The sequence below is a fragment of the Leptodactylus fuscus genome, chromosome 5 (genome assembly GCF_031893055.1).
Source record: "Leptodactylus fuscus isolate aLepFus1 chromosome 5, aLepFus1.hap2, whole genome shotgun sequence".
Taxonomy (NCBI): domain Eukaryota; kingdom Metazoa; phylum Chordata; class Amphibia; order Anura; family Leptodactylidae; genus Leptodactylus; species Leptodactylus fuscus.
Window position 1 is genome coordinate 190,464,824 of NC_134269.1, and position 144,179 is coordinate 190,609,002.

The 144,179-nt window shown below is 44.4% G+C and overlaps 6 protein-coding genes across 20 annotated transcripts; 4 read left to right on the plus strand and 2 right to left on the minus strand.

Moving 5' to 3' along the window:
* The first annotated feature begins 11,475 nt into the window (after nucleotides 1-11,475).
* Nucleotides 11,476-86,374, plus strand: PPFIBP1 (PPFIB scaffold protein 1). Of its 15 annotated transcripts, none has more exons than XM_075274828.1 (29): nucleotides 11,476-11,558; nucleotides 34,903-34,986; nucleotides 36,111-36,319; nucleotides 45,127-45,213; nucleotides 45,404-45,517; nucleotides 46,369-46,500; nucleotides 46,707-46,808; nucleotides 48,686-48,778; nucleotides 49,862-49,954; nucleotides 52,743-52,857; nucleotides 55,677-55,738; nucleotides 56,465-56,549; nucleotides 58,390-58,538; nucleotides 59,365-59,495; nucleotides 59,668-59,721; nucleotides 73,458-73,512; nucleotides 74,190-74,364; nucleotides 74,827-74,859; nucleotides 76,744-76,879; nucleotides 76,967-77,098; nucleotides 79,862-80,012; nucleotides 80,121-80,232; nucleotides 81,213-81,301; nucleotides 81,563-81,685; nucleotides 81,820-81,945; nucleotides 82,153-82,341; nucleotides 82,577-82,756; nucleotides 84,196-84,261; nucleotides 84,461-86,374. In XM_075274828.1, the coding sequence occupies exons 2-29, from the start codon at nucleotides 34,923-34,925 to the stop codon at nucleotides 84,545-84,547; spliced, it is 3,144 nt and encodes a 1,047-aa protein (XP_075130929.1). In that variant the 5' UTR covers nucleotides 11,476-11,558; nucleotides 34,903-34,922; the 3' UTR covers nucleotides 84,548-86,374. The 15 variants fall into 15 exon arrangements, with proteins under 15 accessions (XP_075130929.1, XP_075130930.1, XP_075130931.1 ...); XM_075274829.1 differs by having other exon boundaries at nucleotides 56,465-56,540; nucleotides 76,741-76,879; XM_075274837.1 differs by having other exon boundaries at nucleotides 11,484-11,558; nucleotides 76,741-76,879.
* A 4,100-nt stretch (nucleotides 86,375-90,474) lies between these two features.
* Nucleotides 90,475-91,322, plus strand: REP15 (RAB15 effector protein). Its single transcript, XM_075276405.1, has one exon. The coding sequence runs from the start codon at nucleotides 90,597-90,599 to the stop codon at nucleotides 91,320-91,322; it is 726 nt and encodes a 241-aa protein (XP_075132506.1). The 5' UTR covers nucleotides 90,475-90,596.
* A 2,925-nt stretch (nucleotides 91,323-94,247) lies between these two features.
* Nucleotides 94,248-103,340, minus strand: CYB5R3 (cytochrome b5 reductase 3). Its single transcript, XM_075274816.1, has 9 exons — nucleotides 103,215-103,340; nucleotides 98,888-99,019; nucleotides 98,490-98,562; nucleotides 98,248-98,354; nucleotides 98,036-98,165; nucleotides 97,842-97,925; nucleotides 97,517-97,602; nucleotides 96,642-96,741; nucleotides 94,248-95,114 (listed from the first exon to the last, which is right to left on the minus strand). The coding sequence occupies exons 1-9, from the start codon at nucleotides 103,233-103,235 to the stop codon at nucleotides 94,942-94,944; spliced, it is 906 nt and encodes a 301-aa protein (XP_075130917.1). The 5' UTR covers nucleotides 103,236-103,340; the 3' UTR covers nucleotides 94,248-94,941.
* A 278-nt stretch (nucleotides 103,341-103,618) lies between these two features.
* LOC142203789 (poly(U)-specific endoribonuclease-A-like) lies at nucleotides 103,619-116,916 on the plus strand. The gene is made up of 7 exons (XM_075274817.1): nucleotides 103,619-103,676; nucleotides 107,018-107,117; nucleotides 107,447-107,558; nucleotides 109,278-109,399; nucleotides 109,980-110,092; nucleotides 113,579-113,732; nucleotides 115,028-116,916. The coding sequence occupies exons 1-7, from the start codon at nucleotides 103,663-103,665 to the stop codon at nucleotides 115,289-115,291; spliced, it is 879 nt and encodes a 292-aa protein (XP_075130918.1). The 5' UTR covers nucleotides 103,619-103,662; the 3' UTR covers nucleotides 115,292-116,916.
* Nucleotides 116,917-121,808: 4,892 nt separating this feature from the next.
* On the plus strand, nucleotides 121,809-123,481 carry LOC142205057 (E3 ubiquitin/ISG15 ligase TRIM25-like). The gene has a single exon (XM_075276406.1). It carries the CDS (start codon nucleotides 121,809-121,811, stop codon nucleotides 123,408-123,410), a length of 1,602 nt encoding a protein of 533 aa, XP_075132507.1. The 3' UTR covers nucleotides 123,411-123,481.
* Nucleotides 123,482-138,709: 15,228 nt separating this feature from the next.
* On the minus strand, nucleotides 138,710-139,787 carry LOC142205058 (lactosylceramide 4-alpha-galactosyltransferase-like). The gene has a single exon (XM_075276407.1). It carries the CDS (start codon nucleotides 139,766-139,768, stop codon nucleotides 138,710-138,712), a length of 1,059 nt encoding a protein of 352 aa, XP_075132508.1. The 5' UTR covers nucleotides 139,769-139,787.
* Between the last annotated feature and the right edge of the window lie 4,392 nt (nucleotides 139,788-144,179).

Consider the following 144,179-nt stretch of genomic DNA (forward strand, 5'->3'; position numbering starts at 1 on the left):
CGGGGGTCTCGCTCTTGGATTGCCTCCTTCCATTATCTCTTCCCATCTTAAGGACTTCACAATAAAACTCATTTCCTCTCAGATTATCAGTTTCCATAGCAACAAACAATTCTATCCAAGTTTTTCCCTCCCGAGCTGCCGATAACGCCGTGACGGCGATTATATTATTATTACGTATGGGCGACATATAGAACCGCTTATTAGAAACCGCAACCCGTCATTAACCCTTCACGCCGACATCTGACTCCCTGCGGTAACCAATCACGATCCAGTCACACAGCAGGTAACAAGGAGCTGCTCAGATGTGTATCTAAGCCTATTATGTGGGGTACTGCATTTTGTGTTGTATATCTAGTCCAATAATGTGTGATACTGTCTGCTGAGCTGTGTATCTAATCCTATAATGTGTGATACTGTCTACTGAGCTGAGTATCTAATCCTAGCATGTGTGATACTGTCTGCTGAGCTGTGTATCTAATCCTATAATGTGTGATACTGTCTACTGAGCTGAGTATCTAATCCTAGCATGTGTGATACTGTCTACTGAGCTGCGTATCTAATCCTATCATGTGTGATACTGTCTACTGAGCTGAGTATCTAATCCTAGCATGTGTGATACTGTCTACTGAGCTGCGTATCTAATCCTATCATGTGTGATACTGTCTACTGAGCTGAGTATCTAATCCTATCATGTGTGATACTGGCTACTGAGCTGAGTATCTAATCCTATCATGTGTGATACTGGCTACTGAGCTGAGTATCTAATCCTATCATGTGTGATACTGGCTACTGAGCTGAGTATCTAATCCTATCATGTGTGATACTGGCTACTGAGCTGAGTATCTAATCCTATCATGTGTGATACTGTCTACTGAGCTGAGTATCTAATCCTATCATGTGTGATACTGGCTACTGAGCTGTGTATCTAATCCTATCATGTGTGATACTGTTTGCTGAGCTGTGTATCTAATCCTATCATGTGTGATACTGTCTACTGAGCTGAGTATCTAATCCTAGCATGTGTGATACTGTCTACTGAGCTGTGTATCTAATTCTATCATGTGTGATACTGGCTACTGAGCTGTGTATCTAATTCTATCATGTGTGATACTGGCTACTGAGCTGTGTATCTAATCCTATGATGTGTGATACTGTCTGCTGAGCGGTGTATCTAATCCTATCATGTGTGATACTGGCTACTGAGCTGTGTATCTAATCCTATCATGTGTGATACTGGCTACTGAGCTGTGTATCTAATCCTATCATGTGTGATACTGGCTACTGAGCTGCGTATCTAATCCTATCATGTGTGATACTGGCTACTGCTGTGTATTTCATCCTATCAATGTGTGGTCGTGTCTGCTGAGCTGTGTATCTAATCCTATTGTGTGATATAGTCTACTGAGCTGTGTATCTAATTCTAACATGTGTGATACAGTCTGCTGACCTGTGTATCTAATCCTATCATGTGTGACAGTCTGCTGAGCTGTGTATCTAATCCTATCATGTGTGTGACAGTCTGTTGAACTATGTATCTATTCCTATCATGTATGATACGGTCTCTCCTTCGGCCACTGGTTCTCTTGGTCTCACTCTTACAGCAGGGATCTTGGCTGTAATTACACGTTGTTGGTCGGGGGGCACTTTTGCGCAGTCTCTTTGGGGGTCGTCTTTTCTTGTCGCTAGAAGCGTTAAGTACATAGTAACAGCGGTAAAGCCCGGCAGCTGCGCCTCCAAGAAGTGCATGATCTCCGCCAGGATTACATTAGCAAATTATTCCAGATCTTAACCCTTCACATCATGCCACACTCTAAGGGGGCATTCACACAGAGTTTCCGTGCGCTGATGCTGATGCGGAATTCGCATCAGCATCTGCGCAGAAGTAAAGCCTCCCATTAACTTCAATGGGTTCCGTTTTCCGCGCCAAAATACTCCATGTGAATGCCCCCTAAGGGGTACCTTTAAGTGGCAGTCACTTGCCTACTTTTTGGGATTAATGCCTTCAGTCACTTGGAGAATGCTACATTGGTTTATATGACAATGAGCAAGGTTCACACAGCACTGTGTGTCAGTTTATACTGTTATTGCATTCTACTCATGAATGAGGCAGCTCAGGATGAGCAGGGTCCTCTTCTCTAGTATCAGTATTCCTCATGTGCCACCACAGCTGGATTTGACTCCAGTGACACGACCCCTGGTGTGGGTCACCCCTACCGCCTCCTGCTTCCCTGCAGAGCCTCGCTCCCTAATTATAAAAATGCACGAGGTAATGAGGTGTGAACTAGAGCAGAACATCACCCCAGCCAATAATGTCCACAGCGGCTCCCACCATCGCGAATAAACATCAGGACGTGCGTTTCGAGTCGTTACATTCTTGAGGTATTTTTCTCATTTACTGATCCTGATGCATTTCCAGGACACCTAATTTGAAAACTAATGGTGGCAAAATGTCTGGCAAATGTCTTCTACTCCACACACATCCACAGCTGCATCAAAATTTACTCTCAGGTTAATATCATTGCAGCTGTCTGCTCTCTTAATATTAACTCTCAGGGTAGAGAACGTCAATGTTCACTACTGCCACCTGCTGGTACCCTGTTGACTCTCAGTAATTGTCTGTATTAGTTTAGGGGTCTGGTCTGGGGTCTTTATTAAATTAGGGGTCTGGTCTGTATTAGTTTAAGGGTCTGTTTTAGTTTAGGAATGTTGTCCGGGGTCTGTATTAGTTTCGGGGTCTGGGATGTGTATTATTTTAGGGGGTCTGGTCTTTGTATTAAATTAGGGTTCTGGTCTGTTATAGTTTAGGGGTCTGGTCCAGGGTCTGTATTAGTTTAGGGGTCTGGTCCGGGGTCTGTATTAGTTTAGGGGTCTGGTCCAGGGTCTGTATTAGTTTAGGGGTCTGGTCCAGGGTCTGTATTAGTTTAGGGGTCTGGTCCGGGGTCTGTATTAGTTTAGGGGTCTGTATTAAATTAGGGGTCTGTCCTGGGGTCTGTATTAGTTTAGGGGTCTGGTGTCTGTATTAGTTTAGGGGTCTGTATTAAATTAGGGGTCTGTTCTGGGGTCTGTATTAAATTAGGGGACTGGTCTGGGGTCTGTATTAGTTTAGGGGTCTGGTCCGGGGTCTGTATTAGTTTAGGGGTCTGTATTAGTTTAGTGGTCCGGTCCGGGGTCTGTATTAGTTTAGGGGTCTGGTCCGGGGTCTGTATTAGTTTAGGGGTCTGGTCCGGGGTCTGTATTAGTTTAGGGGTCTGGTCCGGGGTCTGTATTAGTTTAGGGGTCTGTATTAAATTAGGGGTCTGTATTAAATTAGGGGACTAGTCTGGGGTCTGTATTAGTTTAGGGGTCTGGGGTCTATATTAAATTAGGGGTCTGTATTAAATTAGGGGTCTGGTCTGTTTTAGTTTAGGGGTCTGGTCCGGGGTCTGTATTAGTTTAGGGGTCTGGTGTCTATATTAAATTAGGGGTCTGATGTGGGGTCTGTATTAATTTAAGGGTCTGGTCAGGGGTCTGTATTAGTTTAGGGGTATAATCTGTTTTAGGGGTCTGAGGTTCTTATTTTGGGGTCTTGTATGATCTTCACACTAACAATTAAAAAGGTTTCTCAGCTCTTAAAACGATATCTTTACAGCTTGGACCTTCCCGGGACCCAAACCCAGGTAAGTAGGTCTGACTACTTGACTAGTAGATAAGACCTGCCTGACCTGACTAGTAGATAAGACTACTTCTTGGTTCCTGGAGGACGGTGATGGCAGAGTGTTGCTCATTATTTGATGAGTCAAACGTAGCCATCCGGAGATGAGGACACAGAGTAATTTGTTGTCTGGTGCGGTGTAATATCACCGGGGTTTTTACCGCACCGCAGTGTCCGTCCATTACCGTCCACTGTCCCTGCCACTAAAAGCTTCCGGTCTCCCAATTACCACTAATGTGTAAAATCACCCAAGAAAATGGAGGCGCTTATATATAGAGAACCTAAGATGACCGGAGACAGGAGATGAAAAAAACCAAACAACTTGTTTAACCCTACCTGTATAAAGTGTCAGTTTTTTCTGTAGTTGGTGACATTCTACTCATGAATCAGGAGGCTCAGGATGAACAATAGGTATAATGCTGCAGTATAGGGATCATGGAAGGACACAGTAACAGGTGCAAATATAGCAGCCCTGCATCTATGGCTGGTGGCGACGGGATCTCGTAGGATAACCCTTTATTGTCTACCAACAATCGGAATCCAGATGGGACTGGCTGCGAAAGGAGCCTCCGAGGAAAGAGCTGAGAAATATTAACGTACCCAATAAAGATCTCCAGCCATAAAGGGCCAAGAATGGAGAAGTCAGATCAGCCGCAGGAGGAAGCCAAGACTGCTCAGGACAAGACAATGGCGCCACCTGCAGCAAAGACAAATAACTGCACCTGAGAGTGATGTCTAATGTCGGGATCTCTTAAAAAAAAAAAAAAAAAGCCAAATTCTCTGATTTTGTGGCCATTATCAATATCCACAACTAGATGGCACCAAAGTACACAACATGTTCAATATGTCAGCTACACAGGCGGATACGCACAGTATGGCAGTTTCAGAAGAATATAGGGGCCCTGGTGTCCAGGATTGTACAAGACAACTCTGTGGAATGTCCAGGAGACTTCTGGAAAAAGAAAACAGTCTCATCTCTGGAAAGCTTATCTGAGGACCATAAAGGGTAGTGTGAGCTCATTGTATACAGAGCAGACATATACACTCACCCGCCACTTTATTAGGTACACCATGCTAGTAACGGGTTGGACCCCCTTTTGCCTTCAGAACTGCCTCAACTCTTCGTGGCATAGATTCAACAAGGTGCTGGAAGCATTCCTCAGAGATTTTGGTCCATATTGACATGATGGCATCACACAGTTGCCGCAGATTTGTCGGCTGCATATCCATGATGCGAATCTCCCGTTCCACCCCATCCCAAAGATGCCCTATTGGATTGAGATCTGGTGACTGTGGAGGCCATTGGAGTACAGTGAACTCATTGTCATGTTCAAGAAACCAGTCTGAGATGATTCCAGCTTTATGACATGGCGCATTATCCTGCTGAAAGTAGCCATCAGATGTTGGGTACATTGTGGTCATAAAGGGATGGACATGGTCAGCAACAATACTCAGGTAGGCTTTGGCATTGCAACGATGCTCAATTGGTACCAAGGGGCCCAAAGAGTGCCAAGAAAATATTCCCCACACCATGACACCACCACCACCAGCCTGAACCGTTGATACAAGGCAGGATGGATCCATGCTTTCATGTTGTTGACGCCAAATTCTGACCCTACCATCCGAATGTCGCAGCAGAAATCGAGACTCATCAGACCAGGCAACGTTTTTCCAATCTTCAATTGTCCAATTTCGATGAGCTTGTGCAAATTGTAGCCTCAGTTTCCTGTTCTTAGCTGAAAGGAGTGGCACCCGGTGTGGTCTTCTGCTGCTGTAGCCCATCTGCCTCAAAGTTCGACATACTGTGCGTTCAGAGATGCTCTTCTGGCTACCTTGGTTGTAACGGGTGGCTATTTGAGTCACTGTTGCCTTTCTATCAGCTCGAACCAGTCTGGCCATTCTCCTCTGACCTCTGGCATCAACAACGCATTTCCGCCCACAGAACTGCCGCTCACTGGATGTTTTTTTCTTTTTCGGACCATTCTCTGTAAACCCTAGAGATGGTTGTGCGTGAAAATCCCAGTAGATCAGCAGTTTCTGAAATACTCAGACCAGCCCTTCTGGCACCAACAACCATGCCACGTTCAAAGGCACTCAAATCACCTTTTTTCCCCATACTGATGCTCGGTTTGAACTGCAGGAGATTGTCTTGACCATGTCTACATGCCTAAATGCACTGAGTTGCCACCATGTGATTGGCTGATTAGAAATTAAGTGTTAACGAGCAGTTGGACAGGTGTACCTAATAAAGTGGCCGGTGAGTGTATATACACCACAAACTGGTCAGGGATCTGTATACAGATAGATCTAGTCTAGGGTGTATAAAAGGGGGCTCTGGTATGTGGTCTGAGCACAGTAACATCACAGTACACTGTTGTTACAGTACAGGGATAATACACACAGTGATGTCACAGTACAAAGATAATGCACACAGGGTTGTTACAGTACAGAGATAATATACACAGTGATGTCACAGTACAGGGATAATATACTCAGTGATGTCACAGTACAGAGATAATACACACAGTGATGTCACAGTACAGAGATAATACACACAGTGATGTCACAGTATAGAGATAATACACACAGTTATGTCACAGTACAGGAATAATACACACAGTGATGTCACAGTACAGGGATAATACACACAGTGATGTCACAGTACAGGGATAATACACAAAGTGATGTCACAGTACAGGGATAATACACAAAGTGATGTCACAGTACAGGGATAATACACACAGTGATGTCACAGTACAGAGATAATACACACAGTGATGTCACAGTACAGAGATAATACACACAGTGATGTCACAGTACAGAGATAATACACACAGTGATGTCACAGTACAGGGATAATACACACAGTGATGTCACAGTACAGAGATAATACACACAGTGATGTCACAGTACAGGGATAATACACACAGTGATGTCACAGTACAGGGATAATACACACAGTGATGTCACAGTACAGAGATAATACACGCAGTGATGTCACAGTACAGGGATAATACACACAATGATGTCACGGTATAGAGATAATACACACAGTCAGGGCCGGCTCCAGGTTTTTATGGGCCCTTGGGCGAGAGAGCCTCAGTGGGCCCCCTTGTAAAGGAGGCGGGGGAGTCGAGACACTGTGCGTCGCAGATGAAGCGAATGATGTCACGCAGGAGTGTGGCGTCACCAACGCCATACCTCCCAACTTTTGAAGAGTAGAAAGAGGGGCAAAATGTGCGCTCTGCGTGCCGCTGCAAATTTAGCTCCGCCCACTTTTATGTTGACTCCACCCATTCTCATTCATTTTTCATGTGCTCCGACACCGTATAATTCTCCTACAGTCACCCGTAAATTATATGCCCCCCCTCCATCTCTCCCCCAGTTTCATATACACCCTTCCTCTGCCCCCAGTTTCATGTTCCCCCTCCATCTCTGTCCCCAGTTTCATGCCGTTCTCCCCCTTCATCTGCCCACAGTTTCATGTCCCCCGTCTCTGCCCCAGTGTCATGCCCTTCCCCCCCCCTTCATCTTACCCAGTGTCATGCCGTTTCCCCCCCCTTCATCTGCCCTAGTGTCATGCCCTTCCCCCCGTTCATTTTCCCCAGTGTCATACCGTTCCCCCCCCTCCCCTTCATTTGCCCCCCAGTTTCATTGGGCCCCCTCCATCTCTGTCCCCAGTTTCATGCCGTCCCCCCCCCTTTCATGTCCCCCCGTCTCTGCCCCAGTGTCATGCCGTCCCCCCCCTCATCTGCCCCAGTGTCATGCCGTTCTCTCCCCACCCCCTTCATCTTCCCCAGTGTCATGCCGTCCCCCCCCCTCTCCCCTTCATTTGCCCCCCAGTTTCATGGCCCCCTTAATTATGTTCCACCTTAATGTTTAATACAAAACAAACACTTACACTCACCTACTATCGCTCCCCCGCCGCTCCTCTCTCTCCATTCACATAGTTGTAGGCGCAATGTGACGTCATCACATCGCGCCTACACACGCCGAAGCCGGGCCGCAGCGTTAAAGCAGGAGCTGAGCTCACAGCTTTAATCACCTATGTATTCAGCTCATCGGCGTCCGTCGGACGCCGATGAGCTGAAATCGGGACAGGCAAGTGCTGGGCCGGGCAAGTGCCGGGGGGCCCCGCCACTTGCCCGACTATGCCGTGCGCTGACGCCGGCCCTGCACACAATGATGTCACAGTACAGGGATAATACACACAGTGATATCACAGTGTACAGGGATAATACACACAATGATGTCACGGTATAGAGATAATACACACAGTGATGTCACGGTATAGAGATAATACACACAGTGACCCAAACCCCCAAATGTAACGCACCATGGAATTAATGGTGCTATATAAATAAACAACAATAATAATAATATACACTGTGATATCACAGTACATGGATAATACACACAATGATGTCACAGTACAGAGATAATACACACAGTGATGTCACAATACAGAGATAATACACACAGTGATAACACATACAGTGATAACGGAGTAAAATATTCTGCATTACAACATTTGACCACTAGATGGTGCTGTGATTATTAGTTTATCAGACTCCTGGTGCTACCTATGATCAGATCTCTTCCTAGTCCTAGAAGAAATGGAGCCTGAGCCACTTTTTTCCCTCTGTCATTGGATTTAGTCCCTTCTCTTCCCCAGTCTATGGATCCAGTTTTCCCTCTACCCTAATTTTTCTTCTTCCCACTTGATCCAGTCCCTCTCCTCCATCTACTACTGGTTTTAGCTCCCTGTCATTTCTCTATCACTAGATCTTGTGAACATGGGAAGAATATGCAAATCTGTCTCCCAAGATGTAAACAGGGAGACAGTGCCTCTGTTATGCTGCCCTCTATGGGAAGCACCCTGAACATCATGCCCGACTTTCCCAGAAGCCTTTACTGCATAATGCGGGGTTATAACCAAATCAATTTCTCAGTTACGGACGGCACCGTTTCTGTCTGGTTGGACTTTGCATATTCTTCCCATGTTTCCCTTGCAGTGGAGCAACTATGGCTGTATAAGTTTCCACACACCCGAAAAGGTGGTCTCTCCATAAGGATGGACGTTATCCCCAGAAGGGCGTTCCTGACACTCTGTCTAGTACGTCCTTCTGCACAGCAGCGCCTATCGCCCCCTTCCTCTGCTTGCAGTGCTCGTCCATAGACAAGTATTATCAGGAGGGGAGGGGGCGTTCCTCCCCGCTCATACTGTACAGCGCTATAGGCGCTGCTGTAAAGGACGTTCCTGTGAGAGTGTCAGGAATGCCCTTCTGACTGTAAAGAGCTACTGTACCGGCACCGAAAGCTCTTCACCCAGAGCACAGATCGGGAAAGCCGACAGTGCGCTGAATTCAGCACACTGTCGTTTTTCCAGCGGTATATAGAACTGCCTGTGCCCCAGACCATGAAAGGTCCTCTTTAATAGTATAAGGGGTTGATAGGTAGGGGTAATATGACAATGGGAGGTCATTTATATAAGGGCTATTAGGGGGCATTACGAGGGGTAAGTCATTTATTTAAGGGGTCATTAGTGGTACACTATTTATGTCAGGGGGAATCAGGGGCATAACATAAGGGAGCAATTCACTCAGGCTTTATTAAGGCTAAGACCCCACGTAGCGGCTGCAGCAAAAAAAAAAACAACACTGCAGGTAAAACCACGGCGGTAACAAATCGCGTTTTTTCCTGCGGCGCTTTTCACAGAAAGTCCATGACGGTTTTGGAAATCACAGCATCTTCACTGCGCATTATTTTTCTGCATTGTGTGAGTGGGATTAGCTATAATCCACACCACAGCAAGGTCCTCTTTAAGGAGTTTTCCACCTCAAAATTCTAAAACAACGAGAGCTATGAAGGTATTCAGAAGTCAACAGAGTTCTCCTCAAGCGGAACTCAGGAGGATCATGGACGCCACCAATACACTTATTATATTGCGTCCCAGTGAGCTGCTGAGATGCCAGAACAATCACGGGCACGGCGCAAGGAATGCGTTCAGCGGCAGGCCAGCTTGACAGCTGCCGAAACGCCAGAGCAGGTGGATCATCAACGCCAAGAACATGCTATTATATGGCATCCCAGCCAACTGCTGAGATGCCAGAACAATCACAATGCAAGGAATAAGGTCAGCAGCAGGACAGCTTGAGAGCTGCTAAAACGCCAGAGCAGGCAAACCATCGAGGCAGCAATTTCCTGAATATAGGCGGATTATCGAAGCCAACAACTGCAGATGAGGTTGCGGGCAGAGGATAGTATATATATTTTATAAATGGGGGTGGCAGCAGGATGGGTGTGTAGGTGAGGACAATGTGGGTCAGGTGCCTGAAAAAGCGAGGACCCAAAAGTGTCTCTGCTGCAAAGTTTACTGAGATTGGATAAAGTAGTCATGGCCGTCCAGATGGAAGAGAAATGAAATGGAAATGTGACCGATTAGATGAAATGTCACCTGTCAGTCACTAAATGTATCTGTAATGTGATATATCTCTATACAGGCACCATATAGTGATAATATCAGTATACCTAAGTTGGGTACAGGTTTGCCCCCCCCCCCCCTCCTTCCTCCCTCAACTACTAGCTACACCTCTGGCCCCCTCTCTCCCCCCTTTATCGCTGGATCCAGTTCATCATTTACCCTCTATCCTTGGGTCTGGTCCCATCCTCTTCTCTTTATTATTAGATCCAGTCCCACCTTTCCTCTATTATTAGATCTTATCCCCCCTCTATCATTGGACCGAGTCCCTTCTGTTCTCTCTCTCATTAGATCCAGTTCCAGTCCCCCCTCTTCCCACTATTATTAGATCTAGTCCCCCTCTCTTACTTCTATCATTAGATCCACTCCCCCCTTTAACATTAGATCTCACCCCTCTCTATCATTAGATCCAGTCCCCCCCTCTTACTTCAATCATTAGATCCAGTCCCCCCTCTTACTTCTATCATTAGATCCAGTCCCCCCCCCTCTTACTTCAATCATTAGATCCAGTCCCCACCTCTTACTTCTATCATTAGATCCAGCCCCCCCCTCTTACGTCTATCATTAGATCCAGTCCCCCCTTTATCATTAGATCTCACCCCCCTCTATCATTAGATTCAGTCCCCCCTCTTACTTCTATCATTAGATCCAGTCCCCCCTCTATTATTAGATGTAGCCCCTTCTCTTCCCTCTTTTTTTTAGAGCCAGTCCCTTCTGTACCCTCTTATTACATCCATCCCCCTCTCTTACTTCTATCATTAGATCCAGTCCCCCCTTTATCATTAGATCTCACCCCCTCTTACTTCTATCATCAGATCCAGTCCCCCCTCTTCCCTCTATTGTTAGATGTAGCCCCTTCTCTTCCCTCTTTTTTTTAGAGCCAGTCCCTTCTGTACCCTCTCTTATTACATCCATCCCCCTCTCTTACTTTTATCATTGGACCCAGTGCCCCTCTTTCCTCCATCACTGGATCCCGTCCCCCCCCCCCCCTCTATCATTAGAGTTAACCCCCCCCCCCCCCTGGATCCCGTCCCCGTCAGCCTCTGGATCCATCCTCCCTCCCCCTCAGTCACTAGATCCCATCCACCCCTTCCCTCCAGGATCCCGCATCCTCCCCGCTCCGCTTCCTGTTTCCCAGCTCATCCTGCTCTGGAAATTTTGGAATGTTCACCCTGTGTGACTGACAGACCCTGCAGCCAATCCGCGGCTGAGCTCGTCGTAACTCCGCCCCCTTTCCAGCGCAGGACAGTGAGAGCGGCGGAGGGGCTTGGTCTGGTGACGTCACGGGGAGTCCAGTCTGAGGGGAGAGACGGAGGGGAACAGGGAGAGTGACCGGGGAGGGGGCAGCGGCTGCCGGGACCCGGGATACTGGACGTCAGAGGGCAGGTAAGACGAGGGAGCCGGGAATTAACTCTGGGCGGCTTCTGGAACTGCCCTTGAAGTTATAGCCATGTGCTCCCAGCTGTGAGTGCGGTTCCGGGGGCTCCCAGGGGCACTGCCCCGCGCTGCCTGCTCAGTGGAGCTGGAAGGATTTCCACCAGTTTCCTTTGTGGCCGGGCTGCGGTTACTTTTGTTTCACTCCTTCAGGTCTGATAAGTGACTTGTGCAACTTCTACGTCTGCGACTACAACTCCTAAGGTGGTGCCAGACGGGGCATGCTGACACTTGTAGTTCCTCCAACAGGTAGACTGTAGGCGCCCCCACTCTGTAATGGCTGAGACCTGGGGCTGTACAGGGAGCGCTGGACCCATTGCCCGGCCACGAACAATTAACTCCTTGTTCCCAGCAAAATCATTGAATTCTAGATAGGCTGACAGCACCAGGGGCACAGGCGGACAGGCTGACAGCACCAGGGGCACAGGCGGGCAGGACGACAGGCTGATAGAACCAGGGGCACAGGCTGACAGCACAAGGGGCACAGGCGGACAGGCTGACAGCACCAGGGGCACAGGCGGGCAGGACGACAGGCTGATAGAACCAGGGGCACAGGGGGGCAGGACGACAGGCTGATAGAACCAGGGGCACAGGTGGGCAGGACGACAGGCTGATAGAACCAGGGGCACAGGCTTACAGCACCAGGGGCACAGGCGGGCAGGACGACAGGCTGATGGAACCAGGGGCACAGGCTGATGGAACCAGGGGCACAGGCTGATGGAACCAGGGGCACAGGCGGGCAGGACGACAGGCTGATGGAACCAGGGGCACAGGCGGGCAGGAGGACAGGCTGATAGCACCAGGGGCGCAGGCGGGTACGAGGACAGGTTGATGGAATCAGGATCGCAGGTAGGCACAAGATTAGTCGGGCAGGGGCACAGGCGGGCAGGAGGACAGGCTGACGGGGCACAGGCGGGCAGGAGGACAGGCTGACGGGCACAGGCGGACAGGCTGACGGGACCAGGGGCATAGGTGGGCAGGAGTTCAGGCTGACGGGGCCAGGGGCACAGGAGGATAGGCTGACTGGACCAGGGGCACAAGTGGGCAGGTAGACAGGCTGACGGGACCAGGGGCATAGGTTGACGGGCATAGGTGAACAGGCTGGCAGAATCAAGGGCACAGGCGGGCAGGACAACAGGCTGGCGGGATCAGGGGCACAAGGCATAGAGCTTCTTTGTGAGTGCTTGGCTTTGACCGGTTGGCAGGACTAGAGGAAGAGGTTGGTGGGTGCAGTGCCTGTCTTGTGTGTGTGCTTGGCTAAGACAGGCTGGCACAACCAAGAGTGCAGGCTGGCGGGCACAAGATGAAGGTCATAAGATGGCTTTTTGGCTACAACATGTGCCCAGGTAGTAGATGCAGGACTATAGGCATGGAGCTGCTTTGCAGGTACTTGGCTTTGACAGGTTGGCACTTTCAGTATACCATTCCAAGATCAGCTGACATAGGCATAATCCTGCAGATGTGGGGCAGCTGGAAGAATCTTGGTGCAGCTCTAGAGAAGATTGGCCAGGTCTGGTTCAGGAACCTTGTACATTTAGGTTGGCATCAAGGTGGACATTCATTCACAGGCTTGCAATTAGTTGGTACATGGTTTAAAACTAGAACAGGATGCCACTGGAGCATGAATCTAGGGCAGTCTGCCACTCTGGCATCAATATTCGACAAGCCAGCACTTGGGCACAGATCAGGGGCGGGCGGTTTTCCCTGGTTCCTGGCATGTATGGGTATTGACTCCAGGAGAGGGCATACCTGGGGAGTGTCAGCATGTAGGCATAGATTGCGTGAGCAGGGGACTTACAGATATTTGATGCTTCAAGTTGGTTTTTTTTTTATGTAAAGGGGTTGCAGAACTACTATTCCCAGCATGTCCTGACAGCTCAGCAGAGAGTTTTAATATTGCAATAGATGAGAAGGTTTGAGCCTCCTGATGGGTAGTACTAGTAACTTCTTCCTGTGTGTCTGGTACTGGAGCCGGAGCTGCTGACCTGGAGCACAATGCCCATCATTGTACTACAACCCCTCTCCTCCCTCCGCTCACAGGAGGTTGCTGGATCACAGAAGAGGCTTGTTAAGATAAATACACCTCTGAATGTATTAACCTGTACCCCCGAGTATCAGCCTGTCCTTGTCTTGTACCCCCAAGTATCAGCCTGTCCTTGTCTTGTACCCCCAAGTATCAGCCTGTCCTTGTCTTGTACCCCCAAGCATCAGCCTGTCCTTGTCCTGTACCCCCGAGTATCAGCCTGTCCTTGTCTTGTACCCCCGAGTATCAGCCTGTCCTTGTCTTGTACCCCTGAGCATCAGCCTGTCCTTGTCTTGTACCCCTGAGTATCAGCCTGTCCTTGTCTTGTACCCCTGAGTATCAGCTTGTCCTTGTCTTGTACCCCTGAGTATCAGGCTGTCCTTGTCCTGTACCCCCGAGTATCAGCCTGTCCTTGTCCTGTACCCCCAAGTGTCAGCCTGTCCTTGTCTTGTACCCCCAAGTGTCAGCCTGTCATTGTCTTGTACCCCCAAGTGTCAGCCTGTCATTGTCTTGTACCCCCAAGTGTCAGCCTGTCATTGTCTTGTACCCCCAAGTGTCAGCCTGTCATTGTCTTGTACCCCCAAGTGTCAGCCTGTCAGTCTTGTACCCCCAAGTGTCAGCCTGTCAGTCTTGTACCCCCAAGTGTCAGACTGCTATTGTCCTGTACCACTGAGTGTCAGCTTGTCATTGTCCTGTACCCCTATTCCGTCATGTTCCTGTGCTTAGAATGGACGACCACTTTCCTTCCATGTGCTGTCCACTTTCTCCTTGAGACATTTTGTAGTGGTCAGTGACTGTAGTATTTGGGTTGGGGGTGGGGGCAGTAAGACTTTCTTAAGAGGATGTGAATTTTGGCAGTGTTGTCCCTGGAGGAGAATGACTGTCACATCTGCTTCCAGACATCTTGGTTATGCTAGGTTCACACTAGTATGTGGCTCTTCGCCGTCCAGGTCCGTATGGTAACACGAAAGACAAGAGACCCTTTCCCCTTAAAAACCGGTTACCTGCAGAAAAATCTGCAGTGGACACTCAGATGTGAATCTCGCCTTGCAGGTTCGGTGTATTTCATCTTATTACTGAGAATTTTGCTGGTAGAGAATGAGAACTATGGGAGTACACTGTGTGAATACAGTCCTGGTGGGAGTAGTTCCTATACGCAGGGAGGTTGGGAGTTGTGCAGGGGCAACAGGCGGTATAACCTTGTACTGTAGAGATTTAGGGGAAGGGTCCTTTAAGAAGAGAATGTTGTGGTCTCTACAGTTACAGTCTATCAGCGGGAATGTAGGAGGCGGATTCCTATCATCTTTTTTATTGTGGCCAGTCCTTTACAATGATGGGGGTGTTTATTGGGGGCTCCGGCGTTCCTGGTTTTACAGCTGGAAGAGCAGCAGCTGCTCAGATTTATCGCCCTTAAAAACGTTACGACTTCTAAATTTAACGTGAATTACATGTGTCCACCGTGGCGGCGGCGACAATGTGAGTCAGGGCAGGAAAATACTTTTATATGAATGGAAAGTCTTATATGGAGGAGGATGCCACCGACTCTTAAAGGGGTAGCACACCTGCAGCAGCTTCATGAGCTGCTATCAGTATTAAGGAATTCTAACCCCTGTTCTGCCACCTGGTGACCAAAGATATTTACATTACACCGCTTAAAGGGGCTTATAATAAAGGTCCGACTCCTGACATCCTTGCCCATGAGCTAAAAGAAGGGGCTGCGGCACAGTGCCGTATATACTGTTGTAGCTGTCTCGTACTTCACTCAGCTGTAGTACCAGACATTGCCACCTGTGTATGGTGGCGCTGTGTTGGTCTAAATAATGAATGGGGCACAGCACTCACTCAGCGGCCAGTATGTGAAGCTGGGACTCAAAAGACTCCTCCCTAACTTTGTTCAGAAGCTTTCAATAAACTTTATTGATAGTGTATCTACAGCCCCTTCAAACAGTTTATCAGCAGTGATGCCAAATGTCGGACCGCACAGTTCGAAATGATAGATCATCAGTATTCTGATCCTTAAAGAAACTACCAATTTTGTAACTGTTACTGTGAAAAATAAGGTAAAAAGAAAAGTAATACAAATGTTGATTGGAAATTTTTTTTTTACATTTTCTAACTTTTCTCATTTTCAGCAAGTAAAATTTGTCACCATCATTTACACGTCGTCTTTACTTTTTTTTTCTCTCCTCCCTCACGTAGAGTCTCGCCTCATCTTCGCGCCATAGTCCCACTTCTGGCACCTCCGAAGCCACAGTGTTAATGTGTTGTTAAGTTGGGTCACTGGGTCTGGCGCCCATCCAGTGTTTGACTATTAAATAGTTAACCGCGCTCTCTGCATTCCAGAAAAATACTCGTCATTCCTGCCGAAGACTCAAGAACCCGGCAGGGGAATAAAAAAATCAGGAATTTTGTATTTTCAGCCAAGGGCACAGTTTGCTGGTGCGGGTTACAGGGGCGATGTGATGTCCTGGAAGGTTGTGGTAATTGACACTCCTAAACCGGTATTGGTCAATTGTCCTCTGTTATCAGCCAATTCTGGCCGACTATAGATTTGGCCACTCTGGTGTCACCAACAACCCCTTGAAATTTCCTAATTTCCAGCTTGATCATTGTGATTGGAAGATCAGTTGTATCAGTCGAGCAACGATTGTGTGATCTGAGGTCATAGACTACACGGTTATGGCATATTATAATGTTTTTGGGTGAAGTAGTCCTTTAACCTTCACCCTCTTGGGTTGTCACACTGTTGTTGATACCAAATGCCTTTGGCGCCATTTGTCAGATTTTGTCAGTTCAATCTCTGCTTTATCATTGTGAATATAAGATCAGTCTTATCAATGGAGCGAAGACTGTATGATCGAAGCTTACAGACTGTATAGATATGCTATATTGAAAGGTTTCGAGTAGAGTTCTCCTTTTAACCCCTATTGTCTTGAGTTGTCACACAATTCATTATGCCATTTCTCAGATTTTATGTTCTCAACCTAACCATTGTGATTGAAGGATCAGTCTTATCAATGGAGCGAAGATTATATTATCCAGGCGCACAGTCTATAGTGTTCACATATCAGAAAGCTTCTGGTTGGAGTTAACTTTTAACCCTTATCGTCTTGTGTTGTCATAGTTTTTGAGGACATTTGTCAGTTCATTCTGGCCTTAATTGTTGTGATCAGAGGATCAGTCTTATCAATAGAGCGGAGATTGTATGATCCAATCTCACAGACTGCATACGTATGTCATATTGGAACATTTTTGGGTGAATTTCCCCTGAAACACCCATCTTCCAGGGTTTTTGGTACCATTTGTCAGACTTCCTCAAATCAGTCTTGGCTTAATCATTGTGATTGGACGATCAGTCAAGCGAAGTTTGTGTGATTTAGGTTCACAGACTGCCTAGCTGTTCCATATTGGAATTGTTTGCAGCTCCCCTTTAATCCCAACCTAATGGGACACAGTTCTTGAATTAGTTGAATTCTTGAATTAATTGAGTTAGTCCTTGTGATTGGAGGATCAGTCTTATCAATAGAGCGAAGATTGTTTGATTAGAGTTCACACACAATGTATAGCTGTAACACAAGAGAATGTTTTCGGGTGAATTTTCCCTTTAGACCCCACCGTCTTAGGTTTGTCACACACTCCCTTGGTGTCATTTGTAAGAGTTTCTCAGTTTAGTCTCAGCTTTATCAATGCAATCGAAGGATCAGTCTTTTCAATGGAGTGAAGATTGCTTGATCTGAGCGTACAGATTCCATAGTTATATATATGAAGGTTTTCGCTTGGGGTAAAGGTAAGCCCCTTTAACCCCTGCTCTCGAGGGTTGTCACACAGTTCTTGAAGTGAATCCATGTGTTTCTCCATGTATTACGGTTAACAGATTATTGCCACTCGCTGGCCCCTGGTAATGGAGTTTGTAATGGACATTTTTGCTTCAGGGTAAACATATTAAGAGATGAGCTATTGTAATCTACTCTAAAGATAATGGAGGACACCGCCCCTTTAAGAGATTCATATTTACCATTAAAGGGGTATTTGCCATAAATGTCTGATACATAGAGGCTGATGTCTTTAGACTAGAAACATCTCAACCTCCATCTCACCTCATTGGGAAGGGACAGAGAATAAATGGAAAGGTGGTCGGTAGAAATATAAAAACCTGCGGCCATTATTAAAATCTCTGCTTGCTGTCAGTAAACTGTTCACATCCAGAAAACCTGCACAGACGTAATACTTGTCACCACTGAGGGTTTGTTACAGTTTATTAGGTTTACAGCACAAATGTTATCGTGACAAACCCTCGGCGATGGGAAATATTAGGTCTGTATGGGTTTTCTGGGTGTAAACAGTTCACTGACAGGAAGCAGAGATCTTGAGAATGGTGAAGAATAAAATTTCAACAGGTCTCAAAGCAAAGTGGCTTGTTGCTCATAGCAACCAATCAGAGCGCACCTTTCACTTCTTAAACTTCTGAGGTAAGATGAAAGTTGCATCGTGATTGGTTGTTATGGGCAATGAAAGTGGTATATTGTATATTGTTGCCAAGCATCCGCCTGACTTCCTGTCTGGGTGACCACCACTTTCCCTACATATGGTGATGATGTCATAAGAATCTCTCTGCTGGTGGAGGGGTTATATAGGCAAATTCGGTGACAGAGCTTCACTTTAACCCTGTGTGGACCCCCACTACACCCACTGACACCAGACAGCGACAACCCCAGAATAGACGCTTCTGTAAATATGGATTACAACTTGCTATTAGGGGAATGGAGTCACGCCTGTATATATACCCCGTCTGTGCATATTTCCAGAACATTTCCTCTAAAATTAAACAATCAGCTGCTACGTCTGTTCCTGGGAAAGCTGTGTGACAACCAAAGTAAAACTGCAGTATGTATGCCTTATGGGTTTGGACACAACTTTCTCAGACTCCTGAATGGCAGTGATTTGTCATTCGACTGTTGAGTAACTGGGTGTCAAGCTGTAATGGAGGTCATGTTGATTGGTCAGTACCCAACTTTTTCAGACTCCTGAATGACATTAATTGCTCTCCTACTCTTGGATTACTGAATATATATGTGTAGACTTGGTGACAACTCTGTAGGGTTTGTATTGGAGGTTATATTGGTTATTATATTGGTTATTATTATTGGTTATTGTATTTGAACCCTACAAATTGTACAGTGCTGCGGAATATGTTGGCGCTATATAAATTAAATGTATTATATTATTATCCAGCTTTCCCAAACTCTTGAAAAACAGTGATCTCATTGAAAAACAGATATTTGGTCTGAGCTGACGTCATTTAGGGGTCTTGTAAAGCCGGGTAATAACCAGTATAGCCCCCATTAACAATTCTACTGAGAGTCAGGAGTCTGGGTGACAAATTATAAGGCTAGCCTGTGTCTCTGAATTCTGCAACCATGGCTATGGGGGAATAGATCACTGTCACTCAGGGGCCTGGGATAGCTGGGTTTTAAGCTATAAGACTTCCATCACAGCTTTCCAACAACCCTGAAAGGGAGATTTCTGTACACCCCAACTCTGTATCCGAGACTGTACTGGTTATTACTCAATTTTCCTAGACATCTGATCTATCCCCCTTCTCCTTTAGAAAGACAAGGTGGGGGTGCGGCTGGTGGTGCGGAACAGGATCCAGGCTCCTTTAATGATTCAAGGCGCCTTGTCCTTAATCTTCAAAGACCTAATCCGCTTTCTGATTCTTTCTAGAAGTTTTCTTTGAAATCATATCGTAGCTATATAAATAACACGGCGGTCTGGAGGAGCACCGTCCCTTTAAATGTTGTATATAAGCCCTTTCCTTATGGTAGTTGCTCCCATAAACCTGTGGGGTTAGTCACTGACGTACCATGATATGGTTCTCTTCATAGAATCATTGAAAAATGTTTCCTCAATATGCTCTAGTTACAGCTAAAGCTGCATCAAATTTATTCTTAGAATACAGCACCTTCAGTTATGCATTTAAGGGGATAATAAGTTATACTATTATGTTGGCAAGGGTCCAACCCTGATTGTGAGAACAGGGGTCCCGAGACCCCTCAGTCTGCTGTTAAATTCAGTTGTCCTGTGGGACTGACTGAGACGAGTATTGTACTCTCCATCCCTTAGAAAGGAGTAGGGCGGCACCCGGCCCCCATTTTTGTAATTGGTGACCCCCACTAATTTAGCAGTTACATCGAGAGTATAGGAAGTATAACCTGTTATTTCTGGGATACCCCTTTAAAATTCAACAGTCATTTGACAACATCTGCCTATTACACTCTGTATTTCAGGGGCAATAATAAAATTTTTGAAAACAGCTCTGGTAGTGACTAGAGAAGACAGGAAGTACCTTAAAGGGGCTCTATCAGCAAAATCATGCTGCTAGAGCCCCACATATGCGTGACTAGCCTTTAAAAAGGCTATTCAGGCACCGTAGAAGTTATATTAAACTACCCCCCCCCCCCCCTTTTAAAATAATACCCTAAAAAAGAATGTGATCTACTTACGGATCGTGCACCCTGGGCGGGCATTCAGGGTGTGTCTTCATCTTCGTCCACGCCTCTTCTTCCTCCGGTCCCGTCCTCCTCCGGCGCTCGCAAACGGACACTGATATAAAAAAAATAGCCTGGGCGCATGCGTAGTAGCATGCGGCTTCTACTACGGCTACTGCGCATGCGCCCAGGCAATTTTTTTTTTTTTTTTTTTTTTTTCAACGTCCGTTCGCGAGCGCCGGAGGAAGACGGGACCCGAGAACATCGGAGGAAGAAGAGGTGTGGATGAAGATGAAGACACACCCTGAATGCCCGCCCAGCGTGCACGTTCGGTAAGTAGATCACATTCTTTTTTAGGTTATTATTTTAAAACGGGGGGGGGGTAGTTTAATATAACTTTTACGGTGCCTGACTAGCCTTTTTAAAGGCTATGCACGCATATGTGGGGCTCTAGTAGCATGATTTTGCTGATAGAGCCCCTTTAACGGGATCCTATCTAGAGATGAGCAGGAATGAATGGATGCATCCGGCATGCAGGGGGTTAAGCGACAGGATGCCGGCCACGTCTGCGTGCCGGCCGGCTCCATTCATTGCTATGGGTGCGTGCTATTCGAAACTGCCATTTCGAATTCTACTCGCTCATCTCTAATCCTATCATTAAAACTCATTTTTTTTCTCACTAACACGTCGGAATAGCCTTAAGAACGGCTATTTTTCTCCTACTTTTAGATGTCTTCTCCGCGTCACCGTTCGTTATAAATCCCGGTTTTTGCCGGTATGCAAATTAGTTCGCTCGCAACACTGGGGGCGTCCCCAATGCTGCGAGATAACTCTCCAGTGCCGCCTCCATCTTCTTCAGGAACTTCCTCTTCACGCGTCTTCCTCTGGCACTGGCTTCAAACTTCTAGGCCTTGGGCAAAGCTGACTGCACATGCCCACAGGCCACAAGAAAATGGCCGCTTACATACTGTAAGAAAGAAGAGGAAGAAGCGGTGCTGGAGAGTTCTCTCGCAGCATTGGGGACGCCCCGAGTGCTGTTTGAGCGCTGGGGCCCACTCCCAGTGCTGCAAGAGAACTCATTTGCATACCGGCGAAAACCGTGATTTCTACTGAACGGCGGCGAGGAGAAGACATCTAACGCTGGGTTCACACCTGCGTTCATGACTCCGTTCTATGGTTTCCGTCTTCTGCATGGCAGAAGACGGAAACCATAGACCGGGTCCGGCCGTGAGCGGCGGTGAGCGTTTTAGGCTCTCCGCCGCGAAACCGGATTTTTTTTATCCGGACACAGAGAAGTGCATGTCCGACTCTGTGTCCGGATTATAAAACCCGGTTTCGCGGCGGAGAGCGCAAAACGCTCACCGCCGCGCACGGCCGGACAGCTTTCTCACCCATTCAAATGAATGGGTGAGAGAGTCTCCTGCAGGCTTCCGTCTCCTGCATCTGTTTTATGCAGGAAACGGAAACCTGCAATAAGGACCGATGAACGCAGATGTGAACGAGCCCTAAAGGTAGGAGAAGAATAGCCTTTCTTAAGGCTATTCCAACTTGTTAGACAGAAAAAAAAATTGAGTTTTAATGATAGGATCTCTTTAAAATTGCTTAAAATAAGGTAACGCAAAAACTCTAAATTTGGTCCAAATCAAGTTTGGCCTGTAAGATAAGGCTAATGGAAGTGTGTAGATGACTTGGTTGATAACAGGGGACAATAGTTTGTTTACCTCGTGGCCCTGGGGTAGGATATCACTTTTCTTGAAGGGCCATGTCCTGAGGTGTTTGTTATGGCGGCTGACGTGTACAATTGAGAATCGCTACAGCTGTGATGGGGGGTGTGTGATAAATATGGGGGGCATCAGAGGATCTGATTCCTAGGCATGTGTGGACCCGTCCTATCCTCGGCACACGTGGCAATTCCACGCCTCAGGGGGCTCTTTATGGATTAGTGTCACCACCCAATCCTCACTGTTTGGCTTGTTCCCACAGTATACATTGCATACTTAATTTTCTTCTGTTTTACTACTGTGTGTCAGTGCTTACTATAATTCTGCCATTCTATTCCTTAATCTAAAACCTCATAGACACTGGGAAAGCTGGGTGATGACCTTATAGCAGCCTGTGTTTGACTAGTAGAAATGACCTGTAAACAGTTGTATCCTGTGTTGTGCACTACTGAGCGTGTGAACTGCGAGTCACATGAGCAGCGACCTCTGTAAATACTATAGGAAAAGAAAGGAGGCTTGTTCTTATACAGAGTGTAAGTGTAGTCAGCCGAGTCTTGTGAGTATGTTAGAGGGTGAGGGGTGAGCGGTGGCCAAATATATGTAAAGAGATGTAACAGATCCGAACTACACTATTTACCAGTTATATTCTTGTACATAGGAGGCAGTATTATAGTAATGTTATTCTTGATCATAATGGCAGTATTATAATAGTTATATTCTATAGATAGGAGCAGTATTATAGTAGTTTTATTCTATAGATAGGGGCAGTGTTATAGTAGTTATATTCTATACATAGGAGACAGTATTGTAGTAGTTATATTTTTGTACATAGGGGGCAGTATTATAGTAGTTATATTCTTGTACATTGGAGAAGTATTATAGTAGTTATATTCTTGTACATAGGAGTAGTATTATAGTAGTTATATTCTTGTACATAGGAGCAGTATTAGAGTAGTTATATTCTATACATAGAAGGCAGTATTGTAGTAGTTACAGTCTTGTACATAGGAGCAGTATTATAGTAGTTATATTCTTGTACATAGGAGCAGTATTAGAGTAGTTATATTCTATACATAGAAGGCAGTATTGTAGTAGTTACAGTCTTGTACATAGGGGCAGTATTATAGTAGTTATATTCTTGTACACGGGTAGTATTATAGTAGTTATTCTTGTATATAGGGACAGTATTATAGTAGTTATATTCTTGTACATTGGAGAAGTATTATAGTAGTTATATTCTATACATAGAAGGCAGTATTGTAGTAGTTACATTCTTGTACATAGGGGCAGTATTATAGTAGTTATATTCTTGTACATTGGAGAAGTATTATAGTAGTTATATTCTTGTACATAGGAGCAGTATTATAGTAGTTATATTCTTGTACATTGGAGAAGTATTATAGTAGTTATATTCTTGTACATAGGAGTAGTATTATAGTAGTTATATTCTTGTACATAGGAGCAGTATTAGAGTAGTTATATTCTATACATAGAAGGCAGTATTGTAGTAGTTACAGTCTTGTACATAGGAGCAGTATTATAGTAGTTATATTCTTGTACATTGGAGAAGTATTATAGTAGTTATATTCTTGTACATAGGAGCAGTATTATAGTAGTTATATTCTTGTACATTGGAGAAGTATTATAGTAGTTATATTCTTGTACATTGGAGAAGTATTATAGTAGTTATATTCTTGTACATAGGAGTAGTATTATAGTAGTTATATTCTTGTACATAGGAGCAGTATTAGAGTAGTTATATTCTATACATAGAAGGCAGTATTGTAGTAGTTACAGTCTTGTACATAGGAGCAGTATTATAGTAGTTATATTCTTGTACATAGGAGCAGTATTAGAGTAGTTATATTCTATACATAGAAGGCAGTATTGTAGTAGTTACAGTCTTGTACATAGGGGCAGTATTATAGTAGTTATATTCTTGTACACGGGTAGTATTATAGTAGTTATTCTTGTATATAGGGACAGTATTATAGTAGTTATATTCTTGTACATTGGAGAAGTATTATAGTAGTTATATTCTATACATAGAAGGCAGTATTGTAGTAGTTACATTCTTGTACATAGGGGCAGTATTATAGTAGTTATATTCTTGTACGTAGGGGCAGTATTATAGTAGTTATATTCTTGTACGTAGGGGCAGTGTTAGTGATGTGGCAGCAGTAGGTATATTTACATGGTACTATTTCTGCTCATTGTGTCAGTATATATATATTTAGTTATTTTGTGGGTTTTATTTGTTGACCTCTCTGTTATGATCTTGCGCTGTGTCTGTAGCTCTGGTTGATCCTGTAGATTTGGTGACGGATCAATCTGGGATCAGCGTTCCGGAGAGATGATGCCGCTTGTACAGGAATAGTGATGGATTTGTCTTGGTCTGTTCTCCATCGTTCAGTCTTGTCAGAGGATTTGTGTTTCCAGTGAATCCCTCTTTCTGTGACTGCGCCTCCTCCATTACATAGTTGCTCACCCAGCTTTCCTAGAATCAAACCTGACTGGTAATCCAGAGTAACATCTCTCACTCCCCTATTGCTAAATAGAGGAGAGCTATGCCTTCAGTAATCTCTGCAAGCTGAGTGTGGGAATGGTACCGGCGGCCATATTTGTTGTCACCCAGATTTTCCCGGATCCGAAACAAGTAAATATATATTTTAAATATCAAGGATTTATTGAAATAAGTAGTACTGACTATAGTAGTGAGGTTCAGGCTGCTGAGAAATTAAAGCTCAGTGGAAAGCTCTGGTAGCAATGATGTGCATGATTTCTTCTTCTCTAGTCACTGCCAAAGCTGCATTCTACAAACTGCTGGTTTTTGCTTTCTTTTGTCTGTTTGACAACCAATAGTTGGGTCTCCTGGTGCAGATGTTGTGTTGGGACCCAGGAAATTTAACATTGGAGTTTCTTCAGATTTGTGGATGATCCCGGTGAGTGCGGCTGATTCACTTCTCAATCTGATTCATGTGATGATTTATTTCCAGGTTAGAGTGCACTGCATGACTCAGTGGGTGCACTAACTTAGAAAAAATTACCACTTTGCTCTGTTTGCTTATACTCATCCTAAAAAGATTCTCTAGTCACTTCCAGATCTGCGAATATAGTTGTACTTCTGCCTCTTGGAAGCTGTCAACGCTGTGGTGACAGGCACGACTCTGACATCAAGCAGGGATCCTAGGAAAGGACCTCTAATACAGCGCAACATTAGCCATTTATGTATTGAGTGCAGCTTTGGATGTAACTGGAGTATAAGAAGTTAGTAAAAATACATATAATAACTGTTTTGTGGCATGCTGCCTTCTATATATACTATACGTCATCTACATGGTCAAAATGTTTTCTTTTTGGTACGTGCCCGGGCGCTTTGAATAAATATTGCGCACTTCAGAAATGATCCAGGCCAAAGGCTGTCGTGTTTGCTTTTTCCTGACCCCTCGCTGACCGCCATCAGCCGCCACTTCCCCAGTAATTTACCTTCGCCCCGGGAAACTCATTCTTCTCCTGTTTTCTTTGCCTTTTTTGTTTTTGCTGCTTTTTTTTTTTTTTTTTTTCATTTCTTGTTTTTTTTTTCTTTGTTTGATGCCTTATGGGAAGAATCCATTGTCTTGGGAGGAGGGGGGACTTATGTATGAAATGGTTTCTTCCACTTGTGTATTTTGCTGCATTTTGAGCTTCGCTGGCTGATTCTGTTGGAGCTCAGGCTTCGGATTGCTGACTGCTGCTCGCTGTTTGGTTGTATCGACCATCGATCAGAATTGCAGGCATTCCTTGCTGCGTTGCATTCTACGAGATGTAGTGTTCACTTTTAGGACCCGTATAGTAGTCTATTGTAGGAACACAAAAAACTTTTTTTTTTTTTTTTTTTAAAATGTAGATTGTGAGCCCCACATAGAGCTCACAATGTACATTTTTCCCTATCAGTATGTCTTTTTTGGAATATGGGATGGAAATCCATGCAAACACGGGGAGAACATACAAACTCCTTGCAGATGGTTTTTTGCCCTTGGCGGGATTTGAACACCAGGACCCAGCGCTGCAAGGCTGCAGTGCTAACCACTGAGCCACCGTGTGGCCCCTACAAAAAAAAAACAAAACAAAAAAAAAAAAAAACATTTTTAACTATTCAAGACGGTGTGATGTAAATCTGTGGTGTTAGATGTCTTTTTATCACCATAGTGCCATGATTGGTTGTCTTTATTATTCTTTGAATGCAGCTTTGGTTGCAACTAGAGTAAAATAAAGAGAACATTTGATTTAAATAGGAGTTAGACTGACCTTAGACCCCTGAACCCAGATCCTTAAAATGAGTCAGACCCCAAATCTTAGCAGACCCCTTCAAAGCGTTAGTGCTCCCCTCTTAACTAGCTATAATGGAGTCTAGCGAGTGTAGACAGTAGAAAACATTGGCTTACTTCAGTCCTCAGTGACTTCTTCCTGGCAGGCTGCAGGATTGTGGTTTGGAAAATGGATGTCAGACACCACTGAAAGGTAAAACATGACTTCTTTCTTCCAGAAACACCTGCGGCCTTGTCCCTGGACTCTGAATGGTATTCACATTCACTGGAGTTGAGGTGTAGTAACAGACACAGCCTGAGATAAAGAGTGGCGCATTTTCTGTATGACCACTGTCTTATCTATAGAAGTCTTTAATTTTGCACTGCCCCTTTAAGGCAGCCTGTACTTGTCTGGCAGCCTTATCTCCGTGCACTGCTTGTAAAATAAATAGAGCCCTCAGTCCAGATATAGCCTGCGTCTTCCTCTGCGCTGCTGTGAGCTCTATCATTCAGTTTCCTGGTAATAATCGCTGCCTTGTGCGGTCGGAGGACAGGCGGGTACTCTGCAGAGGGGTCTTTGTTGTCGGGACCCTCGCTCTTGGCTCAGTCACATTAATATTCAGGGGAGAATGAGGGCTAGAAATCTCCACCAGTTTCTGACAACCCAATTCCCCATGCCCTGCGCTTCACCATAGGCGGATCCCATTGTGGCTGTTCTGAGGGGTGCGACACGGGAAGCAGAGGCGGTAAGTGATCAACCCAAATATCTCTGGAATCTAGGATCACTTAGATTATCTGTATCTAGGAAAGCTGGGTGACTGCTAGTATACCACCAAGGCTATTAGAGGATGCTTTGTTGTCAGAACTGTCTAGTTAGGCTCTAATATATCCCTGATGAGCAAGAACAAGCCTAGTGCTTTTCTGGGGACTGGAAAAGTTGGATGATGGCCGCCTCTCTAGGAAAGCTTCTGTATATATTCTCTTCAGGGTATAACATGGAGTGACCCCAAGATGTGTTTACTTAGGAATCCGCTAAACAAGCAGCGGCCTCTCTGTCATTTAGTAAATTGTATGTTCAGCTCCGCTCCGAGCGGCTTCTGTTCACCCACACAGATTCTCTTCCTGGCCCCCTGGCATAAGATAACAGATTGCTGCCATATGGTGGATTGTACTGCAACTGCGTTTACTGCAACTGCGAGATCTGAGCAACTGTATGAGGAAGGTTCCTGTCCGGATAGGATGTCAGTGTATATAGTCTGATGTATTACAATACCTGTAATAATGCTGCCCCCTATGTACAAGTATATAACGTACACAGGAGCATTATTATAGATAATATAACTACTATAATACTGCCCCCTATGTACAAGGCTATAACTACTATAATACTGCCCCCTATGTACAAGAATATAACGACTATAATACTGCTCCTATGTACAAGAGTATAACTACTATAATACTGCCTCCTATGTACAAGAATATAAATACTATAATACTGCTCCCTGTGTACTACAATATAACTACTATAATACTGCTCCTATGTACTAGAATATAACTACTATAATACTGCTCCTATGTACAAGAATATAACTACTATAATACTGCTCCTATGTACTAGGATATAACTACTATAATACTGCTCCTATGTACACGAATATAACTACTATAATACTGCTCCTATGTACAAGAATATAACTACTATAATACTGCTCTTATGTACAAGAATATAACTACTACGGTATAATACTGCTCCTATGTAGAAGAATATAGCTACTATAATACTGCTCCTATGTACAAGAGTATAACTACTATAATACTGCCTCCTATGTACAAGAATATAACTACTATAATACTGCTCCCTGTGTACTACAATATAACTACTATAATACTGCTCCTATGTACAAGAGTATAACTACAATAATACTGCTCCTATGTACAAGAATATAACTACTATAATACTGCTCCTATGTAGAAGAATATAGCTACTATAATACTGCTCCTATGTACAAGAATATAACTACAATAATACTGCTCCTATGTACAAGAATATAACTACTATAATACTGCTCCTATGTAGAAGAATATAGCTACTATAATACTGCTCCTATGTACAAGAATATAACTACAATAATACTGCTCCTATGTACAAGAATATAACTACTACGGTATAATACTGCTCCTATGTAGAAGAATATAACTACTATAATACTGCTCCTATGTAGAAGAGTATAACTACAATAATGTCCTTCTTGTGCTCTATGTAATCTTTGTGTCCATTCGGAGGTATGCAGTTGTCAGGTTATGGTTTCCTGGTTGTCTGGTTCCTCTCACATACATAAACATCATGAGGTAAATGAGAGATTTTCCATGTTTCGGTATAATTTGGGTGGAGTAGAATTCGGTGTATTTTTGCTTTTGGGATATTTTAAGACCTTAGGAAAAGGAAAAACCATCCGATACACCTCACTAATAATTACATCTCGAATATAACCAGCCCGGACAATCCAGACAGCAAAGCTGGTTGGTGATTCTGATGCGGATTTTGTTAGGTCATGTGACAGGTGATCGCACTTTGATCAAAGTTTTCAGCTGATAAAAATTACAGGGGTGCGGGGGTTAATTAAAGGATTATACCGTAGTAAATACATCTTGCTCCATTGTCCTCACCGCTGAGTCCTGTTTGATGTGGATGGTGGTTTTTGTAACTATAGATGGCGGTAAAATCTATCTGCAAAGCTGGGGGCGGAGCTTAGACTTCACATTGTGGTTGGACGAAGGGCAGGTTCAATCCCGCCCCATTCAGGTGTGTCTGCTGTGAACCGCGTTAGCATCTCCCCTTATGTCGCACTTTGGGGGGGGGGGGGGTACAGGAAGCTGAGATATGGATGCTGTTTGTTGGGGTCCTTATATTTCAACTACGTTTAAATCCACGTATTTTTCGTTGCACGTGTACTTGTTACCTGGCCAAAGATGGCGGCACGCATCTAGTCTGGTATTTATATACTGGTGTACATCACACTTGTTGAGAAGCCGCGACAGAAATATCCGCTACGGATATTTTTGGCAGCTCATCCTGTTCGGTCTTGTTACGTTTTACAGCGTGGTTATTTAAAGAGACGGTGTCAGGGACACAATGTGTCTGTGGTTTTTAACCCTTTAGATGAGAGCTGGTATAGTACTGCCCCCCCATCTTCTTCTGCCACCGCGGTGACCTCGTAATTCGCCGTCCCACCCGTCAGTCTTGTAATGGAATGGTTTCGCTCACGTGACTGGTTTTTCTGGTTTCCGATTCTTTTTTTTATTTTAATGCAAAGTTTGTCCCGCAGCGTACGGCGGTAATGAAGTATCCAGCGGCCGCCCAGCAGGCGGTTAATATTTGGCCGCACTCAAGACCAATTTGTGTAATGAAGCGCTCAGCGTTACTATGAAGTCTGGTGGTTGCGACTTGCAGAGTTCTGTCCCCGGAGGGCGGATCGTGAACGCTCGGCTCTTCTGTCTGAAGTGCGGGATAAAAAGCTCCATTGTTTTCAGAGGCCTTAAAGGAGAAGTTGACTGAAAACAGCCGGACAGATTTATAAAATCGGTGTAAAGGAGTAAAGGCGTCTGTTGCCCATAGCAACCAATCATAGCTTCCATTTTTCAGCAGCACTATCGGATATGAAAGCAGAGATGTGATTGGTTGCTATATGGGCATCACAGACCAGATATGAAAAACAGCTGTATCGGGCCATTGATTCGAGCGTCTGTCACACCAACTTTTTAAAACCCATGAATGTCTATGGGTCTGTTCATATGGCCATTGTTATGTCCATCAAAGTGGACAAAGATCATGTCCGTTTTTTTAGACACCTGTAAAAATCATGGTAACAGTATGGTTTCTACACTATGGCTGTTGTCTTATTGATAACTATTTTCCCACGTGTACTGTACAAATAGCTGTCAGTCTCCTCCTCCTTTTTCTGCTAAGCTCCGCCCAAAAAGGAAGTTTTGCATCATGGACGGTAAAGCGATGATATCAAGTACAGTCCTATGAAAAAGTTTGGGCACCCCTATTAATCTTAATCAATTTTAGTTCTAAATATTTTGGTATTTGCAACAGCCATTTCAGTTTGATATATCTAATAACTGATGGACACAGTAATATTTCAGGATTGAAATGAGGTTTATTGTACTAACAGAAAATGTGCAATATGCATTAAACCAAAATTTGACCTGTGCAAAAATATGGGCACCTCAACAGAAAAGTGACATTAATATTTAGTAGATCCTCCTTTTGCAAAGATAACAGCCTCTAGTCGCTTCCTGTAGCTTTTAATCAGTTCCTGGATCCTGGATAAAGGTATTTTGGACAAACAATTCAAGTTCAGTTAAGTTAGATGGTCGCCGAGCATGGACAGCCCGCTTCAAATCATCCCACAGATGTTCAATGATATTCTGGTCTGAGGACTGGGATGGCCATTCCAGAACATTGTAATTGTTCCTCTGCATGAATGCCTGAGTCGATTTGGAGCAGTGTTTTGGATCATTGTCTTGCTGAAATATCCATCCCCGGCGTAACTTCAACTTCGTCACTGATTCTTGAACATTATTCTCAAGAATCTGCTGATACTGAGTGGAATCCATGCGACCCTCAACTTTAACAAGATTCCCGATGCCGGCATTGGCCACACAGCCCCAAAGCATGATGGAACCTCCACCAAATTTTACAGTGGGTAGCAAGTGTTTTTCTTGGAATGTTGGTTTTTTTGGACGCCATGCATAACGCCTTTTTGTATGACCAAACAACTCAATCTTTGTTTCATCAGTCCACAGGAACTTCTTCCAAAATGAAGCTGGCTTGTCCAAATGTGCTTTTGTCCTTGACTGTTCTCACCAATCTTCTTCTCTGCCTTTCTGATATTTTTCTTGGCCTGCCACTTCTGGGCTTAACAAGAACTGTCCCTGTGGTCTTTCATTTCCTTACTATGTTCCTCACAGTAGAAACTGGCAGGTTACATCTCTGAGACAACTTTTTGTATCCTTCCCCTGAACAACTATGTTGAACAATCTTTGTTTTCAGATCATTTGAAGCGGGCTGTCCATGCTCGGCGACCATCAAACTTAACTGAACTTGAATTGTTTTGTAAAAAGGAATGGTCCAAAATACCTTCATCCAGGAACTGATTAAAAGCTACAGGAAGTGACTAGAGGCTGTTATCTTTGCAAAAGGAGGATCTACTAAATATTAATGTCACTTTTCTGTTGAGGTGCCCATACTTTTGCACCGGTAAAATTTTGGTTTAATGCATATTGCACATTTTCTGTTAGTACAATAAACCTCATTTCAATCCTGAAATATTACTGTGTCCATCAGTTATTAGATATATCAAACTGAAATGGCTGCTGCAAACACCAAAATATTTAGAACTAAAATTGATTAAGATTAATAGGGGTGCCCAAACTTTTTCATAGGACTGTATATAGTCGTGGTAAGGATTTCTCTACTGCTTGCTGTTATCAGCCAATTCAGGCCAGGGAGTGGCCGACAGCAATGTGGGCGGAGTGACAAGGAGGTCCAATGCCGAGTTCTCCAGCTCTCCCTCCTATAATGCTCCTGTGTCTCAGGCTTATTGTCCCTTTAAGACCTCCCCATCTATAAGCATTGTTGAATGCTTGTTTTTATTACATTTCTAGCTTCTTAACCCTTGAAAGTACCGTCACCGAAACGCGCACCCGCTTTGATGCCGCAAATGTTTTCGCCTCCTCCCTATTTCTTTTTATGCTGGGGTAGTGTCACACCCAGTAATAATCCATATGGGTGTGTCCATGCTGAAATCGCACGTGCCTGCATTTAAAGGGGCGCTGACTCTTTTTTTTTTTTTTTTTTCCCTCGACAATTATCTTGTAGAGCTTTTTGAGCTGAGCAAAATGATAGGCTCGCCATTACTGAAGGATTTTCTATTAGACAGTTATTGTGCTGCAAATATCAATGTTTGACTGGCTAAGATCTCTATCATGGCGCGGTTGTATTGGTGTCTACTGACATTGGTTTGCTGCCATCTGTGGTGAAAAGTGGTACTGCATTTACTTTCATTGTTTACAGTAATAAATTGAGCTTTCTAATGTATCACTTCATAACTATGCGGCCATGTTGCTTGTCACCCAGCTTTCCAAGATAACTCAACAACTATTATTGATTCAGTCAGCGAAACGACTTGTTAACCCCCCTCATGCCCTCATTTCTGTCCTAATGGAATTCTGCGGGTGGAAATCTAAACATGAGCTGGGCCGCTGTGATGGAATTCATCACAAACCGTTATGACAAGGCTGAGCACGGAGAATGAACCGGGTGTTAAACTGCCACAGATGATTAGCGCCATTGTGTATTTGGGCTGTAAATGCTGCGCCAAGATGGATGGCGGCAACTGACCCCCACTTAATATAGTGACAACTGGGGAAATAGTTTCCTAATATGTAGAGGGACATGAACATTGCACAGTCCCTGTACCCCATGTCTGATTACACCAGCAGAATAGTGAGCGCAGCTCTGGAGTATAATACAGGATGTAACTCAGGATCAATACAGGATAAGTAATGTAATGTATGTACATAGTGACTGTACAAGCAGAATAGTGAGTGCAGCTCTGGAGTATAATACAGGATGTAACTCAGGATCAATACAGGATAAGTAATGTAATGTATGTACATAGTGACTGTACAAGCAGAATAGTGAGTGCAGCTCTGGAGTATAATACAGAATGTAACTCAGGATCAATACAGGATAAGTAATGTAATGTATGTACACAGTGACTGCACCAGCAGAATTAGTGAGTGCAGCTCTGGAGTATAATACAGGACGTAACTCAGGATCAGTACAAGATAAGTAATGTAATGTATGTACACAGTGACTGTACCAGCAGAATAGTGAGTGCAGCTCTGGAGTATAATACAGGATGTAACTCAGGATCAGTACAGGATAAGTAATGTAATTATGTACACAGTGACTGTACCAGCAGAATAGTGAGCGCAGCTCTGGAGTATAATACAGGATGTAACTCAGGATCAGTACAGGATAAGTAATGTATGTACACAGTGACTGTACCAGCAGAATAGTGAGCACAGCTCTGGAGTATAATACAGGATGTAACTCATGATCAGTACAGGATAAGTAATGTATGTACACAGTGACTGTACCAGCAGAATAGTGAGTGCAGCTCTGGAGTATAATACAGGATGTAACTCAGGATCAGTACAGGATAAGTAATGTAATTATGTACACAGTGACTGTACCAGCAGAATAGTGAGCGCAGCTCTGGAGTATAATACAGGATGTAACTCAGGATCAGTACAGAATAAGTAATGTATGTACACAGTGACTGCACCAGCAGAATAGTGAGTGCAGCTCTGGAGTATAATACAGGATGTAACTCAGGATCAGTACAGGATAAGTAATGTAATGTATGTACACAGTGACTGTACCAGCAGAATAGTGAGTGCAGCTCTGGAGTATAATACAGGATGTAACTCAGGATCAGTACAGGATAAGTAATGTAATGTGTGTACACAGTGACTGTACCAGCAGAATAGTGAGCGCAGCTCTGGAGTATAATACAGGATGTAACTCAGGATCAGTACAGGATAAGTAATGTATGTACACAGTGACTGTACCAGCAGAATAGTGAGTTCAGCTCTGGAGTATAATACAGGATGTAACTCAGGATCAGTACAGGATAAGTAATGTATGTACACAGTGACTACACCAGCAGAATAGTGAGTGCAGCTCTGGAGTATAATACAGGATGTAACTCAGGGTCAGTACAGGATAAGTAATGTAATGTATGTACACAGTGACTGTACCAGCAGAATAGTGAGTGCAGCTCTGGAGTATAATACAGGATGTAACTCAGGATCAGTACAGGATAAGTAATGTAATGTATGTACACAGTGACTGTACCAGCAGAATAGTGAGTGCAGCTCTGGAGTATAATACAGGATGTAACTCAGGTTCAGTGCAGGATAAGTAATGTAATGTATGTACACAGTGACTGTACAAGCAGAATAGTTAGTGCAGCTCTGGAGTATAATACAGAATGTAACTCAGGATCAATACAGGATAAGTAATGTAATGTATGTACACAGTGACTGTACCAGCAGAATAGTGAGTGCAGCTCTGGAGTATAATACAGGATGTAACTCAGGATCAGTACAGGATAAGTAATGTAATGTATGTACACAGTGACTGTACCAGCAGAATAGTGAGTGCAGCTCTGGAGTATAATATATACTTTGTATACATACCCTTTACACAGAGAAGTTTGGGGTGGTAATCTTGGTTCTTGCAGTAGGTGTGTTTATCCCTTTTTTCGCTGTCAGGTGTTGGTTTTCTCTCCTCCGCTCTGTGATCCCGTCCGTCTTCTCCTTATTAGACCCTTCTCTCTCCTTAAAAGGTTATATTTGGGTTTCACTACAAACTTAATCCAAACACAGTTGTAAAGGGGCCTTAGTGAGACATGAAGCATGGCTTGTGCTGAGCTTATCTCTGAACATATCGCCATCTGGTTCACAGTTTTTATTTATTACAGACCTGGTGAAAGCCAAGATCTTATCACAACATGGTTTTTACTTCCATATAGTTAATCCAGAGGTTTGTGACTAATGAATAGAATGCCAGCAGTTCAGTGGAGACTGACACAGAGAGCAGGGAAGGTGGTGGTATATTTTAGAATACTGCTATACAGATGTTTTCATGCCCCTCAGGGTCTATGGAAAGTATTATTCATATTACTGCTTGTCTTCTAGGACTTGCCATTGGCAGCAGAATGATGGCAGACGCAAGTGACATGCTAGCCGCGGCCTTGGAGCAGATGGACGGCATCATCGCTGGTGAGTGCCTGAGTCATCCTCTTATGTCATCAGTGCAGCTGCATCTTAGTTTTATCTGTTTCTGGGAAAGCTTGGTGACAGCCAACATGGTCGCCATTAGTTTCCCTCTCAGCTTTCCTGTATATTTCTTTTCCATAGATATGCAGACAGTAGAAATGAAAATTTGTACAGTTATGTCCGGAGCCTAGAAAAGCTGGGTAACAGCCACTTTGTCTGCCAGAGGACTTACCATAAAGCTTTTCTAGTTATGGTGTAAGCTAAACGCACAATCCTGTCAGGTGTCTGGAAAAGCTGGATGACATGCAGTATGCTTACTCAGCTTTCCTGGATCAAATGTCTTAGAGTGTGAAAGGAAGGTAGGATAGTTGACCACATAGTTAGACCTCTACCTTTCAGGTGCCTGGGAAAGATGGATGATCAGTGTTCCATGTGATAAGAGGTTATAATTTATAACCCCACTCTTACGCTCCCCCACACACAGAAGTGTTAGCTCTTGGATTACTAGAAACCTAGGTGACAATCTTGTGGTCATATTGGTCGTCGCTTGCTGTTACCACAAACCAGTCAGGTGTCTGGGAAAGCTCCTCCTGTAGGCCCACCCAGCTTTCCTAGACCAGACATCTGAGTTATAACTCCATCTGAAAGGAAGGGGGAATAATTGATTACAAAGTTTGACCTGTGCCTTTTAAGTGTCTGAAGAAGTTGGGTGACCCGTCCAGTATGTGATAAAAGGGGATATTTAGTGACCCCGATTAAAGGAGTGTTAGCTTTTGGGTCTAGGCTGGGGGAAGGGATTATAGTGGTGCCGAAACTGCGGTGGGCTGGCAGATGAGGGGTAGTGTAGAACGGGTGATGTGACAGCTGCTCCGGATATTTCCAGTCTCTACAAAAATACAGTTATCTTGTTGAACCGCCCCCAAGAGCTAATTCTGCCCTGTACAGTGTCCTGCTGGGCAGAATATAGGAGCGAGGCTCTGGAGGCAGCCACATTAATGGCAATCCGCATGGTAGAAGTAGTGATCTGATAATGTAACAGCAGAGTCAACCGCGCTATGACTGATAACAGGGAGCAATGGATTTCATTGTTTAATGCTACTTTAATTCCCGCTTCCTCTACCTCACAGGCTCCAAGGCGCTGGAGTACTCCAATGGCCTCTTTGACTGTCAGTCGCCGACCTCCCCATTCATGGGCAGCCTACGTGTCCTTCACCTGATAGAGGACCTGCGGGGGATGCTGGAGATGATGGACACCGACGAGAGGGACGGCTTGAGGTGTCAGGTGCCCGACTCCACCGCGGAGGTGCTGGCTGAGTGGCTGCAAAGCCAGATGGTGGTAAGATATGTTAATGAGTCCTAGATCATTCTGGGAAAGCTGGGTGACAATTACTATAACATCCACTGTAGCTTTCACAAAGTTGTCATATATCCTGCCTGGGGCCCTGAGTGACAAATATGCCTAGTTATGCAGGTATGTATGTCTACTACTTTGTCTGTTTTGCCATTCATGATTCCAGGAAAGCTGAATGACCATTCTGTGGTCATACTGCTTGTTACTTGCTACTCCCAGGTCCCCAAAAGACAAATTACAGTGGGCGTCTGTCATTGTATGGGTTAACTTGAGTTCAGGGGTCTGGAAAAGGCGGGTGAATTAACTGCTGTTACAGTGGCTATCATCCAGCATTCCCTTGACCCTGAAAAGCGGTGTAAAGATAAAAAGATAGGAACGAAATGTATAACTATGTGAATAGAATTACCATTCAGGAGTCTGAAAAAGCGTCTGCTGACCCCTCAGATGGCAGTTATGATGTTAATTCTGGTTGTTACCCAGCTTTTCCATGTTCCTGAGGTGGGAATGTATCGATGCATTCTTAAGGTCATTTCCTCTTCAAGGGTTTGGAAAAGCTGGATGATCATCTTTTGAGATGATGAATAGTGGTTATTGGTTTTTATTTTGATGGAAGAATGATTCATTTACAGCAGCACAGAGTATATCAGGAGAACTGTGTTGTAATCTAATGAGAAGCTGTGACCTGTCCACTTGGATGATGATGCTTCTGCGATTAAGGCTGCAGCATAGGGCAGGGTCATGAGACCTTCTTAGTATGAGGATCATGTAACCACAGTAGCACAGAGTATTTTAGGAGAGTATTCTCTGAAGTGGTCATGAGGCAATGACATGTGATGATGAGATGATATTGGTGAGGACAATGCTACATGTGATAGGGACAAAATTATATGTGGAGGTGAAGTTGGAGGTCACTTCTACCTACACAGTAGAAAGAACAACAGCACAGAGTGTTTCAGGAAAGAGTTTGCTGATCTAATAGGAGGCAGTGGCCTGACCTGATGAGGATTAAGAGAATAGGACTGCAAGATAGGCTAATGTTATGAGGCCAACATAGTATAAGGAAATGAGAGACGGGAGCACAGGGTATTTAAGGGGGCAGTATTAATTTCCAGCACTGACCCCTGGAAACTGAGTTCAGAGTTTTCCAGCAGCACAGAGCCTTTAAGGAGAGGGTTGTGCTGATCTAATGCAGGTCAGTGATTTCTTCACTCATGTGATCAAGCTTGTGTGAACGGACTGGATATGACAGGTGTACTGTCATGATGTGAGGAGGCAAAGTTGGAGGTCACACCTGCTACACAGTGGCATGAGCAGGTCCCCACAGCAGCACAGAGTGTTACAGAAGTGTGTGTTGATCCAAGGGAGGCAGTGACCTGTTCATTCATCTTCTATTAGTCAAGAAAGGGCTGCAGGTCTCTGAGATAGTGTCCTGAAATGAAAAGGGGGAAGGAAGGCAAGGGGGAGGTCACAGATAGAGAAGCAGTGTCCCAAAGCAACACAGAGGATTTCAGCAGAGGAGTCTCTTCAGTGCCCTGTCCATTTGTGCAACGATGTTAGAGATGGCAGGGATGCCTTGGTTAAGGACAGCATCATGAGACCTGCACAGTGGAAGGAGTAGTGCTGCCGAGCAGCACAGAGTATTTCAGGAGGAACCACATTGGATATTACAAGACTTTGAATCCCGTCTGTGGTAAGGATGTGATGATCTGTCATGTCTTCTCTGCAGGTTTCTTGTGTGGTCTGACGCTTAGAATGTAAATTTCTTTTTAATTCCCCCTTAGACCTCTGTATAAGATTTCTGTATAATCGACTCAGACGTCATGTGATCCGGGAGCGATCAGTGTAAGATAAGTGTGTACAAGTGCGCACGCTTAGTGACTTAACCCCTTGCTGACCACCATGCATAATAAACTGTCTACTAGGCCTTGTTATCTTTTTCTTGGAATACTGAGCGACAACCATTTTGATTGTTCTTAGCTTTTCAAGGGCCTTGGATTCTGACTAGACTGAGCTGTATCTCCATTAGTTAGATTTGCCATTCATTACTCTGCGACAGATGACTAACAATCCCTGTGGACATACCGAAGTTGATTGGGATGAGTGAGATGAAAGGGTTAGCCCTATCATGACGAGAACCTTTCACCACCTCCACCTATTCCAACTCTTTGCATCCTTCAATAGCCACCACATCACTGAATTCAGTGCAGTTGGAATTTTCTCTACCCCCACCATTCCTGAGCAATCAGCGCTGTTTGTTTCAGCAGCCAGTATCCTACTTGGGCTCTCTACTATCAGGTAGGCGGTCCCAGACTACCTGCTTCATCCCAGGACCGCCCACCTAACATGACCGCGTCTAATTAGCACGAGTGCTGAAACGGTGAAAGCTAGAGAAAAAATTCTAACTGTGCTGGAAGCAGTGGAATGCCACCTATTGGAGAGGTGGGGGAAAGGTCCCTTTTAAGAACTAATCTCTCTAGACCCCCACTGATCAGGACAACAGGAGAGTTTTGGTCCAGTGCTCCCAAATGAATAGAGCAACGCACGTCCGTCTATTCAGAACAGAGCCATTGTCCTGATCGTTAGTGATCTCAGTGGTCGGACGCTCACTGTTCTTTTTAGATTGGAGTACCCCTTTAAGTTAGTGCTGTAATGGTGGCCATGTTACTTGTCACCCAGCTTTCCCAGAGACAGATCTACCCAAGTCCCTTCTGAGCAGGATACTTCTCTCGCCTGTATGACTCCCATGTCCTGAGATAATCTTCAGATCTTCACGTCTCACATCAGACATTCAGACAAGTTGCGGCAGGTTCTTCTCCGTCTTCACGTTCCGTAGTGTGAATTATTTAGGGTGAATATTCGTGATCTCGAATTGTCGCCTCTCACTGTCACGTTTTCACCAATTAGCGGTAGACTCGGTCCTAATTATCACATTATCCAGCCGCTGTCACAGACTTGTGGGGACAAGGAATGTCATGCTCCATCCTCAGCTGCCAAGTTCTGCTGGGAATCAGATTTGTGCTCTTTAGGAAACTCTCCACTGGAGCTTGACCTCTGACCCTGTAGATTGTCGCGCTCTATAAATAACAAATAAAGCTGCTTTATTGTTTCCTGTTTATTTTCAAAACATGGACTCCCTTCTCCCGCTTTTTTCAACATGGTTTACGGAATTTGGTGAACGCCATTGAACCCTGTGTCCCTGCAGGCAATATGCAGTACTACATGGTAGCCATTCAAGTGTACAAGCCAGAATTGCCGTCCATATCTCCTAAGGGTCCATATTCTGATAGGGCCCCCTCAGTGCTTATTTCTGGCAAGTGTCCTCGTGTCCAGGACTGTGGTTCTAATGATTTCTATGGGTCCAGATAGGAGGAGAAGTTAGCTACTTCCTCCCACATTGGTATTATGTCTCAAGGTGTCAGATGGGAGAGTGGTGGTGGACAGTTTCCTCAGTATGTTTGCTTGAGAGGGAGATAAGAGGCGCAAGTAGTAGGGAGGTGTCTAGTGTGCCAATGATGGTATCGGGAGAGGATCTGTGCTATTGAACACTGAATACCACAGATCTAAAATATCTGAACCCTGTCTTGGGCACCAAAATGGCTGGAACCTTCACTTATCCTCTGGGTGACCGAGTGGCAGAAATGAGTCCTGTGGGAAGTAATAACGCAGATAGTATGTGTAAGACCACTAGTTCCTAAGCTGGGCCTTATGGTCTTGGATTGTGCGGTTCCTGGTGTCCTTGTCCCACTCATGTAGAAAGTGCTCCTCTCCCCCTCAAGTTTAGGAAACCATCCCATCTTTGCCCCCTTGTCTGAAGCCCTAAGTGATATTCAGTGGGGATGGAAGTAGCTAACTTCTCAATCTTCTTCGCTTTCCATAGGAATCACTAAAGCTACAGCTCTGGACACAATGGCATTTGCTTATAGGGGTCTCCCCATGACCCTGGCAAGTGCCGATGTGTCCGAGGTCATAGCTTTAGTGATTTCTATGGAAATCCAAGTTGAAGGAGAAGTTGACTGCATCCTGAGGGGGAAGGGGGATTTTGGTTACGCCAATTCTAGATTATAGGTTTGGCTGCCATGTATTACTGCACATCTCCTGTAGGGGCCATAGGGTTCAATGGTGTATGTTGGGCATCACGTACCTCATTTTAAAGGGTCACCTGTAAAAACGTATTACAATAAAAGACGCCACAAGCCCTTCAGAAGTTCACTTTTTAATGACCTCCTTTACGTTTGATGGAGATGAGTCACAAAGGACACGATTAATGGAGCGAGTTAAGGAGAAGACCTAGATGTGACTCGTGTCAGTCCTGAAGTGTCTCCCGAGAAGACAACACTAACCAATCTCCGAGATCCTCCTGACAACTGGGTGTCTACACCCTATTTATACCTCATTGTTACCGGCTGCCCGGACCTCCATTTCTGTAGGATGTTACGTTAGATGCTTCGTCGCCCCCTCTTCTTCCTTGTGTAGAGGTCTTTTAAGACATTTAAGGCCTTGGTGGACCCAACTTTTTGTATCATCCGTAAGATTTCTTCAGCACCTTGGTACGTCTTCACCTGGATGGGTATTTTTCATTGTCAAAAGGTGGATCCATAACATTGTCAGGATTGTGGTAATGTCATCCGATCAATAGGCAAATTTGTGGGGTGTTTTTTGGGCAAAATTTTTTTTTTTTTCTTTTCATTTTGTACATTTTTGTTTCAGATTTTATTTTTATTTCAACTTTCTCAGTTTTTTTTTCCTTCTAAATTTAAATTATGGTACATTTTCTTTTTACCGTTCTTCTGAGGTTTGTTGGGTTTTTGTTTTTGTTTTTTTTTAGATTTTGGTTCAGTGTTATTTTAGATTTTGAGATAATTGGGTGGTCTGTCCTAGTCATTGTATTATCGGTGTGAGGCTAGGTTCACATCTGCGCTGGGCTCTCCACCGTGGGGGGTTGGCTGGGGACCTAAATGAGTGAAATCTGGACCGCTAATACATATATATATATATATATATATATATATATATATATATATATATATATATATATTAGTGTGTGTGTGTGTGTGTACTAGTGGTCCAGATCTGATTTTTTTTTTTTAAATATGAGGTCAAACTCTCACCCTGCTTCCTCCCCACCATTTTGTTCATCGACACATTGAATCCATTATTTCCGGTCGGATTATAGCAAATTTTGTGTCAACGCGGCCTGGAACCTGCGGCAGCTGACAGATGAGTTTTGTAAGCGTATAAAAAGGGTGAAATGAGCTCCAGAGCTGAAGGATTCGCTTCTGGCAGGGAGACTGCTGAGCTCGGCGAGTATTTACATGACGCCTATAATGGACTCCAGGGCTGCATCGGCTTCTGTTCGCGATGGAAATATTTATTTTATTTCACGGCGGTTTTTAAGTTGCGTCCAAATAAATCTTCAATTTAATTGTGACTTATTTATGATATCCAGCACGGAGTCGCCGCCAAGTATCGCACTGTGCTGTGTACGTGGGGTAAACATCTTGATGTGATAGATGGCTGGTGATAGGGTTTGGCACACAGCTTTCTCAGAGTCCTGAAATGCATATCAGTCTTCCTAAACAGTTTTGCATCCGCTGCTCCACTGTTATTGCATAGTCAGTCATATTTGCCTTTGTACTCTTGAGAAAGTTGGGTTACAGAAACAATTTTTTTTTTTAGTAACAACTTAAGGCCTATGGAGATTTTGTGTGTGTGTGTGTGTTTCACCCTGTGGCGAAAAGGCCCTGATTAGCAAATTTCCTTAGTAGTGATATATCCCTTACTTTAATTTTGTAGCTGATCAGGATTTCAGGAAAGCTGGGTTATAATTACGACCATTTTTATGCAGGTTTTCATCCAGCTTTACAATAGTAAATGGTAAATTTCTATTCTAGTGATATTTTGCCTACTTCAATAATGGGGCTGATCAGGATGCTAGGAAAGCCGGGTTGTAATTAATGTGACTGTTTTTACTGATGTTTTCACCTACCTTTACAATAACCCTGAATGGTGAATTTCCCTAGTTACGATACATCCCCCTGGTTTCAATTTGAATGTGTTTAGGATGCCAGGAAAGCTGGGTGATGACTGTGACGATTTTTAACAGGGGTTTTTATCCAGCTTTAAAGTTACCCTGAATGGTGATTTTTCCCTGTAGCAATACAACTCTTTACGTTCAATTTCTAGCTGTTCCGGATGCCAGGAAAGATGGGTGATAACTAGTATGACCAGGGATTTTCACACAGCTTTCCTAGTATCTTGTTCTCCAGTTATGCAGATGAGACTCTCATCTACATAGCTAGGCAGGATTGTCGTTTATTCTGGGAAAGCTGGATTACAGCCCTTGTACCTTCAAAAACTGGAAAAAGCGGTAAAAATGACAGCTCCTGTAATAGTAGTCATGTTGGTTATCACCCAGCTTTCCCGAGAACCAACAAATTTAAATGGATGCCTAGAAATCTTATTCAAGATGGACTTAAAGGAGAAAGGTATAGCATCACTCTGGAACATGAGCTCCAGGTTAAAGCAGCTGTAGATATATTTTTACACCATGCCGGATTATTTTATTTTAGAGCGTCCAGTCTTTAAGGAGTTTTATAGACGTGCGACAAACATGACTTCAGTAGCTGTTCGGGTTGTGTTGTCACTTTCATCTTCCTCCCATAAAGGTGAATCCTGCCTGCGTACGGCTTTATGTGCTGGTCACGCCCGCAGCTCCGCCGCCAGATTATAGGCTTCGCCGTGTATTTTGAGCTGCTCCCCTCGGCGCCCCCGCCCGCATCCTTCAGTCAAAGCTGGTAACGTGGCCCACCGGCAATAAAATATGGAAGCGTTGCCCATAGAAACCAATTAGATCTGGGCTGTCCGTCTCAAAGGTCCTTTAGAAAACAATGTGATTGAGTCCTATGGGCAGAGATGTATCAAATCTGGTGCTAAAGGAAATTGGAGCAGTTACCCATAGCAACTAGGCAAACCTCAAATGAAAATGAAAGCAGCTATCTTATTGGTTGCCATGGGTAATAGCTCCATTTTTCACTGGCACCAGTTTTGGTAAATCTCCCCTATAGCTTGATGTCTGTAATGGCCATGTGACTGAATGCCTGTGGGGAGGGATGACCAGACCCCCGCTATCTGTCTTCATAGGAAACGTGTTAGGTTGTCACCTGTTTAAAGGGGCTCTATCACTAGGAAAAGTCATTTTTAACTAATCACATCCTTGCATAGCCTTTAGAAAGTCTATTTCACACTTACCTTTTGTATCAGACAAAAATATAGGGCAATTCTAGGTAGTATTATCAAAACCATCCACATTGGCCTACAGGCCCACTACCACATAAAAGACAACATTATTGTAAAAAAATATAAATTTATTGAAAAATACATAAATAAATAATAATATAAATTCAGAGGTAATTGGTGCAACCAGCAATAGATGCGATGAAATACATACTAATAAGCTTCCATGAGGTAATATGCTTTATAATTAGTCAATGCAATATTCAATGAAAAAGATACTCCATAAAAGTGGGTATCATTTGCTATATATGAGTATACAAGAGCTTTGAATCACTAGAAATTCTTACTAGAAAGCCAATGTGTTTACACTTAATGTTGCAGACATAATCTTGCAGACATAAAGAAAAGCATGTGAGCTACTTTGAACATTACCTGTACGTATATCATGCACCGATACGCGCCCCGACGCGCGTTTCACCACGCAAGTGGCTTCGTCAGGGGGAGATATTACCTTTTGAATGTAGATTGCCTCAGTGGTTTCTGAATAAGCCCGTTTTTATTCATATGCTAATTAGACTGGTGCACGATAGATTGTGCATTCCTCTCCTGTTGTTTTCTATGGGAGGCTGCTGCTGCTGATGACTTCCTGCTTCCTGTTTGCTTCACACACATAGAAGATAATGGGAGAGAGGAGGCTGCTGGGAACTTCCTGTGCTGGCTGGAGGCTCATTAGCATATGAATAAAAACGGACTTATTCAGACACCACTGAGGCAATCTACATACTAAAGGTAGGTGTGAAATAGCCTTTCTAAAGCCTATGCAAGCATGTGATTAGATAAAAATGACTTTTCCCAGTGATAGAGCCCCTTTAAGAAACGACGTGCCTGTTTTGCCATGTGAGCCTTCATTTTAATGATCAAATTGAATTTTTGCAGAATCTTGTTATGACTACAGCTCGTGTAGATCCTAATGGGGTGGTTAATGGTGAACACTGTGGTATATGAGGTTTCTCTTCTCCAGTCACAGCAACATCTGCAGTGTTTTTGAATGCAGATCTGGCCGTAACTAGAGACACAGAGGTAAAATGAGTTCTATCTCCATGTGCACAATTTTCATTGACTGGTATGTGTGGTGCAGTGTTGCACTGTGAATCTACTTCACCTAGCTGGCTGATGCCAGGGAAGAATAATTCAGTACAACTTCATGGGTGCTGCCCCTTTAAGAGATCTATCAGAGTTTGTGTAACAGATGGCAGCACTGCAGTTGGTGTATATTTGTCTATCACATCTGGTCGGTCGCTGGTTAATATTATACCCAATGGGCTGGTCAGGGCAGCCATATACCGCACACATGGGCACTGTATATGGTCATGGAGCGGTGACCTACACCCTTCTCTCTATAGACCACATGCTGCCATGTTTACCCAGATTGGTTAATGGGTGTTTATAGTACAAGGATGAGGCCACTGTTAAAGGGGTGCCCCTATATTCCTATGTATATTACAGTTTATAATCTTATACCTTTATTACAAACAATTCTCCTATGCCATGTCTTGCAGGTTAATGGGCACATCACCGGCACAAGTGATATCTACCAAGAGCGGCTGTCACGTCTGGAGAATGACAAGGAGTCTCTAGTGCTGCAGGTATCTATGTAAATGGGCACAAATAATAAGGCATTATATAAGTTGAGGAGTGGGTGCATGACAGCTGTATAACAAGGGCTGTAGGAGACGGGTAAAAGCCAAAAAAAGTGCAAATTATTTACATTAAATAAATGTTTTGAATTACTTTTTGGATTTTTTTTAAACTCCTTTTCAATCCTGTACTTTCTAGGTGAGTGTCCTGACTGATCAGGTGGAGGCACAAGGGGAGAAAATTCGGGACCTTGAATTCTGCCTGGAAGAACACAGAGAGAAGCTGAATGCTACTGAAGAGATGCTACAGCAGGTGAGACGGTGCTCCCCAGTGGTCGTGCAGTTGTGGGGCTTGGTTTATTTTATCACTGTAGTGCGCAGATCTAGTGTCTATAGTGAGTGTACATAATATGCAATCATCAGATTGGTCCTATGGACACGCAGAATAGAATTTGATGGTCTCAAGAACAGCCTTTCAGACCACAACTATGTCTCGTGAGGCCTTCTTCCCAGTGTCCATACACTACATTACTTATTCTGTACTGATCCTGAGTTACAGCCTGTATTATACTCCAGAGCTGCACTCACTATTCTGCTGGTACAGTCACTGTGTACATACATTACTTATCCTGTACTGATCCTGAGTTACATCCTGTATTATACTCCAGAGCTGCGCTCACTATTCTGCTGGTGCAGTCACTGTGTACATACATTACATTACTTATCCTGTACTGATCCTGAGTTACATCCTGTATTATACTCCAGAGCTGCGCTCACTATTCTGCTGGTGCAGTCCCTGTGTACATACATTACTTATCCTGTACTGATCCTGCGTTACATCCTGTATTATACTCCAGAGCTGCACTCACTATTCTGCTGGTGCAGTCCCTGTGTACATACATTACATTACTTATCCTGTACTGATCCTGAGTTACATCCTGCATGCTCAGGTGTTTGGGTTGTTTGTGTCAACATGCTTGCTGACTGTTTTCTCTGACAACCAACAGAATTATCACTACAGTTCTTAAGTATAAGAGAATGGTGTTGATGTGATCTCTACCACTTCCCTTTACTTATATGACTATAAAATATTGTCCAGAACTCTTCTCGCTCAGACCAGTGACCCCATTGACTATTTTCTGTCAATTTTCTTCTCATTGCCAGGAACTACTAAGCCGGACGTCATTAGAAACACAGAAGTTGGACTTAATGGCAGAGATTTCTACTCTGAAACTAAAGCTGACCACGGTGGAGAAAGACAGAAGTGACTATGAGGAGCGATACAAAGACACAGAGGTGAGGTAGTGCTAAACAATCACTGTAGTATGATGGGAGTTCTAGTTGGAGACAATAGACCAGACAAGTATCAGCAGATATAACATAATTTCTCATAGTCGTATAGTACAGGACAATCCTCTGTGGATATCTCTTCTCTGTTCTTCTCTTCTTTGTTCCTCTCTTGACTCTTCTGTCTTTTCCTCTCCTTTCCTCGTACACGCCAGTCTCTACATAAGATTATAGTGGAGTTGAGGCAGCAGATGGAGAAATTGGAGGTGGAGCTGGCGCTATTTCAAGAAAAGAGATTACAGTATGGTGACCAAGAGGTGACTGTGCTCAGTCGGACTGTGGCATGGTGCGGCGAAGCGCGGTGTGAAAGGATTTGACTCACCGCATGTTGTGTTATCTGCTTGGGCTGTAACATACACTGCATCAGTCTGCCCAAAGTTGCCCCCACTGTCCACCATATGGTTCCTGGATACAACCCAGACTCGACAATAGGTGGGGGTCTGACCACTGGGACCTCAACCCGTCATGAGAAATGGGTCCAGTTACATCCAGTCTTAGGGCAGGGGTCACATAGACTTCTTGATTCTACATTGATCTCTAAGGGACTGAGAAAGAGGATTCAAGTACAGGACATAAAGGAACACTTCCGGCAAAACCGATTCAATGTTTTATACATGGTGCATGGCCTCAAGAGGCCTAGCATTGCACCACTGCTTACCAAGCACAGTGCGATATATCGTTTTGTGGCAGAGCTTGGTATTGCAGTTCGGCACTATTCACTTGAATGGGGCTGACCTGCTACTGTACCATTTGACCAATCAACATCATCAGCACAGGAAAAAGGCCACATCTACCTTGAGTGGTGCCACACAGCAGGGTTCCTGTGGTGTTTGACCCTAACGATCATGTATTGGTGATCTGGCCTCTCTCAGAAAAATAACCTTATTTCATGAGTGATCCTTTTTACCTGCACTGGTACATTGTAACAAAGCATAGGAAAGATTTGTGCTACTGATGAGTTTTGCATGGAAATCCCTGTAACAAACAGCAAGCAGAGCTATTAGAGAGTTACAGAAGTTTTAATTATTTGGTTATGCCTCCCTTTAAATATTACTTTCCAAATACAGCGGCCATATCTGGCGCATATGTCAGCCCTAACACCCCAAAATATACACATGATTTAGGTGATGCCCTAGAGCAGTGTTGGCGAACCTTTTAGAGACTGAGTGCCCAAACAGCAACCCAAAACCCATTAAATTATCGCTAAGTGCCAACATGGCTATTTAACCTTAATACTGTGCAGATCCACAATTGCAGACATTTACGGACCCACAAAATCCGGTTGTGTGAATGGGGCTTTACAGAGCTTTCAATGATGCAAAACAACTTTGTACTGAAAGTTAAAAGTTTGCATTTGGCATCATTTTGAACAATTCATGTTCATTATTTACATCGCACAGGATTTTGTAGTGACCGTGCAATGTTATTACAGCCTGTACTAATATCACTTGTCTGATACTGAAGCTGATACTGTGTGATATAAATAAGGAGGGGCCTCCATACAGTACAATTTGCTGCACAGTGATCCCCACACAGTACAATTTGCTCCACCGTGATCCCCACACAATATAATCTGTTCCACAGTTGGGAGCCCACAAAGAGGGCTCTGAGTGCCACCTCTGGCACGCATGCCATAGGTTCACCACCACTGCTCTAGAGACACTAGAGTAACAAGTAGCAATCTGCTGCAGCGTCATAGTGTATCTACGCAGCTCTATGTTCAGAAATAGGTGCAGAATGCTACGTACGTGCACGGCTAATGCTTCATTAATTCTTCACATCCACCTTCCGTGTGCTTAAAATAACATGACACAAATTGAGTGTGTGTAGGGGAGGGGGGTGTTGGGCAACAGGTTTTTCTCTAATTCCTACTATTTATAATGTAGTCACACAGCTTTCCCATACATCAAAGAATATGGCAAATTTGAGTGACTGCTACATTGGAAGGTGTAACGGTAGCAGTATGGTTGTCACACACCAGAAAGACTGGGACTTGATATGACGTGCATGGTGTAGTGGTTGTGAATTTGCAGTCACAGAACTGATGAGAGTGCTAATCTGGCATATGATGGGAGTTACTGTACAGCAGGGTGTGTGGCGATACTGACGTGGCGACTTTTCTCTCTCTCTTTAGGGCCTGGTGCAGGAGATGAATGAACTACGACTGCGAGTGGTGGAAATGGAGAATGAGCGTACACAGTATGAAAAGAAGCTGAAGTCCACCAAGGTATAGACATGGAGTGTGCAGATTTACATGATGCGTGTAGGATAGTCTGGAAGCAGCCATTTTGTGGGAATTGCAACCTATCCATTCGATAGAGAGTTGGTGGTGACGTCACTGAGAATACAGCCTAACCACTCACTAGAGGCTAATGAAATTACTGAGAATACAGCCTGACCATTCACTACAGACTGATGACATCACTGGGAATACAGCCTGACCACTCACTAGAGGCTGATGACTTCACTGAGAATACAACTTAACCCAGGGGTGGGCAATTAATTTTCCCATGGGACCACATGAGAAATTGAAACAGTTCTAGAGGGCTATGCGCGCTGCTGCAAATTTAGCTCCACCCATTTCTATGCTGACTCCGCCCATTCTCAATCATTTTTCCATGTGCTCCCATAAAGTATAATCTTCCTACAGTCACCCTAACATTATATACCCTCACATTATTATAATCCCCTCCAAATGGCCCACAGTATTAAGTCCCTCTCCTGTGCCCCAGTGTAAACTAGCAGAAACTAGAGGGGGATATTAAACTGGGGCAGCTGGAGGGAGACATTAAACTGGCGGCAACTAGAGGCGTGCAGCTACTACCCACGGTTTAATATGCTACTCCATCTCTCTTCAGTTTAACTGCCCCCAGTTCCCTCTTCTTACTCACAAATACTGTCTCTTTCTGTGTAACAGCAACCACACTGTCCCGTGTGGCGCCGCTCACTAATGAGTTTTAGCCTATCCTAGTGAGCTAAAGGTCCTGTAATGACGTCATCACAGGTCCTTTAGCCGACTTCCCATTCAGCATCTACTTTTATCCCACAAGCTATGCGTGGTGGACAGAACCAGTCAGAGGGCCGTATGTGGCCCACGGGCCGTACGTTGCCCAGGTCTGGCTTAACTATTCACTAGAGACTGATGACATCACTGACAGTGCAGCCTATCCATTCCCAGAAACAACGGTGACATCACTGATTATTCAAAATTTGCAGACTGACTGGTGTAGTGACTGGCATAATGTGTGTGTGGGGCTACCTGGCACTTTCTTCTGTACCCAGCTTTTCTCTTTGCTTTCTCTGTCACCAGTCTTTAATGGCCAAGCTTTCTAGTATGAAAATCAAGGTGGGTCAGATGCACTATGAGAAGCAGCGGGAGGAGCACAAATGCCAAACTTTAAAGGTGTGGTAGAGTTGCCGTTCTCTCTGTCCCCTAGTTTTGTGGCCTTGCCGTGTGCTCCTCTTGGCATGATCGCTTGTTGTGCCTGCTGGCAGTGATGGTGAAGTTCGACCATGGCACCACCTGTATCCATGCGCACTGTATACAGCAGTGGGCATGATATGGGAAAACTTGCTCATCTTGGGGGAGGATGGGGCATGGATTGACGTTAATTTACATCATATCATTGCTGTGTGACATCATCAGACTGTTGTTCTTGGCATGCTTGTTTGGTGTTAACTAAATGTATTTTTAAAATACATTTTGTAGTTTTTAAGGGAATTGCATTATTACTCTATTACTATTATGTTCAGATGCTATACTATATGTTCATCATGACATCAGTGGAGTCCTAACCATGAAGAAGATCTAGTAATATATTCTTAGTCCGATTAACATTTTACAGTTTCTGAGGTTTAAAAAACAACTGCGGTGGGGAGACTTCTTCAGTCACCCGGACATCTAGAGATTCTTGGGTTTTGAGTATACATTAATATGTCTGTCAGGGATATGTCTGAAAAGCTGGAGCTTTCACTCTGTACATGGAAAGAGCAGTTGAGAATAATGTTATAAAGTGAGTAGGGGGAGTAGCTAACTTCTACTCTTCCTTGACTTTTGCTATACATGAATGTTTTTCCATCAGGGATATACCTGAAAAGCTGAAGCCTTTGCTGTGTATATGAAAAGTCCAGTTCAATTCAATGATGACATAAATGTAGGAGAGAAACTGAAATTTTTGTTCATAAGGGATGTGTCAGAGAAACTGGAGCCTTCATCCATAAAGAAACTAAATTTTCGATATGCAAGCTGGAGTAAGTAGCTAATTTCTCCTCTTAATTGGGTTTTAGTATACAAAAATATTTGTGCATCAATGATTTATCTAAAAAGCTGGGATCTTAACCTTGTATATGGGAACTGCAATTCAGTAATGACACCACTGAGAAAGGAAGGCAGTAGCTAACTTCTCTTGCTACTTGACTTTTTTTATACATAAATATTTGTCCTTTAAGGACGTGTCTGACCAGCTGGAACCTTTACTGTGTTGGGTGGGTAAAGTCTAGTTATGTGCTGACATCAGTGAGGAGGAAAGCAGCTAACTTCCTCTTTCTTAGTTTTTAGCATCCATGAATATTTGTATATCAGAAAGCTGGACCTTTCACCCTGTCTATGGAAAACACAGATATTAGTGAAGGTGGAAGTAGCCAACTTCTCTCCTTACTGAAATTTTAGTGTACATTCATGTTTTTTCATCAGAGATGGGTCTGAGAAGCTGAGACCGTCACATTTTATAGGAAAAGTTGAGTTTATTAGGACCTCAGGGAGAAAGTAGCTAACGTCTACTCTTACTTGGGGTTTTTAGCCTATGTGAATATTTGACTATTAGGGATTTATCTGAGATGCCATCACCTTCACTGCAGATATCCATGAAAGGATATAGGTAATTAACTAGGTTTTTTAGCGTGCAAAAAATATTTGTATATCAAGGTTTCATCTTGAGAAGTTGGAGATATTAGTAAAGGAGGAAGTAGCTAACTTCTTTTATTTGGAATTTTAGCATACCTGAATATTTGTCTAATTATTATTATTTTTTTGCTGAGAAACATTTGCTTAATTGTGTATATGGTAAGTGCAGTTCCTTGTGCTGATATCCATGAAGGAGGAAGTAGCTAACTTCTCCTCTTGTCGGTGAATACCTGGCTGCCAGTGGACAGGGTCAGGGTTAGGGTTGTCATAGAAGCACCAGATGGTCAGTTTTTCATAACTAACACTAAATGGCGCCTGTTGTACCTTACATACCTTGTCCTATGTCGCTATTGTTTGTCTGTTGGGTCTGCCTGTTAACATATGTGCAGTGATACTTGTGGCATGGTTACAAATACATACAGGGCAAAATTCTGAGTCTGTTTTTATCCTCCAGGTGACTATGCGGTGAGTGGTAATTGCCCTAATACCCCTAAAGAAGAGGTTACTGCAGTACACTCCCATCTGAAAGGACCAATCACAGGGCTGGAAAATAATTAGCCTTCTTTGCCCCTCCCACTTTCTGTATTCCGTAGATCTAAAAGGTCACATGACTTCGAGGGGTCACTTAGTGAGTGCAGTAACGTCTTCTAGTTTATGGACAGAGTTGAATAATTTTATAAATTTTCTTTCTATCTTTTTTTTGTACTAGTTTGGGTTATTTTAAGCTATTTTGTCCCCTCATATCCAGAGCGGCATTCACACTTTTGCTGGGTAACAAGCTCCACCCCTTAGGCTAGACAAATTGCCAAACCTCCCACAATGCACTGCTCTGAAAACAGGAAGAATTGTAAAGTTGGGTTTATTATTATTATTATTATTATTATTATTATTATTTATGCTATTCCGCAGCGCTTTACAGATATTGTCAGTCACTGTCCCATATAGGGCTCACAATCTACATTCCCTATCAGTATGTCTTTGGTGTGTGGGAGGAAACCGGAGTACCCGGAGGAAACCCACGCAAACACGGGGAGAACATACAAAATCCTTGCAGATGTTGTCCTTGGCAGGATTTGAACCCAGGACTCCAGCGCTGCAAGGCTGCAGAGCTAACCACTGAGCCACTGTGCTGCCCTATGTGAAAAGAGAAGAAACCCCCAAAATCACATCACTATAAAAACCAGCTATTTTTTTCTAGAATTTTTTTTTCCTGAATTTAGCTGTGAGGTATTGGGAATTGTTGTAAATTCTGGAATTTTCTGGTCACTGATAGACTGTTCTTTTCCAGGATGAACTTGCCATGTTGAAGGAAGAATTGGAGCAGAAGGAAGCCGATATAAAAAAACTGCAAATGAATGTGGACTTGCCCCTGATGACCGAGAATAAAGGGGCCACAGATAGGGGTAAGGGCCACATGAATATAGAGTTTAAATATCTATCTATCTATCTATCTATCTATCTATCTATCTATCTATCTATCTATCTATCTATCTATCTAAGCCACATGACTCCTTATGCATCACATGATTTAGCTGATATAATTTCGTGAGATGGTATGCGGTAAGCTCTTGTGCTCCCCCTAGTGGTGGAGGCAGGAATAATACTATCATGTGACTGGGTCTATGCAAGAGATGTCTAACTCTGATTCATACTAAACTTTTTATCTCTCTGATTGATTTTTCTTGACTTCCTCCTTGTGTAAATGGTTTCTAAGAATTTATAAATGTTCTTCAGAATCCAGTATAAGAGAGGTCTTATTTCAGAGCAATCTGTGGTGGTAAAAAATGGGAAGTCCATGTCATATATGTCCTGAGGTCAGGCAGAGTAAGCGTCATATCTATCACAGGATGTATGCTGTATGTATGTGGGCAGGAGAGATCTGATATCTAAGGAGATAGATAGATAGATAGATTGATCGCTATCATGGGGCAGTATTATGGTAGTTATATTCTGGTACATAACAGCAGTATTATAATAGTTGGGAGGTAGAGTTATAGCAGCAGTTTTATTCTTGTGCAAAGAAGGCAGTATTATAGTAGCTATATTCTTGTATATAGGAGCAGTATTAAAGTAGCTATATTTTTGTATATAGGGCCAGTATTATAGTAGTTATATTCTTGTACATAGGGGGCAGTATTATAGTATATTCTTGTACATAGGAGCAGTATTATAGTAGTTATATTCTTGTACATAGGGGGCAGTATTATAGTATATTCTTGTACATAGAAGGCAGTATTATAGTAGTTATATTCTTGTACATAGGAGTATTATAGTAGTTATACTCTTGTACATAGGAGCAGTATTATAGTAGTTATATTCTTGTACATAAGAGCAGTATTATAGTAGTTATATTCTTGTATGTAGGAGGCAGTATCGTATAGTAGTTATATTCTTGTATATAGAAGGCAGTATTATAGTAGTTATATTCTTGTACATAAGAGCAGTATTATAATGGTTATATTCTTGTATGTAGGAGGCAGTATTATAGTGGATATATTCTTGTATGTAGGAGGCAGTATTATAGTAGATATATTCTTGTATATAGAAGGCAGTATTATAGTAGTTATATTCTTGTACATAGGAGGAGTATTATAGTAGTTATATTCTTGTATGTAGGAGACAGTATTATAGTAGATGTATACTTGTACATAGGGGGCAGTATCGTATAGTAGTTATATTCTTGTACATAGGAGCAGTATTATAGTAGTTATATTCTTGTACATAGGAGCAGTATTATAGTAGTTATATTCTTGTACATAGAAGGCAGTATTATAGTAGTTATATTCTTGTACATAGGAGGAGTATTATAGTAGTTATACTCTTGTAAATAGGAGCAGTATTATAGTAGTTATATTCTTGTACATAGGAGCAGTATTATAGTAGTTATATTCTTGTACATAGGAGCAGTATTATAGTAGTTATATTCTTGTATATAGGAGGCAGTATCGTATAGTAGTTATATTCTTGTACATAGGAGCAGTATTATAGTTGTTATATTCTTGTACGTAGGGGCAGTATTATAGTAGTTATATTCTTGTACATAGGAGCAATAATATTATTGAGCACTGGTATGTATATGATGCACTTACACTGTGCTTTGTAGTGACCTGTGACTATAATAAAGGGTTTGTTATTCCTGGATCGGTTCCTGGTATCACGATGCGGTCTTTAGGTCTGTGTTTAGGGACAATGGACTGTTTTGATGTGTGACCTCTGGTGGAGTCTTGCTGTCTCGCTGTGTACTCGCTGGTATCGTGTGCAGCTGTGATGGTTGGTTGTACTGATTTCTGGTGTTTTAGAGATCACAATCCAAAGTCAACAAACCTTTTCTTTTCTTCTGTTTCCCGATATTCAAATTCCCCTGAAAGTTAGAAAATCTAAATCCTCATCGTTTGATGCATTGGTTTCTATCGGGTTGGCATTTGTTATGTCTAGTCTTGGGAGTGATGAGCAGTATGGCCGCTGGTGCCTGCTTTCTCAGTCTCATTCTTAATCTTTTGTTCCCACACTAATAATATCAAAGTAGATATGTTGTTTGTTTGTTTGTTTTTTTTTTTTTTTTTTTTTTTAATAAGGGCTATACAGGATCAAAATCATGGCTGCTATCCTCCAATAACAGTGCCTCCCTGTCCATAGGTTGTGTTTGGTATTGCAGCACAGCTCCATTGTAGTCAAAGAGGCTGAGCCGCAATACTACACAGAACCTGCATGCATGGGTGGTGCTGTTTTTGATAGAAAGCCATCTTTTTCTTCATTTGTACATCCCCGTCAAGTATCTCTTAACTAGAAGTAAGTTGTTGGTTCAGACAGAGCGTTTTCTGACCAGAAATGATAAATTTTTCTGCACAGACGAATCTCTCAAAAAGACCCTGAAGGAGAAAAGTAAGACCTCTTCTCATGGTGTGATACTTGCGCTCTTACACTTCAGGCGGTCTGTCTGCATGCGTCCACCCTCGCCTGTCTCACAGTGCTTAGCGCAACACAGGACTCGCACTTCTCATAGCCGGGAGTTTGTTACAGTGTATCAGTCTAAACAAGCTGTAAAACTGCACAAATCAGAGGCACAAATCTCTCCTCTGTCCTTTGTATTTTGGCACTTTGTATCAGTAGTGGGTAAATGTATTGATAAGGGAAAGCTGGGTGTCAGTGGCAGCCATATCAACCAGAATCATAGGTAATTGTATCATGATATGTCTTGTGTTTTGTTTTTTGTTTTTTTCAGATACAGAAGTGCAAAAAATGAAGAAGGCCGTGGAATCTTTAATGGCCGCCAATGAGGAGAAGGTAGGACATTAGCTGTAACCATCACAGGGCGACATGGCTATATTTGTCCAAAGTCATTGTGTAGCCCTATCCTAAATACCCACAGACTTCCCTATTATATAAGAGGGGGATCAGTGGTTTCCAGTTAAAACTAGCACTACTTATCTCATCTTAAAATCCAACATGGCCGCATAGCATTGTGGTGTACCCTTTAAAAATCGTTGGGCTCCACAGCTGTACAGTTTATTCTAGTGCTGACAGATCCTGTACAGCAGCCAGACAGTTTTGGTGCAGCTTTTACTGCGATTGGAGGAAGTCCAAAATGTAAACATTTTTTTACATGCCATTCAGGTGAATACAATCTATTTTTCCCTGTTATCAGCCATTAATTTTACCTTTAGGGTTAGTGCTCCTTTAAGGCCAGATATAGACTTAGTTTTCTTAGGATTAAATCATGTCTGCCAAAAGGATGTAATAAGATGTCTGCATACCCGCTTGTTAATTCCCAAGCTCGCTTGGGCCAGACCGCAGTCTCTGTGTTAGACGTCTGATGATGGAGAACTGCCGATAAGCTGAAGCTGCAAATCTGCAGGAAATCGTGTTGTCTAGACCTGCACTACCTGCCACTCTTAAAGGGATAGTACACCAAAGAGGGACCCCACACAATGTTAACCATCATCTTTTAGGTACTGTTGGTACCAACTGCTTCTCTCACCGTATCCAACTCTATCTGTATACTGTTCACAGGACCGGAAGATTGAGGAGCTGAGACAGTCGCTGAACAGGTACAAGAAGGTGCAGGATATGGTGGTTATGGCGCACGGTAAGAAAGGTGCGGATTTACTATTTTCCTGTGCTTCGTTGATGATATTTGGTATCGGTGCTGAGTGCGTGTAGGGCTCTTTACACACTGCCCTGGGGATGATTTATCATGCCTTTGAAACTTGTGCACAAAGCTTGATAAAAGTAACAAGTAGTGATACCAAAAATTGGTATTCTTCTCTATACTATCCTTTGGCTAGGGGGTAACTTGTTTTAGCTTGAATAGCCCCTTTAAATCTAGCGTAATAGACTCCAGTCTTATTAAATCTGCCCCATTGTCTTATGAGGGATGGTGCAGATGAGGTCACTGGGTACTGTGGATGAGGCCAAAAGCATAGGTGGGTCTGACCAAATGCAGGGGTTGTGCTTGAAAGATTGGGTGTAACCAAGATAAAACATGGGTGAATGCAAAAACAAACTGTGAGTAGGAGACAATGGGTGTGGATGTGATTGAAAGTGTGTCAGGGTCGCCAGAGCTAAAGCATGGGTGGTTGACCATAGGCAGGGCTGGCATTCCCAGCAAGTGTCAGGGTCCTAAGCTTTTGTGGGAGCACATTCTGCTGCTGGGTGCTGACTGCGGCTGACTTTTTTGTGGCCATATTAACTTTCCGCTCCCCACTCCTGCCCATGGCCGCCTCCACTACCCCTTTAGCCCTTCACTTGGCCCGTGCGTCTCATATCAAGTTGCTAACTGCAATGTGATATACGATGCACAGGACCCCTTAGAGGGCGGAAGTGGAAGTTAATGTGGCCATGGGCAGGAGTGGTGATTACTAAGTGGTGTCACAGATCCATGGCAAGGGTATTTTATTGGGCAATCCCTGCGAGATTTGTCTTGTGAGGACCACCTGGTGATTTCGTTTAGACCATATAAGTCTGAACCAAAACTGCTGTTATTATTCTGTGTGGTCTCTTCAGATCCCAGACTTTAATGATCGGAGGCCTGGGGTAGGTGACAAACATAAAATCCAGTGTTACTCACCTCTCCTGGGCACCAGCGCAACTTCCTTTTGTCTTCAAGCCTCTTCACTGGTGTCACACAGACATCACGTGGGTTAGGCGTTATGCGTTGTTCCGGCATAACCCACATATGTGACATCATTGAAGAGGCCAGAAGACCGCAGGGAGTCACGCTGGAGCCCAAGAGGGGTGAGTATCGCTGGATTTTTTTGCCTTTTTTTTTTTTTTTTTTTAAATGTCAACTCGCCTCGGCCTCCAATCCATATTTTCTTCTGGACTCTGAGTATAATAATAGTTAGTGGGTGGTGAACCCCCCCCAAATTTCGGGTTTTGCTGATCGTAAATGTTTTGCAATATTTGCAAGGAACACTAGGGACCACTGTGGTACCTTATACTGTTTGTGGAGCCACTATGTTTCCTTATACCATGTGTAGGGGCTGCTATGGGACCTTATACTTGGTGGAGGGAGCACTATGGGGCATTATACTGTGTGGAGAGGGCAGAATATAAAGAGTAATCTGGGGCAGATGTCCGCCTTAAATTCCTCTTTACTTTCCACAATGTCTGGTTCTCGCTACTTGTATAAAATGGACTGTATTACAGTCCACTGCAGTAGGACCATCTTAGCAACAAAAAAAAAAAGTGTTTTGTTTTTTTTGTTTTGTTTTTTTTGCTGCGGTGTGCATGGGTCTCTGTTACCCAAGGGCCCATACAAACTGGAGCCAGCCCTGGCCATAGGGAAGTGATTGGTGGGATGGAAGTGTGGGCAGATCAATCCTGTTTTCTGCTACAGTAATGGAGAAGGAGCAGGAAATTTCACCTCCCCCCTGACCACAGAACATACTGTATCTAAGCTCTCTTGAGATACTTATTGTTCTCTTCGTCCTCAGGTAAAGACGTGGAAAGTGACGACTCTGTGATATCGGGGTCAAATTCTCTCGTGTTTGACTCCAACCCATTAAGTGATGCTGAAAAATCTCCCTCCCCACTGCCATTATCACTCTCCCCCAGCCCGGAGGAGCTGACTGCCAGCACAAAGGTAACAGAAAGGTCCACTGCCCTATATTATAGACACAGAAATTATTTTTTTTAAAAAAGGTCTGTTAGTGCTATTAATGGGTTAATAAGTGCACCCAAATACCTTTAGCAGTGTTTTGAGTGATTTCTGTCTTTCTCTGGGAGCTCCTTTTATCCTCTGCATTTGTTTACATTGCTGTCTTAGCCTACAGCTACAATGATGTGTTGCATTTCACTTAGATACTCCCACACCCCACCCCGTTTCTGTAGCTAGCCTGTGGACTACAAGCCCTATCTACCAACCTAGCTGCCTAATTCAGTCCCCTAACCTCCTCCCCATCCCATCATACTTGCATGTCTTCTTGTTCTGGAGATGAATTTGGGGTGCCACTGTCCCTTCTTCTGCCTCTTCACCTGTGATGCGCAATAGACCGCCAGCAGAAGCCACACATGCATAATAGAACACTGCTTCTTTTTGCTTCTGTCAGCGTTCTATACATTTTTTTTTTTTTTTTTTTTTTAAGGGAGTATATTATAAGTTAGACGAAGGGAAGGGGTTTAGCCTGGGGGTAAAGTTTTAATTTATCCCGGACAACCCCTTTAAGTATGTGAGGTCTCATAGCAGAACAGAGCATTTAAGTAACAGTGTGCTGATCTCATGGGATGTCACTGACTTAGAGTTAAGTAGTGGACGGAACAGGGTCTCCCAGCAGCCCAGAGTATTTCAGGAGTGTGCAAATCTTGCAAAGAAATAATTGGTCTGAAATGTTCATGAGTTGTACTCGCTTTTTGTTCCAGTTTTTATTTATCCCAACATTTTTATTTTATTTTTGTGTGTGTATTTCCAGCCCACAGTGGAGATGCACACCAGTATTCTCCAGGTCACTATCCCCTCATTCTCCACTACAACAGCCATTCAGAAACAGACAGAAGTGTCCAAAATTTCTGCTAAGGAGGGTCCCCCTTCACCAGTCTTAAGGTAAAGATATATACAGTATTCTATCCTGATCAGTCTGTATTGACCATGATGACACACAGCGTGATTTTGTAACAACTGGATATCATTGCTCTAAACTGTCTAGAAGACAAACTCTGAAGAAAGTAATTTATAAAACAAGCGGGTAAAATATGATAATGTTCTTGTTTTGCAGTGAAAAGACGATAAGCAGCTTATCTACAGAAGTCACACCGGAAGACATAACATCGTAAGTGAAGTCTCCTTTGACTGCTGTAACTCTACCTCCTAACAACTATAATTAGAGATGAGCGAACAGTGTTCTATCGAACTCATGTTCGATCGGATATTAGGCTGTTCGGCATGTTCGAATCGAATCGAACACCGCGTGGTAAAGTGCGCCATTACTCGATTCCCCTCCCACCTTCCCTGGCGCCTTTTTTGCTCCAATAACAGCGCAGGGGAGGTGGGACAGGAACTACGACACCGGTGACGTTGAAAAAAGTAGGCAAAACCCATTGGCTGCCGAAAACATGTGACCTCTAATTTAAAAGAACAGCGCCGCCCAGGTTCGCGTCATTCTGAGCTTGCAATTCACCGAGGACGGAGGTTTCCGTCCAGCTAGCTAGGGCTTAGATTCTGGGTAGGCAGGGACAGGCTAGGATAGGAAGGAGAAGACAACCAACAGCTCTTGTAAGAGCTAAATTCCAGGGAGAAGCTTGTCAGTGTAACGTGGCACTGACGGGCTCAATCGCCGCAACCCAGCTTTCCCAGGATCCTGAATGGAATACACTGTCAGTGTATTCCCGTATACCCGATATATACCCCGATACCCGTTCCAACGGTGTGCCCCCCCACCTTCACCCCAGAAATACCCTGCAAGTCCCCTAGCAATAGAATTGGGGCTATATACACCCACAATTTTTACTACTGGTATACAGTGCCATTGTCTGACTGGGAATTCAAAGAATATATTGGGAATACAAATACCCTCATTTCTTGCTACTGCCATATAGTGCCAGTTTCTGACTGGTAATTCAAAGAATATATTGGGGTTACGTGCACCCACAATTTTTACTACTGGTATACAGTGCCATTGTCTGACTGGGAATTCAAAGAATATATTGGGAATACAAATACCCTCATTTCTTGCTACTGCCATATAGTGCCAGTGTCTGACTGGGAATTCAAAGAATATATTGGGGTTACGTGCACCCACAATTTTTACTACTGGTATACAGTGCCATTGTCTGACTGGGAATTCAAAGAATATATTGGGAATACAAATACCCTCATTTCTTGCTACTGCCATATAGTGCCAGTGTCTGACTGGGAATTCAAAGAATATATTGGGGTTACGTGCACCCACAATTTTTACTACTGGTATACAGTGCCATTGTCTGACTGGGAATTCAAAGAATATATTGGGAATACAAATACCCTCATTTCTTGCTACTGCCATATAGTGCCAGTGTCTGACTGGGAATTCAAAGAATATATTGGGGTTACGTGCACCCACAATTTTTACTACTGGTATACAGTGCCATTGTCTGACTGGGAATTCAAAGAATATATTGGGGTTATAAATACCCTCATTTCTTGCTACTGCCATATAGTGCCAGTTTCTGACTGGTAATTCAAAGAATATATTGGGGTTACGTGCACCCACAATTTTTACTACTGGTATACAGTGCCATTGTCTGACTGGGAATTCAAAGAGTATATTGGGAATACAAATACCCTCATTTCTTGCTACTGCCATATAGTGCCAGTTTCTGACTGGTAATTCAAAGAATATATTGGGGTTACGTGCACCCACAATTTTTACTACTGGTATACAGTGCCATTGTCTGACTGGGAATTCAAAGAGTATATTGGGAATACAAATACCCTCATTTCTTGCTACTGCCATATAGTGCCAGTTTCTGACTGGTAATTCAAAGAATATATTGGGGTTACGTGCACCCACAATTTTTACTACTGGTATACAGTGCCATTGTCTGACTGGGAATTCAAAGAGTATATTGGGAATACAAATACCCTCATTTCTTGCTACTGCCATATAGTGCCAGTTTCTGACTGGGAATTCAAAGAATATATTGGGGTTACGTGCACCCACAATTTTTACTACTGGTATACAGTGCCATTGTCTGACTGGGAATTCAAAGAATATATTGGGGTTATAAATACCCTCATTTCTTGCTACTGCCATATAGTGCCAGTTTCTGACTGGTAATTCAAAGAATATATTGGGGTTACGTGCACCCACAATTTTTACTACTGGTATACAGTGCCATTGTCTGACTGGGAATTCAAAGAATATATTGGGGTTATAAATACCCTCATTTCTTGCTACTGCCATATAGTGCCAGTTTCTGACTGGTAATTCAAAGAATATATTGGGGTTACGTGCACCCACAATTTTTACTACTGGTATACAGTGCCATTGTCTGACTGGGAATTCAAAGAGTATATTGGGAATACAAATACCCTCATTTCTTGCTACTGCCATATAGTGCCAGTTTCTGACTGGGAATTCAAAGAATATATTGGGGTTACGTGCACCCACAATTTTTACTACTGGTATACAGTGCCATTGTCTGACTGGGAATTCAAAGAATATATTGGGGTTATAAATACCCTCATTTCTTGCTACTGCCATATAGTGCCAGTTTCTGACTGGTAATTCAAAGAATATATTGGGGTTACGTGCACCCACAATTTTTACTACTGGTATACAGTGCCATTGTCTGACTGGGAATTCAAAGAGTATATTGGGAATACAAATACCCTCATTTCTTGCTACTGCCATATAGTGCCAGTTTCTGACTGGTAATTCAAAGAATATATTGGGGTTACGTGCACCCACAATTTTTACTACTGGTATACAGTGCCATTGTCTGACTGGGAATTCAAAGAGTATATTGGGAATACAAATACCCTCATTTCTTGCTACTGCCATATAGTGCCAGTTTCTGACTGGTAATTCAAAGAATATATTGGGGTTACGTGCACCCACAATTTTTACTACTGGTATACAGTGCCATTGTCTGACTGGGAATTCAAAGAGTATATTGGGAATACAAATACCCTCATTTCTTGCTACTGCCATATAGTGCCAGTTTCTGACTGGTAATTCAAAGAATATATTGGGGTTACGTGCACCCACAATTTTTACTACTGGTATACAGTGCCATTGTCTGACTGGGAATTCAAAGAATATATTGGGGTTATAAATACCCTCATTTCTTGCTACTGCCATATAGTGCCAGTTTCTGACTGGTAATTCAAAGAATATATTGGGGTTACGTGCACCCACAATTTTTACTACTGGTATACAGTGCCATTGTCTGACTGGGAATTCAAAGAGTATATTGGGAATACAAATACCCTCATTTCTTGCTACTGCCATATAGTGCCAGTGTCTGACTGGGAATTCAAAGAATATATTGGGGTTACGTGCACCCACAATTTTTACTACTGGTATACAGTGCCAATTTCTAACTAGGAATTCAAAATGCGCAAGGCTCCCGGAAAGGGACGTGGACGAGGCCGTGGGCGAGGTCGGGGGAATGGTTCTGGGGAGCAAGGTAGCAGTGAAGCCACAGGGCGTCCCGTGCCTACTCCTGTGGGGCAGCAAGCATTGCGCCACTCCACAGTGCCAGGGTTGCTTGCCACATTAACTAAACTGCAGGGTACAAACCTTAGTAGGCCCGAGAACCAGGAACAGGTCTTGCAATGGCTGTCAGAGAACGCTTACAGCACATTGTCCAGCAGCCAGTCAGACTCTGCCTCCTCTCCTCCTATTACCCAACAGTCTTGTCTTCCTTCCTCCCAAAATTCCGAAGCTTTACAGAACAATAACCCAAACTGTCCCTGCTCCCCAGAGCTGTTCTCCGCTCCTTTCATTGTCCCTCAACCTGCCTCTCCACGTCACGATTCCACGAACCTAACAGAGGAGCATCTGTGTCCAGATGCTCAAACACTAGAGTCTCCTCCATCTCCGTTCGATTTGGTGGTGGATGACCAGCAACCCACCCTCATCGACGATGATGTGACGCAGTTGCCGTCAGGGCATCCAGTTGACCGGCGCATTGTGCGGGAGGAGGAGATGAGACAGGAGTTGGAAGAGGAAGTGGTGGATGATGAGGACACTGACCCGACCTGGACAGGGGGGATGTCAAGCGGGGAAAGTAGTGTGGATGTTGAGGCAGGTGCAGCACCAAAAAGGGTAGCTAGAGGCAGAGGCAGAGGTCAGCAGCTTAGGCGAAGCCAGGCCACACCCGGAATCTCCCAAGATGTTCCAGTTCGTACCCAGCCCCGAAAAACTCCCACCTCGAGGGCACGTTTCTCGAAGGTGTGGAGTTTTTTCAAGGAATGCGCCGAGGACAGATATAGTGTTGTCTGCACAATTTGCCTCTCGAAATTGATTAGGGGCTCTGAGAAGAGCAACCTGTCCACCACTTCAATGCGCCGTCATTTGGAATCCAAGCACTGGAATCAGTGGCAGGCAGCAACGGCAGGACAAAGGCCGCCTGCCGTTCACGCCACTGCCTCTGCCTCTGCCACTGCCACTGCTGACTGTGCTGGCGATGCACTCCAGAGGACGAGCCAGGACACCACTTCATCTGCCTCCGCCACTTTGTTGACTTCTACCTCATCCTCCCCTGGTCCTGTCTTATCTCCTTCTCCTGCACCATCAAAGGCACCATCAGGCGTTTCTTTACAACAACCCACCATCTCTCAGACATTGGAGCGGCGGCAGAAATACACTGCTAACCACCCACACGCGCAAGCCTTGAACGCCAACATCGCTAAACTGCTGGCCCAGGAGATGTTGGCGTTCCGGCTTGTTGAAACTCCCGCCTTCCTGGACCTGATGGCAACTGCGGCACCTCGCTATGCCGTCCCTAGCCGTCACTACTTCTCCCGGTGTGCCGTCCCCGCCTTGCACCAGCACGTGTCACTCAACATCAGGCGGGCCCTTAGTTCCGCGCTTTGCACAAAGGTCCACTTGACCACCGACGCGTGGACAAGTGCATGCGGACAGGGACGCTACATTTCACTGACGGCACACTGGGTGAATGTAGTTGAGGCTGGGACTGCTTCCCAAACTGGCCCGGTGTACCTCGTCTCCCCGCCTAACATTCCTGGCAGGGACACGAGAAGAACACCCCCCTCCTCCTCCTCCTCTACCGCCTCCTCCTCCGCCACCGCCTCCTCCTCCGCTGTTAGATTGACCCCAGCTACGAGTTGGAAACGTTGCAGCACTGGCGTTGGTAGACGTCAGCAGGCTGTGCTGAAGCTGATCAGCTTGGGGGACAGACAGCACACTGCCTCCGAGGTGAGGGATGCCCTCCTCGATGAGACGGCAATATGGTTTGAGCCGCTGCACCTGGGCCCAGGCATGGTCGTTTGTGATAACGGCCGGAACCTGGTAGCAGCTCTGGAGCTTGCCGGACTCCAACATGTTCCATGCCTGGCCCACGTCTTCAACCTAGTGGTGCAACGTTTCCTAAAGAGCTACCCCAATGTTCCAGAGCTACTGGTGAAAGTGCGGCGCATGTGCGCCCACTTTCGCAAGTCGACAGTAGCCGCTGCTAGCTTAAAATCTCTCCAGCAACGCCTGCATGTGCCACAACACCGGCTTTTGTGCGACGTCCCCACATGCTGGAACTCAACGTTTCAGATGTTGAATAGAGTGGTTGAGCAGCAGAGACCTTTGATGGAATACCAGCTACAAAACCCTAGGGTGCCACAAAGTCAGCTGCCTCAGTTTCACATCCATGAGTGGCCATGGATGAGAGACCTTTGTGACATCCTACGGGTCTTTGAGGAGTCCACAAGGAGGGTGAGCTCTGAGGATGCGATGGTGAGCCTTACAATCCCGCTCTTGTGTGTTCTGAGAGAATCCCTGATTGACATCAGGGATAACTCAGATCACACAGAGGAGTTAGGGATAGCATCCGATCCGTCACAGCTGGAGAGTAGGTCCACACATCTGTCCGCTTCACTGCGTTTAATGGAGGAGGAGGAGGAGGAGGAGGAAGAAGAGTTGTCCGATGATGTGATGGTGATACAGGAGGCTTCCGGGCAACTTCGAATCGTCCCATTGTTGCAGCGCGGATGGGTAGACATGGAGGATGAGGAGGAAATGGAGATTGAACTTTCCGGTGGGGCCAGAGGAGTCATGCAAACTAACACTGTGGCAGACATGGCTGAGTTCATGTTGGGGTGCTTTACAACCGACAAGCGTATTGTCAAAATCATGGAGGACAACCAGTACTGGATCTTTGCTATCCTTGACCCCCGGTATAAAAACAACATCTCGTCTTTTATTCCGGTAGAGGGGAGGGCCAATCGCATCAATGCTTGCCACAGGCAATTGGTGCAGAATATGATGGAGATGTTTCCAGCATGTGACGTTGGCGGCAGGGAGGGCAGTTCCTCCAGTAGGCAACCAAGTTCTCACCGGTCCACACAAACGAGGGGCACACTGTCTAAGGTCTGGGACACCTTGATGGCACCCCCTCGCCAAAGTGCCGCCACGGAGGGTCCTAGTGTCACCAGGCGTGAGAAGTATAGGCGCATGTTGCGGGAATACCTTTCCGACCACAGCCCTGTCCTCTCCGACCCCTCTGCGCCCTACACGTATTGGGTGTCGAAGTTGGACCTGTGGCTTGAACTTGCCCTATATGCCTTGGAGGTGCTGTCCTGTCCTGCCGCCAGCGTCCTATCTGAGAGGGTGTTCAGTGCAGCCGGTGGCATCATCACTGACAAGCGCACCCGTCTGTCAGCTGAGAGTGCCGACCGGCTCACTTTGATAAAAATGAACCACCACTGGGTAGAGCCGTCATTTTTGTGCCCACCTGTGTAAAGCACCCCAACATGAAACTCCATGTCTGTACTCAACCTCTCCAATTCCTCCGCATCCTCATACTCATCCACCATAAGCGTTGCACAATTCTGCTAATACTAGGCTCCCTCCAACATGATTTCCCCCAACTCTGCTGGTTAGAGGCTCCCTCCACCCTGATTTCCACCAACTCTGCTGGTTAGAGGCTCCCTCCACCCTGCTTTCCCACAACTCTGCTGGTTAGAGGCTCCTTCCACCATGAATTTGCCCAAACTGGGCTGTTTAGAGGCTCCTTCCACCATGAATTGGTCCAAACTGGGCTGTTTAGAGGCTCCCTCCACCATGAATTTGCCCAAACTGGGCTGTTTAGAGGCTCCCTCCACCATGAATTGGTCCAAACTGGGCTGTTTAGAGGCTCCCTCCACCATGAATTTGCCCAAACTGGGCTGTTTAGAGGCTCCCTCCACCATGAATTGGTCCAAACTGGGTTTTTTAGAGGCTCCCTCCACCATTAATTGGTCCAAACTGGGCTGGTTAGAGGCTCCCTCCACCATGAATTTGCCCAAACTGGGCTGTTTAGAGGCTCCCTCCACCATGAATTTGCCCAAACTGGGCTGGTTAGAGGCTCCCTCCACCATGAATTGGTCCAAACTGGGTTTTTTAGAGGCTCCCTCCACCATTAATTGGTCCAAACTGGGCTGGTTAGAGGCTCCCTCCACCATGAATTTGCCCAAACTGGGCTGGTTAGAGGCTCCCTCCACCATGAATTGGTCCAAACGGGTTTTTAGAGGCTCCCTTCACCATGAATTGGTCCAAACTTGGCTGTTTAGAGGCTCCCTCCACCATGAATTGGTCCAAACTTGGCTGTTTAGAGGCTCCCTCCACCATGAATTGGTCCAAACTGGGTTTTTTAGAGGCTCCCTCCACCATGAATTTGCCCAAACTGGGCTGTTTAGAGGCTCCCTCCACCATGAATTTGCCCAAACTGGGCTGGTTAGAGGCTCCCTCCACCATGAATTGGTCCAAACGGGTTTTTAGAGGCTCCCTTCACCATGAATTGGTCCAAACTTGGCTGTTTAGAGGCTCCCTCCACCATGAATTGGTCCAAACTGGGGTGGTTAGAGGCTCCCTCCACCATTAATTGGTCCAAACTGGGCTGGTTAGAGGCTCCCTCCACCATTAATTGGTCCAAACTGGGCTGGTTAGAGGCTCCCTCCACCATTAATTGGTCCAAACTGGGCTGGTTAGAGGCTCCCTCCACCATGAATTTGCCCAAACTGGGCTGTTTAGAGGCTCCCTCCACCATGAATTTGCCCAAACTGGGCTGTTTAGAGGCTCCCTCCACCATGAATTGGTCCAAACTGGGTTTTTTAGAGGCTCCCTCCACCATGAATTGGTCCAAACTGGGCTGGTTAGAGGCTCCCTCCACCATGAATTGGTCCAAACTGGGGTGGTTAGAGGCTCCCTCCACCATTAATTGGTCCAAACTGGGCTGGTTAGAGGCTCCCTCCACCATGAATTGGTCCAAACTGGGGTGGTTAGAGGCTCCCTCCACCATTAATTGGTCCAAACTGGGCTGGTTAGAGGCTCCCTCCACCATTAATTGGTCCAAACTGGGCTGGTTAGAGGCTCCCTCCACCATTAATTGGTCCAAACTGGGCTGGTTAGAGGCTCCCTCCACCATGAATTTGCCCAAACTGGGCTGTTTAGAGGCTCCCTCCACCATGAATTTGCCCAAACTGGGCTGGTTAGAGGCTCCCTCCACCATGAATTGGTCCAAACGGGTTTTTAGAGGCTCCCTTCACCATGAATTGGTCCAAACTTGGCTGTTTAGAGGCTCCCTCCACCATGAATTGGTCCAAACTTGGCTGTTTAGAGGCTCCCTCCACCATGAATTGGTCCAAACTGGGTTTTTTAGAGGCTCCCTCCACCATGAATTTGCCCAAACTGGGCTGTTTAGAGGCTCCCTCCACCATGAATTTGCCCAAACTGGGCTGGTTAGAGGCTCCCTCTACCATGAATTGGTCCAAACTGGGGTTTTTAGAGGCTCCCTCCACCATGAATTGGTCCAAACTTGGCTGTTTAGAGGCTCCCTCCACCATGAATTGGTCCAAACTGGGGTGGTTAGAGGCTCCCTCCACCATTAATTGGTCCAAACTGGGCTGGTTAGAGGCTCCCTCCACCATTAATTGGTCCAAACTGGGCTGGTTAGAGGCTCCCTCCACCATGAATTTGCCCAAACTGGGCTGTTTAGAGGCTCCCTCCACCATGAATTTGCCCAAACTGGGCTGTTTAGAGGCTCCCTCCACCATGAATTGGTCCAAACTGGGTTTTTTAGAGGCTCCCTCCACCATGAATTGGTCCAAACTGGGCTGGTTAGAGGCTCCCTCCACCATGAATTGGTCCAAACTGGGGTGGTTAGAGGCTCCCTCCACCATTAATTGGTCCAAACTGGGCTGGTTAGAGGCTCCCTCCACCATTAATTGGTCCAAACTGGGCTGGTTAGAGGCTCCCTCCACCATGAATTTGCCCAAACTGGGCTGTTTAGAGGCTCCCTCCACCATGAATTTGCCCAAACTGGGCTGGTTAGAGGCTCCCTCCACCATGAATTGGTCCAAACTGGGGTTTTTAGAGGCTCCCTCCACCATGAATTGGTCCAAACTTGGCTGTTTAGAGGCTCCCTCCACCATGAATTGGTCCAAACTGGGGTGGTTAGAGGCTCCCTCCACCATTAATTGGTCCAAACTGGGCTGGTTAGAGGCTCCCTCCACCATTAATTGGTCCAAACTGGGCTGGTTAGAGGCTCCCTCCACCATGAATTTGCCCAAACTGGGCTGGTTAGAGGCTCCCTCCACCATGAATTGGTCCAAACTGGGGTGGTTAGAGGCTCCCTCCACCATTAATTGGTCCAAACTGGGCTGGTTAGAGGCTCCCTCCACCATTAATTGGTCCAAACTGGGCTGGTTAGAGGCTCCCTCCACCATTAATTGGTCCAAACTGGGCTGGTTAGAGGCTCCCTCCACCATGAATTTGCCCAAACTGGGCTGTTTAGAGGCTCCCTCCACCATGAATTTGCCCAAACTGGGCTGGTTAGAGGCTCCCTCCACCATGAATTTGCCCAAACTGGGCTGGTTAGAGGCTCCCTCCACCATGAATTGGTCCAAACTGGGGTTTTTAGAGGCTCCCTCCACCATGAATTGGTCCAAACTTGGCTGTTTAGAGGCTCCCTCCACCATGAATTGGTCCAAACTGGGGTGGTTAGAGGCTCCCTCCACCATTAATTGGTCCAAACTGGGCTGGTTAGAGGCTCCCTCCACCATTAATTGGTCCAAACTGGGCTGGTTAGAGGCTCCCTCCACCATGAATTTGCCCAAACTGGGCTGTTTAGAGGCTCCCTCCACCATGAATTTGCCCAAACTGGGCTGTTTAGAGGCTCCCTCCACCATGAATTGGTCCAAACTGGGTTTTTTAGAGGCTCCCTCCACCATGAATTGGTCCAAACTGGGCTGGTTAGAGGCTCCCTCCACCATGAATTGGTCCAAACTGGGGTGGTTAGAGGCTCCCTCCACCATTAATTGGTCCAAACTGGGCTGGTTAGAGGCTCCCTCCACCATTAATTGGTCCAAACTGGGGTGGTTAGAGGCTCCCTCCACCATGAATTTGCCCAAACTGGGCTGTTTAGAGGCTCCCTCCACCATGAATTTGCCCAAACTGGGCTGGTTAGAGGCTCCCTCCACCATGAATTGGTCCAAACTGGGGTTTTTAGAGGCTCCCTCCACCATGAATTGGTCCAAACTTGGCTGTTTAGAGGCTCCCTCCACCATGAATTGGTCCAAACTGGGGTGGTTAGAGGCTCCCTCCACCATTAATTGGTCCAAACTGGGCTGGTTAGAGGCTCCCTCCACCATTAATTGGTCCAAACTGGGCTGGTTAGAGGCTCCCTCCACCATGAATTTGCCCAAACTGGGCTGGTTAGAGGCTCCCTCCACCATGAATTGGTCCACACTGGGGTGGTTAGAGGCTCCCTCCACCATTAATTGGTCCAAACTGGGCTGGTTAGAGGCTCCCTCCACCATTAATTGGTCCAAACTGGGCTGGTTAGAGGCTCCCTCCACCATTAATTGGTCCAAACTGGGCTGGTTAGAGGCTCCCTCCACCATGAATTTGCCCAAACTGGGCTGTTTAGAGGCTCCCTCCACCATGAATTTGCCCAAACTGGGCTGGTTAGAGGCTCCCTCCACCATGAATTGGTCCAAACGGGTTTTTAGAGGCTCCCTTCACCATGAATTGGTCCAAACTTGGCTGTTTAGAGGCTCCCTCCACCATGAATTGGTCCAAACTTGGCTGTTTAGAGGCTCCCTCCACCATGAATTGGTCCAAACTGGGTTTTTTAGAGGCTCCCTCCACCATGAATTTGCCCAAACTGGGCTGTTTAGAGGCTCCCTCCACCATGAATTTGCCCAAACTGGGCTGGTTAGAGGCTCCCTCCACCATGAATTGGTCCAAACTGGGGTGTTTAGAGGCTCCCTCCACCATGAATTGGTCCAAACTGGGGTGGTTAGAGGCTCCCTCCACCATTAATTGGTCCAAACTGGGCTGGTTAGAGGCTCCCTCCACCATTAATTGGTCCAAACTGGGCTGGTTAGAGGCTCCCTCCACCATGAATTTGCCCAAACTGGGCTGTTTAGAGGCTCCCTCCACCATGAATTTGCCCAAACTGGGCTGTTTAGAGGCTCCCTCCACCATGAATTGGTCCAAACTGGGTTTTTTAGAGGCTCCCTCCACCATGAATTGGTCCAAACTGGGCTGGTTAGAGGCTCCCTCCACCATGAATTGGTCCAAACTGGGGTGGTTAGAGGCTCCCTCCACCATTAATTGGTCCAAACTGGGCTGGTTAGAGGCTCCCTCCACCATTAATTGGTCCAAACTGGGCTGGTTAGAGGCTCCCTCCACCATTAATTGGTCCAAACTGGGCTGGTTAGAGGCTCCCTCCACCATGAATTTGCCCAAACTGGGCTGTTTAGAGGCTCCCTCCACCATGAATTTGCCCAAACTGGGCTGGTTAGAGGCTCCCTCCACCATGAATTGGTCCAAACTGGGGTTTTTAGAGGCTCCCTCCACCATGAATTGGTCCAAACTTGGCTGTTTAGAGGCTCCCTCCACCATTAATTGGTCCAAACTGGGCTGGTTAGAGGCTCCCTCCACCATTAATTGGTCCAAACTGGGCTGGTTAGAGGCTCCCTCCACCATGAATTGGTCCAAACTGGGTTTTTTAGAGGCTCCCTCCACCATGAATTTGCCCAAACTGGGCTGTTTAGAGGCTCCCTCCACCATGAATTGGTCCAAACTGGGGTGGTTAGAGGCTCCCTCCACCATTAATTGGTCCAAACTGGGCTGGTTAGAGGCTCCCTCCACCATTAATTGGTCCAAACTGGGCTGGTTAGAGGCTCCCTCCACCATGAATTTGCCCAAACTGGGCTGGTTAGAGGCTCCCTCCACCATGAATTGGTCCAAACTGGGTTTTTTTAGAGGCTCCCTCCACCATGAATTGGTCCAAACTGGGCTGGTTAGAGGCTCCCTCCACCATGAATTGGTCCAAACTGGGGTTTTTAGAGGCTCCCTCCACCATGAATTTGCCCAAACTCTGCTGGTTAGAGGCTCAATCCACCCTGATTTTCAAAACAAATGTTGGTGCCAACCTCAACTTACTACAAGGGCCAAATTCACTGCTGGTGACAAGCTCTCCTCACTGCAAGTGCCAAATACACATGTTTCAAGGTGTTTTCCTACTGTCAGAGAGGTGGTATTGAGTGTGTAAAGTGTGTAGTTGTTAGGCTGTGATGTTGGGGTAATAGAGGGTCTTTGGTGTGTTAGATGCCCCCAGACATGCTTCCCCTGCTGTCCCAGTGTCATTCCAGAGGTGTTGGCATCATTTCCTGGGGTGTCATAGTGGACTTGGTGACCCTCCAGACACGGATTTGGGTTTCCCCCTTAACGAGTATCTGTTCCCCATAGACTATAATGGGGTTCGAAACCCGTTCGAACACACGAACATTGAGCGGCTGTTCGAATCGAATTTCGAACCTCGAACATTTTAGTGTTCGCTCATCTCTAACTATAATACTTCACTTATGTACAAGAGTATAACTACTATAATACTGCTCCTATGTACAAGAATATAATTACTATAATACTACCCCCTATGTACAAGAATATAACTACTATAATACTGCTCCTATCTACAAGAATATAACTACTGTAATACTGCTCCTATGTACAAAAATATAACTACTATAGTACTACCCCTATGTACAAGAATATAACTACTATAATACTGACTCTGAGCACAAGAATTTAACTATTATAATATTGGCCCTGTGCACAAGAATATAACTATTATAATACTATTATTTACATATACAAGTGGGTGTGACCTGAATGTTGGTTCTTTTTTCGGTGTAAACTAAGTAAATTGAGTTGTAAAGTAAAACTAGACTGTGTAATAATGTGGGAGATTCCTCATTTAGTTTAGTGACTGTGATAAACCTGGTGTAGTATGGGACTGTCTGGTGTAAGTATTAGACAGTATTAGTAGATCTGCCCATTGTCTATTCCTGGTATTACATTGCATACTCTGTAGTAGTATGTCTGTATCACTGTAATGACTGATGTCTCCCACCATACTATAATATATTTTGGTTGGGGGGAGGAGATCTGCGGTTTCTCTACAGCTTTCATGTTGAATGATCTCGGATATCCCAGATGTTACAGTGACATCACAGAACTATCTGCTCCCTGCGGATAAGATCGCAGACAGATAGTGAGGGGCGGAGCTGCTGAAATAACCTCATATATGGGATAAGGAACTGATTAACTCTTTGGGGACTGTGTGAATCTCTTAGCCACTGCGGACAGGTTTTACTCTACAGTCACTAACCGTAAAATAGACCGTTATAAGAGGAGCAGCCAATATCAGTCACATGTGAAGGTAATGTCTCTGGACATGTGTGACGTAACAATTGTAGCTGCTGACAACAGGGAGCAACAGATAAAGTGCAGAGATCTTCCAGCCCCATAGTCATGTCACTTTGCACCTTGCACATTGTAACGCTGCGTTCTGTTTCATTCAGGTCTCCTGTGAAGAAGTCAAGCAGTTTAGACAACTTGAAGAAGTCTCCGGAGAGGGTTAGTGTCACAGAACGCTGTGCGAGCAGGAGGAGGGAGCTGATGTGTTTCCCAGAGTAATTACAGCTTCCCAGGGATCCTGCGAGATATAAATACCCTGCGGTAGTGAGCGCGCCCTGTCATTATGTGAGGCAGTGCTGTGTGAACACCTCCATACTGCCTGCTCCCTCCTCCTGACCTCCTGTTGTCTTCCCATTCCTTGCTCCCTCTTTCTTTATCTTCCTTTTTCTCTATCTTTCCCAGCTAACACTTTCTCTCACCTATACCTTGTGTTCTGACTTAACCTCATCCCCTGTGCTCTCTCCTTGTCTAGCAGCCCCTTCTTTACCCCCTCCACTTCTAGCCCCCCTCTTCGCCCTCGCCCTGTTTAGCACACTCCTCTTCACCGCCATATCTAATGCCCTCCTGTCCCTGCCCTGTCTAGCCCTTTCACTTTCTTTCTTGTACTCATGTTCATACGACAATCCACATATCAGTATGTAATACTGCAGTTTGCACATTGACCTCTAGATGTCAGCTGAACAGATATACACTTCCTATTCATACATCTCGCTTTGTAGCCTGCTGCAAAGACTGAAGCTCTCAGTAGAGATGGATGATTACAATGACTGTTCTAATGCTGGAGACCAGATGAGCAGGGTGCACAGTAATAAACTTTTCCTATGTATATATTATAGAAGCCAGCATCCCCGGACTCTACCAAGTTTGAGACTCTGCCGCCAAGGCCCCCGCCACATGGAGTCACTGGTGATGAGGAGGCATTTGGAACCCGCAAAGGCAGATCGTCATTTGGCCGAGGGTTCTTCAAGCTAAAGAATCCCAACAAGAAGACGGCAAGCACCCCTAATCTAGGTAGGATGGCTCCGTGTTCGGGGTCATAGGTCAGCCAGTGCCAATGTTTAATCAGGTGATGGGCACGATCGAATGAGGGTGGGGCTTATTTAAAGGGGGCAGTTCTAGCATGTCTGCATTTTTATGGGGCACTAAATGGACAAAGACACAGCCTGGAGGCAGACAGAAGCATACGTGTAATTATTTAACCCCTTGTTAGTTCCAGCACTGCAGGTTATAAATGAGTGGTCTGAAGTGATTGCAGCGCCTCCTGCTGTCATCTTTTTTTCCATACCGGTGGTCACGGATCAGTTTACACTTTGTATTTCATGACTTCTCTCCTTCTCCCTGTTTCGGAGGGTCTCTATGTTTTCAGTGTCTTTTGCTCCCCCTGCTGTTCTCTTCCAGTGTATTAAATGTCTTTCTGCACCTTCTCTGTCCCTGGGCTACGTTTGATTTTCTGCATTTAATGGAAACCTGAAGATCGCAGTCGAAGTGCGAGCGCCCCCACTTTAGGTATAGTAAAACTGCATGTCCAACCCGAAAACCCTCACCCACCCTCCCGGCAGTGGCGTGCTGTGCCCCCATCATCCTCTAACCCTCACGTTGTGCCGCCTAGCTAAACAAAATAGGACAACCCATACATGAAGTGTAATAACTCACCCGTGTTGACTCCCCCCTAGATTCTCCTCCATTTACTAATATGTGTTCTGTAGCCTTCAGCTAATATAACACGTTGTAGTGATCCTAAACCTGTAGTTGCTCAGCTAATCTGGCGCTATCTTATGTTCACAGTGACAAATTATATTAAAAAAAAAAATTTAAATTGGATTTTCTGAAATTGAAAAATCCAGTGGAAATATTATTATAATGTGGAAGGTAAAACCTGAATCTGTCTCCTCTCCTTTTGTTATTTTGCTCCCTGTTCAGCTATACAAAATTATGCATCAAGCTTTATAGGTTCATGATTGAATACGCTATGTCTGAGAGTTCTGTGCTTATAGTCTATTCTCCTCGCCTTACGATCTCGCTTTATACTCCAATCACATCCAAAGCTGCGCATTTCTGCTAGGCCCTGCTTGGAATTCGACAGACTTAAAAGGAATGAGTCGACTAAGAAATAACTTTTTTTTTTTTTTTTAATATAAATTAATGGAAGTGGCTCTTCATCTAATTTAAGAATTTTAGGGCATTTTTTTTTTGTTTTTTGGCTATATATCAGGGAATATTAAAAATTATAAGATAATTTTTTAATATATTCCACTGTTGGCCACTGGAGAGAGCATCATCTCTGTACTGTGCCAGCACTGTACAGTATGCAGATGATTTCTAGGATTAAGGATCTTTGATTACATCATTAAAGGTCCTTAACCAATATAGAGCTCTTCTCTTCTAAAATTGAAGGTTATTAAAAGCAAAGATGGCCAATCTGGTTGCTACTGTTGTCTGAGCTGCTGTATGATCTTCAGTGTAACAGTACACAGCTGTATATTTCTCACTACTTCTGCTTGAGAACTTACGGTGACTATATCAGAGGTCCTTCAGCTACTTGATGTAGGAGGTCAGGTTGCCTCCTATCCTAACTCTCCTAGGGACTGAATGCTTTGTGTATTGACACCGATCTCAGATGATGCTCCCTCTAGCGGTCAACAAAGGAAAATATTTAAATATTTCTAATATTTTAAAACTTCCTGAAATAGGAATAAAAATAATTAAATTAATAAATTTTAAAAATGGTCCCGCAAAATCCTAATTTTTTTTTTTTATTTTTATTTTTTTTGGGGGGGGGGGTTGGTGACACATTCCCTTTAACCTCTAACAGCTTATCTTTATAACATGCTACATTCTGCTGAGCATTGTGGGAGATTTGTTTTCTTGTTTTATCCCTGCTCATTGTGATCACTACATCTCCCACAATGCACTGCAGCACAGCATGTTTAGCACTGACACCAAACAAGCCTTATGTTTGTGCAATAGATAAGGTCACAGAACTGGATATTAGAGAAAACTCTACTTTGGCTACAGCTGAGACCCCTCCCAAAGTGCTGGCCAGGGAATTAGAACGGAGATCCACCCCTTTAATCCCTAAACATGACACACACTAAAACAGAACCATTTTACATATATATCGAGGACTTTCTACGTAAAGGGCCATCTGTTTTACAGCCCCTGATTGGCACTTTGGTAGGACCGTATTCAGATTATGGAGCGCTCTGTGTCAGTAAGATGCTGCTAAGCTGCCATGTTTAACCGCTGGATGTTAAAGTTGTTAGAGGTCAGGATGCGATTATAAGATGCAGACACTAAAAATGGCGGATCGTGGATGACTTCTCGCAGTTCATTCCAAATATAATATTGTATGTATGTAACTATTCACACATGGGCAACATTTCACAGCAGAGGCAGAAAAGGGCTCCGCTGACCACCTGGACCTGGCAGTATCACCTCGATCACCGGACTCTGGAAGCCTTCACAGCTCGCCGTCTTCTCCCGACTGTAAGAAAAAACCGCGTGGGATTAAGAAATTATTTGGGAGGTGAGACCCACAGTTTCCGGTGCCCTTTTGGACCCAAGTACATTCATGGGGTCAGAATATAACTTGCTCTGCTTTTGCCATCTCTAGGCTGAGGAGGAGTCAGTCGACCACCTTAAACCAAGATGAAGACCCTCCTGAAGAAGAGTTCAAGAGGGGCGGGACCAGATCCACAGCTGGGCCGAGGCTGGGATGGTCTCGGGATCTGGGTCAGACACAGAGGTACTAAGGCTGGTTATTTTCATTTAATCCATTCCCAGGAATCACGAGGTAGTCTGTCATTATAACTTCTCTGCCATTGTGATGACTTACAGGGCCAAAGTTTTAAGCCTTCTCCTTATGACTAAAAATCACTGCAAAACCAGAATGAACATATAATTCCCAAATAATTCGAATTCACTGTAGAGAGTACCTCATAGGGAATTAAAAGATATAAAACTTAGCTTTTATTAAATATAGATTTTATAAAATGCCATAATAAACTTGTCAATCAAATGCAAATAAGACCCACTGTATAGCAAGGTCAAACCCCACACAAAAAGAGGGAAGGAAGAAAGGAGTAAAAAATGGATAAACACTAATCCTGACTCCCTAAATATCAAAAAGTGAGATAGCAGACTCCAACTCTCATGCCAATAGAGATAGTTGTACCTGTCTCTAGGTAATACAATAGGCAGCTGAACACGGGCCGCCCTGTGAGGTTACTGGCCTAGTGCCACACCAACACAAGAGAAACAAGTGTCACACTGCCCAATAGAGACAAGTCTATTATGGCATTTTTTAAATCTATATTTAATAAAAGCTAAGTTTTATATCTTTTAATTCCCTATGAGGTACTCTCTACAGTGAATTCTCCTTATGACTACATTTAGGACCAAAAATTTTAAGCTCCACTTTATACAGTAAAAAGATTAAAGCATTGCCCCTTGTGTCTTCTTTTAGGGCCAAAAGTTTCAAGCCAAGCCTATATGCCGAGGCCCCTAATTTTACCACAGAAAAACTGAGAAAAATCTCCCCAGGGGGAGAAATGCAGCAGCTTCTGGAAAATTTCAAAAATTAAAATAGATACCAATGCACACAGTATTATGCCCCATAGTGACCCCGCTCACAGTATTATACCCTATAGTAGCACCTATGTACAGTATTATGCCCCATAGTGACCCCTGCACACAGTATTATGCCCCATAGTGACCCCTGCACACACAGTATTATGCTCCATTGTGGACACCCATGAACAATTATTATACTCTGGTGTCTTTTCAGACCCCAGAGTATAAAAATCGGAGACCCAGGGGGGTTAAAACCATAGCGGTAGCGACTGTCGCCGGGCCCCCTATTTTCCTGGATCCTGTGGCAGCCGCTATCGCGGCTACCCCGGTAGTTACGCCCCTGAGTTGGACCCTGACCAGTTTAAGCTGAGGGGGGCTTTTTCAGCATAAAAACTGTGCTGAATAAGTCTGCTTATACTCGAATATATACGGTACCTTCCCTTATTACTGGGAAAAATACAAGCTCCACCCCTCGTGATTTGGAGTCAAAATATTGAAGCTCCACCCCTTGACTACATGCACATCATGTGACCTCTCTTAGCTGGAGAGAAGTGGTGCAGATAGGGCAATTAGTGGGCACAATTGTGCCCAATAAGTGTCATTACGGCATATGTAAAACATTACCTATACCCATCTGAATCTAGTTCTCCCCTCCCAAGCTGTTCTATTTAAAGTTGTTTGGCAACCATTTGACTTTCTCTCTCAGTGACCACAACTTTAGTGCAGGTAACTACGTGTACAGGAGTAGTCCTAGAAACCTCCATCTGCCGTACCATAGGCTTACACTCCTTGCGGCACAAACTTGTTTAAAGAGGACCTTTCACCATTTTTCACACAGGCAGTTCTATATACTGCCGGAAAGCTGACAGTGTGCTGAGTTCAGCACACTGTCGGCTTTCCCGATCTGTGCCCGGTGTGAAGAGCTTACGGCCCGGTACCGTAGCTCTTCTATGGTCAGAAGGGCGTTTCTGACTGTTAGCAAGGAACGTCCTTCTGCCTCGCGGCGCCTATCGCGCTGTGCTGTGGAGCGGGGAGGAACGCCCCCTCCCTCTGCTCGCAGTGCTCGTCCATAGACGAGTATTATCAGGAGCGGGAGGGGGCGTTCCTCCCCGCTCCACAGCACAGCGCGATTGGCTGTTCTGTGAAGAAGGACGTCTCTGGCTAACAGTCAGAAACGCCCTTCTGACCATAGAAGAGCTACGGTACCGGGCCGCGGGCACAGATCGGGAAAGCCGACAGTTTGCTGAACTCAGCGCACTGTCAGCTTTCCGGCAGTATATAGAACTGCCTGTGTGAAAAATGGTGAAAGGTCCTCTTTAAGGCCTGTTCCATTCAGGAAGTGGGAGCAGATGGTACAAAACTCATGTGACGTCAGATGTTTAAAAGAGGATTCAAAACTATGGATGGAAGGTCAAGGAAGGACCATGGAGAGGAAGAAACTTTTGTGCTATCACCTTCCGATGAAATGAATGTAATGTTTCGCCATAGCTCCTATTTATTTCATTAGCGGGTGATTGCTTACTCTACATGATCGGTTTTGGGCCTTTCACCCATTGCCTTAACAGAACCACAGAACAGTCACTCTCCAATTAAATGAATGGGATCTGTGGAGAAACAGCATTCACTTAATTGTAGGGTTGCGACACACTCTCTATGGCCCTTCCTGTAATTGTCACCCATTCTGTTGAAGATTTTTTATTTTTTGTAAGTAATGCAGACATATACAGGGAAATGTAAATCCGCTTTAACATATGCTATGGTTTGCAAAAGTATTCAATCCCATTAAAAAAAAGTTTGTTTTTGTTTTTTTTAATACAAATACCAGGTATACTTTACTGTTATTCGTAACCCGATGGCTTTTTTTAGGGTGTTTAATACTTTTGCAAGGCACTGTTTATAGGTGTAATTCATTGATTGCATGGGTTCTTCCTCGCAGTGACCTGGATACGCCATTTGCCAAGTGGACGAAGGAGCAGGTCTGTAACTGGCTGAGGGACCAGGGACTGGGCAGCTACGTCAACAGCTGCAAGCAGTGGATCGTGTCAGGACAGACATTGCTCCACGCGTCGCAGCAGGACCTGGAGAAGGTGAGACAAGGCTCCTGCCACGCAGAGTCTGGGAAAAGCTGGTTCTTGCAGACCATTCTATAGCACCAGGGTTCTTGGGTCTCATAATCTGCTGTTTCCTCATTGTAGGAGCTGGGCATCAAACACCCGCTGCACCGCAAGAAGCTCCAGCTGGCGCTGCAGTCACTGGGGTCTGAAGATGACAGCAACTATGGAAAGCTGGATTACAAGTGGGTCACAAGTAAGTCTCCTGCTATGAGGATTTGACTAAGAATGCAGCCCAAAGTATTTCAGGAAAAGAATGTGCTGATTACCTATGTAACCCATCAACACAGAGTATTTCAGAAAGAGTGTGTGCTGATCTTGTTGGAAGTCACAGACTAAGTGTTGTGTAAGGAACAGGGTATCACAGCAGCACCGAGTATTTCAGGAAGGCAGTGTGCAGATTGTGTGGCAGGTCACAGACAAAGAGTTATTTAGTGTTATGAGCAAGGTCCCTCAGCAGCACTGAGTATTTCAGGAGATAAACTGATCTTGTGAGTTGTCACAGGACTGATAGGTACTTAGAGATGTGAGTAGTATTCAATCGAATACCTCGCTCCCATAGGAATGCGTGTAAGCGGCCGAACACCAAGGGGTTAAGTGCATCAAATATTCTGCGCTTAACCCCTTGGTGTTCAGCCACTTACACGCATACCTATGGAAGCAAGGTATTCGATTGAATACTACTCGGTCATCTCTAATAGGTACATAATGGAAGGCGGGAGAACTCCCAGTATTACAGTGTGTAAGTCTTGGTCAGAAAGAAGCTGGGTTGAACATAGAAGTAACAGTGACCTCAACAGCACAGAGTATTTCAGGAGAGTGTGTGTGTTGACTTTGTGGGCGGCTACACAGCTATAGTTATATAGTGGAAGGGGCAGGGTACCCTAGCAGCAGAACAAAACATTTCAGAACATTTTCTGATACTGGTGGAGTTTAGAGACTGAGTTGCATAGTAAGAGGAGCATGGCCCCCAGTAGCACAGAGTATTTCAGGAGAGAGGTGTGATATTACTGAGTAATAGGCTGCAGGTGTCTTATGTGGCAAGGGGGTGAAAGCAAGTTGACGGTCACAGATAGTAAAGGTTTGCATAGAGTCTCAGCAGCACAGAGTACTTCAGCAGAGCTGTTTACAGATCTCATCCAGTCCTTTATGATTGTGATTTTTGCCTTTCTATAGGATGGTTGGATGACATCGGCCTCCCTCAGTACAAGACACAGTTCGATGAAGCCAAGCTCGATGGTCGCATGCTCCATTATATGACCGTGGTAAGTCATATGACTGCTTGAGACATCTGGAGGACGACCACTGTGCCTTAGATTCAGCACCAGTTGGGTGTGATTGTTTAGATGTCAGCCCCACCAATCACCAGTCACAGGAATCTCCCTTATGGCCATGGCCACTGCTTCTTCTATAGGAATGAACTGGATTGTACTATTGTCATAGGAGAAGTCCCAAATCACCTGACTTTTCGATTCTGTATTAAATCATGTTTTGTGTTCACTTTCATTATTGCTTTTATATTTCAGGACGATTTGCTCTCCCTGAAAGTCGTCAGCGTCCTCCACCATCTCAGCATAAAGCGTGCCATTCAGGTCTTGCGAATCAACAGTTTTGAGCCCAATTGTCTGCGCAGGAGACCCTCTGAAGAGGTAGGTAGTGTGATCCGTCTGGTCGGCCTTTAATTTTCAGATTGCCGTACTACTAAAATTTATTAATAGGGACTTAATATTATTTTCATTATTGTATTTTTTTTTATTTTTTTTTTACTATCCCTGGTATAAAGGGTAACGTCACACCCTCCGAAGTGGCACAGTGGACAAATCACCGGGTGATGGAGTGGCTCCGATCGGTGGACCTTGCAGAATACGCCCCTAACTTAAGGGGTAGTGGTGTACATGGTGGACTTATGGTAAGCATATACTCTTGCTACATCCAAAGCTGCAGGCAAATTTCTGCTGCTTTCCTGTTAGTTCTTAGGCCGCAGGACTTCAACTCACATTGTTGCCCCATCCTGGCCAGGACAAGAACAGGACAGTCTTAAAGTGGGCCAATGGGAGACGTCTTAAGATCTTCCATACTCTTTCAGAAGTTAAATTCTTGCTCTCTGTGAATCCAGGTCCTTGAGCCTCGGTTTAATGTGGAGACCATGGCACAACTCCTGAACATCCCACCTAACAAGACCCTCCTGCGGCGGCATTTGGCAACCCATTTCAATCTACTGGTTGGGCAACAGTCACAGCAACAGAAGCAGGAGGCTCTGTCCTCGCCGGAATATGTGCTGCTGACCGCAACGGCCAAGGTCAAGGTGAGGATCATGTCAGAGGGCGCTATTACCGCCACTGTGCAGGACTGTGTGGTTACTATGTGTACAATGACTGTAGTTTAAAGTATCCTAAAGCTCAGCATCCAGCGCTAAGATTTATTGCAAGTTTTAATGAACGTATGTTACCATTGTCCCTATTCGGGCACAATCCCTCAGTTATGGAAAATCATATCACAATTTGTTAAACCTTTAATGAATTTTTTTTCTCTCTCAAAAGCCAAGGAAATTAGCATTTACCAATTTTGGGACGCTGCGCAAGAAGAAACTAGAAGAAAATGAAGAGTATGTGTGTCCAATGGAACTAGGACAGTCGTCTGCAAACAGCATCATCAAACCTTTCAGAGCAGGCCTGGACCTCAGGATGTTAGATGATGAGGATCTAGACAGACTAGAACAGGTACAATACTGTACTGCCCCCTGTACAAAAATATCACTACTATAATACTGCCCCCGTGTACAAGAAATTAAATAGTATAATACTGCTCTAATGTTCAAGAATATAATTAATATTATACTGCTCTCATATCCAAGAATATAACTACTATAATACTGCCCCCTATGTACAAGAATATAACTACTATAATACTGCCCCTATGTACAAGAATATAACTACTATAATACTGTTCCTATGTACAAGAATATAACTACTATAATACTGCTTCTATGTACAAGAATATAACTACTATAATACTGCCTCCTATGTACAAGAATATAACCACTATAATACTGCACCCTATGTACAAGAATATAACTACTATACGATACTGCCCCCTATGTACAAGAATATAACTACTATAATACTGCTTCTATGTACAAGAATATAACTACTATAATACTGCCTCCTATGTACAAGAATATAACTACTATAATACTGCACCCTATGTACAAGAATATAACTACTATAATACTGCACCCTATGTACAAGAATATAACTACTATAATACTGCCCCCTATGTACAAGAATATAACTACTATAATACTGCCCCCTATGTACAAGAATATAACTACTATAATACTGCCCCCTATGTACAAGAATATAACTACTATAATACTGCACCCTATGTACAAGAATATAACTACTATAATACTGCCCCCTATGTACAAGAATATAACTACTATAATACTGCCCCCTATGTACAAGAATATAACTACTATAATACTGCCCCCTATGTACAAGAATATAACTACTATAATACTGCCCCCTATGTACAAGAATATAAGTACTATAATACTGCACCCTATGTACAAGAATATAACTACTATAATACTGCCCCCTATGTACAAGAATATAACTACTATAATACTGCACCCTATGTTCAAGAATATAACTACTATAATACTGCCCCCTATGTACAAGAATATAACTACTATAATACTGCACCCTATGTACAAGAATATAACTACTATAATACTGCCCCCTATGTACAAGAATATAACTACTATAATACTGCCCCCTATGTACAAGAATATAACTACTATAATACTGCCCCCTATGTACAAGAATATAACTACTATAATACTGCTCCTATGTACAAGAATATAACTACTATAATACTGCCCCCTATGTACAAGAATATAACTACTATAATACTGCACCCTATGTACAAGATTAAAACTACTATAATACTGCCCCCTATGTACAAGAATATAACTACTATAATACTGCACCCTATGTACAAGATTAAAACTACTATAATACTGCCTCCTATGTACAAGAATATAACTACTATATTACTCTTCTTATATACAAGAATATAACTACTATAATACTGCCCCCTATGGCCAAGGATATAACTTGCTATCACTGATGTGCTTTGCATTTTTCTCTCATCTAAGATGGAGGACTCAGAAGGCACAGTTCGGCAGATTGGGGCTTTTTCTGAAGGAATTAATAACCTGACAGTAAGTACAATTATTTCTACATGAAGTATAATATAGTATAGTGCTGAGGAATACGCCATATACGCCACTCACTTCCAGAGCTGTATTATGATATTTGCTGCCTAGCCTGTCAGCATTGTGTTGGCATGTCTACCCCTAACACCACGTAACATCCAAAGCGCTGCGTTCAGACTACCTCACTCTTCTCTCCACCCCACAGCACATGCTGAAAGAAGACGATATGTTCAAGGACTACACGGCCAGATCGCCCAGTGCCAGTATTACAGATGAAGACTCCAACGTGTGACGCGGATCGGCCGCTGTCTTTAATATTTTTATTTCATGTGTTTTTAAGAAAAAAAAAGTTTATTCTATAAATATATTATTTTTTGCATCACTGTTTTTACTCTCAGTGTTCGGGGGGAATCGTGCCTTCAAAGTGATAATAAAAATGAACCTCAGTCATTTGTAGCGTTGATATTTCCGTGTGTGTATCCGTGTGGTGGTGGCCTCCATTGTGCGCGATTCAGTGACACTTTTGATACCTTTCATTTATATAGGAGCCATTACCTGAGGCGCGAGGTTCATTGTGCCTCAGGCAGTGTATTGGTTCCTATTCAATAAGGAGCGCTACTCTAGTCGCCATCATGGCCACCGCCAGTGTGTGGACACTGAACTATTTTATTCTCTTATTTTTGTACTCACGGGTACTCGTGTCACTTTTCCACAGTCTTTTCAATGAAGCTATGGCGCACTCTACACTTTTCTTTCTGCGTCATGACGGTTTTTGTAACACAAACTTACAATTTCATAAAACTTTTGCGTTTTATGGTTCTGAAGATTGTAAAACACATTAAGTGAATTAGACCACTGATGTCGAATGAGAGTTTATGAAAACAGCGCCACCATAGAACATATGGCTGTCTCTGGTATTGCAGCTCTGCTGCAATACAAGGCATAACTACATGGAGGAGAGTGGTGCTGTGTCTTGTAGTGAAAAAGCTAACTCTTCTTTATACGATTTCCCATCTCTGTCCCCCTTGTGGCTATGTGTAGTATTGCTCGTTTGCCCCACTATGTGGCAAACCTGCAGTACCAGACACAATCATATGTAGGTCCGTGGCCCTATTTTATGGGGACAGAGCAGATCCTTCTTATTTAATCTCCTGTCAGTGTCCTCCTTGTGGTTTTATATTGTATTACACCTAAAGCCCAATATTTTGGCTGAACTGCACTACCAGACTCAACCACTTGGAGGACCATGGAGCTGTTCTCTTTCCGTTCCACTCTCCACCATTGTAGTTGTGTCTGGCATTGCAGCTCAGTTCCATAATTGTACAGAGCCGCAATACCAGGTACATCCACTTTACTGTGAGTGGTGCTATGTTTTTTGGGTATTTTTTTTTTTTTTTTACATTTTTACCCTCCACCCCACTGTTGGAACTTTTTGATATTCACGATTTTTCGCGCACTTGCTTTTGATAAAAATTTTCTATTTAAAACACAAAAAAAAGTTTATGAAAAAAAATCCATAGCTTTAGTTTTCTATACCGATAATTGCGGTTTTTCGTGCCAGCTGGGTTCTGGAGAGGGTGGGCTGTGCCTATGGGGGGGTTTCTGGCTACACAGTGTTATGAAAGTTTGTAAGAGCATTGCCCCCCCCCCAAAAAAAAAAAAAAATAAGAAAAGTATCATTTTGCCCATCCTATTAGGTGTATCTGGGAAAGCTGGGTGACAATCAATATACCCGCCATTTCGGTGGGCCCGTCATCCAGCTGTTCAAGGTTTTTGGAATGGCAGTTTCTAGCCATATTCACCAGAAACAGCAGAGGGCGACTGAGGATGTTTTTGTATTTAAAGAGGAAGGGCTTTTTTGTTGTGCCTTCCATTTAAAGGGCCGGCAGCCATGTGTGTCGTCTTCTGTGGGCGGCTGTATCTTCTGCTGATATTTATGCTTCTTGTTTTACATGTTATTTATGAGATATTGTGCAGATATTTGGCAGGGGGAGGGGGTCCTGACCTCTGGAGTTGGTTATAACACTACATAGTGACTGTATATGTAGCAGAGCTCAGCGCAGATGTTACCGTGTCCGTCTATATATGTGATCTAATAAAAGCTTATGTTTAACAAGAAGTCGTTCTCCGTGTTACTGTGTGCAAGCTGCAGGCTACACATCACATCACTGGTTTGATGATGTCATCAGATGATTTAAAGGGACAGCGCACCTAATTGTCTTGTCTGAGCTACTATTGCTTGGGGGTACATATGGAGGTTAAAGGCATTAATTGACATGTTGCGCTTCCTGACATGTCTTCTCCTTCTCTGTCTTTAGTCATTGCTAGGAAAACACTACCTGCCTGACTAGAGACTGTAGTCAGGTTGAGGAGGGGGCTATGGAGTTGTTTACCAGGGGTCGGCCTAGACCTTTCAGTTCCAGTGAAGAAGAATCTTAATTCTTCAGCAGACCAAGACATTTTGGACGATTGTCACTTCCACCTTTGAAGGAACAGTTTGGGATAAACTTATTTACCGTGTGTGCACGACTGGACCTTGCTTTGTGCGCTCTTGTTCCCAGGACCTCAGCCCCATCCAACACCTAAGAGATGAAGTAGAATGCAAATGGTGGTCCGGGCCCTCTTAATGTCCAATCTCAAGGTCTGACTACACAAATCTCCCCCAGACACCAAAATCCTATAGAAAGCCTACCTAGAGGAAAGTTTTGGTTGGGTAGAGTTCCCTTTGGTGTGCAGTGGCAGACTCTGTGTATAGTCATGTGACTCACTCCCGTAGGGGTGCAATGAATTATGCAATATGCGTTTCAGGAGGCAATGGTCCCCTGCGTGGATCCAGGACCTGCACCTGACATCAGCACGCCGCTATTTTTAGCATTTCCTGAAAGTCTTTTGCATAAATCATTTACGTAAAGTTGACTCCTTGTCCAAAACTAACCAGGAAGAACAGGTAATGTCTGAATGTCTCCAGGCTCCTGCTCATTCCCCCAAAACCAGTCCAGCATATCTGCTGAGTATCTTCTTTCCTTCCATTATGTAACTCTCAATCTGTGGCCACTCACAAGAGCAGCACACTTCTTTCCTGAAATACTCTACACTACTTCCATAATGCAGCCCAGTTTGTGGCCTCCACTAAAATAGTGACAGTCCTCTACTGAAATACTCTGTGCTGCTGAGAGTCCTTGCTTCTTCTACTATGTAACTCTGGTTGCTCAAAAGATCACACTCAAATACTCTGCACCCCTGGGGACCCTGCTCCTTCCACAATTCAACATGGTGGCCGCCTATAAAATAAGTGCACTCCTCTCCTGAAATACTCTGTTCTAGTGAGTACCCTGCGCCCCTATGTATGTGTAATCTATAAAATAAGCACTTTGCCATGCTCAAATACTCTGTGCTGCTAGGGGACCCTTTTCCTTCCACCAAGTAACACTGTCGCCTCCTACAAAATCAACACACTTATTTCCTTAAATACTCTGTGCTGTGGAAGACTTCCTACGCATATGTAAACTCTTTCTGTAACGTCCTGAAATACTCTGTGCTGCTGTTGGACAATGTTCTATCCGATATAACTCATCTGTGACCTACTACAAAATTGGTGCACTCCTCTCCTAATATATAATCTGTACTGCTCCTTTTATATGATAAAGTTCAAGGAGGAGTTTACAGCTGGTACCAGTGACCTCAGATTTCGGGGATGTCCCCCTTCCCTTCCTCCAGTACTGATGTACCCATTAGAAGGGTTAAGAAATAATCATGTGACTATTCCAACCAATTGCTACAATGAAACAGCTTGGTTAGTTTTGATTAAAAATGTACCGTATTTTTCGGACTATAAGACGCACCTAGGTTTTAGAGGAGGAAAATAGGGAAAAAAAATTTTGAAGCAAAAACTGGTAAAATATTTAATATATGGGAGTTGTAGTTTTGCAACAGCTGCAAGGCCACATTGACAGGTGACCCTGCAGCTGTACGGGGACGTATAGGGCGTTTTTTTTTTTGCGGGGCCAGATGTACTTTTTAGTTATACCATTTTGGGGAATGTCTATTTCTTAGATCAGCTAATATCGCCGCGCAGGAGCCGGCCTGCAACTTCACAGGTACGGGGCCGGTGGGGACCGGCCCCGGGGAAGAAGGGGCCGCTGATACTGACCCGGCATCCGCTGTACTAGAGAGGCGGATGCTGGCAAGGGATAGACGCCGGGGCCTGAGACATCGCTGCGCTCCTCTGCCCTGCCTGAAGCCAGCGGCGGGGGGACGGAGGAGCGGAATAGCATCGCCGCTGCTGGCTTCATGCAGGGCAGGGCAGCGATGTCTCAGGCCCCAGCGTCTATCCATTGCTGGCTTCCGCCTCTCTATTACAGCGGATGCCAGGCGCCACTTTCAGACTATAAGACGCACCCTTCTTTTTCCCACAAATTTTGGGGAAAAAAAGTGCGTCTTATAGTCCGAAAAATACGGTAATTGTTTTAAGTATCCAGTTTTCAGGCTGAGCTATGTGTCTCCATGGTAACCGACCACAGACAAACCCTGTGTAGTCAGTTCCTGCCATCATGTTACACCACAGTCCTCTTATCTATAGTTGGTCAGAGCAGAGATGTCATTTGACAGGGTCAAGAAGATGCAGTCACACCCTGGCCAGGGAGCCCATAGGGGCTCATAGAGGGCCCATAAGGTCTCCAGTATGAAGAGACCAGTACTATCTATATTACATCATAGTTGAGGGGTTGGTGCAGCTTTTGCATCCCTGGAGCTTAGTTACACTTTTGGGGCAGAGAGAGTGCAGGAAAACATGACTGTAGGATTTGACTACACAGGGTTTGTGTGTAGTCTGTAACCATGGAGACACATAGGCTAGTACAGGAGATATATACATTAATAGTGTGTCGTCTTCCTACTTACGCTGGGTCCTAGAACTCCGACCTCGCCGATTGGAGTAAGTCCTTCTTACTAACTCATAAAATAGCCTTGCCCTGCAGTGCGCAGGGGAGAAGTTCTGACCCGTTGGTACGTGTCCTGACCTTCACAGGATCTTTCCGGCCGTCTCTGATCAGTGTTGGCGCAAAGGGGCACTATGCTTCACATCTGGTGGGAGTGTGACGTCCTTAGACCCTTCTGGGACACTTTATTCTCCCTGTATTCTAAAGTGTGTGATTGCCCTATCGCCTCAGGTGACCCTCCTCTCGGTCCTTCCCAGTAAGATTTCTGAGATTATAAAGGACCTCTTGTGGCATTTCCGCATGGCCGCCAGGGCTGTCATCCCTAGGCATTGGTACAGTACTGCTCTGCCATCCAAGCTCAAATTCTTACAGGAACTTCTCCTTATTAGGAGAATGGAGGCCCTGGGTGCGGAGGATTCTCCGGATCCCTCCAGGTTTCACAGTCTCTGGCGGCCCTAGGTCACGTTTCAAGAGTCTTCCGAGTTCTCTTTTTCGTGATTTCGCCCTTTCTGTTCCCCTTTTTTTCTCTCCCTGTCTCTCCTGTGCTTGTCTCTCTGTTTATGATGTTGCTGCACTCCTTCTGTGTTTGTCTTTGTCCTCGTGTTCCCTTGGTTCACTTTTGATTTGTATTGTTTCTGAGTTTGTTACCCTATGAGTGTTTTGTTTGATGCAGAAGGCTTTATAGTATGTTGTGCTTGGCCGATCGGGGGGTCTCCGACTAGCTCATTAGTGGGAGGCCTGCGAGCCTCGTTTACTGTTTCCTTTCTTGTTTACCCCTTTTCCTGTATTCTAGAAAACCTTTAATAGAATTTGATTAAACGTAGTGTGTCGTCAATTGGAATTATTTACAAAATTGCTAAATGTTTTGAAATTTTAGGTGCAAAATAAATTAATGCAAAAGTATACACCCCCTCTACAGAAGTGGGAGAGAATTTGGGTGCAGGGAGATGGGTGTATATACTTTGATATTTTTGTTATTGCATGGTCACGGTGGGACTACCATCAATCTGTCTCACAAAGTGGCCATTAGGGGGTGATTTAATAGCTTCCCTCCAGAAACAGCACCACATCTATCTACAGGCTATGTATGGTATTGCAGCTCAGTTACAGGTGTGTTTCTGGAAGAAAGTGGCCTTGTTTTCTAATCCCTTAAGGTCACTTGCATAGACTCAGCCCCGTTATGATGGCCGTCCCTTTAAGCATGTCTTTGTGAAAGTTGTCGGTCTAGTTTCAGCAGGTGCGGTGATACAGTTACAGGCCCCGCCCCCTATTATACCCATGAACACGTCCCATGGACAGTACACAGCTCAGAGCAGGTTCACAGCTGCTGCCAGGATTACAGAACATCTCCAAGTTGTCATCTCTCCTTCCATGGCTCCTCAGATCTGACCAACTCAGACAACCATGGGTCAAACGCCCTCAGGTCCTGTGATCATCACGCAGACAGAGAAGGTGGACATTGTCTGTGAGATCTTCAGCCAGGCAGTGGTCCACGCCTCCCACAAGCTCAAGGACTACCTGGGGTTCGAGGACCCTTTTGGCAACCTCCGTCCCAGCACGGACACCTTGACTGAGGTCTTCCTGGTGAACTTCATCAACTTCTGTGTGGAGAAGGGCGTGGAGGAGCGGATCACCACCAGTAAGATGACCAAGCAGCAGGCCATCTTGTTTGGCGTGGATTGGATATGGACCTTGATAGGCCCCGATAAGTCGGTGAGGCTCCAGATTGCTGTCCAAGCCCTACAGATGTCTGATTTCGATGGAGACATCCGTAAGGACCCTGAGGCCTTTTATCAAAGGGCCTTCAAGGAAGTACAACTCACCGATACTTTCTACAAGAACAGGAGTTTCTACGAAAAGCTGGAGGAGTTCTGCCGCCTGGTGGGCCACGACTGCCTGGGACTCTTCATGGTGTTCGGTTTGCCAGGAAAACCCAAAGACATTCGAGGAATCTTATTGGACAGCGTCAACAAAGAAAACAAGAAAAATGCCATACCTGGAGAGCAGGCACTGCAGAAGTTCATCCTGGACACTGACACTTTCCTGCCCACCAGGGACCTGCTGGAGACATGTATGACCAGGAGAAACGGGCAGAGGAACCTCGGGAAAGTCTACATAAACTTTTTATAGAAAACACTGACAGCCAATATGGATGCCACAAAAGTCCTGTATGATTTATCTACTGTGGGGGATATAGTGCTTTATAAGTAGGAAGGCTGGGGTTATATGAAAGTTGGGTAGTAAGCTGTCATATTGGCCATATTGGTTGACACCCAGCTTCCCCTGAGATTCATTTTAACTATGTGATCTTCATAAAGGATTTTTCAGTTTTAACGTATTTTGTGTCAATATCTCTGCTTTCTGTCAGTGATGTTCAAGATTCTGAGGATTGATTGCAGTGTATTCGGTCTACGCAATCCTCAGTTTGGCTGAGACATGTTACCTGCACTGATACATTGTAACAAAAAAGGACCGGGGAGAGTTTTGTTCTGCTGATGTTTGTCAAGACCGGATGCATTGTAGCAGAACTCAGCTGTGAAATGTTTCACTGCCTTGGGCACAGTATGGCACATTCTGAGTGTGTTAATCCTGTGGGCACACCCGGCTACTGTTATAGTAAGATTGATAACGCTTCAGATTACAGCCAGTACTCTCACCCTTTCAGTGCTGGTGACTCACTTGACTGTGTGAATGTGGCTTTACTAAGTTGTCAGTTTGTACAGTTTAAAGTGTGGTTATTATCCCATAGGGAGGCCAAGGAGATTCCAGGCATCACCAACCATGGTGTCCAAATTCTTTTACATTAAATGTTGCCTTCTGAAGTTACCAGGAGGTGTTATCTTAGGGTGGTTTCACACTACTGTATGATATCAGTTATGATAGTGTCTGTTTAAAAAACCCAAAACATCACAAACAAAAACCAGGCATGTGACAGATTTGGTATATAAAAGACAGGATAAAATTCCATTGCAATCAATGAAAATTAACGGATTTGTGATGTTCTGCTAAAATCTTGTAACGGACAATACTAACGGTCACCAGCGGTGGTGTGTGCAACCCCTTAGGAACACAGAGCCCTCACCTTTTCAACACTATTGTTTATGAATTAATTTCTTAATATATTAATCATAGTTACCATTTTCTGTTCTAGAGTTCCAAGCTACAGTCTTTCTGCAGCCATCACTAGGGGGAGCTCACAAGAGATTGAGCTATATGTATAATCTGTTTGCAGTGAGCTCTCACTAGTGGTGGCTGCACGTCGAGCAAATTTTAACATGTAATTGTCCATACAGAGGATTGTTATAAGTTTTTCTGTAGTTTCCCTTTAATTTTATCCTAGGAATAAATTGTTCTGTAGGAAGTGTGACTGTCTTGAACAATCTCACACTGCCACAGGGCACACACAGTGCAGCGTCACATGCCCTTATTGTTTTACTGGGTGTGTAGTTGTACAGAGTCTAGCTTAGATGAAGTAGCCTGGACTGGAGGTAATGGCAGTGTGTGACTGTACAAGTTATCAGTGATCTTTAAAGGGATCATATAACATCTCTCCCTCCCTGTAGGGCCCAGAGTGTTCTTACATTACAAAAAGGCAGTTTAATGATTTGAATGTGAAGAACGTAATACCCAATATTCCTTACAGAGGCGCTGCAGGGTAATTGTACACTTGCTGCTAGGTTCTAATTCAGATTAAATTGATTACTGGTGGTCCCACAACCTGATCAGAAGTGTGTAAAAGTCCCCACTCCCTTTCAAGCAGTATAAGGTTAGGTTCACTTTTGCGCTGAGCTCCTTCATTCAAATCCGCTGGAGAGCCAGAGCACAAAAACATTTTTATACTTTCATACTGAAAGCGGCAGATAGGAAAGTTCTTTGTGCAGGACTTTCCTCTCTGCTGGGTTTTGGTGGTTTCTGCAGCGCAGTCCCTATTGTTGAAGACTGGCACAGCACAAAATTATATATATATATATATATATATATATATATATATATATATATATATACACACATACATACACACACACACTGCTTGCTTCTACCCACCATAGATGCCAGCTGATCACTCAAAGCCTGATCAGGAGAACGCTATAAGGATGCATGCCCACGATGTAACGCAGCACTGGTTCTTGCACGATAACTCGGATAAGGATCAGCGCTGCAAAACAGAATCCCATTGACTTTAATGGGTTCTGTTTAGCGCATGTAACACATTGAAATCAATGGAATTCTGTTTTGCAGCGCTGATTCTTACACTAGTTATTGTGCAAGAATCAGTGCTGAGTTACATTGTGTGCATGCACCCTAAGGGATTGGGCCCTTTATTTGGTTGAGGGATCAGCAGCAGTATACAACAGCTGCCCATACATCAGTGTTTGGTACAGATGCATTATCTGAGTCCACGAGCTTGCATGCATACATCCGTATAACCTGAGCTGATCTTAAGGCTGGGGCCCCACGGGATGTAAATGCCGCGATTTGTCTGTGTTGGAAACAAAAAAAAAAAAAAAAAAAAAAAAAAGTTTTACAGTCAGGAATTTGCAGCATGTCAATTATACCTATGGAAACGCCAGCAGTTTCCCCATAGGTATAATTGAAACAGAAAAATCAGCAGAGGAAACCTCTGCAAACTTTGTCTAAAGCACTGCAGAAAGAACCATGATGCATTGTTGCTGCGGTTTTTCCCGTGGGGCCTTGGCCTAAAGGAGAGTGGCCAGGATTAGAAAAAACATGGCTTTCTTCTTCTGTCCATAGGCTGGGTTTGATATTGCAGCTTTGTAGTGAATTGGGCAGAGCTGCAATAACTCACAACCAGTGGACGGGGTGGCGCTGTTTATTAAAGAAGGAAATTTTTTAAACACTTAACATTCTCCTTAAAGGGCCATACACCTAAAATATTTAAATAAACTATTTGAAAGTTCTTCCAGGGAAAACTTGTCAAAGCATTAGTGACCCCTCTAGTGGCAGCATGTGGTATTGCTCTTAATACTGTTAACGGCTTATCAGCCAGTCACTGGCGATGATATTAAGCAACCACATAAACCACAGTAGTCTGAGTTGAAAGTCGTTCCAAAGTCGCTGTATTTATGATGAAAGAATAAAAAATACATTGTAGACATGGAGAAGGCAGAGTCATAGGCAAAAAAAAAAGATATCTGAGGGGGCCAGATGGTGGGATATAGTGCAAATAGATGGGGAGGGGAAGTGTTTAGTGCTGATGATTTATGGGTGAGAAGCAGATAAGAGGCACGTTGTGACAGGCACGGGACGACAGACCCCCAACACATTCCCTAGTGTTACTGGACTACAACTCCCAGCAGGGAATGTTGAGACTCTCACTTACTCAAGTGGCTTTCTTTGGTCTAGTCAAGTCTTGACTGAACTTTTACAACCCCCACCCAAAAGAGCTGAACCACCACCTACCTAGTGCATTAGAGGACATGGCGTATCTGTCCCTTTAAGACCCCCTCATCAATACTTTACCTAGTGCATTAAAACATATGTGCCTGCCCCTTTAAGCCCCCTCTTCCCATTGATACATAGCGTCACTGCCAGGCTTAGGAACTTAGAGTTGTCACTAGCAGGGCCTCCCCGCTTGCACAAGTCCTCACACCCGTCACAACGATGCCCGGAGAGACAAGTAAACGACGCACAGAACGTACAGGGACGTATACAAGGCAGGAAACATTCTCTTCGCTCCCGGTTATAGGATGGCTTTGCCTTTCCAATACTTCTCAGTAAAGCTGGGTGCCTAGTAGGCAAATCTCCGGTCCTGGGGGTAGCCAATCTTGTCCAGACTGGGGTTGATGGCATACTGAATCATAGGGGGCGGGCCACACATTAGCATCAGGACATCATCACCGGGTGGGGGCATAAACGATTTTATCATGTCCTCATTGACAAATCCCTGGCTGTAATCCCAGTCTGGGGGAAAAGACAGAACAGATTAGAATCACGGTGAACAGCGCCCCCTAGTGACACACGCAAGATGTATAAAAACCAATTCTATTTTATCCTACACTAATTATTCAATAGATTTAAGTAAAAATTTAAATAAAATTTAATATAAAAAAAAAATTAGTTTATTCTACTAAAATAAGTTTATTCTAATTGTATATTTTTAAATAAATGAGTTAAATTATTAGATGTAAGTCTAATAAATATTGATGCAACATTAAAACTAAAAATATATGAATTTGAATTATACAACTTCTATTAGGGAGCGTTCACACTACCGTCGGTGTCAGACAGCTACTGTCCGCTGCTAATGTCCGTTCAAAATCTTGTGCGGACATTCGCATCGGGCATTAGCTGTATGTTACATTTTGCATTGATTTAAATGGACATCGGGTGCATTCTTTTACTGTCAGTGTCTGTCCTTAACTGTCCGTTCCCAAAGATGTCCAACTTTTCAAGCGGACAGCAAAACCCGACGTAGGTTTTTGCTGTCCGCTTGAAAAGTTGGACATCTTTGGGAACGGACACTTAAGGACAGGCACGGAGTGTAAAAGAACGCACCCGATGTCCATTTAAATCAATGCAAAATGTCACGGACACAGCTAATGCCCGATGCTAATGTCCGCACAAGATTTTGAACGGACATTAGCAGCGGACACTAGCTGTCTGACACCGACGGTAGTGTGAACGCTCCCTTGATGAAAAATTATATTTAATACATTGTTTTTGTTTTTTTTTTTTAAAAAAAAAAAAGAAAATTTAATAAATTAGTAACAGTAACTATTAAAAATATATAAAAAAAAAAAACCTTTTTTTGCAGCTTCTCTCGCCATATTTAAGGTCTCTGCTTGCTGTCAACATTCTGATCCAATCTTCCTTACAGCTAATGGTTTGTTACAGTATTATTCATTCATTCTATATAATCCCCAGCAGCAGCTCAGGCCTGGTTCACATCTGCATTCAGTATTCCGTTCGGGGAGACCGCCTGGGGACCCCCCAAATGGAATACCAAATGCATTGACAAGCTTATGAAAGAACATGGACCCCATAAACTATAATGGAAAGGTGGTGGTGGGGGTCTGTGTGTTTTCCACACGCTGTCCCCACAAATCATGCAGAAAGAAAAGTACTTCATGAACTACTTTCCTCTCCGCATCACTCGTGCAGAAAACACACGGACCCAATTATATTCTATGGGGTCCATGTACTTTCATTGCTCACCACCTGTCAATGTGTTCGGTATTCCATTGGGGTGGGGGAGTCCCCATGCGGACTCCCCGAACGGAATACCGAACGCAGATGTGAACCAGGCCTCATCTAGTCCTGATTTGTTACAATATATCAGTCTGGATCTCTGAGTATTGTCTAGATGGGATACACTGTGACAACCCCTCAGCTGTGAGTTGTCGTGGGCTCAGGACAGACTTCTGTTTATTGACAGCGAGCAGAGATCATGAGCATGGGGAGGAGTCTATAATGATTGGGTGCTCTTACTCTCGGGGGCCCGGTCCAGGGTGTACCACAATTTGAAGGCACTGGGGTGGTTTGTCCGGATCTCCTCCAACTCATCTCGTAATAGAATGTCCTTCTCAGTCTGAAAAAAAGTGAGAAAACCGACATGAATGACTTTATATAGGTGATAGACTCCAGACTCCAGTCACATCCAGAGCTGCATTCAAGTTTCTGCTGGTTACTTTTGAGAACAGACTGTAGTTTATCATCCGTCAGTCATGTGATCAAAAAAGTTGTATCTGATGGTCATTTGCCACAATGCATTACAAAAGGAAATGCACAGAATTTTAAATGCAGCTATAGATGTAAATAGAGTACAAGCAGGAATATTTTATCAATATATAGGACTGGTCTGTTCAAGGTGAATACTAACCCTGGGGAATAGCACTGGAACGTCACCTGAATGTGTTGTGTGTCTGGGTCAAGAAAAGAACAAACCAGCCTGTAGGGGGCGCCTTATTGTACAGATCTGAATGAAAGTGAAGCTATCGCCTACTTCCATCACAGCCCTCCACCTTCCTCAGCTCCTCTCAGTCTACTTCCCCCCCCCTAGTCAGTGCGTGGCACCCCTCTTTTCTGCTTTCCCCACCAGGCAGGCCCCCCCCCCACCTTACTCTTCTTCTCCTGTCACTGCCATTCTAACCACTACTTCCCCACCAGTCACACTTGGCCCACCCCCCATTAGTCACAGCAGACTAGCCCCAGCCCCCCTCAGTCACAGTGAGTATCTGTAGTTTCCCGTCTTAGACACTGGGAGAACCTCACGTTTTACCGCCACTTTATATACAGACATAGCCATCAGCCTTTATATGTCTTACACCCCCCACAAAAAAAAAAATAAAATAAATCATACAGACCTGGTTAGCAAAGAGCAGATAGCAGACGGTGTGGTCATCTTTGTCTTTGATGACAGCACGGATAAGCTGAAGCATGGGGGTTATACCTGCAGAGGAAGCAACATGAGGGTAGTCACCAATATGGCTGCTCCGAGTGAGATGGCCAATCAGTCACCCAAGGCAGGGGTGAGGCACAGACCCAGCCAATCACAGAGCATCATGATCCACTCACAAATCATCAGTAAAATGCCCACTTTGGAAAAATCTACATAAACCCATCCCCCTAAGCGTCTGCAAAAACAGGGTACATAGCATGCTGAGAGTAGTAGTTCCTCTAACATTATACCTGTGCCTCCAGCGATCATTCCCAGCTGCTTCACCTTCTTAGTAACTGGTGGAGATTTCTTATCTGGACGGATCTCAAAGGTTCCTGGAAAGAAAAGTAAAAAAAAAAAAAAAATTCTTGTAAATTCCACTAGAGGGAGCAACAGTAGTGATCACACCTGGGCCCTTGCAAAACAACATGGTTGGGGCACTTACCCTTCCCGCTGTAGGTCAGCAGCCCACTGGGTCCCCGGAAGTCAATAGTCTCCCCTATTTTCAGCGCTTCTAGATATTGAGACATTTTGCCGCCCTCTGGAAATTTGGGGTGTATGCCTCGAAAGTAAATCTGGAATGAGATAGTCAAATACATGAACCCAACAGCTTTGGTCTGAGGAGGGCGCTCTCCAGCCCCATGACAGTCCACGTACCTTGACAACCAAGTCCACAAACCCTTTATCATCATCACTGGACACCGGGGTGTACGGCCTAACAACCAAGTTCCCATCTATCCGGGCCGATAGGTAAATGTGTTGTCCTGTGGAGCAGAACGGTAAGTTGTGATGTCATCAAATCTGGTGAGGGCGGGGCTTAAAGGGTCCAATATTTACAAATCATTAACCCCCAATGTTATATGATGAATCGACAGACAGTCACATTGTATCTTCCTTACCGATGGGGAGACCCAGGATATGCTCAGGACTAGGCAGCGCAAACCGAAAGCGGCGGGTGTCATGGCTGATGACCTGAGGTGAGAAATTCAGGCTGATTATTGATCTGTCACTTATATGACACCAACATATTCCTTGGCTCTGTACAAAGAATCTAACAGGTGGGGTCAGCACTTTAACACTTTTTCCTGTGCTTGACCACAATTCCATGCACGACCAGACCTGTTCATCCTAATCCTCCTGGTCCAGAAAGAGAATGCGCAGTGCAGACTAACACACCAGTAGGATGATCATTACCGTACTTAGGTATGATTTGGGGTCAAAATTGAGACATTGGAGCCCAGATCAAGTTACCAGCCCAACCACCCCACCAAGGTGACCCACGCCATTAGGAACTTACCTCTTTGTCAACGAGCCTCAGGGGGTATTTAATGTCTGCACTCTCTAATGTGATGGCTGGGGCAGATTTGCCGAAGATCCTTCTGAAGATAGCAAAGACGATGTAGATGGGGTACCCCACGATTCTCCCCAACTGAAAGAGAATGCCAGTATTAACCATATGTCTGCTGGAGCCATAATGGACAAACCATGTAACAGAGCAGGAAGTAATGTCCTAATCCTCATCTACATGTGATACACTGTGACCAAGAGATAAGGGACATGTGACAAAGAGAGAAAGAATATATGACCTCAGTCAATGCAATAAAGAAAGTGATTGTTCTGTCTGTACTTCCCCTTTAATACTGAGTAATAGTGTGCAGCCCATCCCTTTATTACTGTGCAACAAGGTCTGGATTTAGACAGAAGCTCCCACCTACACGAGGGGTATATATAGACACAGGGACAGCACCGGACAGTCCGGAGTATTAATAATTCACGGTTAACTAAATCCTCAGCTAAGACGCCATTATACCCCGCAGGAAAGGTCACAGTGAAGAGGAAAGTACAGAACAAACCCATGTTATAAGAACTGAAGTCATGGATACTCCAGAGCTGCACTCACTGTACTGTACATTACATTACTTATCCTGTATTATACTCCAGAGCTGCACTCACTGTACACTACATTACTTATCCTGTATTATACTCCAGAGCTGCACTCACCATACACTACATTACTTATACTGTATTATACTCCAGAGCTGCACTCACTGTGCATTACTTATTCTGTATTATACTATAGAGCTGCATTCACTGTACATTACATTAGCTATGCTGTATGATACTTCAGAGCTGCACTCACTGTACACTACATTACTTACCTTGTATTATACTCCAGAGCTGTACTCACTGTACACTACATTAGTTATGCTGTATGATGCTCCAGAGCTGCACTCACTGTACACTACATTACTTACCTTGTATTATACTCCAGAGCTGTACTCACTGTCCATTACTTATCCTGTATTATACTCCAGAGCTGCACTCACTGTACACTACATTAGTTATGCTGTATGATGCTCCAGAGCTGCACTCACTGTACACTACATTACTTACCTTGTATTATACTCCAGAGCTGTACTCACTGTCCATTACTTATCCTGTATTATACTCCAGAGCTGCACTCACTGTACACTACATTAGTTATGCTGTATGATGCTCCAGAGCTGCACTCACTGTACACTACATTACTTAACCTGTATTATACTCCAGAGCTGCACTCACTGTACACTACTTATCCTGTATTATACTCCAGAGCTGCACTCACTATTCTGCTCTGTACATACATTACATATTATCTCTCAGGGTCAGTCAGTCCCCATATTCTGCCTCATCATTCCCCTTGTATTAGTCAGTACACATTTACATTCCTCCGTCCTGATGTGGAAACCATGAGCTGTCCTGTATACTGTAGCCTGTAGTCGCTGACTGCCCCGCCCACTCCCCTCAGACTCCAGGCTCCTTCTTTTATAAGAAACAGGAAGGATAACATTCAGATTTTCCAGTCTTCATGGAGTATGATGGCGGTGTTATTTCTCTATAGAGATTCTCATCTAGAAGTTTCTCTACAAATGATATCTGTGTATATACTGCCTATAGACATTCATATGTATACATATACAATACCACCATCCCACACTCACAGATGAATTTTACTACAGTCAGTTCATTTTGCCCTCTCTGGGTATTAATATGTCACCTGCACAGGAGGTGTCGAGAGATCAGCAGAATTTAGCAACATTCAAAGGTCATACAGAAGCGTGGCACAGGGTTTACTAGTCAATAATTCAGGGAACCATGAGGGCACAAGGTCCCAATGCCATCTGGTAATATAGAGTATGGCGGATATCTGGTAGGCGGAATTCCTGTGGGGTTTTTAATTTGACAAAGTATGGTGGAGTTATCTGGCGATGTTACTTAGTAATAGCATGGTGGTATTATTCACTCACAGTATAAAGGTGTTATCTACTAATAGAATTGCTGTATTATCAAGCCACTGCATGGCAGTGTTATCTAGTAACAGAATGGTGGTGTTATCCAGTTACAGGATGGCAGTGTTATTTAATAATAGTATGACTAGTCAGAACATTATGTATTATCCAGTGACAGAATGGAGAGACATTTACTTATAGTATAGTGGTATCCAATCATAGCATATTGTGTGTGTGTGTGTGTTTACTGATAGTTTAGTGGTATTATCCATTCACAATATTGCAGTTTTGTGTAGTAGTAGTAGTATAACAAATATCCAGTCACAGTGTGGCTGTGCCATCTAGTCACTTTGGTGGTGTTATTTAGTAACAGTATGGCGGTATTATCCTGTTGCAGTATAGCGGTACATAGTAAATAGTTACTGTATTCATACTTGTGGGAAGGGATAATCTATGTATGCACATTCCAACGTCCTAATACAGCAGAAGTCTCAGTGACGTCCACACTACTGACCGCACGTATCTGACTGTGAGCTAGGCTGTAATGTTCAGTGCGTAGGGCAGCATGGCCTGTACACTCCTTTAGTGACCCGATACTATCCCATACAGATCATTGTGCATGGGGTTGTTGGGTTATAGTGTCAGCCGAAACCCCCCCCCCCCCCATTATCTCCGCATTCCTATATATTCCAGACAATCCCAGGCTCCGATGAGGTCATCAGTTATTCTGGTAATGAGGAATGGAAAGATCTGGACAGGCAGCTGCAGATCTGACGCCAATGACAGTGAGGGGTCGACCTTGTGAAATATGAAATGTAACCCAAAGTGTTGTGAGGGTGGAGCATTGTCATGTGGCCTAGAGGTCTGAGGTCATGTGATCTTCGTGGACAATCTAGTGACCCATCATCCAATGCTCTACTGGAGCAGGAGCACCAGAGGGGTGTCCCATGAGCTACTAAAGAGGTTTAATGACATGCTTGGCCATCATGGACATGCTGGTGGGTAGGGACATGGATGGTGATCCCTATTCTAGCATTAATCATCAGAACCCGTCCAGTCTACCCAGGCTCCACCAACAGTCTGTGCCAGGGGGCATTGATACCAAAACACACAACACTTGTCACAGCCAAACAGACACCATGTCTGAGCTACCACCCTATCACTTTAGTGGTACTGACAACACAGATGGACAGATGTATATGGGGGGGGGGGGGGGGAACACACAAAAAAGGAGGAGAGGACAGACTCACATAAGGAGTGGGAGGAATTATAGTGTAATTAAAGGGTCAGTACCAACCACCTTGGGTTAAAAGGGGCCCAAAAGTTTATAGCCACCTTGTACAGGTCAGTCCTGGTTCACATCTGCGTAAGGTATTCCATTCGGGGAGTCTGCTTGGGAACGCATTAAAAAGTGGTTTAGCTAAGAAAACACACGGACCCCATTTTAGTTTATGGGGTCCGTGTGCTTCCTTAGCGAATTTCTTTTTAATAAATTCAGTATTCTGTTTGGGGGGCCCCAAGCAGACTCCCCGAATAGAATACCTTACGCAGATGTGAGGCACAGCCTTGGCAATAGCTATACACCCACCATCCCCAAGAAAATGGGGAAACACATAAAGGGGCGGGACAGACACAAACAAGGGGTGGGAACCATAGAGTAATTAGAAGACCAGTACCACACCCACTGAAGTAGAAGAGGCTCTCACAGACCTGAAGATGGCCCCTTCCTCTATATCCTAGTATATTTCTCTTCTACCCTTCCACGCCAGGACATTAATACCAAGGGGCACAGCTCTTGCAACAGGAATACATGCAAAAGGAGTGGACAGCGATAAAGGGATAGAAGGCTGAACAATTTAAAGGGCCAACTATGGACTTAAAGAGACCTACACAAACCCTGTATGTGGCCCCCTGTATGTTTATAGTCCACAAATGGAGGACAACCACCTGCACTAACCAGTCTAGGCCTTGAGAAGTTACCTGGTCAGTCAAGTAACTATGTTTAGGGAAGTTACTCCAAATACCTAAGGAGAGACCCTGCAGAAACCAGATCAGACTGAGCCTGTACAGAAGCTAGAGGAAGCCATGCGGGAATACATAGGGACTATTACTCTCATCAAGCTGTGGACACCTTCAAGTCTCCAGGTCTGGGGCTCACTGCGCAGGAGGCAGCTGCTGCAGAACCTCTTGCACAGCAGTCACTCCTCGGAGCAGGGACTGGTACACCGTCACACCCATCCAGGCCCAGAAGCTGGGGCAGCCCGCGGGAACGTGCCTGCTCTTGCTGTGTCATTCCTCCCGGCTCCAGCCCCGCACGTCCCACACAGCCCCGCCAATAAGCCAGTCCCGGCTTACCGTGCTGATGTGCGCCCCCATCTGGCCAGGTGACTGCGGCACCAACTACCAAGAACGACGCAAAGTTACAACTGAAGGGTCTGATATGGAATGCGGCCGAGATGTCAGTCTGACCACGCCTACTGAGCCCTGATTAGGCGAGATGTCAGGCTGACCACGCCTACTGAGCCCTGATTAGGCGAGATGTCAGTCTGACCACGCCTACTGAGCCCTGATTAGCCGATAGAGCTGCCAGTCATAATATACACGCTGCGCTGTCAAGGCTAAGCCCCACCTCTTAACTGCACTGTCATTGGTTGCAAGAGCCGTCAGTCATTACCACACCCTGTATCCTCTATGGGATGGGCGGGCACAGTGGGCGCTCTCTGATTGGCTGATCTGGTCGCTTTCATCTTGCGGTTCACAACTATTTTGGCAGAAGCCACCGGGGCTCGGAGAACGGAGGATCATGATGGCTGGCAGGTGAGAGGCTGTGTGTAGTGTAGAGGTGGAAATACTTCTCTTTCCACGTTACCTTGGGAGTTGTAGTTCCTTCTGGAGGAGCCGCTCACTTCCTTGCAGTTCTGTAACTCTCTAATTGGTGGAGAACTACAACTCCCAGCATGCCCTGGACAGTCACAGGTTGTTAAATAGTACAATGCAGTAATAATTGCAACAAGGGGTAGGGGGCTTAAAGGGAGACTCCATGATCACTAGAATAAGAGTCCCTGGGCCATATGGAGTGGCCTCCTCCATCAATCCCATAGACTTTACATATGTGGACACTCTTTTTTGGAAAGTTCTCTAAACTAGGAGCCCCAAGTGGTGATATATTTACAGGGGATCCTCCAATTGTAGCATTGCGGGGAGCTAACGTTGCCCCCATGGCCATCCCTTCATTTCTACCAAGCAAAGTGTTACCTTCATTTGCTTCTTTCATGCATTAACCTTACAGAGACATTGTTCTTTTAAAAGACAGGTAAGTTCAGTTTCTGAGCTGGAGGTGAGGCTACCCGGATGGTCCTTGTAGGATTTAGACGCTCCCTTCCCCCAGGGTGATGTACTACGTAGAGCTCAGGTCTGACACCTTTGAAGGGAGGGGTTAAAGGGGGATTATTTAGGGTACAAGAGCCTACAGGTAATTGTATATGGGGATTAAAGGTGTGCTCCAGTCACTGCTGATCTCCTCAGTAATGGCGCAGGAATCCTTCCTAAATATCATTGTGAAAAGTTCCATCTCGCCAGATTCCCTAGATCCTGTTAAATCATCTTGTAGATCACTCCCATCATGCCTCAGGGCCAAGCTCAGGATTGTAGTCCTTGTATTGTGGCAGGAGTTTCGTCCTGTCCTCTTTGTCGCCACCTGGATATCACCGAGCAGATTGCAGCGCCTTGAAAAGTATTACGGTAATTTCATTGGTCATTATAGTAAACTTTTCAATTTTTGTGTAGTTTTTGATGAATCTTCCCTTACGTGTTCGTGATTTTTACATCAAACTAAAAGGGGTGACCAGCTCGGCTCTGCTACATTTGCACATAGATTGTCACAGACAATCTATTGAGGACGGATTGTAGATGGGGAGATTTGTCACAGTTGACCAGATGGACGATCCGACCAGTATACACTGGGGCAGAGCAGCTGGGCATCCACTGGGTGGCAGCACTGGTCTTTGGGTTTCTACCACACCTAGATTGTCACCAAGTAGCAGTATCCCTCCCCCAACCCTTCCTGTCACAAGTTCAGTCACTAGAAAAAGCCGCTCTTGTAGTTTCGTGTTTGATTCTTAAAGGGGAATATTTTCTTATGTTGTTGCTTCCTATGACAACTCTTTCTGTCTCTGGGATACATCAGCTCAGTGTTATCATGGGGGACAGCGGCCTCACAGACAGTTCCTATGAGGTCAGTCCCTATGGTGACACTTTCGTTGGCCCAGCACAGTTTTTTGTATGGTAAGCATCTGTCCAGTGTCCCTGTTCAGACAGGTCAGCGAAAATTGGCAACCCATCAACTTGTCACAATGGCCTTGTCATTACCTCAGTCTTGCTCTTCCATTTTACCTCAGTCTTTCCTTCTATCTTCTCTACAATTTCCCTTTAACTACCTCAGCCTTTTCAAGTCGTCTAAGTTTCTCAAAGTCTATACCTTTGTCTTCCCCTTGTATCATTGCAGTTCTCCTCACCTTTACCTCAGCCTTTCCCTTTATTATCACAGCAGTCCTCCTTACCTCAGTGTTTCCCCTTATTGTCATTGCAGTCCTCCTCACCTTTACCTCAGTGTTTCCCCTTATTGTCATTGCAGTCCTCCTTACCTTTACCTCAGTGTTTCACCTCATTCTTACTGCAGACCTCCTCACCTTCACCTTAGTGTTTCCCCTTATTGTCATTGCAGTCCTCCTCACCTTTACCTCAGTGTTTCCCCTTATTGTCACTGCAGTCCTCCTTACCTTTACCTCAGTGTTTCCCCTTATTGTCATTGCAGTCCTCCTCACCTTTACCTCAGTGTTTCCCCTTATTGTCACTGCAGTCCTCCTCACCTTTACCTCAGTGTTTCACCTCATTCTTACTGCAGACCTCCTCACCTTCACCTCAGTGTTTCCCCTTATTGTCACTCTAGTCCTCCTCAGCTTTACCTCTGTTTTTTCCCTTATCATCATTGCAGTCCTCCTCACCTTCACCTCAGTCTTTCCCCATATTGTTACTGCAGTCCTCCTCCCACTTTCATATACCTCGGTCTTGCCCCTTACCATCATTGCAATCTTTCTTCCCTTACCTTACACACAGTCCACCTGTCCACACTTACCCTCCACCAGCTCCCCTATAGACTCTATATGTGTATGACCTGTCACATCTTGGATATAATGTTGCCCTGACTATACATCTTAGACTCTAGGATGTATAGTCAGGGCAACATTATATCCAAGGTGTGACAGGTCATACACATATGGAGTCTATAGGACCACATCTTCAGCCAAACTAAAGCCTGTTCTGTTATTCATAGATTTCCACCAAGCGTCGTATATACAATGTATTGATATTAGATCGCTGCAATGTATGTGAAGCCCATGGAGGGGTCATAGTGTATAAAGCGAGGGGTTGGGGCAGGTGGGCGTATTGTGCCGTACTGTACATCAGTCTACAATGGCCACACAATGGATAAGCCAATGTAATAGCCGAAATTCAGCGACTCAGCTGTGCGTATCCTGCAGCGTCAGCTCGATGTCCCCTGATAATATACCGGACAGACAAAAGCCCGACACTCTATATGACCAGATAGATTGTCAGCTCTAGTGAGCAGCCCATATCCCCTCTCTGCATCTCCGTCTCTATCTATGTACCTTCCTGCCTACTTACCTAACTCAGCCCCATATCCCCCCTCCAGTTCATACTTACCTATCTTCTGTGTCCTAGAGATCATTGTCTTCGGTCCCGCTGGCATCTTCTTCTGTGAACTTCTTGCCCATGCACACTTCGCTTCTCCCGTCAACTGTACAATAAAGCTCTATTGCGCAGGTGCCAGGAAAAGCGGAGGAAGTGCCACTTGGTGCCAGAAGAATAAAGATGGATAAGTATAAGATGGGCAAGAGGAAGGGAGCGACTATTCGTGACGCTTCGTTTCCAGAAATGCAAAAACGAAACGTCACTGGATCATCAGAACATGTGCCTGGGGTGGTCACATGAACGCCCTAGGTAAATAGGAAAATATCACTTTTTTTGTTTTGTTTTTTTATGAAGTCAATTTGATGTTAGGCGAGTGGAAGGGGGTTTAGTTTAGGGATTGATTTCACATTTATGCTGGACAACCCCTTTAAATATATCATTTACAGAGGAAACCTGAACCATGAGCTCTCCAAACTATTCAACCAGCTGTGGGATGCCGATGAGAACCGAATGACACCTGGAAAAGATTACCGCATCTCCCTACAGGTAAATGTACAAGATTATAAATACTTCTTCTCTTTATGTACAAGAATATAAATAATACTGCTCTTTATGTACAAGAATATAACTAGTATAACACTGTCCCCTATGTATAAGAATATAACTACTATAATACTGCCGCTATATACAAGAATATAACTACTATAATACTGCCCCTATATATAAGAATATAACTACTATAATACTTCCCCCTATGTGCAAGAATATAACTACTATTATACTGTGTACTATGTACAAGAATATAACTACTATAATACTGTCCCCATGTACAAGAATATTACTACTATAATACCGTCCTGCTCTCTACACACCAGGGTAAGGCTGGTTATGTCCCCACTGGCAGTCATCAGGCTAGAGACAGTGCCAGGTGTCCGCTGTTCCAGTTTGTTGATGAGGAGAAGCTAAACAGTAGAAAGACGTTTGCAGGTAAGTTTCAAGACGTTGTGACCATCATCGGCCATTGTGTAGAGTGGCGTTCAGTCACACGGTCACCCAGCAGCAGGTTCTTTCCATAATGTCAGACTTTAATATCGCACCCTGAGAAACCAGACCACAAGAATTTGCTGCAGTTGCTCCCAGAGCTGCAGGAAGTGTTATTGGATTGTGAATTTGTTGAAACAGAAACCGGTTCTTAAGAATTAAGCAAACAAAACCCGGAGATCCTAGATCTGGAGATTATGCGTCCTGAGAAAACTCTGAGTATCCTTCATATATAGTACTTAACAGTTTGTAACCCTTCAAATACTTTGTGTTATACTCCAATGACATCTAAACCTGCAGTAAAAATCATACTTTGATTTATGCATTTCTGCAAGTCACCAGCTGTAGCTCTACTCTAAAACACAGTGTAAGTAAAATGAGATGTACTGTATTTTTCAGACTATTAGATGCACCTAGGTTTTAGAGGAGGAAAATAGGTAGGTAGGTTGTATTTTTGCTATAGCTGCAAGGCCGCATTGACAGGTGACACTGCAGCTGCACGAGGATGCGGAGGGTACCTTTTTTGCGGGGTCAGGTGTATTCTTTAGTTATACCATCTTAAAGGAATGTCTATTGCTTAGATCACTTTTCATTCAAATCAAATTGCAGTTCGGCAATTTTATTTTTTTCCTCCTCCACAATGTTCACCGTATGGGAAAAATATTTTTATGAGTTTGAAGATCGGGCGTTTTCGGGCACAGAGCTACCTAATGTGTGTGTTTCACAGTAATATTCTACCTTTATATGTATTCTAGGGAAAGGCGGAGATTTTAGAACATTTATTTATTTATTTTTTTAAAAGTAATTTTTTTTTACTATTTTATTAGCCTTCCACCCCCACCCTAAGGGGTTTGAACCTGCAGTCATCTGCAACAGTATTGCAGTCTATATGAGATTCTGTGCATTTCTACTGAGGCTGATCACAGACCTGCCATGATAGTAATATTATTATGACAGGTCTGGGAACCTTCATTAGGCTCCCAGCCGTCACTGGAACAGAACTGTGATCTCGCCGCGCAGGAACCATCCTGCGACAAGAGATGTATGGGGCTAGTGGAACCAGCCCTGGGGGCAGGTATGGCATTTTCACGGGGATTTACAGGTAGTAATGCCCGTGATCAGAGTCCACTCTAATCGCTGGCATTAGTTCCGGGTCTCCGCTGTACATAACATCGGAGACCCAGTAGCTATGGCAACTGCTCTGCCACCATTTTTACAGACTAGGCGTCCACTGTAATAACACGGCGCATGCTGGGATGGGTTTGCGCCTTCGGGACGCTCTCTCCTCCAAGCCCAGGGCCCCCACATCATCCTACTTCTTCGATCCCGCTCCTCTGCCCTCGCACCCACATTCTGACTATAGGACGCCCCCCCCCCCCATTTTCTCCTTATAGTCTGAAAAATACGGTAACTAGAGTATAAGAAAAAGAAAACTAAATAACAAAATCAAGAAAAAAAAAGCTACTTAACATATTCTACAAAATTTGTTTCATATGAAAGTATACAGAGACTTAGAATAGTTGAAAAAGTTTGTAACCCCTTACCTATACTGATACTTCCGCTTTAAGTTTTGTTAAGCTCTACCCCTCTACATATGACCCTATTAGCCCCCCCCCCCCCCCCCACTATCATTAATGTCTGCTTCTCTCTGTCCCGCCCCCACAGCCTTCATTTCCCTTCTTGACAACTATGAGATGTCCACCGGGGTGGCTGAGGTCGTGACCACTGAAGAAATCGCAGAAATGAACCGATTCCTTGATGCCATCCTGGAGACCAAAGTGATGAAGGTGAAGCCGAGCTTAGATTCATATATCAGAGCTGTGGGTTTGTTACAATGGCATTCAGGATAAACAATCCTCTGTGAGCTTAAGGCCAGGGCCCCACCTTGCGGAAACGCAGCTTTTTTTGTTGCAGATTTTGTTGCGTTTTTTTGGGCCAAAACCAAGACTAGATTGAGCAGAAGTTAGAAGTATAGACTAGTATAAGACTTCCTATATACTTCCAATTCCATTTGTAGCCATTCTTGGCTTTGGCTCAAAAAACTGTAACAAAATCTGCAACAAAAAAAGCTGGGTTTCTGCAATGTGGGGCCTCAGCCTAACACATCAGCAGCACAAATCTGTCTTCATCTGGATGGTTTGTTACAATGTGTCAGTGCAGGGAAGATGTATGAGCCTGGATTACACAGAGGATTGTCTGGACTGTACACCATTGTAACAGACCTTCAGCTGTGAGAAGTTATAGGTCAGGACAGGTTTTTAGCCTCTGACATATATAAGACTGTTGCAGAAGTTTCACACAGATTAAACTGGACTGTCCCTTTAATTATTATAATTAACAGGGCCTTGTTAACCCTTTGTGTTGCAGATTGCTCACCAATATCTAGTTGGTAAAAAGTGGTCGAAACCGAGTGTGAAAGACTTCAAATCTCAGCTGTACAATATCTGGTTCCAGCTGTATAACCGAGAGCCGGGAAGGAGGTGCGTAGGCATATTAGAAATGCTTTATAAAGGGGGTTGAATATTTTTGCAAGTCCCTTATACTTGTAAGTAACATCTGTTTACTATGAGGTATGTAATAAACCTTAACCCCTTCCCATCATCGGCCGTAATAGTACAGCGCTGCCGGGAAGGACTTCCCGCAAACCGCCGTAGTACTACGGTGGCTGCATGGTGCGCACACAGAAACTGTGTGCGCACCATGTCCTGCGGGTGTCAGCCGTAACATACGGCTGACAATGCCCTGTAACACCCGCGGTCAGAACCGGGTCCAATCGCGGGTGTTAACCCCTGAGATGCCGGCGGTCAAACATGACTGCCGGCATCTTAGGGGTTTCGGTATGTTTTGTGCCCGATCGGCACCCCCCGCGGCGGTTCGGGGGTGCCGGTGTTGGTAATGGGCAGCCCGGGGTCTGATCAGTGACCCCAGGTCTGCCCCATGCCGTCCCCTCCATGTACCTGGTTGATCCTGCCAAAATGGAGGATGTCAGCTCGTGCGTCTGCACGGGGCTGATAGCTTCCTGTACACTGCAATACACATGTATTGCAGTGTACATGTAGTTAAGCAGAGATCAGCAGATCACTGCTTCAATCCCCCATGGGGACAGAAAAAAAAAGTTATAAAAAAGTAAAGATGATAAAGTTTAAATAAGTTTAAAATAAATGAAAAATAAATAAAGCCCCAAAAATCCCTTTTTCCCCATATAAAATGTTTTACTATGTAAATAAAGAAAAATAGAAAAAACATTACATATTTGGTATCACCGCGTCCGTAATAACCTGAACAATAAAATTAAAATATTATTGAACCCAAACAGCAAACGACATTAAAAAAAAAACAACCTAGAAAACCGCACAAAATAATGATTATTCACCACCTTTCCCTTACAAAATGTTCAATAAAAAGTAATCAAATGGTCAGATGAAAACCAAAATGGTACCAATAAAAAGCAGAGGTCATCCCGCAAAAAATAAGCCCTCAACCAGCTCTGTCTACCGAAAAATAAAAACCTTATGCCTTTTATTCTGCACAAATAGCAATACATTAAAAATAATATAAATGAGGTATCACCGTAACCGTACCGACCCGCAGAATAAAGGTAACATGTTACTTATGCTGTACGCTGCGCGGGAAAAAAAGTAAATGCTAAAAAGCAATGCCAGAATTGATGTTTCCTTTTACTTCCCACCCAGAAAAAGTTAATAAAATGTAGTCAATAAGTTACAGGGCCCAAAATGGTGGCATTGAAAAGTACATCTAATACCGCAAACAGCAAGCCCTCATATGGCCACATTGCCAGAAAATAAAAATCTAGCTTGTACAATGTGAAGACAAAAACCCTAAAAGTCGCCAAATCATTAGGACATAAGTGGCTGCAACTAGAAGGAAATGTATATGCTGAGCGAGCGTTTTCAGGGGACACCCCATATTTAGAGCTTATTACAGAGAAGACACCAGTGCTGACCCCCCAGAATGTCCCTCTTCCCCATCCGTGTCATAGGAGCTAGTGGGAAAATAGAATGGGATTTGGTATACCCAATTTACTCCGCAGAGCTTACATATTCACTTCGGAGTTACTAATGCTCACTACTTCACTTGATAAATTCTTTGAGGGGTGCGGATTTCAAAATGGGGTCACTTTCTAGAGGTTTCCACTGTTTTGACACCTGAAGGACTTTGTAAATGCGACATGGTTCCTGAAACTGATCACAGCCAGATCTGCCCTCTAAAAGCTCCTTGGCGCGCCTTCCCTTCTGCGTCTCGCTGTGCGTCCATATATTAGTTTACACCCACAAGTGGGGTATTATGGTAGTCGGGAGAACTTGCCTAACAAATTGTGGGATGCGTTTTCTCCTTTAACCCCTTGTGAATGTTCAAATTCTAGAGCTAAACGAAAATATTAGTAAAATAAAATCAAATTTGAAAATTTCACCTCCATTTTGTCTTAATTCCTGTTAAGCACTTATAGGGTTAAAATACTAGGTATATGTTGCTTTGACTTTAAGGGGTGCAGTTTTGAAAATGGGGTAATTTATGGGGGGTTTTAATACAAGGGTCTTTCAAAACCCCTTCATAACTGGATTAGTCCCTTAAAAAATGGGTTTTAGAAATTTCTTGAAAATTTTGAATATTGTTGTTTCACTTGTAAACCTTATAATGTCCGTAAAAAATAAAAGGGCGCCTAAAGTTTGATGCCGACATAAAGCAGAGATCTGGGACATGAGATTTATTATATAATTTTGGTGGTCTGACTATCTGTATGCAATGCACATCATTTATACAAATTTCCTATTTTTTTCATAATTAAACACAAAACATATCAACCACAATTTACTACTAACATGAAGTATAATGTGTTACGAAAAAACATTCTCAAAATCACTTTGGCAAGTTAAAGCATTCCAAAGTTATTGCCACATAAAGTGACACATGTCAGTTTTTGGTCAGGAAGTCAAAAAGTGCCATCGGCGGGAAGGGGTTAATAATTTGCTGCTTGGATAGGGATCTGTGTTATCCCTGCTGTCCCGACCACTTGAATTAGTTTACAAACCATCATCTGTATAGAAGGCTGAGGGCTCGTTCACATCTGCATTCTCCTGTCCGTAGTGCAGGTTTCCGTTTCCTGCATAAAACAGAGCAGGATACGGAAACCTGCAGGAGTCTTTCTCACCCATTCATTTGAATGGGTGAGAAAGCTGTGCGGCGGTGAGCGTTTTAGGCTCTCCGCCGCGAAACCGGGTTTTAGAATCCGGACACAGAGTCGGACATGCAGTACTCTGTGTCCGGATAAAAAAAATCCGGTTTCGCGGCGGAGAGCCTAAAACGCTCACGGCCGGATCCGGTCTATGGTTTCCGTCTTCTGGCATGCAGAAGACGGAAACCATAGAACGGAGACCCTGAACGCAGGTGTGAACCTAGCGTAAGAGACTTATTTCATACATAGCTTTCAGTTTACACATTACAATATTTGGGTGAGGGTCATGTCCTCTAAAGGGGTTGAATACATGTGCAATCCCTTTATTCATGTAACAGAGTGCTTTTTACTGTGAGGTTTGTGATAAAACGTAATAATTTGCTACCTGGGTAGAGTCAGCTGTCCTTACTGCATTGCATTATTTTACACACCCTCATTCATACAGCGGGTGAATAGGCTTCTTACATGCATCCACTGTGAATATTTTCGCAATCCCCTCATTCATCTGCCTGAGTAATATTAACTATGAGTAACTTGATGTACTTGAGTAATTTGGTGGGTGGACAATGACTTTAGGTGGCAGTTGCGTTACTTTACACGCCCTCTTCTATGCAGGTGGGCAAAAGTTTTGGTACTACTAATACTACTTCCCCTTCTCCTCACCTTCTGAAATTCCCCGGACCACTCGGGGGGGTTAAAATGACTGGAATATAATATGGAGCAGCTGCAGAATCATGGAGGTGTAAACTATTGCAATTTTTCTCCCCTGCAGCCCGGATTCCTGTGGCTTTGAGCACGTGTTTGTGGGAGAATCCAAGCGGGGTCAGGAGATAATGGGACTGCACAACTGGGTCCAGTTCTACCTCCAGGAGAAGAGAAACCACATTGACTACAAGGGGTTTGTGGCCCGTCAACACAAGAGCCGGGTAAGGGCCCCTGGGGAAGGTGGTGATGGTGGGGGGTGTCACCTGATCAGCCAATCACTCAGTGCTGAGGCTTCATGGGAGGCCCAGACTCTACAATGACTGAACTAGTGACCATGAGTGGAGTGACCCATAAGTGGGCAGAGCATGAGGCAGGGGTGTTTACCATGTGTATGGTTCCACCCCCACACTCCACGAAAATGACTGGAAAAAAAATGTAATTTCAGATTTTTGGAGAGTTGGGTGCCAGCATAGTTGGTATTATAGCTCCGGTAGCGGTTGTCACCCAGCTTTCCTCCTAGCCCTTACTGACATTGTCTAACTATGGTATGGAGTATGCTTGAATACAGCTGTATAAATCAGCCAATCAGGATCCTGGAAGAGCAGACTGTCAATGTAATGGTGAATATTTTGGTGGACACACAGCTTTCCAGGACCTCCAAACGAGATATCTGACTCTTTGTTGCAAGGTACAGGGTATGCCTCCATACACCTAGGCAAATCTGCCATTCAGGGGCCCAGGAAAGCTGACTCACAAAATATTAGTGGCTATATCGGTTATTTTCCCGCTTTCCAGGAGTCCTGATTGGCATGTCTGAATATTTACAGTGAGTTATACGCAATTAGATGAATCTACCATTCAGGATCCTAGAAGAGTTGGAAGAGAATAAAATGGGGGCCATATTAGTTGACACCCTACTTTCCAGGAGCCCTGAATGGCATATCTATTTATTACAAAGCATGAGAATTGCATCTATAATTAGGCAAAACTACCATTCAGGATCCCAGGAAAGCTGACGCACAGAATTACTAGGAAGTAGACATAAATTTTAGTGGCCATATTAGCTATCACCCAGCTTTCCCAGAGTCCTGAATCGTATATCTTATTATTTATTACAAAATATTAGAAAGGCACTCCTACAACTAGACAAAGCTGCCATTTAGGATCCTGGGAAACCTGACTTAGAGTCCATTCACACAGAGGAAAGTGGCGCTGATTCTGATACGATAACTCGCGTAAGAATCAGCTCTGAAAAAAGACTCCCATTGACTTCAGTGGGTTCCGTGCGGAAAATGGAACCCATTGAAGTCAATGGGAAACCTTTTTTTCAGCGCTGATTCTTACGCGAGTTATCGTGCCAGAATCAGCGCCACTTTCCTCCGTGTGAATGGACCCTCACAATATTATTAGCAAGTAGACACAAGCTATATAGGCTGTCACCCAGCTTTTCCAGGACCAGGTGGTTACAGCTGATGATTTTAGTGTCCTGCTTTCTGACATTCTCCCCTCTTGACAGCCTGATGAAGACGACCAAGTGTTGAACCTACAGTTCAGCTGGAAGGGCCTGGTGAAGCCGGTGGGCAGCAGCTTCATCGGGGTCAGCCCGGAGTTCGAGGTCGCTGTCTACACCATTGTCTTCCTCATGTCCCAGGAGAAGATCACTAAGGAAGTGGTGCGGGTGGAGGAGTATGAGCTCCAGATCGTGGTGAACCGGCACGGGCGCTTCATCGGCACCGCCTACCCCGTCCTGCTGAGCAGCAACAACCCCGACTTATACTGACACCCTCCACCTGCTGCCCTCTAGTGTCCGCACGTTTCCACCCATTAATAGACTTGTGTAGCAAATCTCCAGTTGAATTTCCAACACAAAAGGGTTTCCTCAATAAACTTACGGGCCTATTTCACAAACACCAACTCTATACAGGACCGTATAAGAAAGCAAAATAGTCACCAACTCTATACAGGACCGTATAAGAAAGCAAAATAGTCAACTCTATACAGGACTGTATAAGAAAGCAAAATAGTCACCAACTCTATACAGGACCGTATAAGAAAGCAAAATAGTCAACTCTCCAAATCTCCAGTTAACCCATGTTCACACCTGTGGCGGTGGACCAGAACAACAGACCACTAAAATAATGGATACTGCAATACAGATGTGAACGTAGCCTTATCAAGATCTCTGCTTGTGGTCAGTGAATGAGAACTGTCTCCAGGATAAAACCTAATGCTGCGTACAGCTCAGGATTTGTTACAGTTGTACACAATCTGGATTTCAGACTGATACATTATGATAAAATATCAGACTGAGGCCCGGTTTACATCTGCGTTTGATGTTCTGTTCGGGGAGTCTGCTTTAGTCCCCTCCTAATGGAAACCTATATGCATGAAAAAGAGGTTAGCTAAGAAACCACACAGACCCTACAGACTATAATGGGGTCTGTGTGGTTTCCGCTTGGTGTCCGCACGAATCATGCAGAGAGAAAAGTACTGCAAGCACCACTTTTCACTCCGCATGATTCATGTGGAAAACACACAAACCCCATTACAATCTATGGGGTCCGTGTGGTTTCTTAGCTAACCGCTTTTTTAATGCGCATAGGTTTCTGTTTGAGGGGGACCAAAGCGGACTCCCTGAACGGAATACCAAACGCAGATCTTACACTGCTTATGTGTTTACCAGGACTGTCAAATCTGGATGTAACTGTAGCAAACCCTGAGCTGTGATAAGTATTAGGTTTGGGCAGGTTTTTAACCTCTTCAGTGACAGCTGGCAGAGCCAAGTGGACAACCAAAGATGCCTTTATGTTATTCCTCTGACAACACTTCCTGTCCCTGCGCATTAGTGTTATCATAGGGAGATTGGGACCATCTAGTAGGACCAATCAGAACCCGGCATACACCACTGTAATGGCTTCCAATTGGTTGCTTTGAGGCCCAGCACCCTTATGATGATACAGAACAGTCATGGCAAAGGGGCAGGAAGTGTTATCATAGGGACAATGTTAATTTGAGGCAGCGCAGGAATAATATAATGGAAACTACCACATTGTGCCTTTAAAGATTTCAAGTCTTAATATGCTGCTTAGCTGAGACTGCACCCTCTACTGTCCAGCTTCTGTGTCAGTGTTCACTGCACTTGTGGCATTCTACTCATGACCCTGAAAGATCAGAATAAACAAAGTCCTGCCCAGTGACAAGAGCATGTGAAACCATTCTGCAGGGCATGGCATTGTGAGTAAGGGGGGCGTCTCTGGGGTCCGGTCATAGATCCATTTTGCCAATTTATTTACCCTTTGAAGGATTTCAGAGACTTTTACTGTGATTGTTTTTTTTTTCTTTGAAAAAGCTTGTAAAAAAAAAAAAAAAAACTGATTTCAAAGTTAATAAAAATGGTGATGTTGTATCCAGACTGTGACATGTGAGACTGTAAGTGTGGTGACTGATAAAGAACACTGACAGAGAACAACAGCGCCCCCATAGACTATTGCATTGGCTGCACAATAAGTCACTATAAGGAGCCACAAAGTGACTGACTGGAAGATGCTATACACTCACTGGCCACTAGAGAGCACAGTAAACAGCAGATTTTGGAGCTGCAGCATCCATAGGTCATTTGTTTTGGTCAGCCCCTGGTTACAGTTGGATCTTTTTGAAATATTTACTTTAAGAGTGTGACATTAACGCTGGCCACTAGGGCACTACAGATTAGATAGAAAAGCTGTGCCATCACTGCAGATAGTAGATGGAAGTATCTGTACTCTACCTGGCCACTAAAGGCATTGCAGTTAGTAGATGGAAGTATCTGTAGTGCTGTACTGTACCTGGCCACTAGAGGGCACTGCAGTCAGTAGATGGAAGTATCCGTACTGCTATACTGCAGCTTGGTCACTAGAGGTAACTGCAGATAGTAGATGGAATGATCTGAACTGTACCTGACCACTAGAGGGCACTGCAGTCAGTAGATGGAACTATCTGTACTGCTGTACTGTACCTGGCCACTAGAGGTCACTGCAGTTAATTCCCTCAATGGAGAGCTCAGACTGTCTAGAACTGGCTTTTTGAAAAAGCTGGGAAAGGGTCTGAAGTGAGGCAGAGAGCGGGTTAATCCTTATTGCCCTCCCCACCTTCCTTCACTCCATCCCTGCTATTAGTCCTTAGCGGCTGGGAATCTGCTGCACCTGAAGCCTGTGTATAACAAGGAGCAGACACTACTGCCTAGTGTGACCACTGGGATATTACACTCTGCCTGTGAGTAATACCTGATGTGACTGTGTCCTGTTAGTTAGTGTTCAGACCAACAGGGTTTGTTTTGTTAAAAAAAAAAAAAACATTTTCATTTCTGATCAAAAAATAAAACACAGATAAGATGTCATCTGAGCCTTGTATGTAGCGTCAAAGTCTCCATCTGTAGTGAGCTTGGTGTACCTACTTGTACTGATACTAACCTGCCACACTATCTGATAACTGTCTGTCTTATCTGTATCTTTACCTTGTGGTAGGTCATAAGCGCTTGATGTAGACTGGTGCTTAAAAGGAGTTGTCTAGGATATTTTAGTATTTAGACTATAGGAGGCTACCTTGTGGAACGCCGAATCTTCTTAAGCTCAATAGCATCTACCACAGGAAGGAGTCTCTCTGTCCCTCAGCACCTAACACAGTCAGCACCTAACACAGTCAGCCCAGTGGGCCCCCTCAGGAGGTTGGGGCCCCTGCACTTGTCGGGTGCGGACGCCAGCCCTGCTTAGGAGTCCTGACAGTGTTATACACTATGTATTATACATATAGTCCTGACAGTGTTATATATAGTTTCTTGAGAATATAAATGAAACCAGCTGCATCCAGAGTGAAAATGGAAGATTCCGCGGCAAGTAAGTACAATTTAGCTTTTATTTCATTTCTTCAATAAAAAGGTTTACAAAGAAACCATGGTGTCAAGTCAATGATTAAAGCGACGCGTTTCGGGACAACTGTCAGCTTTCCGGCAGTATATAGAACTGCCTGTGTGCAAAATGGTGAAAGGTCCTCTTTAACTATACGTGTGGCTTACTTCCAGCCATACGAACAACACAAGCACAACTGTCTTACCAAACTCAGGGTTACAGGACAGAACCATAAACCTTCCTTCATTCCATGGATCTGCCCTGAAGTGCAGGCTCTGCAGCCTTTTTCTGGCCCAGTAATAAGCCATGGATCTACACCTGGGCTACTCCGCATCCGCCCTGGACCACACATACTGTAAGTTAAAAACCTGGGGGAGATATAGCGAGATTCCAGCACTCTGCCTGTCACCTTCTCACAACATATATAGTCCTAGGAGCCTTGACAGTGTCATACACTATGTATTATAGATCTATAGTCCTAGGAGCCCTGACAGTGTCATACACTATGTATTATACATCTATAGTCCTAGGAGCCCTGACTGTGTCATATACTATGTATTATAGAGCTATAGTCCTAGGAGCCCTGACAGCGTCATACACTATGTATTATACATCTATAGTCCTAGGAGTCCTGACAGTGTCATACACAATGTATTATAGATCTATATTACTAGAAGCCCTGACTATGTCATACACTGTGTATTATACATCTATAGTCCTAGGGGTCCTAATACTATGTTTTATACATCTATAGTCCTAGGAGTCCTGACAGTGTCATACACTATGTATTATAGATCTATAGTCCTAGGAATCCTCACAGTGTCATACACTATGTATTATAGATCTATAGTCCTAGGAGCCCTGACAGTGTCATACACTATGTATTATAGATCTATAGTCCTAGGAGCCCTGACAGTGTCATACACTATGTATTATAGATCTATATTACTAGGAGCCCTGACAGTGTCATACACTGTGTATTATACATCTATAATCCTAGGAGTCCTGACAGTGTCATACACTATGTATTATAGATCTATAGTCCTAGGAGCCCTGACAGTGTCATACACTATGTATTATAGATCTATAGTCCTAGGAGTACTGACAGTGTCATACACTATGTATTATACATCTATAATCCTAGGAGTCCTGACAGTGTCATACACTATGTATTATAGGTCTATAGTCCTAGGAGTCCTGACAGTGTCATACACTATGTATTATAGGTCTATAGTCCTAGGAGTCCTGACAGTGTCATACACTGTGTATTATACATCTATAATCCTAGGAGCCCTGACAGTGTCATACACTATGTATTATAGGTCTATAGTCCTAGCAGTCCTGACAGTGTCATACACTATGTATTATAGGTCTATAGTCCTAGGAGTCCTGACAGTGTCATACACTGTGTATTATACATCTATAATCCTAGGAGCCCTGACAGTGTCATACACTATGTATTATAGGTCTATAGTCCTAGGAGCCCTGACAGTGTCATACACTATGTATTATAGATCTATAGTCCTAGGAGTACTGACAGTGTCATACACTATGTATTATAGGTCTATAGTCCTAGGAGTCCTGACAGTGTCATACACTGTGTATTATACATCTATAATCCTAGGAGTCCTGACAGTGTCATACACTATGTATTATAGGTCTATAGTCCTAGGAGTCCTGACAGTGTCATACACTATGTATTATAGGTCTATAGTCCTAGGAGTCCTGACAGTGTCATACACTGTGTATTATACATCTATAATCCTAGGAGCCCTGACAGTGTCATACACTATGTATTATAGGTCTATAGTCCTAGCAGTCCTGACAGTGTCATACACTATGTTTAAGCCATTTCAAACTGGTTCCTGACAAACTTATTGGACCTGAAACAACACTTTGGACTGAAGCAAATTAATTTTCGGAGGCTCACCCATTTCTAGCTGGGACCAGGGATGACCACAAGGATCTGTACTGGGAGAACTGGAGTCTGTAGAGATCTCTACTGGGTGCACTGGAGACCACAGGGGTCTGTGTTGGGACTAGAGGGGAGCGCAGGATCTGTACTGGAGACAATAATGATTTTTACTAGGAGCAGTGGAGACCTCAAGGATCTGTACAGGGGTCCGTGGGACAGCAATAGCTATGAACAGAAAGGCTATTTTGAGAGATGGGGCTTCTTCCAGTGACCCCTTGTTGATCATATGATTTTGTTCGGTTGCTATAGCACTCTGTAGTCCTTTGAAGTCTTTCAGGTCTGCCAATGCTAAGTTGTGGCCAGAAAAGAATACTGTAGACAGATATGTTGTCTTGAGACTTGTCTGTAGATCCCTATTATAGATGGTAACAGTTTCTGAGTCTTAGGACCCTGGATAGAGATCCCTAATGGTAGCTGATGCTATGGTCTACATCCCCTGAGGAGCATGGTTGGAGATCATTACTAGGAGCTGATGCTATGGCCAGCACTCTGTGGTCTTTCCTGTGGCCTATAATTCCTTTGCCTGACCTAGACGTCACAATCAAGACCAAAATACGCTATACCGCTCCCCGTGTGAACTAGCCCTATGAAAGTGTGGAGTAGTTCTTGTGGCGAACTGAGAGACCTGAAGTGTTGTTGGACTGTAATTTCCCCCTGTGTATCCTCCTAATGGATTTAGTTGGTTCTGGACTGTTATTCTATGCACTGAGTCCTATTTCAGTGTGACATGCTACATTTTGCGTTATCTGTTGTATATTACCATCGTTGGACCAGCCTGTCATCGCTCGCTCTGTTGATTTATGTGATCGTCTTAAGGAACCCTCCCTGACAACACTGATGATGGCTCAGACAAGAGATGGAGAAGGAGCCACACAGAGCTCTGTACAGGACTGGGCCAGGAGTCAGGACCCTCCAACTACAGTGCATTTTATAGGTGTATTAAAAAATTTAAAGCAAAGGTTGGGTGGATTAGGGGTGAACGAGGGCAGTCCTCTCTGTGACCCCCACCAGTAGGGCAGATTGCCCTTCACCAGGAGACGCCACTGTGTTTTGCAGGAGGCTCAGGGACGGCTTAGCACTGCTTGGAAGTTTTGTCAGCTCTTCTGAGAGTCCAGGAGGTCTCCTCTTTACTTAAGGGCATCCTTGACATTCTGGGAGAGGTGGTAAGAATGAGACATATACTGTGCAAAGACTATGCAAGACCTACCAAAGCGGAGAGACATGAGGAAAATGGAAATCTTAGGTGACAAAGATTAAAGTCTATGGCAAAGAAGAATCTGCTGGAAGTTTCCCTGCAATCAATAACATTTCTCACATCCTCTGCTTCTAAGCAGTGTCAGTGACCAGCCCAGCCTCACCCTGTGTGGGAAACGTCATCACACCCAGTTGTCTCCGACCATACAGATCTTTACTTTCACTTCTTGTTTCTGCTGTCAGCAATGGCGTCTGCTGCTCTCGGCCTGGAGCTCGAATGTTCTGTCTGTCTGAGCACTTATACAGATCCTGTGACCCTGAGATGTGGACACAACTTCTGCCGAGTCTGTATTGATCAGGTCCTGAATACACAGGACGAGTCTGGAGTTTATTCCTGTCCTGAATGTAGAGCAGAGTTTCTGGAGCGGCCTGGCTTACAGAAGAACATCACTCTTTGCAAGGTAGTGGAGAATTTCCGGTCTACTCCTCGGGACGATTCCTTCATCTGCTGCACTTACTGTGTGGACTCTCCTGTACCTGCTGTTAGATCCTGTCTACACTGTGAAGCTTCCCTGTGCCATAAACATCTAAGAGCTCACAGCAACGGACCAGAACACGTCCTAAGTGAGCCCAGACAGGCCCTGGAGAAGAGAAAATGTTCTGTCCACAAGAAGATCTTGGAATATTACTGTTCTGAGGACGCTGCTTGTATCTGTGTGTCCTGCTGTCTGATCGGAGAACACCGGGGACACAACATGGAGTCTCTAGATGAGGCCTCTGAGAAGAAAAAGAAGCAGCTGAAAGATGTTCTCCAGAAACTAAAAACTAAGGGAAAGAAGACCCAGAAAAGAGTCCAGAGTCTGGAGAAACGCAGGAGAAAAGCTCAAGAGAAAGCATCCAAAGTAGCCGAGAGAGTCTCTGTACTGTTTATTGATCTTAGGAGACGGCTGGACAACCTAGAGAAGGAGGTCCTGAGTGAAATCTCCAGGAAGAAGGAGCAGGAGTTACAGTCATTGAATGATTTGATCCACAATCTGGAAATAAAGAAGGACGAGCTGTCCAGGAAGATGAGGCACATTGAGGAGCTGTGTAACCTGACTGATCCACTGACTGTCTTACAGGAGACAGATACAGGAGACTTGTATGATCCTGAGGAGGGGGAAGGTGATGAGGACACAGGGGGACATGATGGAAGTGATAAGGAGGACACGGGGGAGCATGGTAGAGATGATGAGGACATGGTGGGACATGGTGGTGGGGACATGGGGGGACATGTACAGGGATCAGAGTCAATGATACATACATTATGTGATTTAATACGAGGTGTGAACGTGACCTTCTATGTACAGGATCCTGCAGACATATTATTGGACGTAAACACAGCTAATAATAGCATTACGCTGTCAGACGACCTAAAAACTGCAATTGATTGTTACGTGGAACGTCCAGAAACAGCAGAAAAATTTCAGCAATTTCAGGTAATGAGCAGCAGTAATATCTCCTCTGGGAGACATTACTGGGATGTGGAGATAACTTCTGCAGAAGAGTGGATGGTGGGGATGTGTTACCCCAGTATAGACAGGAGGGGAAAACGATCATATATTGGGGATAATAACAAGTCTTGGGTTCTTGGATATCGTTGGTTTAACCAATATGTTGAAGTGAGACATGACAGTAACTCTATCAAGTTATATGAAGAGTTCCGCGGTAACAGATTCAGGATCTATGTGGATTATGAGGCCGGGCATCTCTCCTTCTATCTGCTGTGCGACCCCATCAGACACTTACACACCTTCACTGCCACCTTCACCGAGCCCCTTCATGCCGTATTATATATATATATATAGGTTCTATAAAGATATTAGGGGGTGGTAAGAAATAGGCCAGATGTTCCACCAATCAGATTCTTCTATCAGATACGGGAATGGGAGGGGTTTCATCAATGTTCTCATGGTTTCTTAGACAATTAAAGGGCTTTTCCTTTTAAAGGTTAATGATCTGTTGTCATTGCTGGGATCTGTAGATATCCTGCATCCAATCTTCCAGAACTACCCTGAGTGTATTTAGAAATAGGACTTTTGTATTAAGAACATTTATTCGGCTATTTTTGTGAGCTTAAAGGCAATGTATCCCCACCACCCGGCATATTCAGCTTCCATCTCCTTTCTGACTACCCCATGCAGTATAAGGAAAATGTTCGTTCTTGTACCGTGTTAGCCAGTGGGTTGGAAATATAAAATATTTAATATTTAATAATATATAAAATATATTTTCTACCCCATGCAATGACATTTGGTCCTCCAAACTACTATGACATCACATCCTAATTGAGAAGTGTTCCAGGAAACTGTAGATCTGCCCCAGTGCACCAAATGCCTCATTTACATAAAACATTAACATTGTATTCCCACGTAACAGTGATGTAATGTGTTCTGTAATGGTGGGGGCAGCTGAATATGCTCGGGAAGGTGGGAGACTGAAATATATTTCTTCTCCACAAGTCCGAAATGAACCCTTTTTGGAGCAGATGCCTGTGGGTGTTTATAGATACGCAGTTGTATCGGAGACAAGTAATGGTGTTTGTAAGTACTCCAATAAGTATCCCTATTTGGAGATAAGGTGGACAAGGCAGGAGATGTGCAGCTGCGTAGGGGTAATAGTAGTAGTCCAGTATGGAACATGGTGGACAAGGTAGGAGATATGCAGGGGTGCACGGTGGCTCAGTGGTTAGCACTGCAACCTTGCAGCGCTGGAGTCCTGGGTTCGAATCCTGCCAGGAACAACATCTGCAAGGAGTTTGTATGTTCTCCCCGTGTATGTGTGGACTTCCTCCCATTCTACAAAGACATACTGATAGGGGAAAAAAATGTACATTGTGATCCCTATATGGGGCTCACAATCTAAAAAAAAAAAAAAAGGAGATATGCAATTGTGTAGGGGTAATAGTACAGTATGGAACATGGTGGACAAGGCAGATGATATGGGGCTGTGTAGGGGTAGTAATAATGGTAAAGTATGGAATATAATGGACAAGGCAGACAATGTGCTGTTGTGTATGGGCTTGTACTAGTAGTAGTACAGTATGGAATATAGTGGGCAAAGCAGGAGATGTGTGGCTGTTTAGAGGTAGTAGTACAGTATAGAAAATAGTGGACAAGGCAGGAGATATGCGACTGTGTAGGGGTGGTAGTAGTAGTACAGTATGGAACATGGTAGACAAGACAGGAGATGTGTAGGGAGTAGTAGTACAGTATGGAATATGGTGGACAAGACTGGAGATATGCAGCTGTGTAGGGTGTGAGAAGCTGACAAGGCAGGGTGCTGGAATCTCACTATATCTTCCCCAGGTTTATAATTTATGTGTGGTCCAGTGCAGGTCTTGAGTAGGCCTCAACCCCAGGTTTGAGTCCTTGGCTCATTACTGAGCCAGAAAAAAGGCTGCAGACTCTGCAGTCCAATGCAGATCCATGGAGTGAGTGGAGGCATCTGGGTCTGTCCTGTAACACTGAGTCCAGTGAGACAATATTGCTCCTCTTTTGTTCGTGTGGCTTATAGAAAGCCACACGTATATTTAGGTTATCAGTTCTGTTTAGTTTGTCGATCAGTCGAGCAGGTTTTTATTTTGTTTTTGCCTGAAGTTAAGGCTTTATTTTGTTTTGCACATTTTGTGCCTGAAGTGAAGGTTTATTTATTTTTCTTCAGGGAAACTTCCTGCGTTCCCATAGGTATAATTGACATGCTGCGTATGTGTGTCTTCTGCATGTATTTTTCCACAAATTGTGGTTGGGATTCGCCAGAAACTGTAAAAGGGGTTGTCCCATCACAAGGATCCTATCTATACTCCTAGTTTATGTGGATTTAAGACTTTTCCTAAATGCATTGCTTTATCAAAACTGCTTTGTTTGGCCACTATCTTAATTTATTCACTTCATTGTTTACACTCCGTTTCTATGGCCCTTGGGATTATCTGCTCATTTGTCAAGTGATGTAGCAGCCTGCTCTCAGGGGGAGAGGGAGGGGCTGGGAGCAGCTCTGAGCTGTTTGTGTCTGATAAGTAGCGGAGCTTCTCAGATAGGGGAGGTGAGAGCTCCGGGATTTCTGAGCTCTTATCAGTCGGTTTAATTGAAATTGGCTGATAAGGGCTGAGATAGGGAGTCCGTTACCTCTGTATGTAATGCAAACTGACTCAAATCCAGCTCTGCTACATCAGCTTCACACTGTGGTAATTCATTTACAACCAATCCTGTGCAAGTGAAACCCCGCCCACCTATGTGCCGAGAGAAGCAGGAAGTGAAGAGAGCACAACAGCCTGCAGGTTAGTGAACAAGCGTCATGGGAATACCCCTTTAAGTGCTGTGGGTTTTTTTTTCCCGCAGTGTTTCCAACACGTGGCCCCGGTCTTGAGTTTTCCAGCTCATTTTTATTGATGATCTCTCCTCAGAGTAGATCATCAATAAGAGATCAGTGATTCCCCGCTGACCAGCTGTATGAAGGGGCTATGGTGCCTGTTTATATCTCACACTGTTTGTTTATAGTGACCATGTGATGTAGTTCCAGCCTTGTCACATAGACATGTATTGGACGAAGCTGTAGTTACATTACATCGCCTCTATAAAATGTATGATAATATCTAAACCCACAATTAATTCGTTTTTTTTTTACCTTTTAATTAGGAAACACTTTGGACAATATTAATAAGGGGTGCTATTTACAGGGGTACACAGGGAAGTTATTAATATAAGGATACACTTGGAGTATTATTCATTATCGGGGTTAGGCTGCCTTCACACGGAGTAACGCCGGGCTTGTAAAAATCCGTTACGAGCGCTTCCATTGAAGTGAATGGGAAGTGTTCAGGAGCCTTCCGCAGCGCTCGCGTGTATGGCTGTGAATGAGGATTTTTACAAACCTGGCGTTACTCCGTGTGAAGGCGGCCTTATATTATATATTTTATATTTGGGGGTAGCATTAGGATGGGTGTGCAGATAAGGACCATGTGGGTCAGGTGCAGTGGTGTAACTAGGAATGGCAGGGCCTCGTGGCGAACTTTTGACATCGGGCTACTCCCCCCATCCGGCAACGACACCGAAGACCTCAACCGACCCCCTCCTCCGCATTCCTGCGCGCTCTATTATGTCCCTTAGTGGCCCCTGCACACAGTATTATGTCCCTTAGTGGCCCCTGCACACAGTATTATGTCCCTTAGTGGCCCCTGCACACAGTATTATGTCCCTTAGTGGCCCCTGCACACAGTATTATACCCCATAGTGGCCCCTGCACACAGTATTATGTCCCACTGTGGACATCCATAAACAATTATTATACTCTGGGGTCTTTTCACACCCCAGAGTATAATAATCGGAGACCCGGGGAATAAAAACATAAAAAACTACTGTTGTTTACCTGTCCCCCGGCTCCTACGCTGTCGGCCTCCGTTGTCGTCCTTCTTCAATGACATCGGATGTCACATGGCCCGGGACGCAGGTGTTTAAAAAAAACAGTTTCGCGGCGGAGAGCATAAAACGCTCACCACCGCTCACGGCCGGACCGATCTGACAGCATTCCGTCTTAAGCTGAGAACGGACTGCCGAACGCTAGTGTGAACCTAGCGACACATGTCCATGTCCATTTTTTGGCTGTGAAAAACATTTGAAGGATTAATAACTTTTTTTTAGCAGGAGTTATACATGTATTTGCATCAGTCTGTGCCTGTCTGTTTTTCCTACCTGTGTTATTCTTTGTACATCTCGTTTTAATGCCTGTCCGTTGGATGTTCACTGGATTCGGAGTACTCCTCCGCTTACTGAGGTCCACCACCAACTCCTTCCCAGCATTAATCCTGAGGTGGTTCTGTTGATACCAGCCCACAAAATCCCAGTTTAAGTCTCTGTATTCCCTATCGTTGCCATCAGTGATAAGGCCTACTATAGAAGAGTCATCAGAGTACTTCTGTAAGTAACAGCTGGATGAGTTGTGCTTAAAGTCAGCAGTATACACTCACCGGCCACTTTATTAGGTACACCATGCTAGTAACGGGTTGGACCCCCTTTTGCCTTCAGAACTGCCTCAATTCTTCGTGGCATAGATACAACAAGGTGCTGGAAGCATTCCTCAGAGATTTTGGTCCATATTGACATGATGGCATCACACAGTTGCCGCAGATTTGTCGGCTGCACATCCATGATGCGAATCTCCCGTTCCACCACATCCCATAGATGCTCTATTGGATTGAGATCTGGTGACTGTGGAGGCCATTGGAGTACAGTGAACTCATTGTCATGTTCAAGAAACCAGTCTGAGATGATTCCAGCTTTATGACATGGCGCATTATCCTGCTGAAAGTAGCCATCAGATGTTGGGTACATTGTGGTCATAAAGGGATGGACATGGTCAGCAACAATACTCAGGTAGGCTTTGGCGTTGCAACGATGCTCAATTGGTACCAAGGGGCCCAAAGAGTGCCAAGAAAATATTCCCCACACCATGACACCACCACCACCAGCCTGAACCGTTGATACAAGGCAGGATGGATCCATGCTTTCATGTTGTTGTCGCCAAATTCTGACCCTACCATCCGAATGTCGCAGCAGAAATCGAGACTCATCAGACCAGGCAACGTTTTTCCAATCTTCAATTGTCCAATTTCGATGAGCTTTTGCAAATTGTAGCCTCAGTTTCCTGTTCTTAGCTGAAAGGAGTGGCACCTGGTGTGGTCTTCTGCTGCTGTAGCCCATCTGCCTCAAAGTTCGACGTACTGTGCGTTCAGAGATGCTCTTCTGGCTACCTTGGTTGTAACGGGTGGCTATTTGAGTCACTGTTGCCTTTCTATCAGCTCGAACCAGTCTGGCCATTCTCCTCTGACCCCTGGCATCAACAACGCATTTCCGCCCACAGAACTGCCGCTCACTGGATGTTTTTTCTTTTTCGGACCATTCTCTGTAAACCCTAGAGATGGTTGTGCGTGAAAATCCCAGTAGATCAGCAGTTTCTGAAATACTCAGACCAGCCCTTCTGGCACCAACAACCATGCCACGTTCAAAGGCACTCAAATCACCTTTCTTCCCCATACTGATGCTCGGTTTGAACTGCAGGAGATTGTCTTGACCATGTCTACATGCCTAAATGCACTGAGTTGCCGCCATGTGATTGGCTGATTAGAAATTAAGTGTTAACGAGCAGTTGGACAGGTGTACCTAATAAAGTGGCCGGTGAGTGTATAGTGTGAAGAGAAATGGGGCAAGAACTGTACCTTGTGGTGCCCCGTACTACAGATCACAGTGTCTGATACGTGGTCCCTGACTCTCACATGCTGAGGTCTGTTTGTCAGATAGTCTAGTATCCAGTTGGACAGATGATGTTCCACTCAAACATAGTCCAGCTTGTCCCTCAGTAGCCCTGGCTGGATGGTGTTGAAAGCACTGGAGAAATCAAAGAACATTATTCTTACAGTGTTCCCGGGTTTCTCCTGGTATTTATACTGCACCTGGCCACTAGGGGTCACAACAAACAGTAGATGGATGTACAGTTAGGGCCAGAAATATTTGGACAGTGACACAAGTTTTGTTATTTTAGCTGTTTACTAAAACATGTTCAGAAATAAAATTATATATATAATATGGGCTGAAAGTGCACACTCCCAGCTGCAATATGAGAGTTTCCACATCCAAATCGGAGAAAGGGTTTAGGAATCATAGCTCTGTAATGCATAGCCTCCTCTTTTTCAAGGGACCAAAAGTAATTGGACAATGGACTCTAAGGGCTGCAATTAACTCTGAAGGCATCTCCCTCGTAAACCTGTAATCAATGAAGTAGTTAAAAGGTCTGGGGTTGATTCCAGGTGTGTGGTTTTGCATTTGGAAGCTGTTGCTGTGACCAGACAACATGCGGTCAAAGGAACTCTCAATTGAGGTGAAGCAGAACATCCTGAGGCTGAAAAAAAAGAAAAAATCCATCAGAGAGATAGCAGACATGCTTGGAGTAGCAAAATCAACAGTCGGGTACATTCTAAGAAAAAAGGAATTGACTGGTGAGCTTGGGAACTCAAAAAGGCCTGGGCGTCCACGGATGACAACAGTGGTGGATGATCACCGCATACTTTCTTTGGTCAAGAAGAACCCGTTCACAACATCAACTGAAGTCCAGAACACTCTCAGTGAAGTAGGTGTATCTGTCTCTAAGTCAACAGTAAAGAGAAGACTCCATGAAAGTAAATACAAAGGGTTCACATCTAGATGCAAACCATTCATCAATTCCAAAAATAGACAGGCCAGAGTTAAATTTGCTGAAAAACACCTCAAGAAGCCAGCTCAGTTCTGGAAAAGTATTCTATGGACAGATGAGACAAAGATCAACCTGTACCAGAATGATGGGAAGAAAAAAGTTTGGAGAAGAAAGGGAACGGCACATGATCCAAGGCACACCGCATCCTTTGTAAAACATGGTGGAGGCAACGTGATGGCATGAGCATGCATGGCTTTCAATGGCACTGGGTCACTTGTGTTTATTGATGACATAACAGCAGACAAGAGTAGCCGAATGAATTCTGAAGTGTACCGGGATATACTTTCAGCCCAGATTCAGCCAAATGCTGCCAAGTTGATCGGACGGCGCTTCATAGTACAGATGGACAATGACCCCAAGCACACAGCCAAAGCTACCCAGGAGTTCATGAGTGCAAAAAAGTGGAACATTCTGCAATGGCCAAGTCAATCACCAGATCTTAACCCAATTGAGCATGCATTTCACTTGCTCAAATCCAGACTTAAGGTGGAAAGACCCACAAACAAGCAAGACCTGAAGGCTGCGGCTGTAAAGGCCTGGCAAAGCATTAAGAAGGAGGAAACCCAGCGTTTGGTGATGTCCATGGGTTCCAGACTTAAGGCAGTGATTGCCTCCAAAGGATTCGCAACAAAATATTGAAAATAAAAATATTTTGTTTGGGTTATGTTTATTTGTCCAATTACTTTTGAGCTCCTAAAATGTGGAGTGTTTGTAAAGAAATGTCTACAATTCCTACATTTTCTATCAGATATTTTTGTTCAACCCTTCAAATTAAACATTACAATCTGCACTTGAATTCTGTTGTAGAGGTTTCATTTCAAAACCAATGTGGTGGCATGCAGAGCCCAACTCGCGAAAATTGTGTCACTGTCCAAATATTTCTGGCCCTAACTGTATACATTACCTAGCCACTAGATGCCATCACGGGCAGAAGAGGGAAGTATTTATACTGTACCAGGCCACTAGAGGTCCCTGCAGACAGTAGATGGAAGTATCTGAACTGTACCTGGCCAGAATAAACCAAAAAAGAGTTGCAAAATGCTAAGAAATGTATTCAAAATAAATAACATACAACATGTAGAATAAAACTGGTGACATAGTACTACCATCAGGTAGGTGCAAGCGAACCAAAACAGCAGGGAAGTGTCACGTAATGGTTAAATGTAACATTAAATAAGAGTGAACTGGGTAAATAACCCCTATGAAAGTTCATACATCATATATATGTATAAACAACCCCCATGGATACATGGCAGAATTCAAATATATTCAATATAAGTGACTAGTAAAAGTAGGAGTAGTAAGGAGTATGGGGCGGGTAACAAGTACCACAATGATGTCGCCAATGAATAATGATCAGATGCTAACCTACAGAATCATACCAAAAATATATAGTACATGCAATAAAACCATACAACTGGTATGAGGAAGTGGACTAAATACTTGAAGTCAAGCTGTAAATAAGCAAACATTCACCATAACTCCTAATGAAGAACTAGTCACATAGAAAGAGAGTATAAAGAAGATACTAGTATGGATTGTTTAGACACAAAGTAAATAGGGTGAACATCAACATAACATACCCATAGAGAAAAGTCTGCTGGATCGGTTCCACACCCGTCCCCAACGCACGTTTCAGCGTACAGAGCCGTCTTCCGGCACTGTGGAACACCAAAACAGGGATACAGAGCAATTCAGTCCAGCTATATACGCTCAACCCAGCTTTGCAGGCGGTGTCCCCCCAAACACCTAACAGGGATACAGAGCAATTCAGTCCAGCTAGATACGCTCAACCCAGCTTTGCAGGCGGTGTCCCCCCAAACACCTAACAGGGATACAGAGCAATTCAGTCCAGCTAGATACGCTCAACCCAGCTTTTCAGGCAGTGTGTAACCCAAAAACAGGGATACAGTGCAATTACGTCCGGCTATGTATGCTCAATCCAGATATCCAGGGTGTGTACCCCCAAAACCTAGGTGGGAGACACCGAAATTCATTCAGGCTATGTACGCTCAATCCAGTTTTTCATGGTGTGTAACCCCAAAACCTACCTGGGAAACACAGAAATTCAGTCAGGCTATGTACGCTGAATCCAATTTTTAAGGGTCTACCCCATAAAGCTAAGTTGGAGACACATCAATTCAATCAGGCTATATCAGCTCAATCCAATTTTTAAGGGTCTACCCCATAAGGCTAAGTGGGAGACACATCAATTCAATCAGGCTATATCAGCTCAATCCAATTTTTAAGGGTCTACCTCCCGAAGCTAAGTGGGAGACAGCCATTCATTCAGTCAGGCTATGTATGGTCAAACCTGTTTTTAATGCTGTACCCCCCAATGCTAAGTGGGAGACACAGCAATTCAATCAACCTATATCAGCTCAATCCAATTTTTAAGGGTCTACCCCCCAAAAGCAAAGTGTGATACACAGCAGTTCAGTCACGCTATATGAGCTCAGTCCAGGTTTTAAGGGTCTACCCCCCCAAAGCTAAGTGGGAGACACATCAATTCAATTAGGCTATATCAGCTCAATCCAATTTTTAAGGGTCTACCCCATAAAGCTAAGTGGGAGACACATCAATTCCATCAGGCTATATCAGCTCAATCCAATTTTTAAGGGTCTACCCCCCAAAGATAAGTGGGAGACACAGCAATTCAATCAGGCTATATCAGCTCAATCCAATTTTTGGTCAGTCCAGATCTGCTACCAGGTTCCGGCCATTATCACATACACAATCAAGCCTGGGCCCAGGTGCAGCGGGCAAAACCATATTGCCATATCATCCAGGATGACATCCCTCACCTCAGAGGCCTGACTGATGTTATGGGACACGTGCAGGCGCAAGGCGGGGACAGCACACCAGGAGAAGTAGTAACAGCTAGGCCCAGCATAGGGAGGTGCCCCAGCTGCCATCTGGTGATGGAAGGTCTGAGTATCCAGAAGCATAAACGCCAACATCTCCAGGGCCAGCAGTTTTTAGATGAGGCCGTTGAAGGCTTGTGGGTGAGTTGCGCTGTACTTCTGCCTGCAATGAAACGCCTGGGAGATGGGGAGTGGCTGGGAAAAGGTACATGATGGTGCAGGCAAAAAGGCCGGATTAGGGTGAACTCCCCAAAGTGTTAGAGACAGATGTGTAGGTGTCCAGGCTGGTGGTCTGGACTGCAGCACCAGCACTGTAAACAGTGCAAGAGGCAGTGTCGGCAATGCCGGGCGCCGATTGTCCTGCGTTTGCTCTCTTCCACTGAGCCCAGGGCTTGCCTTCTAAATGACAGTGCACGCAAAAGGTGGTAAGGTTGCTCTTTTCAGAGCCCCTATTCAGTTTAGACTTGCAAAGTGTGCAAACCACACTAAAGTTGTCATGTAACTGACACATGTAAATGAAGGGTCTATCCATTGGCTGTTCATTTTGATGAAAGTCAGCCGGTTAGCACTGTCAGCTGACAGCCGGCTGTGCTTATCCGTGATGATGCCACCAGCTGCGCTGAAGACCCTTTCCAATAGCACGCTGGCAGCAGGGCAGGAAAGGACCTCCAAGGCGTACAGCGCAAGTTCCAGCCACAAATCCAACTTGGAGACCCAATAAGTGTAGGACGCGGATTGGAGAGGACAGGACTGGGGTTGGCCAGGTACTCCCTCAACATGCGCCTATACTTGTCCCTCCTAGTCACACTAGGCCCCTCAGTGGCGGTAGTTCGGCCAGGGGGTACCATTTACATTTCCCAGACCTTGGAGAGTGTGCCCCTGGTGGGTGTGGACCAGATGGCAGTTGTTAGCCTGTTGGAGGAATAAGTCTGCCAACATGGGCGAGTTTTGTACGAGTGGCTACTATACGTAAAATCTTTGGCCTTGCTTCCTCTGGACATGCCTCTGCCTCTAGCCACCTTTTTTGCTGCTGCGCTTGCCTCCACATCTACACTGCTTTCGCCCCTAGACATCACCCCTGTCCATGCCTCTGCCTCTAGCCACCTTTTTTCCTGCTTAGCTTGCCTCCACATCTACACTGCTTTCGCCCCTAGACATCACCCCTGTCCATGTCGGGTCAGTGTCTTCGTCGTCCACCAACTCCTCTCCCAATAGCTCACTCTCCCCTTACTGCAAACCGCACATAACCACAGCTTGGCCTGATGGCAACTGTGTTTCATCATCATCACTGAGGCCCAGAAATGTCGGTTGCGGATCCACAACCACAAAATTGGTAGGAAATGGCGGATGCTCCTGTATTTGGGCATCAGGACACACAAAGTCATCTGGTAGCTCCTGCGATCCTGGAAGTGGTTCAACAGAGGGAGAGACAGTAAAAGGACCCGAAAATAGATCCTGGGAGGGGGCAAGGGTGGGATGAATTTGTTGGGAAGATTGGGCATGTTGGGAGGAAACTTTGAAAAGGTAAAACACAGCCCTCTTATGACCGCAACATAATATCCAACGGAGTGACAAAAATCCAAATTGAATATTCAATAAATAAGTCAGTAATGTTTTGGCACTCACACACCCACGGCGTCCGAGGAATCGCACGAAAACCTCCTTGGTTCCTCCAGCCAGGAACACGTATATACAGCAAAGACGAAAATAGACGGAGTCCAGCGAAATCCTCAATAGGTTAAAAATTTGGCAATTTTATTGAAATCTTTAAAAATAGTCCAATATATCTATTCAAAATGGTACACGGACAAACTGATGATCAGAGACCAGGATGAACGATCACATAATGCATCTAGCCGAACCAGATGCATTATGTGATCGATCATCCTGGTCTCTGATCATTAGTTTGTCCGTGTACCATTTTGAATAGATATGTTGGACTATTTTTAAAGATTTCAATAAAATTGGCAAATTTTTAACCTATTGAGGATTTCGCTGGACTCCGTCTATTTTCGTCTTTGCCATGTTGGGAGGAAGGAGGGACAGACTCTTGGGTATGAACATAACTGCAGGTAGTGGCTGACTGGCTGGTGGAAGAGCAGCTGGAAGAATTATCCGCTAGCCATTGTAACACCTCTTCCTGGTGCTCGGGCCTGGTCTGCGTTGTACCCTGCACCCTGCTTAACGCAGCTGTCATATCAGGAATTGTGATGAGCGCATGCTAATGTTTCTTGTCCAGTGGAAAGGATGGGATAGGATTTCACATAAGTCTGCCACCCATGGAAACTCATGAACCCTTGGGTTTTGGAGATGGAACTCCATTAAAGGTCTCTGCTGCTCACACACCCTGCTCAACATATGGTATCTAGGGTTTCAGTGTGTGGTGACCTCGCACAACAGCTGGTGCTTCGGGCAGATGTAGGCGTTGCTGGAGTGTATTGAGGCTAGCAGCAGCTACTGTGGACTTGCGAAAGTGGGCGCACAAGCGCCATACTTTAACTAGTAGCTCGTGTAAATTGGGGTATGTTCTTAGAAACCGGTGCACCAATAATTTGAAAACGTGGGCCAGGCATGGACCATGTTGGAGGCTGGCAAGCTCCAAAGCCGCTACCAGGTTCCGTCCATTATCACACACGACAAAAATGCCTAGCCCCAGGTGCAGCGGGGAAAAAAACATTGCCATATCATCCAGAATGGCATCCCTCACCTCGGAAGCAATGTGCTGTCTGTCCCCCAAGCTGATGAGCTTCAGCACGGCCTGCTGACATCTCCCCACGCCAGTGTTGCAGCGTTTCCAGCTCGTAGCTGGGGTCGATTTAATGGTGGAGGAGGAGGAGGGTGGTGTTTCAGCACTCCTGCCAGGAATATTGGGCGGGGAGACAAGGCATGCCGCCACAGTTTGCGACCCGATCCCAGCCTCAACTACATTCAGCCAGTGTGCCGTGATTGAGATGTAGCATCCCTGGCTGCATACACTTGTCCACGCGTCGGTGGTGAAGTGGAACTTTGTGCAAAGTGCAGAACTTAGGGCCCGCCTGATGTTACGGGACACATGCTGGTGCAAGGCTCAACTCACCCTAAAGGCCAAATACACTGCTGGTGAATTTTGTTCAGTTCCAAAGGACTCTGTGTTTAGACTTGGCTCAGTCGCAGCTCCAGAACATGCCTTTGAAGGCAAGGTTTACTTTAGTGGCTTCATTTCAGCAGGATGATGATGATGATGATGATGATGATGATGATGATGATGATGATGATGAAGCTTGGTTAAATCTGGTGTCGGAAGGAAAAGTGGTTTCTGATTTACATCTAAAGCACTGAAGCATGTTGTTTGGACTCTTAACACCTGATCAGAACCCTGTAGAGGTAATGTAGAGTCCGATATTAGAGGACCATTACCGGTAGTAGTGGTTGCAGCCAATTCTCCAATTCCTCTCTTTGCGGTCCTCTAAATAAAAGTTACCCCCAGGACTTGATGCCAAAATGTTATCAATTTCCCAATCAAAATCAAGGTCAATGCCTGGGTCCTCAGTCCAATCCACTGCATCAATCCAACACAATGAGAGTGATGGTTCTGGAACCACCATTTTAGGGGCTAAGAATTTTAAAGGGGCTAACACTCTGCTGGTGCAAGGCAAGACTAAAACTTTGCTAGTAAAAGGCTGAAGTCACCTAAAGGGCGTTCCTCCCTGCTCACACAGTACAGTGCTATAGGTGCTGCTGGGAAGAAGGACGTACCTGACTGACTGTCAGAAACGCCCTTCTGACTGTAAAGCGCTACGGCACCGGGACCAATAGTGCTTTATCCGGGGCACAGATCGGGAAAGCCGATAGTGCGCTGAATTCAGCGCACTGTCGGCCTTCCAGCAGTATATGGAACTGCCTGTGCCCAATCTGATGAAAGGTCCTCTTTAAGGGTCTGTAACTTAATTTGGAAGGGCTCACGTTAAGGGCCAGAAAAGTGAATTTTGGAAGGTCTTACCATATCACACACATCCACAATGACAGTTCAGGGTGGGTACTGTTGGATTTCCCTTTGCCTATTCCATCTGTGGTTGTCATGGGCAACATGATTTAAAGGGGTGCTTGTTAATGTTTCTTTAGCGTCAAATTGGGGTTCTGTCCATCCAATTGGGGAAGAAAGAAGGTTTCCAGGTATTTTCCCACTTTGATAGAGTTTTTTTTGAGTGTGGAAAGTGTGTAGTTGATAGGCTGTGATGGTGGGGTAAAACTGTGACTTGGGCTTGTTAGATGCCTCCAGGAATGCTTCCCCTGCTGTCCCAGTTGCATTGCAGAGGTGTTGTCCTCATTTGCTGAGGTGTCATAGTGGACTTGGTGACCCTCCTGAGTCAAATTGTGGGTTCTCCTGAAACAAAGCATTTTTCCCCATAGACTATAATGGTGTTTGATATTCGTTCGAATAGTTAAATATTGAGCGGCTATTCGAAACGAATAACGAATATTGAATATTTTACTGTTCTCTCATCTCTAGAGGCCATCACAGATAGTAGATGGAAGTAGCCAGACATGTCTTGGCCACAGGAGGTCATTGCAGGCCGTAGATGACAGTATCTGTACAGTACTTGGCCACTACAGGTTCCTGCAGGCAGAATATGTAAGAATATTTGTTGCTATTGTGATCTTATTTTGTACTGGAGGAGGTTCCGCCATGTCTGAGGGAGATGCTTGCGGTGTACCTACCTGCACTGTGCCGTACCTGATGCTACCCTCTTAATTTTACCCAAAGATAATTTTAAAAATAAATTCACAGACAATTTTCTTATTTCCATGTAATCACAATTTGCTCTTCATATTACACAACTATATTATTTAACATACAGTTTATGGTATCGGCGGCCGGTAGGTACACCATAAGATCATTTACTAACAACTAATTCTGAAAATACATGACTAGTAAAATAGTCAAAATGAGCCGAGGCCTACCCTTCCAACCCCCTTTACCTTATCCTTATAACCTAATAAAGACTGACACCAGGGCTGGAAGTAAAGGCCATAGCGGCATTTATTTAAATTACAAATTAGCTAAATAATAACTTAGAACAGTATGACTATAAATATAACATAACTAACATATTAAATAACATTCAAAATAAAACATTCCAATAACCTGCCAATAACCTACCCATATAACAGCACCCCACATGGTCCTATAACCATAACAATACATGTCTCCATCAGTAACTGCTAGAGATGAGCGAGTAGTGTTCGATCGAGTAGGTGTTCGATCGAATACTACGGTATTCGAAATACTCGTACTCGATCGAACACTACTAGCGGTTCGAAGTTTAATGTTCGATGCAGAACCAGCGTTGATTGGCAGAATGCCAATCAACGCTGGTTCTTCTCTTACCTTTCTGAAGTCTTCTCCGCGCTGCGTCCCCACGTCTTCTTCCGGGTGGAATTCACTCTGCCTAGGCATGCCCTCGCATGCGCAGTCGGCTCTGCTCAGGCGTCAGGCCGGGCAGAGCCGACCGCACATGCGCAGTCGGCTCTGCCTAGGCCCCAATGCCTAGGCAGAGTGAATTCCAGTCGGAAGACACCGCGGGGGCGCTGCGCCAGGAGAACACTTCACGGAGAACGCAGCCCGACCGTCACTCGTGGACTTGGTAAGTATAATTGTATCGAATTTTGCCTACCCCTGAAACGAGCATTTCCCCCCATAGACTATAATGGGGTTCGAAATCCGTTTGAACAGCTGAACAGTGTGCGGCTGTTCGAATCGGATTTCGATCCTCGGACATTTTAGCGTTAACGCGGCGTAATCGTGCACTGTAAAAAAACGCGGCGTACACGCTCCGTAAACGCGCCAAACGGCGCGTTTACTCCATGTGAAGGGGCCCTTAGACTTGTGGGAATAAATATGGTGGTCAAAGTTAGAACTGTAGATCCCCTCAGCTTTAGGGTCATTGGGCCTTGTTTCCCAACCACCATGAGGACCATCCAGATTGGATTTGTCACTATTTAGGAATTTCTGCAACCTTTTCTTAAAGATACATCTTCATCAAGCTATTAGTTGTTGGACAGTACTCTACCTGAAGATGTTCCAAAAAGGAACCCTCCTGTACACGGTTTCCTCGGCTTTTTTTGTTCCAGAGATGCACCCCATAGCTGTTGCTCAACAACCTCATTACCTCTTTCAGCTCAATCACCTCAAAGTACTTCCTCCAGTCCTGCCAGTCGACTGGGTAGAAGGCCTCCTTAGGAAGAACATTTACCCCTCTACAACTATTTTTGTCCCTCAGTCTTCGGATTCCACACCACCTCTTGTAAACCCGAGTCAGAAGCTGAGGACCTTGGTGCCCATACAACCAGTAGTTGTAAGAGGTTACAAAATCCTTCATGCAGATCTCAATGAACTTGTGTTGAGGTTTGAAGGTGAGAAAGGCTACATTGATGATGTATTGTGATTGCAAGCCCATCGAATTTGTGATGTTGACCAAATTTTTCAGGATGATGAAATCTGTATCCAGGTAAATTCCACCCCATTTCCAAAGAGCGGCCAATCGGCAGGCATCTGCAAGAATTATGTAGTCCACTAATTCCCAGTGCCTTTCTACTTTAGAATACCATGTGCTCAGAGGCGTATCTGAAAACAGCATCTTGAAGTCCAGAGGAATGAACTCCACGTTTGAAAAGCAACTGAGAAGAGAAATGCCAATATTTTGAGGTAGTGATAGCGATTGGTTGTTGCCCATTAACCCATTCATCATTATAGTTATTTTTGTATGGGGGTTGGTTCGAGCTGCTGACTCTACAGCACACATTACTTGGAAGGTTGGACTAGTCCTGTCTGAGGTCTCCAAGAAGAAGATGCCACCACCAGGACCACCAGTTTGAAAGCTGTTGGGTTCATTCAGGATGGAATCTGGACAGGTGACCTTGTTAGGTAAATGGTGTAAGTGAGCTTCTTCTTCTCTGATGGAAGTGAACTTTAAGTACACAAAGAGGAATATGAAGGAAAGTGAACTGACGGAAACCAATGTCATTGACCATGACTTAATAGTCACTGTTACCCCCGAGGACAGATACTTGGATAGCTTCATGTTTTTGATCAGATCATAGAACTTTTGAGTATCTGAAAGAGAAAGTGATCAATTTAAATTGTTTCAAGTCACCAAAGATGTGGTCAGAAGAACCTCTGTTCATCGCACAATGGTACAAGATGGGCAATGATGACCCATTACAACTTCATCATTATGAGTATTTAGTGGACAAAATTGGAGTGTCTCACTGACAACCATCTTTGAGGAGTAACTCCTACTCAGGATCTTCATCTATTCTCTAGTAAACATGGCTCCACCTCTAGAGGACCTTGCCCAATCAATCAACTGATCAACTTCATGAAAGGTCTTTCTGCCCTCTACCAATGGATAGAATGAGGGATCAAGGAACTCAAAAATCATGTGTGATGCCATATTTCCAATCTCATGTATATGGAAATTTTTGGATGCTAGGGGTATACCGAGAGGACAGGGAATCCCATATCAAAATTTTTTAAAAAGCGCACTGCTCTCAGAATCTACCTTGTAGCGGTCATCTCCATAATCATCCGGGAATTGAAGGTCAAGGTTTTTGGTTTTGCTTCATCCCAACACTATAGAAGGTTGACCGTCAGTTATTTGAATATAGGATTTAGCCACCTTGCCACATAAGGAACAAAGCCCTAAGCATTGGCAGGAGCAGTGTCTGTATTAGGATCAGAAATAGAGGTGGATCAGCAGGTGCAGTGAATACAGGAGTTACTTTAGTATGAGGAAAAGTGGAAAATCAGTAGATTCAATAGATAACTCTTCTAGATAAATATCTAAATCTGCAGTTCTTGCCTATAGAATAATAATGAGGGTATAAGACGCCAACTTCATGGGCATGTTCTTCAGCTGCGGCAAAGTAGCAAATGTCATGTGAAACAAGGAGCCCGACTGGAAGAACTTAGCCAACTATAGTATCTACAGGGTTAATAAAACGTTTTTCTTTAAAGGGAAATAACACTTACAGTCATCTTCCACCTGAGTGAGGACGATACTGGGAATGTTTTGTAACTTCACCCATTATATCAGAAGCTTCCATGACCATTGTGTAAGGAATGATCCTGATACACAAGAGGACCACAAAATAGGAGTCGGCATCAATCCTACAGAAACCCCAACAATTCCCCAGACCACCTGGGATTGTATCATTTACCCAGTGTATTGCAGTATTATTTAGAGAAGTATTGTGTGGTACATATATGTCAGGGATATGTGGGCACTGTATGGAGGCATTAGACTGTATGGCATTATTATATGAACAGTACATGGTGGAGTTTGACACAGTATAGGCACTGTTAAAATTAGGTATAATATGTATGTGTTGTGTGTCCTGTAATACCAGGAGCTGTGGCAGTATGTGGTGTAGTAGTATTGAGTTTGTTAAAGTAGTAGAGAAGGCTTTGACTGGTAGAAAAAAGTTATACCAAATGTAATAATACTAATCTAATAGAGAAGAACTGAGTGGATCAATGTAGCAGAGCTGAGTTTGTTAAACTAGGAGGGTAGAGATTGTCTGATAAAACAGAGGAAAGCTGTTTCAGATGCAACAATACTAATCTAGTAATCATCGCAAAACTTGCTACGTAAGTAGTAAAGTTTGTTGGAAGATATATCAGATATGAGATTGTCAGAGAAACCAGAATACCATAGCCGAGTCAGTAAACCAGCTAAGGGAGGTTGTCAAATAAATCAGAGCTTAGTTTTTCAGATTTAGTAGTATTGAACTTGTTAGATACATAGTAGAGCCGAGTTTGTTACATATAGGACAGTAGAAATGTTTCTTTTGAGATGTAGCTGAGCTGGTCAGAGGATGTGGTACTGAGACTCAGGCTAAGATACTGCCATTCACAAAAGCAAAGAAAAGCTCTGCTACATCGGTCCATGGATGGGGTTGTATTGCAATAAGTATCCATACCTGATCTGTTACTCCAGTCATTGATTCAGCGAGTCGTCTCCAGGGTCATTGTGTGATGTGAAGCCAACCTCAGATGGCAGCCAACTCCCTTGCAGCTGACACCTCCCTCACTGGATGTATGGAGGGAGGTGTCAGGTATGAGGTTCCTCTCTATGCTTGGCCTCAGCGCTGGAGTCCTGGGTTCGAATCCCACCAGGGATTGATGAAGTGGAACCCAAGTTCCTTACATATATAAGATTTTGTTTCTGTTAGCAGCAACTTCTAACAAGAGAGAATAGGAGAGCTACAAGTGCTATCGTCACTGGAGCCATATATATCTTTCCACAAAGATAGGGTTCGGTCCCGGTTCATACCAGGGGTTTGTACTAAAGTACCATCTATGTGAATCTGAAATGGCTGATATAATTTTCTGTTTTCTTCCCTGATCCATCCTCCCCTAGAGGCGCATTCTACTAGATCTGTCTCAATATCTTGGGCTGAAAGAAATGTGGTCACTTTGGAGCAGATCTGCAGCATCACCAGACATTTGTGAACCACTACAGATTAAATTCTCAGGGTTCAGAGGCCACTGCCTTTGGCCGCACCATACTAAATTCATTTTTTTAGAGGGCCCTCCCAAGGGTTCTACTTGCTAAGTCCCCATTATTGTGCTGCTGGTGGGATGTAAGGAAAGCATTGACGTTAATCTGTTTTCCCTTAATCCCAACAAGGTTCCCTTCCTATATGTGTAATGTATCAGTCTAGGTTCTTGAATGGAGGACTTTTCTTTCCTCAGATTTCAACATAAAAACCAGCAGACATCCGTCGGACCACATTATTGTCTATGGGGTCCACCAGTGTCCACGGTTAACCGCAATTTTAGTAGTTGGGGTTTCTGTTGTTCGGGTCCTCCAGTGGACCCAGCAGATGGAGAGCTCAGCACAGATGTGAACCTTGTATCAGTCCGTTTACCGCACCGAGGATTGTTTAGACTGGATACACCTGTAACAAACCCTCAGCTGTGAGACGTATTACGTATGTTCAGTATTTTTAGCTTGTGGGGGCAATCAAGAAGATTCTTATTCAATAACAGCAAGTAGAGATTGTGAAATATTGAAACCGCTTTCCTCTATGAATGGTTATATACTTACATAGCAGTGCTAAGGCAGGATTCACATCAGTGTTTGGTGTTTGGCTATTGGTGCAAAATCAGCTTTTGAAATGGTCTCAAAATACTCAGAAACTGAATTTGAACAGTTCGTTTTCAAACCCATTGATTTCAATGGGTTGCAAAAAAACATCCCTTTGGTATCCGTTCTTTTGTATGGAGAAAAAAGTCAGACTCAAAGGACTTTTTCTCCTTCAAAAAAATAAGGATACACGATAGAAAGCAACAAAAGAAATCCTGATTTTTCAAAAACGGACACAAACGGACAGTTTTTTGATGGACAACCATTGACTAATCCATCTAAAAAGACAGATTTGGGTATCTACTTGGAATCCTTTTTGGACTATACCATTTTAAAAAAAAAACAGTTTGGAAGTGAATGGATACCAGAGGCATATGTGATCCTAATGTAAGTGTGTCAGACGCTGCGCAGTGTTATTATTTGTTATAATTCTGATACTTTACCAATGGTCTTACATAAGATTACAGGTAAACAGACTGTAATACCACATGTCATAGAGAATAAATTCACAGAAGGGTAATCACTCAAATAGAAACTAGATACTGAATGGAGTGAAGAAAAGATAACTTTTAATTAAAATATCTAAAAATATCAGCACTGTGTTAATGACCCAAACAAAAAATAAGATAAAAAATACTGTGGTTTGCTAATTATAGAAATTCCTTCTCCAATCTTTTTAATGTCATTATTTGATTTTTATTCAAATTTCTTCTGGTACAATGGGACAGAGAACTCACTTTGGCTAAATCATGTACAACCATCTCTTCAAAGATGTCAATAAATTCAGAGTTGAAGATAGGGGGATTTTTCATACTTTTTGGTCCCAAAGGGACTGCAAAATGTCAATATCAAGTAAGTCCTCTTCGTTTATGCCCAATTCCAGACATTTTTGAGCGTCTGAAATCGCCATAAATTTGGCCCATCTCAGTTTTTGGGTAAATAACATAATATGCTTCACCAGCAGAACTCACAAATGTGGCCACAAAGGATCAGATCTATAAACCCCTCTCCCTCTGCTTGTTCTAGATGTCCCCCTAATTGGTCTTTCCGTGTCTGAAATTTCCACATCGGAGCATTTCATTAGCCTTGATGCTCTCAGTCTTGTTTATTCCAAACTATCCACTCCTCTCTTTATTTATCTACTTACAGCAAGGGGCTTGTGGGGTTTGGATACAATTTTGAGTCGATTCATATCATACACTGTATAAGTGATTGGAGGCTATGAGTATGGTTGTTAAACACACCTAGAGTGCCTGAGCCTGCTAATATCACCACAGTATTATTTTTTAATCTTATTTTTAGTATGGGACATTAACATAGTGCTGAAATTTTTAGATATTTA

What these genes read in the sequence shown, in the direction of transcription:
- PPFIBP1 (XM_075274837.1), top strand. Translation starts at nt 34,923, where the DNA reads ATGATGGCAGACGCAAGTGACATGCTAGCCGCGGCCTTGGAGCAGATG. An exon ending in CGCAGCAGGACCTGGAGAAG is followed by an intron (nt 80,013 to 80,120) that starts GTGAGACAAGGC and finishes TCCTCATTGTAG; the next exon opens with GAGCTGGGCATCAAACACCC. An exon ending in GGATTACAAGTGGGTCACAA is followed by an intron (nt 80,233 to 81,212) that starts GTAAGTCTCCTG and finishes GCCTTTCTATAG; the next exon opens with GATGGTTGGATGACATCGGC.
- REP15 (XM_075276405.1), top strand. Translation starts at nt 90,597, where the DNA reads ATGGGTCAAACGCCCTCAGGTCCTGTGATCATCACGCAGACAGAGAAG.
- CYB5R3 (XM_075274816.1), bottom strand. Translation starts at nt 103,235, where the DNA reads ATGGGGGCGCACATCAGCACG. An exon ending in TATCCTGGGTCTCCCCATCG is followed by an intron (nt 98,355 to 98,489) that starts GTAAGGAAGATA and finishes TCTGCTCCACAG; the next exon opens with GACAACACATTTACCTATCG. An exon ending in GCTGACCTACAGCGGGAAGG is followed by an intron (nt 97,926 to 98,035) that starts GTAAGTGCCCCA and finishes TTTTCTTTCCAG; the next exon opens with GAACCTTTGAGATCCGTCCA.
- LOC142203789 (XM_075274817.1), top strand. An exon ending in CAGTAGAAAGACGTTTGCAG is followed by an intron (nt 107,559 to 109,277) that starts GTAAGTTTCAAG and finishes CCGCCCCCACAG; the next exon opens with CCTTCATTTCCCTTCTTGAC. An exon ending in CCCGTCAACACAAGAGCCGG is followed by an intron (nt 113,733 to 115,027) that starts GTAAGGGCCCCT and finishes CCCTCTTGACAG; the next exon opens with CCTGATGAAGACGACCAAGT.
- LOC142205057 (XM_075276406.1), top strand. Translation starts at nt 121,809, where the DNA reads ATGGCGTCTGCTGCTCTCGGCCTGGAGCTCGAATGTTCTGTCTGTCTG.
- LOC142205058 (XM_075276407.1), bottom strand. Translation starts at nt 139,768, where the DNA reads ATGAAGCTATCCAAGTATCTGTCCTCGGGGGTAACAGTGACTATTAAG.